At 47.8% G+C, this 126,952-nt stretch overlaps 1 protein-coding gene across 1 annotated transcript; it reads left to right on the forward strand.

The window, feature by feature from the left end:
* Positions 1-26,004: 26,004 nt before the first annotated feature.
* On the forward strand, positions 26,005-92,412 carry LOC126517605 (uncharacterized). Its single transcript, XM_050167374.3, has 11 exons — positions 26,005-26,673; positions 34,137-34,257; positions 45,631-46,891; positions 48,823-48,970; positions 53,317-53,503; positions 61,807-61,900; positions 62,730-62,885; positions 64,803-64,912; positions 67,069-67,251; positions 68,315-68,552; positions 81,825-92,412. The coding sequence occupies exons 1-11, from the start codon at positions 26,416-26,418 to the stop codon at positions 82,051-82,053; spliced, it is 2,985 nt and encodes a 994-aa protein (XP_050023331.1). The 5' UTR covers positions 26,005-26,415; the 3' UTR covers positions 82,054-92,412.
* Positions 92,413-126,952: the final 34,540 nt, after the last annotated feature.

Below are 126,952 nucleotides of genomic sequence, written 5' to 3' on the forward strand. Positions count from 1 at the left end.
ACGTGGCCCATACGCAGGGTCATTTGTGCAAAAGGGAGGCTCTGCGTGTTCGAGTTTGGCGACTCCGCCGAAGGACAGTATTGAGTTGTCCGGGTTTAGGGCTTCGTTTAGGCATTGGTACTTTCTAGAGAGTAACTGGAAACTCTGACGAAAGTAAACGCTTTACTTAGCCGACATTCTACTGGAACGAGCTTCTCTCCTCGAGAAGTCAATGTAACGTTGAAAAAAGAGAAGTTGTGATGTTGACAAGTACCGTTGAAATACTTTGGCGTGGCCACTAGGAAGCATATTTGTTAGCAGAAATTAAGGTGGTGGAGTGCATATATTCTTCTTCCTGTGGAAATGGGCTAGCTTTTCCAACAATCACTCTTTAACTACCAAGCAAGGTGTGTCGTGGCCAATGTCCTAGCTAAATAAACGGAACTCACTCAGACTCAGTCAAAATATATTTTTGCTTTGGACTTATTCGGACTCATACTCAACAAAATTTCACTCAGCCGGGCCCCCTCACTCGGACTCAGACTCAAACTCTACTCAGCTAGGCTCACTCAGACTCACACTCACGGGTCGGTTGGAGTCTGAGTGTGTCTGCTCATAAGTGAGTCTGAATCACACATACGACTCCATGTTTTTTAGAGCTCACGAGACTAGGTGTGAAACAATCTAAATGAACACGATGAGTCTGGGTGCGTGTATAATTTACTAACGGCGTCCGTTCGATCTAGGTATAAGCTTGAGCGAGGAAATGTGAACAAAGGGCTTATATCATTTGTTTCAAAGTTTGAAGACATAAGCTTTAAGGCGGTCAGTTCTTTAGCCGAGTTCTTGCGAAATGTATTCATTCGAGTCACTGAACTGATTTGTATTCCGTGCGCTCTCTACGCCTACAATGTGCAAGTCTTTCTAAGCACACTTCTCCTGCACACGCCACTCACGCGCTTTCACTTACGCATGCTTTCCGCCGATGAGCTCTTTGTTTGAGAAGGTAGAAGAGGAAAATAAGACAAGCCGAAGGAAAGCTCTGATGGCCCACGCGAGTGCCAACCGTCTCTTCCCTCTTACGCACCCACCCAAACGAATCAATGCCCAAACCTCCCCAAAATGCAACAGTAATTCTGAGAATTGTCTACCAATGCGTATGCATCCTTTGGTTCGGCTGTTACTTAGATTTTGCTTACTTATGTTGATAGCTCATGCACGTCTACCCATCGCTTTTTTCCGCAGCCAAGAAATGCTTACACACTAGTAGGCAATTCTCAGAATTTCTGTTGTATTTTTCTTTATTATCAAGCGTCACCCTATCGCGTGGTTTCCGATCCGCTTCTGAACGCCTCCTTTGCTCTTCTTCCTGTTGATTATCTCCTAGTTCCTGTCGCCTTTATCGTTGTTCCTTCTGCCGACTACGATACTCCCGATGTCGTTCAGCGTTCTTACGCCGCTTCTCCAGTTCGCGTAGCTTGCGTTTCTTCGGTGCCATTGCAAGAAGTGGTCGCCACTTATCCTACCCCTTCAAGGAGATCGTGTATAGTGAGCCTATAACCGCTACCACAACGCGTTTTGCGTCGAACCACGTCTACCTCAGTTATTCGATCAGTTATTCTTATCATTTTATACCTTTTATTGCATCAAATGACTATGTCGAGGCGACGGCGACGTGACCAGTATCTTTTTTTCAATCGATTCTAAAGTTACCATTCATCTACAGTTACACTATTATAACGATTAAATGTCTTAACTTGAACAATTCCGCACTTACTTCCCACTTACAAGACGTTACGGAACAGGCACTGTTTCTTCGGGATATTCGCCAAAAAATGCTTACGCATTAACATGTCACGCTTACTGTATTACTGTTTGTAACGGGTTACATTTGCTTTTTTCTCTCTCGCGAGCCTCTTTCAGTCATTTAAAGGGCTTCGAACTTAAAACAGTAGCTGGTCAGTTTTACTTCAACGTACTTTAGCTTTGTTCCGGTTCCGTCTGAGTTCGGAAAACACGTACGGCGCAGCGCGATTTGTCCTGAATATCCCATACCGCTGGCTTAGGTCGCCTCACTCCACAAACATATATTTTCGCCGAGAGCGTGCTCGGGCTCAGATTCACCCGAATTCTACTCAGTCGGGCTCACTCAGACTCAGACTCGTGGTCGAGCCGAGTGTGAGCGAGTCGACTCACTAGTGAGTTTGCCGACCTTATGGCCATGGCTACCGGAATCACTCTAAGCGCATTACCGCTTTCTTCTGACATCGCTGATTCAGGTTGTACTAAGTGTACCCAGCGATGTTAATGGGCAGACCGGCTCAGTAGCGTGTATGGGGATGACTCGGCGATATTTCAGCTTTAACATTGCCCAAGTGTTCCCGTCACTAGTGATTTTCCGCTCTGGGAAACCAAATTTAATATTCGCTGATTCTACGAGCTTTGCGAAACTAAAGGAGGTGCCACGCTAGTTCAAAAAAGGAAAGAAGTAAAGTTCTGCTCGAATGTTGAAACTGTATGGTAGATAGATTTTGCTAGCAGCACCTAGCTACCTCTCATAGTCTGATGCCAGATACATAAACTGTTCGGGCAAAAGGTTGTTTCGTCGTTCAGCGAAATACTGTTAGCCACGAACAATCATGCAGTAAAAGACATGGTAACAAGAGTGCCCCACATATGACATACACTTCTAAAAGGTGTCTAAGTTATGCCCTCAGGCACAGTAGCTTTTCCAGCAGCCACGACGTAACTTTACATAAGGGTTCATCGGATGGCTACGTCTCAGTCTTCGGCCGGCGCTGTCTCCTTCCCCTTGTAGGTGATCGAGGGGGCATTAACTATAAAGCGAATACTAAAAGAGGGCATGACTTCAAGAATGATTTGGGCACTCAAATTTGGTGGGTATGCTGCTATGCTGCTGAAAATTGTGAGTGCGTTTGTGCGTGTGTGCGTGCCTTTCTGAATTCGCGTGCATACGTATTTACATCGGGACTGCACAACACACATTGGACGTTGTTTGAACGAATTTGTGCGCAGACATTTTTTTTTCTCATCGTGCACTTTCTGCACGCCTTTCCCACCGTCTTCCAGTACACGATCATCAACTAAACATCTATCCGCGTTAATTCTCCAGTATTCTCCACATTGGCTTTGATACTGAAGTTCAGTGACATGCGAGTTTTCAATGTCGTTTTCTAGGAAGAACACTGGTGGGTCGCAACAGAGAAAGATAGCCGGAAAATTAACTAGTAAGCATTGCGATAACTTGTACGGAGCGGCAGAGTGAAGCATGCTAAACTTGATGTGAAAGATCAACAGGAAGAATGCTGGACAGACGCGACAAATATTAAGTAGGCTGTGCAACCTCAATGCAAAGTAAAGAGCAATTCAGTGTAAATTTCATGCACAAAATTTGAAGCTAGAGGGTGCAAGTAACACCGCGTATAAAATCTCACCCTTTTTTTATGAGCAAGTGAAATTACCCATCGAAAAAGTGTTGCCATTAGGGTGAAGCATTGCGGGCTTTTATCTAGATGTTAGATATTGCTGTAGTCGAAAAAGCTCATACGTTCTTTTTTCTCCGTTTGCAGCTATACCGGTGCGAATTCCCTACTGATGACACTTTATCGGTGCTACAAAAAAATTATATATCAATCAACGGAATCTATTGCTGTGATAAATAGTTTTTCAATAACCATTATTGGGCATGCCACAATTTTTTATTAAATATACATTCTGGGATTTTAGGTGCCAAAACCACCCTGAGGATTAATTTTATACTGCCTGGGCTTCTTTAACGTGCAGCCAATGCATGGTAAACGGACGGGTTTTTTTATTTTTATTTTTTCATTTCGCCTCCATCAAAACGTAACGGCCACGGCCGGGATTCGAACCCGCGCCCTCGGACTTAGCAGCGCAACACAAAGCCACTATCCCACCATGGCGTGCTGCAACGATTTTTAGAGCTGAAATGCCTAATGCAGCTGCCGTTTCACTACGCCACGTAATCTTGATGACTGAGAAACAATATTAAAATACTTTGTTTCAGTGACTCTCGCTCTTCGGTATATTCTCGCTGGTCAAGGTCACAGTTTCAGTAGTGCAATCGCGAAACCTCTGTGAACGCTTTCTAAGCAGATATTTAACGTGTTCTGGACGGTTTATCTGGGCGTTTTCGGCGGCAGTAAGGCTGGCCAGGCCAACACCACCTAGATAGCACAAGGCCTGCTTACTCCGGTCCATGACGTCAGGCTACTTGGCCCGAAATTTTCGTTGACAAGCTGGCGTGATGAAAGCAGTGACGTCAAAATCACTGTTGCCCACTCGGGAGCATCCCCATTAAGTTCCATGGCCGTAGGGCCAGGTAACGTGACGTCATGGATCGCAGTGAAAAGGCCGTGTGGTGTCTAGGTGGTGTTGGCTGGGCCCGTTGGCATCTTCAGTTATGGAGTGCTGAGAGCTGCACTCCTAGCATTATTATATCGACCACAAACCCCTGAAGTAAATTTAAAAACACACGAGAGATGTGTCCAGCACGGGGTTACTAAAGTGAAGACTCTCACAAGTTTGTTTACCTTCATGAAACACTATAGCGGGCAATGACCGAGGGAGATAACCAAGTAGAAAAAGAAAGGAGGTACAGAGGCTTTCCTTCCCTATCTCAAATCAGTCCTGATCTAAGTTACACGGGAATCGCTCTTGCGCTGTTTTTAATATCCGTCGCATCCGCAAAGTGTCAGATTTTGAAGTTGAGAAGGTCTCTGTGGCCGTCAATAGGCGTGGTGCAAGACAGTTAATCTCATCGAAATCGCGCTGAAATCGTTTTCAATGGCGCTCCAGAAGGCCGAATAAAGCGGCAACGTACGTCATCTTAGGAGGCAGCCGAACCGTGAGCTGAACCCTGCCTCGATAAGAAACGGCAACGCACGGAGCTGAACCACTCGGAGAGATATCTATGCCGGTCTTAGTTCCAAGCCTTTGTAACAAACACAGGCCGCTGATACGCAGGAGGTTGGGGGAGAAAAGAGTATCGACAGTGCTTCCGCGGCAGAAACCCGCCTTCTTTATCGACGCTTTCTTGGGGCGATCCGAATGCGAAGCATAATGGTGGAGCTTTATTATTTCATTCATTCATTCATTCATTCATTTTTCTTCATTGAAAAGGAGGTCACCATCGTCATCATCATCAGCCTGGTTACGCCCACTACCCCGGTCATGTACTAATTGTGGCCATGTTGTCCCTGCAAACTTCTTTATCTCATCCGCCCAGCTAACTTTCTGCCGCCCCCTGCTACGCTTCCCTTCCCTTGGAATCCAGTCCGTAACCCTTAATGACCATCGGTTATCTTCCCTCCTCATTACGTGTCCTGCCCATGCCCATTTCTTTTTCTTGATTTTCAACTAAGATATCATTAACTCGCGTTTGTTCCCTCACCCAATCTGCTCTTTTCTTATCCCTTAACGAAAAGGAGGTGACGGGACTAAAAGCCGCAGCAGCTCCTTGACGAAGGTTCGTTCTCATTTCTCCGTATTACAGCGCAGTTCAACATTTGTGGAGCACGAACACCCACTCATAGACAACAGCATACTTGGAGCTCGTATCACAACAAATGCCAATACAAACACGAGGTTTTACACTGCATAGACAAAAATAAAACAACACAAGGTATTAGCAGGAGAATAATACAAGTAACTACTTCGATTCGGGGAGAGTGTGGCTTCACAAAAAATATTTCACCGATTTAGCAGAAGCACAAAGAGGATCAAGATCCTCTTTGGATGGTTTATTTAATAGTGCAGTCGTTGTGTAGCGTAATCAGTCACGTAATAACGTAATAAGTTCGCGCAATTCGATGTTATTTGCCATCTTGCGACCGTATCTCTTTCACGCACTGCATTCACAATTCTTTACGCCAAGATGGCGCGTCACAAGCAAGAGCCCTGATAAAAACAATGATGCTTATAACGTGCCTCGCACATCTCCAAACATCTCAAACTGATGTTGAGATGTGTCGTTGTCTTCAAGGCCGTCAACGGCGGTTTCGTTTGCGCCCACTTTCAGGTCACAGTGCTTTTTTCTTCAGAAGCACCACATACGTCACTATAGGATGGAGCTTCTGTAGGGCAAAAGAAAGTCTAACGGCTTCTTTTCTCACAATCACGCCCGAAAAAAAAAACATTAAAATCCGCAGACATAACCGATTCCTGCATCTCTAAACTCAGTACGGCTACGACAGCATAGCAAACACTCGCTGCTAACGCGGCCACCTCCTGAAGAACAACTTCTTCGCGATGCACACTACGTCGTTTCTGTTCGTTGCAGTACCGTCTGCTGTAGCTTCTAAAGAACACGAACAGACGTCACCACTCGCACAGTCCGTGTGGTGCAAGACACCCCGCGCAAATACTGAAAGCCAAATCTGAGCAAAAAGAACTAGTTATTGCGCTTTAAGTCATTCAAGTTAGGTTTCCGATACGTTAATTTATTTAGCTCAACTCGCAAGGCACTGATCAGGGTTGTTATTTGTGCATCTCTTTTCATGGCAGTATGCCGTATTCCAAGCGGAAGTAGTCAATTGTCTGGTGTTTTGCAGCGTGTTAAGAAAAATTTGTCTCCGGAATATGGAGACTAATGGATTCTTTGTTCACTAAAGCACATATACAAAGCAAGGGCCAGAGTCTATTAATCATCGTTTAATTTATGCTGGAATCCAGTATATATAGTTGAGTATTCTAAAGCGAACATTTGAAAAACAAACTTCGAAATTAATCCCAGTCAGTGCCACGTACCTTCATTTAACTTTAGACAAACATTGTCACGCCACCTTATACTTCTTGTTGTTGTTGTTGTTATTGAATCGCATATTTTCTGGAAGGAGAAAATAATTGATAAATAGGCCGTGCTTCTTCCAGGAAAAGGTAATTCCCAAAAGCGTGATACAACAATGCACTTGCGACAGATAAGATTTTGCACTGCAGTAAGCCAACGTGGAGGCAGAAGAAAAGGCACACCAGCGCTGTTTGTGTGTTCCCCTGTATCCGTCCTCGCCTACTGCGGTGCGCAATATTATATATATATATATATATATATATATATATATATATATATATATATATATATATATATATATATATATATATATATATATATATATATATATGTGTGTGTGTGTGTGTGTGTGTGTGTTTGTGTGTGTGTGTGTGTGTCAACAATCAACCACCTCGCTTTAGCGACTTCGTTCTAGCGAGCAACCTGTTCTAACGATCGACGCTCTTCATTGGTTTCTTTCATTCTTTCTCTTTTTTATAGGTATTTAAGTTTTCGGGACCGTACACTTGTACTGTATTTCTTGCTACTGTAAGCATTTCGTCCTTGCTTTCCCAAATGGACATTGATCTAGGGACACAAGTCCGAATCTAATGCACTGGCGCTGACGAAAGTGAAGCCGCGGTGAAGAGGAGGCCTCGTGAGGACGATGACATGGTAACGACAACGATGTGACGACGAGCCAAGACAGTCGTTATCAGGCCTACGATTAAACACACGCCCGATGTTGGCTTTAAAAGGCAGTCACTTTGGTGAATATCAAGATGACCATTGGTTTTGTTGTTGTTGTTATTGTTGCTGTTAGGATTGTAGCTGTGCTGTCTTCATTAAGGCATCGCCCCGTTTAGCTGACGTACGTTTTACCTCAAGACAGTGAGACCTGACACATCGATGGCTTTCTTAATCTGGACGTTACTTGTATTCGCGTTTCGTCATACATTCTGAAGGCTACTCCTCATACGGATATGTCGTGTTGCGAAGTCTAGAAAGCTTTGCAGGTGCTGAAAAGACCACTGACGCTCGTGAATGCTGCATGACCGTCTTTGAATCGTGTGATGTCCAAGAAATATGAGGATAAAGTAGCGCCATTTGCTTTTCTCTGCTTATTGGTGGTATCATGTTCCGGTTTGCAGGTCCTGCTTTTGCTGTTGTTGCTGTAAAAAAAAAAAAACTTGCTGTCCGCCAAGAAGCACGACATTTAGTGCCGCTTCGCCCCTTTTGCAAGCCTATCTATATGTGCGACAAACTCTGTTCGTAGAAGTTCACTTACACTTCGATCTAAATATTTGGTTGTTATTGCGCCCTATAGCAGCGGAGAGGGGGGAAAAAAACGACGCTGACACGTGGTGAAATACTCGAAACGCGCCTATCCCAGCCCGGTGCAGAGTTGCCAACAACCGGAGTTGTCGCCCTGTGTGAAACTTGCCTGCACCGAGCGTGCTAAGTTACCCCTGTTGACGGCTGAAAACGCCGTTTTCTGATGCGCTTGCGACGGTGCGTCGATAAGCTAGCCCGTCCGAGTGCTCCCCCAAGGCCCTTCCGAGTTCGCTGGCCGCGGAGACAACTTCAAGCGGAAGAAAAATATTCGATCACCTTCCGACGCGACACACTATAGGAGGATTTTTTTTTTTTTTCGTTTCAGTAAGGTCAGCGTGTGTCAACATTGTCGTTGGGCTGATTTCCCGCTGTATATAGCGATTGTGCGCTTTTTAACGTGCACGCATCACGGTGTCCTCGCTTCAAGGTGTGCTCGCGCGACATTATCGACAAGCGCCATGCGTGCCCTAAATCATTTACCGCAATTCTCGTTTCTGTGAACCGGGGCCTTTATTGACAAACTTTATAGTTCGCAAGTTCTCTTTGTCACGAGTTGTCCACCTCTGCTAACGATACGTCGGACGTCAGGATTGGCGATGCAATTTTCTCCGACGAGCAATTGTAGCGTGAGCGAGTTTTGTGACAACGGGTCCCGATATTTCGTTACCCATGCAAGAAGTCGGTGCGTCGTAATGTCACGATTCATATTAGCTCGCTCCGTTTCTGCGATAGCTGCAAGTGTTACGCGCGAGCGCAGACCAACAAAACGGACGCAACACTCTTGTTTATTTCTTTATTAAGAGCGTCGCCTTTTCTAGCATCATTTGCACAGGACGTGAAAAAAAATTGCTCTGTATTATGACATCACGACAGCGTCGATCACACTATCGGTCCTACATTCAGAAGCCAGCTTTAGCACCAAATTACAATATGTGTTGATCAACTTTCATATATGCTATTTGCCATCCTTTTTTTTTTTATATATGCGAGGAGCGTGTGGTAGAGTTCCTTCAAATTCAGGAATGTGTTCCACTGCTGTAATAATATCCCTTTTTTTTGACCGCCTTGAATCACTGACCACACCTTATGTTTTGTCCGGCACTGTATCAGAGTCTAGAACGCTGAATGGTAAATGGGCTGCTAAAGAGCAACACAATCAGCTGGACTGGCGAAGTATTGTGTCAGAACATCGTTGTCTTTGATTTCGCTGGAAAGCGCTGGTTATTAGAGCAGAAAATGAAGACGAGACTTTCCATTTTTAAATTTTGCGCTGAAACCTAAGCGCAAGTGCGTCAAAATGACCACGAATGTCAATGCCCACGCACTTCGTTAGAAATTTTCCCGGACTGATTATTTCGTTCTTTTTCTATCACGTTCAAGTTCTATGGGCGTCGATGAGTCGCTTTGCGTGTGCTTAGAGTAGACGTAGCCTTAGAAGGGTTCACATGTACACTCGCTAGGCGGGAGAGCTGCGTTTAGCAACCCAATGTACGCTTCTTTCGCAAATTTAATTGGGCGTTACAAGAGTGTCGTGATGGACACAAAGTTTGAGCTGATACTTAAGATTAATTCTTGAAGTTAGCCTTGGGAATACATCCAGTGTAACAAGGAATATGATTCAGCAAGTACACGTTGACGAAGTGTTATCGACAAGCTCGAGTTTTGAAAGGCATGAAAGATTTCGGGCGGGCAGAGACTCGGCATATGAGCATCACAGAGTCGAATACCCACATACCACTGAAAATGTACAATGTCTGAAGATTTGTTACACGTGAATCGCCGTGTTATTGTCCGCCTTGTATCAGAAGATGTGAAATTGAACAGGGCTGTGTCGCCAGATACTGTGCTATGATTTAGGGCAGCGGGAACTGAATGCCAAGATTGTGCCGGACGGACTGATAGACGAACAGAAAGGAACACGAACAATTGCTGCGGAACCTTCGGAAAGAGTCAGAAGTGGTTCCGAATTTGTGGTAAGCATCATTGCCAGTGGTAAATTGTGTGGCTAACCAGTATGACCCTGAAAAAAAGACAGCTGCAAAGCAACGCAGGATAAGCTGATAATTCGCTTTTCTTCATAGAACTGAAGCCTTAACCATGAAAACTTCAAAGATAATTAGAATTTTTGATGCTACAAGCTTGGTGCACCATGGAATCCTGCCTGAAAGACAAGCAATAAACGAAAACTTCCACGTTTACGGGCACAAACGTTTACGCCGAACGATTCTGCGGCACCATTCTGATGTGTCATCCTCTGAACTGTGGTTTTAGTTTGCAGAACAGCATGAGGCCCGCACTGCTGTATCAGTCCAGGTATCAGGTATCCAGGTATCAGACCACATGCCATGCTCAATGACATTCCCTTTGTTCGTACGACCTGTTGCCACGTGACTTCTTTTTGCTTACCCGTGTGAAAATCCCGCTTAAGGGAAAGTGTCATGAAAAGCAGCAATGTAAACTGCTGTACTAATGTGTTGAAGAGATTTACAAGTGAAGGCTTCCTTCTCCTTGCTTCCATGACATCCAGAAACGATGGTAGCTGTGAGTAGAACTCCCCTATGGCGTACTTTAACAAGGCCTGGAGTCATTAGTGTGTAAGTTGAGTAAATGCGTTTTTGGAAGCTCAACCTCAGAACTTTTTTTGGGGGGGGAGCAAATGCTGTGTATGGCTCAATTATTCACTGTTGCGTGATAGCAACAGCAAAGTTTTCTTTGTTAGGTATATTATTTATAAAGCCACAATCACCTTATGACTGTTTAATGAGTATTTTCAAAGCGATGCCTTATTTGCCTCTTCGCCTCACTTTTCTGGTGCCGGCTGCTGGCTTTTGCCTGTTGGGTGCTATCTTACACGATCGGTTCCTGCCGGATATTGTGAAACAAGCACCGGACGTCGTTCCAACCGAGGCGGCCCAGGGAGGCAGGTGATGCACGCATACGCGGTCGTAAGCTCCAACACGAACATGGCACCGTGGCTATGCAGTCATCGCCATGTCATCGCCTTCATTCCGTTGCAATCATGATTTTGTTGTCATGCCGTTGTCATCGTTCCGCCACCTTCACCGTGTCGTCGTCACTGTTTTGTCATTTCGTCGTCATTACGCCGCATTAGTCGCGCTGTCACCATAATTCGGCCATCGTAATTTAGTCGTTATTCCGCTATTATCGTGCCGACGTCGTCAAGCTGTCGTAATGACACAATCTCGTCATTCATTAGTAGTTCGCTGCCATCAACACGCCATCGGCGTCGTTGCGTTGTCGTCATAAAGTCATCATGAAGCCGTCACCGTCGTTTCATTGTCGTCATGCATTCACGGCCACGCCGTCGTTGTCATACTATCGCCATCGTTCCGACGTCGTCATATCACGGTTGACATTCCAGTGTCATAATCTCATTGTCGTTACGCACTCGACGTCATGCCTAGTCATTTCATTGTCGTCCTACTACTGTCGTTAGAACGTCCTCGTCAATACTTCGTCGTCGGGCTGTTGTGGTCATTTTATCCTCATCGTCCTTCTTATAGAGGTTCTAGTGTCGCCATCCCATTTGCCGTCATCGTCTTGCAACCGTCATCGTGCCGTGGTGCATTATATCGCCGTCGTGCCGTCGTCGTTCCATTGTCGTCACGTGTGGGATCCTCACGTTCGAGCACCCCGAACTTATGGTCTGCGAGGCGTCTGCCGCTGAAAATTGTGTCCAACTTGATTGTGTGCTCCAATTAACCACCCCAGCCCCCCAGCGTTCTTCACAAGAAACCGGAGAGAGCTTCGCTTAAATCAATTCCAACAGCGCGTGGAATCCGCAATTTTTTTTAATTACTCATTTACGCATTTAGATTTCTCGTACCAATAATGTCCAGCAATCCAGCTCACTGAACATAATTGTATACTAGCTACCAAAGGCGCAGTTTCCTTTTTTAAGAAATTAATTTTTTTAAGGATTCAAAGAAAAGAAGCACATGGTGCTAACAAGAGCCGAGTGCTATTCACTTCCGAGCCTTCCCCAGAGTGTGTCCAGCCTACTGGAAGTGTTAGCCGCACCTCCCATGTTGCCTCCGCGTGGCCCCTTGCGCGCCCCGGCTTTCTGAGTCGGCCCGTGCTATCTCGGCAGCATCCAATAGTGCTGAGCCAAGGGAAAAAAATCTCGCTGCATCTGCTTACCGCTTTGGCTTATCGCCCGCTGCCCCGGCGGAGTCGCTCACCCTTTCTCGCAAGGCTGTCGCTCTCATCGCGGTGACGTCGCCCCGTAGCTCCGTTTTCTTTCCTCAACTTTTGAACCTCTAACTGGTAAGATGAGCAAAACAAAAAAAGAAACGGGCGAATAACTTTTCTTCGCCGGCTCCTCCTTAAGTTGTTTGTTCTGTAGAAACGGCGAAGCTGGTGTAATGCCATTCGAAAGCGAAACAATTTTAAGGTGGAATACCGATAGTTCACCTCCAAAGAGCGGAGAAAATTGAGAAATTCGTGCTTTCTGTATCTACCCTTTGACCAGTAAAGAGTAGAGAGAGCTTACACTGGAAACTTCGATAAACACGTGACAACGAGAAAAAGAAAAGTTAGGGGACATTGTCACGAACTATTTTCTCTGTGTTGGCTACAGATATCGCGAACGCGGGGGAAAAAAATAAACTACGCTCGCGTGTACAGTGTGTGCCCGTCATTATGAGCTCACTGTGTCTCTATCTAGGTATGTCAGGCATGTCAGGCGACCAGCCAGGCCAACATCTCCAGCATACCATTAAAGCTTGTTTCTCTCTATCTATCTGTCTATGTCTCTAACCACTTTCCCGTAAACCTGGGTCGCTGGGTCGTTCATGGTCGAATGGGTGGCACCAGCGCCTGTACGTCAGCGTGACGTCAGTGGTTCCAAAGTATGTTTTCGCATTTGGGCCATGTGGGCTGTATAAAGGTTCCCGAAACTTGCCATGTGTAATATTTGGTTCCTTTAGAACACACTGTAGTCATGTCTGTACCGCTATATATAATTAGTAGGCCCTAGAAGATGCCATCAAAATCCAAGACGTCACAGCCCCCAGGTGCGGGAACATAAGTAGGCGTCGCCACCCGTATTTCGTTCTTGCGCTTTTTCTGGCTTACCAAACGTCTTATCATTGTAAGAGTAGTGTTTTTGGTGTTGTAGAACGGTAATTTACTGATGCAGAAGAAATCATTTTTCACTTTAGTGTCCCTTTAACAGAGAAAGTGTAAGCGTGGGGTTGAAGATTCACATGCAGAAAACAAAGATACAATAGCCTGGCAAGGGAATAAGGATTCAAGATCGCCAGTCAGCCTCTAACGTCTGTGAAGGAGTACGTTTACCTAGGCCAATTACTCACAGGAGACCCTGATCATGAGAAGGAAATTTACAGTATAATAAAAATGGGTTGGAGCGAATACGGCAGACATTGCCAGACCCTGACTGGAAGCTTACCACTATCACTGAAAAGAAAGGTGCACAATCAGTGCATTCTACCAGTGCTAACATTTGGGGCAGAAACTGGAAGGTTGACAACGAAGCTCGAGAACACGTTAAAGGGACACTAAATGTTACCATAAAGTCAAGTTAAAGTGTTAAAGCAACCCGCCATGGTTGCTCAGTGGCTATGGTGTTAGGCTGCTGAGCACGAGGTCGCGGGATCGAATCCCGGCCACGGCGGCCGCATTTCGATGGGGGCGAAATGCGAAAGCACCCGTGTACTTAGATTTAGGTGCACGTTAAAGAACCCCAGGTGGTCTAAATTTCCGGAGTCCTCCACTACGGTGTGCCTCATAATCAGAAAGTGGTTTTGGCACGTAAAACCCAATAAAAAAAAATATAAAGTGTTAAAGCAATGCTCTAGAATGTCTAAGGCGTCACTATAACCGCGAACAGAGCTTTAGTAACCGAGAAATTGAGGTAAATGCATGACACGATTTGAGATTCCCTAGCGACATCCCGGTACTAGCTCGATGACGAAGGCACTCCTCATCATAATTTATGTCACTAGTACTCAACTACTCGTATTAAAAAGATCATTTCATTCTATTATAAGGCTGAACAAAATGCTACTTGTCTACTTCTATTCGATTCTAAGAAAAAATAACATTTTGACGTTACCCTTGACTACTATGGGTGATCGAAAGGTTTCGTTTTCGCTCGACTCTGCGCGCTTGACATTGCGCCGCGCGCGCTTTGGAGTTTCAGTTGTTTCTTTATCGGGTCGTGCTGCGGTGGTCCTGCTGGCTCGCGAAACTTGCATTTGGAACAAGCAGCGAGAATGCCACGTCCATGTGATGTCGTGGGATGCGCGAACAGTCCGCGGAACTTGGCCAAGGGCAGCACTTGTAGCGGCGAATCCAACGTTACTTATCACTGTGTGCCAACGAGTGAACCTCTCCGTTCGAAGTGGTTAAGTGAAGTACCTCTGCCACAGCGCGCTGGCAAAGAGCCGAAAAATCACGTGGTGTGCTCGCTGCCCTTTCGTCCAGAGGATCACGAGTTCAACGCCGACTTACTGAAGTCGCGTGGAGTGCCTTTCAAAGCAGGCCGCCGTCGTAGTAGTACGCAACGACGCCGGCAGCGCGAGCCCTCAGCAGCAGGTCACTTTCATCAGTGCTTAAATCGCTGAACTCGAGCCCAGCATCGCGAGCCGATGTGTCATTGTCAGGGTCGTCCATTGTAACGAGCGCCGAAGTTGACGTCATAAAATAAAGAACCAGCTTATTGTCGCGCGCTTTCCCTTCCGCTAGCCACCATAGTTCCGCTTTCGCGCTGCTGTCGGATCTGTCTTGGCTGTTTCTGGCCGCGCGTTTTGCGTTTTGTACAGAAAAGCCATAGCGCCGTCTGCAGGAGCCGTTTTACTCACCGACGGCGCAACGTTACTGTGAGACCATGACGTCAACACTCCTCGATCGGAGGGCGCGTGATTTGAACTGCGCTAGAGGTACCCCGACGCTTTAGAACGCATTTTCTCTTAAAGTAAGTCCCTTCTTCGCACGAAACAAGCGTTTCGAGGTTTCTGGGATGGTATTTCAACAGTCCACATTGACTTAACATTAACCTTCAGTGTCCCTTTAAGAAATGCGCAAACAGCGATGGAACGAAGAATGTGAGGCGCAACGTTAACAGACAGGAAGAGCGCGGTGTGCAACAGAGAGCAAACGGGGACAGCCGATATTCTATGGTTCACATTAAGAGAGCGAAAAGAAAATGGAGCTGGGCAGGCCGCGTAATGCGAAAGGCAGATAACTGATGTACTATTACAGTTACAGAATGGGCGCCAAGGGAAGGGAAGCGCATTCGAGGAGGGCGGGAAACTAAGTGGGGAAATTAGGAAATTCGCAGGCGCAAGTTGGAATCAGTTGGCGCAGGACAGGGGTAATTGGAGATCGCAGGGGGAAAGCCTTCGTCCTGCAGACAGGACATAGAATATACGCTGATGATGAATTGTCGCGCAGAGTACGCGTTTGTATGTTGTCAGTGTCAGGAGTTTACGCGTATTGCTCATTCCACGACCGCGGCTTTGCCCCCGCAATGGTTATGCGTCTGTTGTAGGCATTCAGTACGCGCATAGTTTTTCCTGAGCAGCGTGTTATAAATGAATCTGTGACTCGACCAGCGCAAAACATGACGCATTGTGTTGTGTCCGCAGCGACCATGGCAAGAGCCAACGCAACAGATGAACGGTTTATTCGGCAAGCTACCATATAGGAAAGAACAACAGCATTCCCGGTTCTGATAAAGGCAAAGTGCACTTATATAGTTACATGACACGCGCGCATACATATCTTCAAAGTGACATCGCATGGTTGATGCACGAACGTTTATGACAATACAACATATATAGCGTATGATGACGAAGAGCGAGACAATGCAGACAGACAGCGAAACGTCGCAGATATGAATGCAGCAAACGAATCTAGATCACGCTCACGCTGTGCCCTTCATTTATTTTAAAGTGAATAGTTTCTGGCTCCTTCGACCGTTTTCGTTGTTGGCCGGTGGTCCGTGGTGGTCGGACTCGGCAAGTAAAGCAATCGTTCGTTCGCACGCTCGTTCGTTCCTTCGGACTATTCGCTTACACTGACAATCTTCGATGGTTGCTGCGCATTATTATTGCTACTATAGCATTCTTCGAGTAATTCACGCACTTTCCTGAGCTAAATGTATATTTATCTGTCTATCCGGCCTCCGATCGGGCACACTGAAGAGCCGTGCATTTAAAGATTACATTTGTTATCAATGCGCTGGGTGTCAATTGTTCAGCAGCTGTTCCGTAGTGCTTGAAATCACACCTTTTGCGTGTTCGCACATTGCTTGCCGTATTTTTGCTTCGGCAGTAGTTAGTTGATACCGCAGAAATGCTGCTTATATTTCATATTATAAAGTTATTTGGATAGATATAAATAATCCTATTACTACGGGACATTTCTATATGCCGATTAAACTTGCGCTGAAGTAAAGCCTGTTTGCCTGACCTTTGTTTCCTTCCCGCGTTATGGCTGCAATCGTGACAAGCTTCTAAGCACGACGAAGCTTTTTGGTACTTGCAATATCACTGACCAGAAATCAGCTGACATTACTTGTACGCGACAGGCTCTCTTTCTTGCGTTCCCCTTATGCGTGCTTTCTAATTTGCATGGATATAGCTACTACACCCGGAGATAACAAGCTGTCGAATCAAACCAACTCCGCAGTAAGCCACTGACGGCACGTGAGCGAAAGTCTCATGGCCGTGAGCAGAGCCACCACTGCCACTTAAGGCTCGCTCACACTAGGCCGACCCGACACCGATTTATGCCTGCCGACTGTCGGCGCCAGCGTCTTTTTTTTCCTTCGTGTCGGCGCCTCTGTCACACAGTGCCGACGCCGACAATCTGCCGACGGTCGGCGGAGAGCTCGGCGTCGGCACAGTGTGGCAGAGGCGCCGACACGAAAGTAAAAATCGCTGTCACCGACAGTCGGCAGGCATAAATCGGTGTCGGGCCGGCCTAGTGTGAGCGAGCCTTAAGTGATGCAGTTCTAAAGACTGCGCGAATAATTGTTTTCTCGTTGTTGTCCTTGCACGCGTGACCTTTTCGCCCGCTTCCTCGTGAGAATAATTTTGTTTTCGTATTTCGTTCTCTCCTTGTATACGCGTAACTTTTTTTCTTTTTCGCTCGCTTTCCCGTATGGTGAGATCGTACGCAACCGTTCCCGTGCTTTATGACACCGGAGGGAGACCGCGCAGCTTGCCATTCGGCACATGGTCGTTGCACTATCTATATATCTATATCGCAAACGCCGAGGCTGTCGCTTTGGCCACTCTGCCAATGCGTTCTTCTGCACTCTATCTAGGGCTCTGCCTTCAAAAGCATTTCTTTGCAGAGAGCGCCATGCGGTATAAGATAAACCCCGGTACTTTTTGCTGGATAATCTTGCACCTAAATTTGTCTTCGCCTAGTGCCTAATGCGTCGCCGAGCCATGAACAAGAACTGGTGAATCTGCAGATGAATATATTACGATAAAACAAATTCGCAGTAACAAACGTGTCCTCATTCATTAGATAGTTTTAGCAGTGCCGTATTACGGTTCGGTAAGTGCGGTATACGGTACGGTATTACCATTCCGTACCAACCTACCGCGATGACCGAAGACGTTTTAGCTGCGTGTACCGCTCGATGCGTACGGTAATGCGATAATGATGATAGCGGCTAACATTCAGGCCTTGCAGAATACAATAACTATGTGCTGAGCGCGAAATATTCATTTTGGCAAATACTAGAAAGGTTACTAGAAATATACTAGAAATAATACTAGAAATACTGCGGCCGCTAAAGTGCAATCTGGCATCTACCGCAAGAATGATAGCCGCCGTTACAGCCGGAGAGAAATAGCACCATCTATAATATTTTGCAATACCTCCGTACGTCGCCGTGACGTCACGCCAGTTGGATATGGGTGACGGAGGTCCGTCCGCCCGCGCCTCGCCCTTTTTATTGTGATTGCAATCACATGGACACTGCAGGCGCACTTATGCCGTCGGCGTCGCCGTGATGTCCCGTATAAAGTCCAAGGGTGATAAAATCGTCGCCGCGGGCCCTGCGCCCGGGCCGCGCTGTATCTTGAAAGGCATCTGCGACTGGTACAGATTGCACCGTTCGCTGTGTTCTTGCGGCTTAGTTCGCATTGATGCCAAGAGGCAGCACGAAGGTCAATTCGCTCGCTGCTGCTGCCTCGCTTCCGCACTCCGGCGTTTTGACAGCGAGTTTCCGCGGTCATCGAGTGAGATGTGTCCATGTTTGCTTGTGCGCGCGAGACTCCGTGCCTGTGAATTTAGTTAATGTGCCTATGTTTACGGATGTGTATACGGCCGAGAAAACTACTGTCATTACTTCCTATAGCTGTCCACTCATTTGCTATCGCAATCCATGCTTCGCCTTTCGGGCGAAACTGCGACTTTTTATTCTGCAACGTACAAAATAAAAGGGTTCTTTCGTCCACAAGACATCCATTGTTTCACCCAGGTATGCCCGCACTATCAAACCACACGCAAGAAAATTGTTTTTTTTTTTTTTTTGTGATGCTGTCAAACGCTGCATCTAAAGAACAATTTAATGAGACCGAAAAGAGCGCAGTGAAAGAAACGGTAGTTAGAGTACGTTCAATAAACTCGGTGCGATTTTATTCATTCAGTTACGGCCTGTGGAAACGTTTGCAGTTTGTGAAAGACTATTCATGAAACATAAGTGCTGTGTCATCACCCCTTAGATAGAACGTGTAGTGGCACTCGGTCTTCACTGAGGTCTTGAATTGTATCTGAGATAGAACGCACGTGCCTGTGTGTGTGTGTGTGTGTGTGTGTGCGTGTGTGCGTGTGCGTGTGTGCGTGTGTGCGTGTGCGTGTGTGCGTGTGCGTGTGTGTGTGTGTGTGTGTGTGTGTGTGTGTGTGTGTGTGTGTGTGTGTGTGTGTGTGTGTGTGTGTGTGTGTGTGTGTGTGTGTGTGATGTCACTGATTAGTAGCTCTGTATAGCTATATAAGACGATCACGTAAGTGTCTTGTGGTTCTTTTTCGTTGTATTGCAAGTGGCAATAAACATGTGTTCTGGCAAGTAGGCTGCTGCGTACTTGAAGACACAACAATAAGCACTGAATGAACTCGACAAACTGAGTTTTCGAGAAAATACTTTATTTCAGGCCACGAGACACGCACAAGAAGTACGGCAACAGAAAAAAAAAAATAGTAATAACGCTCCAGCAGTGACACAAGAATTGGCCAGATGCATACACATATATTCAAGAAATATTTTTCTTCTTTTTTTTAATTGAGAACCCACTGAGCGTAGGCAAGGACCAATACATTACTTGAGTATCATGGGAACAGAATATATACATACATAAAATTACATATACTGTTTCTTCGTTTCTTCTTTCTTTCGCTGTCATCCACCACTCCTCCCTCTCTCTCTATGGAGGTTGTACACCACCCAAAGACAAACTCCTCGTAGCGCACTCCCCGGACAAGAATGCTTTAACAACGAGGAAGCGTCTTTTTGCGTTGCCGAAACAACAGTTCGCTTAACTTCTGACAAAAGTTATTCACTACTAAGGCGTGCAGCCACTTCGCGTCAAATTATGCTATCATCTTTATGCTATTTTCAAAAATGATCATTTAAAAAAACAACGAAATTTTCAATACGAAATGATGCTTACGTAATGGGGTGCTTCAGCGAACACTTTCGAGAATTCTCGCACGTTGCCTGTGGCAGATAACCCAATTCTTGTTCATGAGGTGGTCTGCTCGAATCGGCGCACACTACTTGCACAAAACTTGATATGCATAATCGACTAATTAAAAAATTACTGATTAAATTTCTAACTAATTACATCATGGCCCGTATTGCAATTTACACATTTTAGCCATGGAGTTCGCAAGGCGGATCCCCTTGGAACGAATTGTCAGGAGGACACCAGTTTCGAGATATTAATTCCCGAACTTTGCGGAGAAATGCATTGTCGTTCCAGTCACTTTGTCCTTTAAGGCATAAAATGACCGTTTTGTTAAGAAAGTAAGTGGCAGTAACTGGAGCGTGTTGCGTTTGCGCCTTCGACAAACGCTTGTCCCCTAGCGCGGCGGCAACAACTGATCGTCGCGCTTTAGCGCATCTTAGCGATCTTGGCGTCTCAGCACGGCGTATCCGACTTCACCGGCCGCTGCCTGGCAACGTTAGAAGCGCCGGGCTCGTTGACCGATCAGACAACTACCGCCATCTGTAGTAAAAGGCGATAAGTAGCGGATGCTTGGCACGGCGGTGACTGCACGGCTGGGCTAGGGGGGTTTCCGCGTCAGCTCGGTTCTAAGTGTAGTGCGCGTAAACCATGGAGGTGTTAACTAACGGCCGGACGGGCGGGACTGCGGCCGTGGTAAAGCTTCGCCCATTCCGCTCTGGCGGCATTGCATTCCTGAATGGCTTGCCGCCGCGTAGCGTTGCCCTTCGTGACAATTAAATGCAGCGCACGGTTAGCGCTCCTTTCTGGCGCTGTGTCAGAAAGGATTTCGTTCTACTTCGACGCGTCCGATGTAGCGACGCACGAAATGTCTTGACGATGATATGATGCACTAATGGAAATGATCGCTCGACAATATCGCCCTTGCATACAACTTACTTTTGAACTTTACCTTTTGTTTTCATGCGCCATCACCGCACATAGTACTCATATAGTCAACCCGGGAAAGCTTTTACCAAGCAGATGTTGATGTGTATAAGTGACTGTGCTCCTGAACTGTAGCTTCCGCGGCTTCGTCAACTGCAGTTTACGTGCTTTGAGCGCGTAGACTGGTCCGCGTCGCACTTGCCTGCTGCGCCGCGGTGCACGCTTTCGCTCTGAAAGCTGGCACAGGAAAGACGTGTTCCGGCCTCCATCTGCTCAACGTTGTGTACTGCACAGCCACCTGCCCGCGTTCGAGCGCGCATTCGAGCACCCGACGGCGACGCAACGCATCGGCATTCGTGCAACAGCTGAAATCACGAGCCCAACAGGAAGAAGGCACGCCGAGAGAGACGCCCGCCAACTCGCAAGTGATGAGCGAGCAATGCGACTGGCTGCCTACGCGCAACATGGCGCAATTCTGATGAGAGATCAACTATTGCGTACGGTTCTTCACTATTCGCCATATCCGCATCGCTACCGCTTTGCCGCCAGGTGCATACGTCGTCTGCATTTGTTGCATATAAAGGAAAGCTTAAACATCTAGCGACTGTTGGTTTCGAATTTTAGATTTAGTGCGTCAATTTTTTATTAAAAATTGGCAAACATCGAAAATTTCCAGAAAACGAAACTATCGGGTTTACAACTCCGTAACTCAGCAATAAAAATGATACCGCAATTCTGCGCATTGCATATAACAGTACATCTAAAGCGGACAAAATTGATATGTTAGGCATGGATATAAAAAAAAAAGTCAGTAATACAGGAATGCAGCTTTTGAAGAACCCTTGTGCACAACGTAACAAATTCACGTAATATATAAATTGACGTATGAAATTTGTCCGCTTTGAATGATCTAATGGATGCCATTGACAGAAGCGCGACATCCGTTCTTGAAGCAGAGCTAATAATTTTTAAACTTCGTGCTTCTATACTTTTCGAACTTTCGAATTGTTAAAATTATTTTCGCAAAATTCAGGCCCTAAATTAAAATTCCGCTTCCATCAGTCACTAAAATTTAACTTTCTCTCTCAAATGCAGCAAACATTATTAAAATCGGTCCAGCGGTTATCTCAGAAAAGCGTTTTTTTTCTTTTTACATGTATTTGGATAGACCGCGTGGGAGTCGGGCCCGAGCTAAAGCTTCCTCTTAAGAGCCCATTGTATTCTAAACACATGTATGAAAACATTTTAGATATACAATCTTTCGGCGAACGTTCAGCTTCACTTCCCCATTTGCGTTCAGGTGGTGGTCATCAAATCAGTCGTGCGCGCTCATCATGGTATTTTTTTACAGTTTGTAGCAATCTGTTCACGCGTGGCCGCCGGGGCGAATGGCGATAGAATTGAGAATGACGTCACAGACACTCTTACGCTCTAAGAAAAGTTTACACCCTTTGGGGTGTATATTTGCCACAGAACGACGCGCCCGCTACTTTCTGGTCGGGAATGCTATGTCATGATAACGCGCATGCCGTTTGTTACTGGGAAGTGCCGGGCTCACAGCGTTAAAGAAAGGAAATGCGGGCAAAACAGATGACGATTATTGTTGTCTGGCAAATATACACCCCAAAAGGTGCAACTGTCTTTATAACAACGTGAAATAAAACGCGCACATAAAATATTATGGGACCCCATATGCTCTTTCAAGACTAATATGAGTATATTATAGAGTGTACGAATAAGTTCTGGTTTCGGCGAGGCATTAATTGGAGATGTAGTAATCGTTCGTTCAAGACAGCCTTCTAACTGCTCACAAGTGAGTGTTACAAAGGACTTGAGCGGGAACAGCGCAATATAACTGGACATTAGAAAGGGAGAGAGAACCGCGTTGGCTAGCTAAGTGTCTCGCAAGAAAATAAAAACAGAAAGTACATAAAGGGAGCACGCGGGTAGTAGAATAGAATGTAATCGCTCCGATGAGAATGACATCTCCTGCGGAAGGAGCGAAATTGAAGGAAAGCTTACACAAGCGTCTCTACACTTCTCTGGATGCGGAAGCCTTCCGAATCAAATCAGTCGTGCGCGCTCATCCTGGTATTTTTACAGTATGTCGCAATCGGTTAAGAGAGGCTGATAGCAACATTCAACGCAATGCAATAACGAAATCTAGCTCTTCTTTACTTGCTGTCTTATTTGCTTGTTTGAGTGCTCGCGCATGCAGTCGTTCACAGCACGCCCCGTTTGTCCGACATGGAAAAGTACGCGGGAAAGAGGTATCCGTTGAACAACGTTACAATTGGACTTAACAAAGTGCTTTCTATACTTATTTAGGCTGCTGACTTTTTCTTCTTATTATTATTATTGTCGGACTCGCGACTGCCTTTCTATTGCGCAGACTACAATTCTTATTTGGGGCTGTGAACAACAGCCTGACGCCTGTGCAGGTTAACCATATCTTCGTCAGATTTTGAGTGTGCACCTATGAAATTACTGCAACCTGTTGCTGCGAGGGGCTCTCCTCGGGACGCTTTTATGCAGGACGGTCGAACAAACGGGGCATTGTGTGAATGACCGCTCGCGCGAGCACTCAAATGAGGTCCGTAAGCAAGGAAGCTATATCCACCTGTCGTTGCATTGAATCTGGCTGGGAGCCCCTTTTTTAAAGATTGCGCAATGTACCAGCTGTCAAAATGCCACTACGAGCGCGCAAGACTAATTTCTGAGGCTTTCCACATCATGAAGAGTGGTAGCGCTTGTGTCGGTGTCCCTTAAATTTCACTCCTACCCAAGGAGATATCATTGTCAGAGTCACAAGAATGGATGCTGCTTGAAAGGATAAACGTTTGGCTGTTAGTCAACGCCGCTGGCTAGATCGCGATCGAAACTGAACCCTCGTAACTATTTCGCCTTTTAGCTTTGCTAAAACGAAACGCTATGTAAGGTCAATAAGCGGCGCTGCTAATTAGGCACTAATCTGATTGCCCAAGTTCGAGAAAGATGAGGTCTACGTTGATTTAATTGCACCAAAATAATATTTCAGTGCGCGCGTGAGAAACGTAAACAACCCGTGTGAGGCCAATCTTGTTGTCACGTGCAGTAATTCTGTATCTTTATTCTATCCTAGTCAACGCAAATTGTGAGCATACCTGTTTGTATCAGCACAGTTTCTTTTCTTTCTTTTCTTTCTTTCTTTTTCTTTATTTGTCATTTTTCACACTCGCATAATATACACACGTCGGTATACTTCTCGAGTTTCAGTTCGAGCATGTTTCAGTTCGAGCATATCGTTACACACGCATATGTAAAAGCAGAAATCGATGCTTTCAGTTTCATTAGTCAGAAAGAATGCTAATCACGTTTCTCACGGAGCATCAATAGTAAAACTATAACGAAGTCATGCCATCCGAGATCACAAGGCAGCCCGTTTGCTAGCGGTGCGCCGCCGTAATTTTAGAGGCCTCAACTGAAGCACTCGCTACTTAAGCTCAAGCATAGCCTCCGAGATCTCGTAGCGCGGGCGGTGGTGTTGAAATCAAGGAGTTCTGATACATGTAAGCGCGTTCTGCGCCGAGCGATAATTTTGTAACAGTGATTAGCCGGTGAAAAACTGTCACCGGAAAAAGATAAAGAATTCACGCCTGCGAATACACCACATATCTCCTTGGTATAAATCGCATTTTCCACACCATGCAACGTCTCACATAGGAGTAGAACAAAAACGAATCTCAAAGGCCATGCTTTCGTTTACTAGCCGCCATAACTAGTTTCAAAACTTCCTGTATATGATGATGATGATAAAGGCGTTTTATTAAGGGATGGCTCGAAGCCTATTGTGGGGAAAAGTTAGGGGAGGGGCGGCTGTAAATAAAATTATAGAGATGATGTATTAAATTTTTGCAACCACGTTTCACGCTTGCACTACGCAAAAGCACGGTTAAGATTTTTTTCCCCATTGGTATGTTGAAGCCGTCGTGGAGGGGCATGGTGTGAAACTCCCTGTTGGTGTATGTATAGTCCTCGACGCAGTGGTAACTACGTATGCTAGTACACTCTAGTCGCAACTTACCTTCTAGAACACCATATCGCAACTCTCATCACTCACCCAGTCTCAGTAACAACTTTCGAAAGCCATGCCTTTTTGTACTGGAGGCGCATGAAACGCATTATGAATGCAATGTACAGAAACGTGCGCTTCTTCTAATAAAATCCCAGAAAAAAATTTTGCTCTTACCGCTGCTTTGTTCCTCACATCCTGACTGCTCATCACGCTTCCCAGCAACTGCAGCTTATGCAACCGTATTGTTTACCAGGAAGCGCTGGCGGCAAACTCTATGCACGAAGGCAAGCTTTCTAGTAGAAATGCGGCCTCTTGCGCGTGGGCCGATCCCGGAGACAATAACAGCCGCAACCAAAAATTCCATAATTATCAGGTTCCTGTTATTGTTTCGCACTTTTAATATTTCAGTCTGAGAAGATTTAACTGAAAAGGCATGTGATATGTCGGTGTTTTAATTGTTTCATGACATTTCTTTGTGGGATGTTAATCTCAAAATTCCGAGGAACAACTCAAGATTGTAAGACGAAGTATAAGCAACTTTTGTGATTTAATGGTATACTGCATGCGATATAGCAAGGCGTGGAATATACATATACCTAAATATATACGGCAATTTTCGCTCACAGCACGCCAACGGCGGCTACAGTGCCGACACCAGATTTTCTGGGACACGGGGTCCTTAACGCCATCGCGTTGAAATCCAAAGTTGTCTTCGTCGACGCCGCTCCTATTCACCCCTAATGAAAACAAATCTTAAGGTCATGCATCGCCTAGTGCAGTAACATATCCGTGGGGCGCAGTTTTTTTCTTCACCAACCAGTCAAGCAGTGTCAAATGTTATGTTGAATAATTTAGACCAGTCAATGCAATAAAATTTCAGCAAGAACAGAGCAACTGTAAGTGCAAAATAATTTTTCTGTGCAACGAAAGTGAAGATTTAGGCTTGTTTGCTCTCTGTTTGTGCGACTTGGAATGGAAACTACGCCATCTCATTTCGAAGTGTTGCACTGCAGCAATAGAAGTACAGCCCCCGAGATTGCAAGCTTTCTTGGCAAATACGGGCTTAATAGATATATGACACTGAAACTAGATGAAACATGTTTGCTAGCGCCCTCGTGTGAGCGCGTCGGTAGCTTTCAGTTCTCTCTTTGTTCGCCTGCGGCTCGGCTTGGCCCGGCTCGCCCGCGAGTGCGCAATCCGCTGATCGGCTTGCTTTCTCTTTCTATTTTGCCTTCCTCCTCGTCGCGACTCGCGAGCTTCTGCGTTGGCCGCCGCCGCCGCTCCCGCAGCAACGGTCGCCTCGGTCAGCAGCAGCGAGCGGTGGACGAAAAGCTCGCCATGCGAGGTGGGATCCTGTGGGCACCGGGGCTGGCTTCGGGTGGGCTAGGCCGGCGCTGAGTCGGTGCACGCTCTGTTTTCCCACGCCGAAACGCGCGCACCGACACCGCAAGCTTCGTCCTCCCCCCTTTGTGCGCCTCGCTTTGTCGAAGCCGCCGCCACCGCGGAGAAGCGCCCAGCAAGCAAGCAAGCCACCACTGCTGCCCGCAGCGCCACCGGCTGACAAGGGACAGCAACGCACTTTCTTTTTTTTTTCCTTCCGCTCATAGGGGGGGTCCCAAACAAACATGGTGGACGTTTGGGATGTCCGTACTCAGCTGCTGAATTACTTCCACTCGCATCCCGGCGAAAATGTGCGCACCGTGGACCTTTGTCGCGTGATCAAGCAACCCAAGAAGACAATCAACAGTGTGCTCTACCGGCTGCAAAGGGACGGCGTGCTGCAGAAAGTGGTCGAAAGTCCGCCGACATGGAGGGAAGCTGGATCTGCTGGTAGTCGCATTGAACAGCAATACTCGATCGGCTATCCGAACGACGGAGCCGCGGTGAGTGTTTACGCTGTACGTATAGGTGGCCCGCTTTTTTGTTTTCGCTCGCCGCTCTGTTCTGTTCCGCTCCCAGCTGCTCGCGAGGCTTGAAGTAGCACGCCGCCGGTGAAAAGTTGTGGACCGGCGGCTGGGGACGCGAACAGCGCAAGGGGGGTTCGCGCAGTGTCACTGAGCGCTTTTGTCTGCTCCCTTTCGCCGGACGGAGCACGGGAGAAAGCGCATCTCGCCAGTGTAGTCTCGAGTCGGAAACTCGCATAAGTCCACCACCTCGTGCCGTCTCCGATCAGGCCGCGGCGAGATTTCGTTCCATTTCTTTTTTATTTGTTTCTTTCCTCCCTTCCCGTCGTGTCTGACGTTCATCTGGGCGAGAGCCGTTGCCGAGCGCGCAAGCTAGGGGCAGGCAGGCGGCCCTGCTGCCTGCTCCGCTCTCCTGGCTCCGAAAATCGATGAATGGATACCCCCCTTTCTTCTACCCGCCTGTTCCGTGCCTTAATGTTTTGGATGGAGTTTTCTCGTTGGCTCCCGCTCGCGTCCGGCGCAAAGTAGCGACTGTGTTTCGGGCGAGCCGATTTCGTCGAGGGACTCCCTCCTTTTAGTCGCCCCAGCTCTTGTACCGATATGCTGTAGAATCTTGTTCGCCGCCGGCCCTACATGTCGTATATAGCTCTACGAATAGCATATTCCTTTTGTTATTATTTTCATCACCGCCCTCCCTCCTTCACTCGGACTGCTCCTAACAGCCGCTACAGCTGGCTGTCCGTCCCAGAAGCCAGCCCCTTTGTCGACCCTTTTCCTTTGTGGTTGCGCATGTGGGATCGACCGACGAAAACATAAACAGTAACAGCGCAACGGTAGCACATCTCACTGACGTGCGCTCGAGATACCCTGCACATCACAGACCCGTAGCGCGCTTGGAGCGAGTCGATACCGGGGCGAGACGCCGCGGCTCCTCACGACACAGCGGCGCGCTGCCGCTTTTTGACGGCTGTGCTTGGCGCATGGACTTTGCCGCCGCTAGCCATCCCGACGCGCTCCTCTCCAGTCATGTTCGGCGTTGCGTCTTTGCGCGCTGGCGCTGCCGCTACGCCGCTCGCGATTTGACGTTCCGTCAAATCGCAGCACGTCGCGCGAGCTGGACTTCGCTAAAACGCGCCGCGTTGGGCACGCTTTTGTCTCTCCTCCTGATCGTCTGCTCCTCGCTCGCAGCGACGTTACGAGAGCGGTGTCTGTCTCACTAGGCCTATCGGTCGCGCTTCGTCTCGGCCTGCTGTCAGACACTTCGCTCTGCGGTTTCGCTTTTGACTCGCAGCCGTTGTCGTCTCGGGCGAAGAAAGCCGAAGCCGTCGTAGGATGCGCAGAGGATCGTTTTCGCGTTCGCCACCCGCGCGATTCTCGAAGTGACAAAGGGCTTCGGCGACGTTCCGATTTTTCTTTTGATATTTTGTTTTCCTTTCTTCGTCACCCTGCCGTTTCGCGTCTGCGTGATCCATTGGTTGCCGAACCTGTTACCAGCTGAAAGGTTGATGCGCTTGAAGCGAACGAGAGCGACGTAGCCAACGAAAGGCGTTGTACCGTTTTTTTTTTTTTTCTTCTCTTTCCGCGGGCGGTGTTTTCCGCTTTCTAGCCGTCTCAGCACATCGCAGGCGCACAGCCGTCGATGCGCCGGCGTTGCCGCAACTACAACACGCACGCACATCGGCGTGCTGCGGGCGGGTTGTTTTCGCCGCGCCAGCACGAATCGCAGTGTGCGCGTAGTTACGAGAGAAAGAGAGAGGAAATGAAAACGGGGAGAAGCGCGGAAGAGAAGCAACCAAAAGAAACGTCGAGAATCCCGTGAAGTCACGGAGACCCGGGCTTTAATCGCGGCGAAACGCTTGCTGCACGACGTTGCCGCCACACTACGTCGTGTCTTTTCCTCTTGCGTTTTTTGATATTGGACGTGGGGTCGCGGAATAAGGAACGAAAATATGAGGTAGAACACGGCGGTCGCCGCTCGCTGGCCCCCTTGATCGCGCATCGTGGATGAGCCCTACGCCCGTTACTGCTGCCGCTGCTGCTTGGTCGATCGTAGCGCGTAGCTTGCCTGCCGAAATTTCTCTCTCTCTCTCTCTCTCTCTCTCTCTGGTTTCTTTACTTCTATTGGTGCCTTCTGATTTCTGTTTCGCGAGCCGTTGATACTCGCTTATCGCGCTGCTGTGAACGCGCGACGAACATTCTCTGTTTTTACTCTTTTCACCGTACCGCGTGCAGCGCTTGTGGCGCAATTCATGGGTTACCTCGAAACAAAAGTCTGATAGGAGCTGACCTCTTTATTAGCGTTCTCTCTTCTGCAGTTGCCTTATGGTTGCCTCCCTCGCGCCCGCTTTCTCAATACGTGCGGGAAAATTAAGCCGTTTTTTGCGATTTTACTTGAGATTTCGTATTTGCGGCAAATCAGCCGTCTGTCGCTTCGATGCGGAATCACACATCAGGTATGAACGGGCAACCAATGACAACGCGGGTCGCCGTACACGTCGTGGTGGCCCGCTGCCTATCTTTGTTTTATTTTGGCAGAGTAACGAGTTCAGACACGAAAAACATTTAATGAGAATTGTTTCTAGCTTGTTTTCCTGTTTTTCACCGAAGCGGAGTGACGCCAAGATTAATTCATCCGTCCACTAGGTGCTTCCAAATGCCAAAATCGTAGCTGCGAAGTGCATAATCGCTGCATGTGAAGCAGGCTACTGGCTACCTTATGAAATTCACCGGTCATCTGTGTGTTGGCTTCGCCACCATATAGAAAGAGCCAGTAGCAAGGAAATAGGAAAAGGCAGGTGGCTCTGTGTTATGCACGTTTTCCTTCTGTTGATGTTTTCGTTGAGGCATTGTACACAGAACGTTGCTGCAAAGTGCACAGTGGCAAAAAAAAAAAAAGAAACTGAGAGGAATCTTGGGAACAGTGCTGGTAGTGTGATTAGGTTTGGATCGGCTTCATACCATTCTCTTGTTGAAATGTGCCATGAAATTTAAAATAACTGCATAACGACACATGTGCAACACTATGTGGTAGCACTGTGTGCACTATTTTCTCTTACTCAAATGTGTTGAATCTTTGTTTGTGCACAATCGTTTGGTCTGCAGTAACCCACAGGTTTGAGTTTGGGGATATGATGTGCCTTGCTGTTTTGTTATACCAATGGTTCAACATGAAAATGACCATGTTCATTAGATAACAGTGTTTATTGCTAAACATTCCCATCATATTCTATCTCTCTGAAATCTTTTGACAGCAATTGCCTCAGCGGGTACCTAGGCACCCTTTGCATAAACAGTTGGCCAGGTCCATTAAAGCTAGCATAACTCTAGATGCAGTGATCGATTGGATTTTAAGATGCTACACACTCTGGCAATCAATCTGGCTCAATGTTACATACAGTATTCTGACATGAAAGCATTAGTATGGACAGCAGATAAAAGAATCGGTTGATAAAACATTTACCCAATCCTTCTTGGGCAGCAGGGCTGCTATCTTGTATGCGTTTGTAAAGCCAACGTTCAGTTTCACCTCATGCGATTGGCCTAGGCCCGATATCGGCGCGGCCTAGGTCAATTGTGCGAGACGAAACCAAACATCTGCTTTTCGAATGCATACAAGATAGCGGCCCAGATCACTATTTCACTCAGAAATTTTTTTAATAGTCAAGGTGAACAAAGCCAGAATAATATAGTGATTCCAAATCAATTCTTTTCCATTCCGCCTCTTGTCAATGGTCCAAGTGGCAGTCTGACAACATTGTCACCGAGATCAGCCAGTCGCGGTTGTTAGATGACAGGAAAGGAATAGAATTGAGTGAAAGGTGCTGCTGCACTATAGTGGCCCTTTGGTTTGTTTATTGGAAGCTTAAGACTAGTCGGAAGACTCAGCCTGGGATCTATTATACAACATGCTCCTGAAAAATTTACAGAGGCAGAACATGCAAAGTTTGAATTATCTGGTATTTTCGATAAAGAAAATTGGATGGACACCTTTTCAGGCATTCTAGGAGAGCCACATTGGAAAGGGGTTTAAATATCTCGCAACTAATTGTGGTTCAAAAATTGTGCTTAGCAGAAGTCAAGCTGTCCAAGCTGTATTCATAGTCTATAAGGGAAGTGCAAGGATGCCTTGGACAGCAGTCAACTTGGGTAAGGTGGTTTGCATTCTTCATGAGTATGTTGTTGTATGGCTATTTAAACACTGCATAGGCTTACCAAATTGCTCGAGTCTTAGCATTACAAGTCATATAGGAGACATGGGTAAATATGAGACTGTTCATTTTGAGCTTGTCCAACCAGTTTCTGTTGAATGAATTGGCACAAGACAAAGCAGTTTTATCAGCTGAGATGCTTCTAGGGGGATTGTTTATTTCAAGACCACCACATGTGCAAGTTGGGGAACTTCCATTCTGTGTCAAGTAATGTAACCTGAACAATTTCTTCAACCGTGTAATTCTTTTTTGTTTTTGTTTTTTAATTTAATATATATATCTATGTACATATGTGTACATGTTTATTTATATATAAAATCATATCATAAAAGACAACAAACAAAGACACCTAGGGCAACATAGAGGAAATTGCTTGTACTTTACTAATTGAATTAAAGAAATGATAAATTAATGGAAATGAAAGTGGATGAAGAAAGAACTGGCTGCAGGTAGCATACAAGCCCACATCTTCGCATTACGTGTGCGCTGCTCTTAGCAATTGAGCTAAAGCGGTGCCACTTTCCCGTCCACTTTCTGGGGTATTTTATGTTTTACTGCTAGAACTAACCCTGGGAGTGTTAGCCAGTGTCACCACTCACAAACCTAAGTGGTGGACATAGGACATACTCTCTGCCACAGGCGTCATGAGTACGTGATCTATTTGGGTCATGGCAACTGGCCAATGAACTCACACATGCTACCTGAAGGCATCGATGTTGCCAGATTTGAGACCCTCGTAACGTAATGAATGAGGAGAAAGGGAAGCGAGGGGCCCAATTTTTATTAATCTTATCGTAAAAGCCAAAAAACAGACACCAAGGACAACAAAGGGGAGATTGCTGCAATATCATGTAGCATGTGATTCAGTCAAATCTGATAATGCGTCCCACTTTTACAGCTTACTGGTAATTGTTGCTGAAAAGTGTGGACTGGCATAGTAACTTAGAAACCTATAAGCTACCATTCTTTTTTTGTGCCTGAACTGCCAGTGTCGTAGATTGTCAAGTAATTTTGATTAAAACATTTAGGTAAAACATGGAAACTTTAAAATGTCGATATAGTAAACACACTGTGGTACCAATACATGACACATGCAAAGAATATCAACAAATACAGCAAAACCATGAGATAGCATAATGTCAAGACAAATTGATTCCACATTGCCATTCATCTTTGGTCATCGAGACCTTCATATGTCATGTATTAACTGTCGTAGTCTATGCTTTTCCTTCTCTTTTCCTGTTCAGACTTGTTCAGTAAAATCGAAATTGAAGGGGTGATTATGTGGTTTATTTTGCGATTTATGCTTTAAGAAAAGTTGAGTCCCCAATCATTGTCGCCTATCATGATTTGCATATCCAACTTTTAAATGCCCAGTCTTCAAGAATGCAACCTTACCAACTTGCCCCTGAAATGTTCATTCTTTTTGTGGAGTCGAAGTATCTAGTACTTTTTTTGACAGTTTGTTGTAACAGGACTGAAGTGAATCAATAGTAAACTATGCAAAAGTCCCCGAACTGTTTGGTTTATCGGGATCCAAATTGTGGGGGGGCAGAGATTGTCTTACATGGCATCCTCTCTTTAACGCCAATCCTAAATTGGACAACATGGAGGCACATGGAACTGACACTTCTTTGTCAGTTCTTTGTACCTTTACATTGACCTTAGCCTGTTGCATTGTTTTAATGTTAGTGTCAAATATGGGCCAACTAGTACAAGCAAAGCATTCTTATTAGCATCTCCTGTACTTGCACCTTGTTTGATGGAACACAATTGAACACCTGACAATTTGTTCCGAAGTAGCCAGATGAATCTGAACGAGTGGGTGGAATACCCTCTTGAAGCAACCCCAAATAAGTGGCATGACTTCAAAGAATGTATAGAAATACCTCTTCCTATTAAAATTATATGCACATTCTATTCATCAAGTACACATTGTGGGAGATGTTTAAATCTCTCAAGAACATTAACCCTAGCTCTGAAAAAATCTAGCTCTGAACATTTTCAGAGCTAGATTTTTCCGGCTAACTCAATTATTCTGACCTACCAGCAGCTCTTCCACTCGTTCCTTATAATCAATATATATAATGGCAACCAAACTTTCAATGCCATTAGATGAATATTTCATAAACTGTGAATGTTTATATTTGTCTGTGGCGCAGATCATTCGGGCTGCAAAAAAAAAAGCAGAGGGCCTATTCACAGCATCCATTTACAATAAAGTGAAGATCATGAGCAGAATAAAACAATTTTTAGTTATAGAAAAAAATTAATTATATTATGGGGTTTTACATGCCAGAACCATTATCTGATTATGAGGCATGCTGTAATGGGGGACTATGGAAATTTGGACCACTTGGGGTTCTTTAATGTGCACCTAAATCTAAGTACACAGGTGTTTTCACATTTTGTCCCCATTGAAATGCGGCCGCCGTGGTCGGGATTCGATCTCGCGACCTTGTGCTTAGGAGCCCAACACCATAGCAATCGACAGTGGTTGTGTACAAGGGATGTCTTAGGCTGGGGCCAACAGTTCAACAAAAGGACATTTCTTCGCCATAGCAAGCCCCCTAAAACAGTTTTCAAATGTGAAGCTTAGGAAGTCTGCGTTTGTAAGCACGGAGCTTTAGTGATCCTTGAAATCCTTGAATGAGGGTGAAACAAGCATCTTCAAGGCCTTGAAAGGCCTTAAATTTTCACGGTGTGATTAAATATTTTCAAATTATTTTATGCTAAGCTTTGTACATTTTATTTGTGTATCTTTTTTGGTTTGTACAAGCCAAGAGTCGAGCCAGTTCAGCAAGAATTGTTGGGATAGATAGTCAGCTTGTCTGTGGTGGCTGGTGATGAGATAATGTGAAAAAGGCTTAGCGAGCTCATTTTTCGATCCATGTGCAATATAGTGTTTGATCAGTGTTGTAACACCGGTGTTGCACGGACACTTCCGATTCCGATTGAGCCTGATCCCAATCGAAATTCTCGACCAAGAAATTCAATCCCGATCGTACTCAATCGCAACGGAAAGTGTGCCATGTGGCTCCCATATAAGACAGTGTTCTGTTTTTTTTTTTTATGTTGTCAGGCATCACGGGGTTTTAATTTTCGAAAATGCTTCGTTAGCGCCTTGAAAGTCCTTGAAAACTCTTGAAATTTTTTCACACAAAAGCTGCTGTGAAACTGGTAAGCATTGTAGGTCACTGATTTGTGTGTGCCATTCTTGGTGGGTCTTTTCAGGCCGATGGTTGGCATAAGTTGAGAGGGCATCCTGACGAGAACTCGACTGGCAAGCCTCTGGCCATCACAGACGGCCGTTCGCCGCCCCCACCTTTCCCCACGGGAGCGACGGATGTGTCGGGTGAGTGGAGGACCTCACTTTTCTTTCTTCTTTTTCTTTTTTTGTCACAGTTCACTTTAACCACTGTGCTCCCCTCCTCCTGGCGTTCCACCTCAACTCTAGAAAGGGCATAACACTGCTGCCTCTTGAGAGAAATGCTCCGTGCACTCCACACTTCTCTAGCCAACATTTTGTAGCTGTACTCTGCGCACATCAATCTGCTATGATCTGGGACATTTTCTGCAGAATAGCTACTGTCATATGTTGCGACTACAACTTGCTGACATATGGTGAAGTCTGTAATCGCATATTATTTGTGCACTTTTGTGCTTCCAGTATGTGGTGTACCACATTTTGGTTGTGAGTGCAAGTTGTTTGCTACGGCTGCTGGTCGCAGAAATGGGTAACTCTGCTCGTTTGGTGGTAAACAGGTTAAGATCTGCTGCGCCTTCCGTGTAATAATTACGCCATCTATCACAACGTGAAAGCATCAGACTGTATCTTGGATCCGATTACATGTGGTATGCCTGTATCTTTCTTTTGATATGCAAGACACTATTTCTTGGTCACAAAAATGCCAGCAGTAAGAGATGCCTCTGTAGCCTTCGTAGTGTAGCTTGCTATGTATGAAACATAGCATAGGCGTTTTGAACGTATAGTTGAATGTATTAGCATGAAGATGCGTTTCTCGAGCAAGTCCTTATTATGGAATTGCCAAGGTGCTCTTGAAGCATAGCATCTTGCTCAATTTCACAGTTGCGCTGTGCTCCACTTGGTGGAGTCTAAGAGCATAGAGTCAAGGTCCATTTGTGATTGTACAGGTACAGTCGTGAGCAGTATGACGGAGAACACTGAATTCAATATTAGAGTAGTATTTTCACATATTTTCAAAGCTTTAGAAGCTCTACAACACCCTTTTCGCTTGCAAAGAATTGACACTTGGCGTGTGTAAAGGTTGGAAAATGCTTGTATCCTCCTAATTTGATGCTATAGTTGTTCCAAAATGCCGAACCTGGCATCATGAACATTATTGTGATACCATGGCACAGAGCAAGGTTTGTTCACCTGGAAAAGAATAGGGCTTTGTGTGATGGTATTGCTCAGAAAGCGGTAAACAAGAGGGCTGCGCTTGTGGGTGACAGCTGCACGGATTATGGGAATGGAGCCGGCCACTCTATCATGATGTTATGATGCATCCACCTTCTCAGTACTGAAACCAGTTCACATAGAAACAAGTACAGTAGGACTTCGTTTTGAATGAAGTCGCAAGTGATTTGAAAATACTTTCCTTATATCTGATATTCATTTATAAGCATACATGTGTTGCATTCTGATAGTGGTAAGGAACATTTTATGTTTAGTTCATTATATCCATGTTTGTTTCATCAAGGTTTCATTGTATTCCAGTAAATTATTTACGATACTCTGGCACTTGCCAGTATATCTACTATGGTTTAGAATGTCTGGACCTTCATTCAGTGCAAAAAAAAGAAAAGTCACAACGGTCATCTCAGTACTCCTATGTGATTAAAAACTGACGTGTTAGTATACGAGAAGTAGCCTTCCCACCAAACACTTTGTCTCACTGAGCACATTTGTACAGGGCATGCATCTTTAGCCGCTATGGGTCCCTAGACATAAATTTGGGTGTTCCTTCTGATATTGCCGGACGAGTACATGTGCATTGAAAAAATGAATGCTAACTTACAGTGAGATAAGGGAAACTTGGGCAAGGTAGTGGTAATTCATGTCTCGAAAAGTAACTGCGCTAAACAGACGAGGAAACTACATAGTATTTTCACAAGAGCCCTGCAGAATACATATACCGTGTCCTAGTGGTCAGCAAATGCCGCTGGCAAATGTTCACAAAACCTGCCTGTTATTTGTCGTTCCAGCCATTGAGGCTGTGGCAGTCTGCTCCTCGGCAGGACATAAGTTCAATGCCTGGCGGAAGGCAGGAACACTCGTGTACTGAGATTGTAATGCACATTGAAAGGACCCCTTAAAAATATTTAAGTTGAGCTAGATTGAGAGATTAGGTTTCTGTGATAAGGAATTAATGTTCGTAGCAAGAACGGAGCTTTTGTAAATGAGAAAATGGGGAAAAAGAAACAAGAAAGAAAATCATTTTTTTGCACTCCATTATACTAGTATCAAGAGCTGTCAGTGCATCTTGAGGTATTGAGTCCACAATTTAACCAATAAAAAAAACCTGCAGACATATCTTTAGGCTAGCAGAATTGAGGAACAAGCAACAAGAATAACAGCGCCACGATCAATAGTGCTTGGTCGGCCAGTTCCTAAGGAGTGTTGGCGTTGTCTCCAAAGTGCCAGCTTCTCCGTAATGCAGTGGAGCCCGTTTTGACCACGTGATGGCGCTCAGCGAGTAGCGGCACTAAGTCACTGGAGGCTGTGTGCGGAAAGCAGTGGCACAGCGCTGGTTCCCTAAAGGGAGCTATACAGTGACTCCAGTACCATCCATATAATTTCATCCACTGACTATTGTCCCAACTATTGTTGTAGTGGGATAAATTAGAGCCACTGGATGTTGGCAACAAACATGGATGTAGTGGATACATCAGAGCCACTGGCAGCACACAACTGGCAGCCACCAATTTGAAAACGAGGTCTTCTTAGCCGACTTCATACGGATTTGTCATATCTGGGATCCGGGTATCTTGTAACCACTTCTGGAACGGGGTCATTGTCTGAGTAGGAGTACATACTCTGGAGTGCAGGTAAGACCGCGCTATCCTAGGCCTTAGTAGACGGAGGGGTCTGTGCCTTGACAGTGTCTAAGTCCACGTCAGCGTTGATGAAATGCACTGTAGCATTCAGTGTCCATTGGTCTGAATCAATAGTAGAAAGGACACGTCCGGATCAGCAGCAGCGTCGCAGCAGATGAGGCATACCTGGGGTCCGTGGACGTGGTGGACGTGTCACCGCAGCAACAGCATTCAAAGTAGGGTTAGCGCCTGGGTAGCATCTCAGCCATTCTAAGTCTGAAGACATGGTTGCAGGAAGTAGAGACATGTTTCCATTATGGCATCTGAAGTCCGTAGTGTAAGTCATTGCAGTAGTATATAGCAAGGAGTTCTTCATAGGCAGTATAGGCAGCAACATGGACGCGTCGCAGCAGCAGTAGTAGAAGTACAACAGGGCTGCATCTCAGTAGCAGCAAAGTCCCTGGCATCCATTGCAGAAGTGTAATCCAAAGAAGCAGTATTGTAGCAGTGGTGAGGTTCGGAAGTAGTGTCTACAGTAGTAAAAGTGCTTTTCACCTTGTCATAAATGGTTATATTGTCGACGGTGGCCCGGGCGCAGATCGTTGGCTGACGACATGGAAGGAAGGGCAAGGGAACAGTCAAAGAATCCCTCATACAATCCTCGTTTAATCATCGCGGCATGTACAAATAGGCATGACACCTCGCTCACTGCACATGTGCTGTGGGAACAGCAGACGGCAATGCTGCTGCAGGCCACATTCAAGGTGCCGAACTATGCAGGGGGCAAATTTTCAGCGAATCTGGCGTCACAGGCGGCACTAGGTATCAAACTTCGCTGGCGGCTGCCTGGCACGCTTAAACGCCAGACTATAAATTGCCCTCGAGGCATTTGTAATGGCAACATGCTGGTGTGCTGAAAAGCAGCTATCGAAGCTGAAGAGAGAAAACGCAAGCGCACTGGGACTGTGCGCGCTCGACGGGCCAGTGAGAGTGCCAACACCACCGAAGTGAGTGTGCCGAATCTTGTTATACCAAAGTCTCTCCTGACACCTTCATTACATCCTATTTGTTTTAAGCTTATATTCGTTGCACTCTGACATCAGTGAGAAATGTTTGGAATTACTTTGTTATATCCAATCATTCCACTAACAATATAAATTAGGTATGGGCTACTTTCACATTTGTGATTGTTGCTGAGTTGTTTGGTAAATGTAGAATATCAAGCATACAATGGGCCACAGAGGATTACATGTACTCCATAGACAGCAGTAAAGTGAGAGTGATAACAATCAACATTAAGTATGTGATACATTTCCTTTCTGTAGAAGTAAACTTTGCTTAGTTTATCTTTTTCTGATTGCCATAATCCAAGACATGCTACATATTTTCTTGCAAACAATTGCATGCATGTTAGATTTCTACTCTGTCTAGGAGCTCTAGTGTCATTTCACTGCTAGTTTTCTAATGTGACTTCACAAAAAAAAAGGGGTGGGGATGCGAATTCAGCTCGGGGGCAGGTTTACATCCACCAATTCAGCTTTGTTTTTTAACAATTTTGATGAGGCGCAGCCCTACAACGGGACCAAACTTTTGGGTCAAAATGGTGCCAGCGCAGCCGGTGACTTGTGCATAGATCAGCGGATGGACTATTGCACCAGAGGTCAATGCACAGCTCTTGCCATCTAGTAGCAGCACGCGGAAGTACACAGCACACGATAATTCACCCGTGCATGGGGAACCAGCGCTGGAGTTTTCACGGCGCCTGCAGCGCGGCCCTGGCGGTCAGAACGTGCACAATGCAGCCTCCCCCGCGGACGAAAATTGCGTTGCGTGCCCTTAAAGTCGAAGGAAAACAAAAGGGCGCCGACGATACTGTTGCGTATACAAGTGCCACAACTAAGTCGGGAAACCCTACGAACAAGAACGGAGGCGGCGTTGGATCCAAGCAGTCAGGCGAGCGGAGTAAGCTCCCGTCTTGTCGCCTTGTCAAGCGGTGTCGGGCTGGTTTCTAAATCAAATTTCGCGTGTATCCTTGGTTTATTCGATAGTGAAGATGGTCAGCCATGGCAGACAGTACCAAACAGCAAAATCTGCAGTCGGTATTTCGTCGGAAACAAAATGAGCAATAGCATGCACCATCCGGCATATGTACCATTTTTCCTTCGCAATGCCACCGCCAAGCCCCTTCCAACGCCACCGCACCAAGTGAACGATACGAAAGGTAAAAATTATCCATTCATTGCCAAGAATTATGTGGGAGGGAAGCTGCCTTGTAATACGAGTTGTATGCGCATAGTGCCGGCGGACGCACAACTAAGCCACCTATGTGTTTATAAGAATGCGCATGCGGATGAGGACTCGGCGCTGCGCATCCGGCAAATTTATGTAATTAGTGCTTTATGTAGCCAGGATTGTTACGGATCAAGCAGCGGAGCACTCATACCTTTGCTTGCGCGAGTCAGCTGATGCGGTAAAGCTTTCTTCTCCATTGACTGCTGTGGCGAAGTAACATCAGAATTGTTTATGTCTAGCCAGAGAAATATGGACTATCTTCAGGCCAACTAATACTTACGAAACCATAGCGCAGCACGACCGGAGCCATAACTGCTAGATTTGCGAGGCAGGCAGCCACGCAAGCACGGCATCGATACACGACGCAACCGTTAAAGAAACACACGTGCTCGCCGCGACGCACTGTGAAAAACATATAAAGCTTAAAAAGCTTCTTTCGTCATTTCTTCACTTGATGGCGCTAGCTTCTTTACAAAAACTCCACTTCAAGCGGCGCGAAAACGTAACATACGAACTATAATACGGCTGCGTATGTGTGTGTGTCGTCTGGCTGTGTGGCTGGAATATGCCGCGTTTCGTCGCCAGGGTGGCGTGCAACGCACTCTTTTCGACGCGCCGCCTATCCAGCGCTGGTTCCCCATACGCGCAGCATCAGAACAGTGAACACAGCTGCTGCCAAGTTGGCTGTGGGGCCCTTACAGGGATGCGGCCCGTGTACAAGGCTATACGATAAATGGGTAAATACTACCGACTGAATAAATGATGCGTTTTCTCGTTTCTTTTGCCTCTTCTTTACTTCAGTCTGCCAGATATAATATGATAAATTTCGCGGGTCCGGCAGAGTTGGAATAACGAATTGTCTTAGAGCAGGGGTAGTTAGAGGCCTTGTAATGGGCACTATAAAAGATATGCTCGCGCTTATGGAAATGCATATTTTTGTGCTCACATTTGCTCATTTGGTACAAACTTAAGTTGACTGCCTCTGTGGTTTACAACTGGCACAGCTTGTGCAGCATTTTGTCATTGCATGATGCAGCAGAAACTCCTTACCCTTTCTTTCCTTGCCACTTCAGTGCATGTTGAGCCCAGGCGTACTCTGTGAATTGTTTACTGCACACGAAAATGTTATGACAAGGTCACCTTGGATCTCTTCAGGATATTTAGCGCCTAGCACATTCGGGATTGGCACTTATCTGTTGACACTGCGGGCATTACGAGCCCAGATGGGGTACAGCATATTGACACATTCATTTACCCATAGCAGCCTGCATGAATGCGCTTCAAAGTGAATAACATTTCTTTTTGCAGTGTAGTAACTCTTACTACAGCTTTGCTGAGGTTCATTATGTGTGCTCTTACTGTAAAGGTGGCACTTCATTATGTTCCCCTCGGTTGCACCCAGGCGTGAATGCTACTTACAAACAAACGAAACCAGTGAAAAGATACAGTGTAAAGACAGGTAAAACGTGGGCACCACGAGGGCTTACCGTAAAAACCCGCGTATAATACGAACCCGAATATAATACGAGGTGAAATTTCTGGGACGAGAAATGGAAAAAAAAAAGGTTTACCCGCGTATAATACGAGTGAGAGAAACTCGGGGAAAACATTTATTGAAATCGGACTCAGCACTTCATTCACTGTCGTCCTCCGCTGCGCTTTCATCGGACAATTCCTTGTCTGACATATCCTCCCAGAGGTACTCGTCCTCGGTGCCATCGAGCGCGTTCGAGATCCCGCACTTCTTGAAAGCGCGACGCACAAGGTCTTCTGGGATGCTGGCCCATGCGTCCACGATCCACTTGCACAGCGTGGCTGGCGATGCCCGCTTCAGCCGCCCAGTTGGCGTCACTGCAGGTTCACCTGACCGCATCCACTCTGCGTAGCACCGCTTCACCGCGTCCTTGAAAGGCTTGTTGACGCAAACATCTAGAGGCTGCAGCTGAGACGTCATCCCACCAGGGATAACGACGAGTTCAGTATTACAATCACGCAACAGCTTCTTCACCGAGTCGGCCAAATGGCCACGAAACGCGTCCAGCACGAGGATGGACGGGAACGACAACAGTGCACCGGGCCGCCTACACCAAACGGACTTTATCCAGTCGAGCACAAGACTCTCATTCATCCACCCTTTCTCATGGCATTTAACGATGACATTTTTCGGCAGCTGACCTTTCGGCATTGTCTTGCGCTTGAAGACGACATAGGGCGGGAGCTTGCGGCCGTCTGCCGTGCATGACAACATGACGGTAACACGCGTCTTCTCGTTCCCAGTGGACCGGACACAAACTTGTTTCGAGCCCTTTTCGTGTACGGTGAGGGGCGATGGCATGTCCAGATAAACTGGTGTTTGGTCAGCATTGCTGATTTGCCCTAGCTGAAAGTTCTTCAACTTGCGCAACGAAATAACGCGGCGCTGGAAAGCCACCAGTAACTCTTCAAACGATTCCGGCAGCTTTTGTGAAATTGAAGTTCTCCGGCGCAATGAAAATCCTGCACGGCACATATACCGATAAACCCAATGCTTGCTTGCTTTGAAGGTGGAGCTCGTTAGGCCTTTTTCTCTCGCAAGCTCCCTGGCTTTTGCCTGCATGAGCTCCACACTCACAGCAAGATGCGCGGCTCGCTGTTCTCGGACGAATTCCGTCAGTTTGAGTTCAATTTCAGGGAATGCCCCATTCTTCGGGCCGCGAAAGCTTCTTCGCTTTCCGCTGCACTCGAAAAGTGCTTCTTTTTGTCGTCGCCATCCGCGGATACTTCCCTCGGTGACGCCAAACTGCCTCCCGGCCGCACTGTTGCCGATTTCCTCTGCCGCTAAAATCACATTTCGCTTGAAAGCTGCCGAGTACTGCTTCCGTGCCCCCGACATTGTGCTCCTTCACTAAAAACGATGCACTTCGCGAAGCGCGGTTAACACGTGAACTGCCAAGGTCCGCACTCAACAAAGAAAGAAACGATGCCGTAGCCACGCTGCAATAGCTAAGGCAAGCCGTAGCCAGGCAGCAATAACAAAGCCAAGTCGTAGCCATGCAGATATTACGAAGCCAAGCCGTAGCCACAGAGCAATAACGAAACCAAAACTTCGAGCCGAACTTTGAAATTTTTGTCCGGATCCGCATATAGTACGAGGCGGAAATTTGGGACGCTAATAACAGGAAAAAAACCTCGTACTATACGCGGGTTTTTACGGTAACTTAATCTGCTTGTGAAGGGCCTTCCAAAGGGAAAACTAGTGCTCACCTAACACCATTTTGCACAAAAGAGACCAGAAAAATAAAACTGAAAACGTGAGCAATTCATGCAACCATGGTATGCTTATGCATCTTTCATGGCCTTATTTCCTTATGTTATACACTTTAGCAGCCGTGAGCTAGTTTAAGGTTTTGTTGCATGTAGTGGCGCTAAATTTATTGGAAGTTCACTTTCTGTTATCCAGTGGCAGGAATTACCTCGTGTGTCTCCTGAAATCAAGTTTCTATGCTTGCATAACCTGCCACTAGTACAACATCGCATCTGACTGGTGTAAAACTTTCGCATGTCACAGGGGTCTTGTGTAGCACATGTGTGGCAACACTTGACATGTTATGTGGCACGTGCTATATCAAATTTATATTGCCTTTTGAGGTTTATGGACATGTCAGCATAAATCGAAAGCAAAGAAGCCAAGTATTTTCATTTCATTCTTATTTTGTGCTCAGTTTGTTAGCTATGAACATGTACCAACTCACCCAAAAGCCCGTTTTACTAGTAAACTGCAAGTTTTTACGGAGCAGTGAAGACTGTGTTTAAGAAGTACTGGCAATACAAGACAAGTCGTTCAACTATTAACTTTCTTTGCTTTAATTGGGGGTTGTCAACCTCGAAATCCCAGAGAAAATAATGCTGGCAGTTTTCAGAATGATCAGTTTTGGTTTCGTTTCCCAGGAGGTGTTTGTTTCATGACACAGAAGGGGTTCAAGCAGTTGCAGAAGAATCGGCAATGGCAACTTTCCTGGCAGCCACATTTCGATGGGGGAGAAATGCAAGAACACCTGTGCATTGGGTGCCCGTGGAAGAACCCCAGGGGGTCAAAATTAATTCGGAGTGCCCCACTACGGCATGCCTCATAATCAGATCGTGGTTTTGGCAGGTAAAACCTTAGGATGTTTTTTTTTAAAGCACATTTGCACCAGCTTGCTCGGGCATCTCCTACGTTTCTACATCGGGTAGTGCAACTGCATTCACCTTTTTTTTTCTTTTTCCTTTCCTCTTCCTTTTTTTTATACCCAGAACACGTAGAAAATACTTACAAAGCATACGTGCAATCCCACTAAGCTCTGTTGACATCATGGAAAATTAGAATTTTATTATAATTTTTTTCTGGCCACAGAGAGTACATTCCTATCGAATGAAACGGTTAAATGTTAATGCAATTAAATGTGCATGCGCGGTGTGTTTCATTCATTGACATTGCCCCATTACTGTGTGGCAGTATTGTGATGCATCTTGGCAGACCACCTCAGGTTTTTCTTAGTGGCTCTTTCTTTTTCTAGCATTTCCATATACCTAAAGCCCTGCGTATGCCTCGCAGAATATGGAAAGCGATAGCAGAGGGCTTTGTGTGCAGGGGACACACTTAGAAGCATGCTCCACAAGACATGGTCATAGTTCATGCAGGCTGTCTTCCTACCTTTATCAATGCTTATACAGTTGATCCCCATCAATTCGACCCTTGCGGTATCACAAGGTGTGGTTGAATTGCCCAATAGGTCGAATTAATGAAATGTGGGAAAGTGAAGGAATTCAGATTTTTTTCTTTATTGCTTGAAGTAGTCTGCCATGTATTTTTACTTATTGCTCTCGAAATGGAGTGACTCGAGCTTGATGGACAGCGTTGCGTGATTGCCTCGCTACACTGTGTTGAATGGATGAAGCAGGCTGCGGAACTTGGGAGGCATGACATGATGCTAGACAAACGGGTACTGACGGTTTGAAGCTAGCATTAACAGAGACATTGCAGTAGCAGGTGGCAAGATTTTTCTGGTTCTGTCGTCTGCTAGCCTCGTCTGCGTCTTCCTGCGTAACAATATGGATGCTCATTGCAGCCAGAGAGGCTTTGGAACAGCCGTCCACGGAGAAGTTCATCGTGTGAATACACTAGTATTAGTAGTCACTCATGTGCATTGTAAGTCATATGCATCGACTCTTGGGTAGCTGAATGTTACTGACTGATAAGGAGCATGCAGGAAGCTGCCCTGCTCACCAATACATCCAGCCCTCCGGTGGGTGCTTCACATGTGCCAGTGTGAATCTAATGTATTGCAGTGTGGTGCCATTGCTGCATTGTTAGAAATATATTTCAACAAAAGCCTGTGCAGTGACAGTTATCACAATAAAATGTAGGTGTACTGAGATTTCACTGCAGGTTGCGCTAGGAAATTACAAGTGATGGAGATCAGCCTATAGTCCCTCATGGTGCCATCAATCATGGCGAAAGTGCTGTTTGCGACGAACAGGAAATAGAAAAAGAAACAAAGTTTGTAGCTCAGAGGCTGTATACAGTACAAAAATTTAGAACACTGCTAATTTTGGATAGCTCTAAGAGATATTGAAAAACAGTTGAAATTTGGTGGCTTCCTCACAGACATCAAATGAGATCGAGCATTTGAAATTAAGTTTACCATGTTACTGACAGTACACTGCTGTAGGAGGCAGGCCAAGAATGCAGGAGAAGCAGCTCCTGCAAAAGTGTGCTGCACCTACTCCCAGAAAGTAATTCAAACAGGATGACCAAATGGTTCAGAAACAACAAACATGCCCTTGGTACGCACAACATTCGGGCAACTTTGACAGTTGATTAGAAGGAAGGGATATCTGAGCTCGCTTAACATCCTGAGAACCTCCTCACAGACATTTAAGGAAGTGTGTGACAAAGCTGAAACTTATCGTTTGACAGACCTAGTGTATCTTTCATATCTTGCAGCGCCATCTACACCTTTTCACAGCATGGCAGTGCATGACAGAGCTAAAGGTGGCACTAGAGGATGGAGGAAAGATAGAATCGGATAAGTCAATTGCTGGCACATGTAGGCAAGTTCTGCAGGACAACGTAATGGCGGCTGTCATGGCATGCCGGCGTCCAGTGTTTTTTTCCAGAAAAGAAAGAAAGCAGTGGCTGTGGGTATACAGCCTGGTCAATGACAAAAGCCTGTTCTTGTTCACTTGTGGCTAGTACCACATCCGCATGGTTAACATGAATGAGGACTCGCAGTGATAAAGGTGACGCTACTGTTTCCTTCTAATGGCACTTGCCACAGCATTCTTGACCTTGACTAAATGGAACCATGCACATGCTGCACAAACTGCTCACTCCACGCACCTTCTGCATGCACAGATGCGCTGGTCAATGAGGAAGAGCAGCAACAGCAGCAGCAGGGGCCGGTGCGGCTGCCCGAGAGCTCGCCTCCTCCCAACCTACCTCCCAACCTGGTGGTCACCCGCGGAGGTGGCAGGTTCGCGGCGCCTCCCTCCCTGGCTCCACAGCAGCTGGGCGGCGCACCTCTTCCACAGCAGCAGCAGTCGCCACAACAGCCACAGCCTCCACTGGGCTCTGCTCTGGTCGCGCCCGTGCCCAACAACTCGCTCGTCCCGTGCGCCAACTCCCTGTTGCCGGTGGCCCCCAACAGTGTAGCCGTCACGACTGCCAACAACCCGGCGGCAGCTCTGGCGGTGGCACAGCAGCCCGTGGCGGGTCCTCCCGCCGCTGCGGTGGCGGCCTCCAACAACATCTTGCAGACGGACCTGACGGCGCTGGTCATTTCGCACCTGCGCACCATTGGCACGCCCGTGTACACCAAGGACATGGTCAAGGCCCTGGGCCTCAAGCACAAGCGCGAGGTGAACCCCATCCTGTACCGGCTCCAGGACCGGGGCGTCCTCACCAAGGTGTGGGACACGCCACCGGCCTGGACCCTCGTGCCGGGCAGCTACGGCGACCTGGAACGAAACAACCTATTTGCGGCCGCCGCAGCAGCTGCGGCCGCGAGCAAGCAGCAGGCACCACCCCGTGACGCAGCCGCTCCGCCGGACTTTGGCGGCGACGATGAGAACATGGTCGCCACTGGGCCCAACGGGGTCGGAGGGCCGCGGGGAGGGCCCAAGGGACCCCCGAAGCCAGCGAGGCAGCCCCTTCCCCCCCACGAACTGCTGCGGCTGAGCAATACCTTCGCGCAGATGATGATGCAACAGCAGGCCGCCGCAGCGGCGGCTGGCATGGCGGCAGCCAACGGCGGGGTCATGCCGCCTCAGGCCCCGCCAGCCTCCGTGGCGGCCGCGGCAGCCAACCTCAAGATCACCCAGTCAGTGGTGTCGCAGTCACTAGAGGTTAGCTACGGGCAGCAGCAACAGCAGCAGCAGCAGAGCAGCAACGGCAGTGATGCCGGCAGCAATGGGACTGTGCGGGAAGAAGCACCTGCGGCTGCGCCGGCTCCGGCGCCACCTTCGAACCCACCAGGGCCGCAGAGTATCTCCAAGTTCCCCAGCTACGCATCCCTGACCAAGAACCCCGTGAGCGCGTTCCACGAGTTTGGCCAGATGCAGCACGTCGAGGCCAAGATAGACATTGTGGCCACAGATGGCCCACCCCACAACCCAAGGTACGTGGCATGTCTCACTTGCTCGCAGCCCACACTGCAGCTTTTTTGCTGCTGTACCATTGGTGGTTTTCGTTTGAGGGATTTGTCTGCCCTTGAGACACCTAATGAGCGTTTCTTTTCTTAGGCCCTGTACAGCCTACTACAGGGTCATCAGTACTTGCTGAAATACTGCATCTTCATGATTCTTTAATGCCCATTTGGCACTCAGTCTAACAGTCTAAAAATTCTGCTGAATCAAGGTTTCTCTATTTAAAGTCCAGATGATGTTCCCATAAAGATTGTCTTCACCAAGGTGCTATAATGTGAAAGCATTGTACATATCAAAGCTTGGCATTAGATGATGTAGGGAGATGTTGCTTCATATGGAGGGAGTCCTAACAAAATGATGTGGAAGGATAATTTTCGAGTGATAAGGTGTCGTAATGCTATCGAATTGGAGTTGCTCAAGGTTAACGCGAGGGCTTCACTTCTTTTAGAGTGATGGCAGTCGACACTTCGAAACAGGGTATACCCCATCTGTCTGTTCCGTACCAATGTCTCGATGTGTCATGATGCATAAAATACAAGTGGCTATATTTAATGCTTCGCTGCGACAGCACTTAACTCATCATGCTGCTGTCATGCCCTTGGCTGGCATGGTATCATACCTTCGCTGTTGTACCATCTTGTTAGGTCGTCATGTTACCATCACTGAGCATAGTCCAGAGAGTGTGCATAGGATTGCAGAAGAGAAAGTTGAGTGCATTGTTAAAAGTAACCGTTGTCACAGTAAATGATCTTGGAGCTGGGATAACCGAAGTAAGCTGTTCTCACCCCTTGCCGAAACCGGCAGAGAACCCAGAACATTGAGAACACAAGTGCAGCCCCTCAGCATGACTTTCGAAATTCCATGGAACCCTCTGCACACTGAAAATTTCATGCAGCATGTGCTGGGATTTGTGTCTTGTCCGCCAACCAATAGGTGCACACGTCATCTACTGAGATGTGCCCTTTAAAGGCTATTTGATAAGGGAATCAAATCTGCCCAGATAGCGTTGATATATATGCTTCTCATTCGTGACCAATTTAGCCAGCAAGAAATTTCATTGCCTACCACGATGATAAGTGGAATGTGCATATTGCGAATGCCCACAAAGTGTTTGTGTCAGTAAATGGCCCAGTTTTTTGCTTTTGTCACTGCTTCTTGCTGGTTCTGATTAAACTAACAGCTAACTTGCCAACTAGCCAAACCAGCTTCTTGTTTGTTGGGTTACATTTAAAACAAGTACCAAGGTACACTGGGAATCTGTGATACATTCTCAGTAAATCACTAAAGGTGCTCTTCTATATTCAGAAAAATGGCTGTCTTCTGACGGCATTCTTTATGTGTATGAAAGAAATTTCATTGCATCAAATGTTATTTATGCTTGAGTTTTGACTGTGATTTTAAGAAAACTTGATCACTTGTACCGAATTCCACCTCCTCAGTCAAAGCACGCAGAGTTTTTTGCAAGTTGTTGCTTGCTGCGGGTGCTGTTTGGAATTGAGGCAGTGTGTGTCGTGTAGCTTCATTACATCAAAAATGTGTTTTTCCCGGTGCAGTGTACAATTTTCTTACCTGGCAGCTGATTTTGTTCGGAACCTTTTTCCGGGTGGCTTGGCACTTTGCTCGTGATGGGACTTGAACAGTCCTTGGCAAAATCGGTAGTTGTACCTCTTTTCACGCCAGAGCAAAAGCAAAGCTTTGCCATCTTTGCTTCCTTTGCAGAAGCAACGGGTGTACTATCCACTCCCTTTTTGAGGCACTGACCCTAAGTAGTCTTAGTGCTTTTTGCGACGTAAGCCACGAGTAGTGCTTTTGCAGACCACTTTTGCAAACAAATTGGGACCTGCCCTGCGCTAGCCAGCGAGCCTGTCAAGGTCGAGCTCTGCTCGTTGGTGACTTTTGGCAGGTTCAAAGCAGTTGCATTTCTGGACAAGAAACCTGTGGCCGAGGCCTGGGACAAGACCAAGAAGGAAGCCAAGCACCAGGCCGCCGAACTCGCCTTCCGCAAGCTGGTGGCGAGTGGTGCCCTCGCTTCCGACGTCCCCTCCCCAGAGGTGACCAAACCCTGATTTCTTTTTTCTCCCTCGCCTTCTCAATACCCCAGTGTGTGCATCCTTGCACGCTTTTTAGCCACACCTGGCAGTTTGGGTGGTCTCTGGCTTGTTGCCAAGGTGACCAGCATCTGCTCTTCGCGGTACTTCCTATTTCTTTGTGTGTGCTTTTGTTGAATCCAGCTGGTCCAAGCTGTTCTGCGTGGCACTGCTTTGCATTCCCCGTGCACCTGAGTAACTTTTGCATGAACTTTCACCCACTCTGGCTAGGGAGCAGTTTTTGTTGTAAGTCGCAGCATTGGCACGCCCGCTGCTAGCTTTTACTTCTTCGTGAAAGTCCTTTCGCTGTTGTGAGCAATCTTCCATCTTCCGCCTTGTCTTCCACCCATTTTGTTTGCTTTAGCCTTATTTGGCCTTTTTTTTTTTCCTGTCTCCTTTCTCTGTGATCAGTTTTGTTTTGACCTCCGACTATGAGCCTCGCCTTGCCTGTCATTATTTGCTGTTGTCCTATATTCTCTGCAGTTTTTTTATGGCATGCTTAGCACCTCTGGTTTTACCTGACTATTCACTTGGTTTCATTAGTAATCTTTCCCAGGACATTGTGCCAGAGTTTGTGCTCTCTACACCATCACTTTCATTTAATTTTTTGCTTTTCTTATTTGTTCATCTTACTGGCGGGTGCTGTCCTGCCTTTTCTGCCTAGCCATGCATCCGTTCACTGTCATACCTTTGCAGCGAAGTTGCATTCACTTGAGCTGGGCATTCTGTGTCATCGTGGAAAGCCGTCTCGGCCTTGCAGCCTCACATTAGAAATGTGTTGTGCAGTTTGGAAGCCTTGGTGGCAATGTTACATGGGAGGTGTCCTATGAAACCCAATAGCCCAGGCTTCGAGCCATGTCACCAGTTTTTCTGAATGCAGTTACAGATACTGCCCGTTGTGACTTGTGAATCCATTAGCAGTGACAGCAGGGGTGCGTGGTTGTCGCCGCTGAGAGCTGTACTAGGCGTGTGAAAAATGGTTGCTGCTGTTCCTTTGCATACGCTGCGACTGAATGATGCTGCTATGCATAGGCTGACAAAGGGCCTTTAGTTGTCGCAGGTAACGGTGCTGTGTTTCAGGCAAGTGATTCGAATAAGTTGGCTTAGCATGCCTGTAAAAACAAAGTTTTTTGCAACAGTGTTGGCTGCATTGTCAATTAGATTACAGAGTTCACGGACTGTGCTGCTTTATTCAGCAGCCAAGCCAAAAAAAAAAAATCCATTCTTGGCCATACCATGCGCAAGGTGCTCATTTCAACAGCAGTGTTTAAGTCATTATTTAATTTTGGCATTCATCCATGTAGCCATGCATACATCTATGCATTCCTCATAGTATCTGTGTGTCAATGTAGTTATGTTCTCATTGCATAGCTTAATTCATGGGCACGTAGATTAATGCCGTGGCCCCCATGATGACCGGCGCACGCAATGCTGCGTACGTAGTGCATGTTGAAGTAACAGCCTTTGCACACTTTACTTCAACAAAAACATGGGGATCAAATGTTTTGGGTGCAACACAACCACCTGAAGCTCATGCCAGCAGCTTAAGAGAGCACGAGCGGGTGGTGCCGCTGTCCATCTTTTTGTGTGCACCGGCGAGGAGTGGGGGGAAATGGTGGAAACAGGAGGAGGGGGACATGCGTTAGCTGCAGGTCTGGAGGCACACACAGTCTTAATTTTAGTTGGGAACTGTGCACTGTTGTCGAAGTAAAGAGCTGCCCTCCAATTTCATCTCCCTATGAGTTCCCTAAAGGAAGCAGCATGCACGTCGCAAAAGTCTACGTTGGCATTCAAGGTAAGTGAAAAGTAGCTAAAGGGAGCATTTTGTAACAATAATGCACTCAAAGTTTGCCTGTTTGAGCTGGTGAGTAACTGGCATGGTGGTGTTGGGCTGCTCAGGTGACACGTGTAGGTGCATGCTGACGAGTAAAATAAAACAGACACAGAGGTCTGGGTCCATTTTGTGTGTATGTGTATGTGTATGTGTGTGTGTCACTTGAGCAATGCAACTTACACCATCAACTAGTGTAATGCGTTATGCATCATGATTAGTTTAGTTAGCCTGCACTAAACAGGCAGGGTGAAGGTAGAAGAGCACAGTAAAAATGCTGGAACATGCTCTTGCTTCCGTGATCCTGTTCGTTTATAGCTAGTTATCCTTGATGAGTAGCACTATACTCAAGGATAAATTTTTGTGGCCATGAAGGGAAAGGTACGGGGGCGGAGCTTCTGCACACGTTTTACTGCATCTAGTAGTCCACCAGCGTTTGACAGCGTTTTTGGTTGCTCGGAACAGATGCTGAATCGGCACAGCTTCCCGGGGCGACGGTTTCGTGTTTGCCTAGATGCGAAAGGGAAGAGCCGCAAAATAATTACCGTAAAATTCTGAGCAAGCGGCCCCTACTTGTGCAAGCGCCCACCTCTACTTTCGAGTGATTTGAAATTGGTGCCAACTACCGAGCAAGCGCCCCCTCCTTTTCTTCACCCTATTCACCACTTCATGCATTTTCACCGGACCACTTGGCCACAGTTTCTTTTTATCAACTTTTTACGAAATTGCATATTAAACTACATAAAATGACGGAATGTAGGGAGAAAGAAACTTATTGTTTAGCTGCTCTTCTGCCGAGGACCGATAGTTCACCATAGCCAGGTATCTGCATAGCCTTCGTCAGTCACCATTTTGGTCAAACATACGAAGTGTCACATTTGAATGAATGGTGTGATCTTGTGTGCAATCCGTCGTACGACGCATCAGAGTCTGACTTGCCGCATATGACGATTCGGGACACATTGTACGAGTGAACAAGCGGCGATCTGGAGCCCCTGCATGGATGCTCGGAATGACTTCACAAATAAAGGGAAAACAAACATGTTGGCGCACCTGTCTCGTTTTAAACAATAGATGTCAATATAAACACGACTATGCGAGCAGCATAGACGTGCTTCCGCAAGGCCTTGTCCACAGTGTTGGCTTCGTGGACAGCCACCGATGACTAGGAGCTGGCAGGCCTAGCTCGCTGGGCTGTCCAATCTGAGACCGGTGGTGCTTGCGACACAACTGCATGCAGCTCGTAGTAAAGTGCCTATGTCGATCAGCACAACGTGTACACAGTTATGTTGCGCTTGAATTGCAGTACATGTGATTTTGTCGATGGTGACGGAAGCGAACGAGCAAACCATGCGGGCCTGTGATCGCTGGGAGACGGTATAGGCCTAGCTCGCTGGCCGCCGGATTTGGGGCCGGTAGCCCTTGAATTTCGCTCCGCAACCAAGCAAGCCCCCCCTCCCCCCCCACACACACACAAACTTTCTTGTATTATCCTTCACCATAGGGGGCCGCTTGCTCGGAATTTAAGGGAAGCTTTTACATTCACTGGTGTGTTTTGTCTTATTTAACCTTTGCTAATAGGGTGTTTATGTCTTCTGTTCCCCAGCTTAAACTAACGGGGATGAAAATGCAGGACTCTTTTCAGAAGCACTCTCAGATGTGCGCACTTTGCCTCCGTAGCTTTCCCTTCATAGCTACAGAAAGTTGTCTGCAATCTTAGTCAACGAATAAGCCCAGTTTTCCTTTTCTGTTACGTTAACCTATTAAAGCAGTACTGGCAGACAGCTATTGTCTAGTGTTTATTTCTATGCTGTCAACCTAGTATTTATGCTATGGGTACTCAATTTTCTAAGAGTGCTACAAATAATTAATTCCATTACGTTTTAATGTGACCAATTCAACATGCTTGCCAAATGCAGCGTGGCTTCGGACGTGGAAAAGGAGGCTACTCATGTCATCAAAAGTTGTTGTGGTGGTGCGGTGGTAACAGATACTACTAGTGCGTACACACTGACCGTGGCTGTGCTGCCAGAATATTAGTTCATTCAGCACTTCATGGGACAGAAACGGAGAGTGTGTCCCCGTGTGTTTACAAGAGTTGCTATCAATTGGGAAGGCCAGTTTGGCTGCTTTCGGCAATGCAGTCACTGTTTGGCCTTCACCCATCACGCTGGTCTGGCAAGCAGGCTTAAGTTGGTGGTACCATGCGACTGCCACATCCGCGTTTGGTGACTTGCTAAGTCTAATTTTTCACGTTCGAACTGCGCTGCACCTGATGCTGGTTTGGACGGACCGTATATTCAATGATTTGTTGCACTCTCAAGAAATTGAGGATTCACACTACAATTATGGAAGTTGGTGGTCACCTAAAAACGCAATAACATCAAAAAGTGTGGCACAAAATTTTCGCGTTGGTGCTCAACTTGATATTACGTACATCGCACATGTTCCTGACAAGCTCCTTCCCCCCTTTGTGCAGACGGACATCCTGAGCAGTCAGGATGAGAGCATCCCCATGTTTGATATTATTGCTGCCCTAAGTCACCGCGAGTTCAGCCAGAAAGTGCTGGAGGTGCCAGAGTACGTGGGCGGCCGCAAGGTGCTCGCCGCCCTCGTCATGAAGACCGGACCCACCGACCGGGGCACCGTGGTCTGTTTTGGCACAGGTGCGTGCCGCATGCTCTCCGGCGTTGCCGCCTTTGCGGTCTTTTGGTGTACTTGGTGCCAATCTTGCCACCTTTCTCTCTGTGCCTCGAGACTCCTTACACAAGTCCCTCGGCATCTTTACTCAAAGTAACAAAGCAGGGCAGCACAGTCGAACCCACTTATAACGGTACCGGTTTTAACAATATATTGATTGTAACAGTGAGAAGCTGCTGCACCGTCAACCTTTGTATGTTTTCTATGTTGAAATAACCTGCTAACTACAATGCCCCCATTATCGGCTAGAATGATGAAATTTGGCTACTGGGTGACCATGCCGAATGGTAATGAAATCGGAAATCCTTGAACAGAAAAAGAAGAAAAGGAGAAATTTGAGTCGCTACACGATGGCCCGCTGCGCCAGCAGCCGCCGTGCGCTTATTTTCCAGCCTTCTCCGCATTGCCAGCCATGCATGCCTCTCTCCCATTGCCCTCCGAACATGAGTGTGTTGCGCCCATAGCTCTACGATGCGGCAACTGCGCTGCTCTCAGATCGCTCGCTGGCCCCTCATTCTGCGCAGTTCTGTCAACTGATTAAGTCGCTGACGCTCGTGTTGGTTGCGTCAAAGTCGTTCCTGGCCACAAGGTTTGTCGATCTCGTTTGACTTGTTGCCAAAATGGAAGATGGCTGATCCACCCGCTGATCATCGGCAACGCACGATGTTGCCAGGGAAAAAAAAAATTGCACTGCTATATATTTGGAAACTAAGTGCTTCTAACCGATGAGGAGATCGTCGCAAACGTGCTTGAACCGGCTAGCGATGGCGACTGTGGCAGCAATGAAATAGTAGGGTAGGTTGCCTTAACATTCTCCCCACTGGAGGCCCTGTAGATAATTCAGTCCTTCCGGGACTTCGTTTTCGCGAGGAACCTTCCGCTGCACTATGTAGAGCCCTTGGATGCCTTGGAGAAGAAGGCCAGCCAGCTTCGCGTAAAGCAAGCATGGCAGACAGACGGGCATGGGGATTTCTTGTGCAAGCCAGTGAGAAGTACGTGGATGGCAAGAAGCTTGTGGCGATCTCGCCCCAGTGTTTCTTCTGGATTTCTCAAGGTGACGAGCTGCCGCGGCAGTCTCGGTGGAGCTCGCATATCGCTTGCCGCCCGTGACCCCTCTTTGCGGTTGTTATAGCAGTGCCATTCTTAAATGGTGAAAGCCGCAGCTGAATGCACAAGAAGCAGAGTTAAACAGATAAATGAGTGAACACTATCAGCAGCTGGACGAAGGAAGGTGGGGGGGGAGGGGCACTGGCCTCCCCGCCATTATAGTTTTCTCCTAACAGCTCTGTCATCCCTCTATTTCGATTTTTTTTCTGCAACCCCGTTACCACAATTATTGAATATAACAATGGAATTTTTTAGGCACTTGAATATTGCTATAAGTGGGTTTGACTGTACAGCCATGTCTGCACCGCCATTTGCAAAGCGCAGCAAACCACCTACAAAGGGAAAATTAGGTGACACTGTCAGCTGTACTTTGCTGTTAGCTGTTAATGATATGTCAGCAACAAAATTTTCACAAACCTTTCTCGCATTGCCCACTTATTCATTGTAGTGCTTCATGCTATATAGTGCCAAGGATAAGAAACCAAGAAGGCTGCAGTATCCTTATTCTTTTTTTTTTTTTTTGTGCACTGCTATGTAAGGTATTTCAGTTTTCAACACTGAAGTTGACACTTCCACCCTGCATCACTGCCCAGAGTTTGGCAGCCAATACGTTGCCAATATGGAGGGGATATGCGTAGCTTCTGCAGCACTTATCTTTTTGTGCGTTCCTGCTCACTGCATTTGAAGCTTCATTGCTTTGCTAAAATTCCAGGTTAATAGTTTCCGGTACCGCCCATTTGCTCGTGCCCATTACGTGATCCAGTCCCCTCGAATGTTTTGTGCAACTTGTTCCGACTCATTGCAGCCTTTAAAGCATTAGAATTTGAGTTGGTTGGATATGCTGTTTTGGTTACGCAAGTGACTCAAGGTGTTCAAGGACAGTAAAGCAGATGAATGCCTTTACTTTGCCTTTGTTCTCCCTTGTGCTATTTACGAGTAAAAAATTTATTTCGGTTAACGTTGACATTTATGTTATTCAGACTCTGTACAATAATAACTGTCTGAGCATTCATATATGAAAGCTACTTGGAAAGTGCTTGAAAGGTTTGAAAAGCAAGCGGGGAGCTTTAGATTTTGCGTACGTAAAGTTGGGGGACGCAAACCGGCGGTCTTACAAAAGAACGCAGAAAGGTAAAAAAAAAAAAAAAAAGCTTTAGGAATACAAAGGCACGCAAGCCAGGCGAGGCACTTTGCATACATAAAGGTCTCTTTGGGTACCCGAACCTGTTTGCGCACACAAAATCTAAAACTCCCCTAGTTACTTTCTTTTATTTCTTTCACATGATTTTTCGTTCGAGTCTAACCTTCAGTGATTTGCTTAGCTTTGTCAGTTTAGCACCTTGGCTGACCTCGGTGCTTTCTTTTTGTCCTTTCCAACTTGAAAAAGGCTCACGGGTGCGTAAGTAAATGCCAGAGTGTTTTAACACTTTTGCATCAATTTCGTCCTTGCCTAATGACATCAGTTGCGCATTCTTAGATAGTGGCAATTATAGGCGATTGCAGGCATGTTTCTAATGATAATTGCAAGATTTCAATAAATGACCCACATAAACAATAAAACTGTGTTACCAAGCCAATTTTACAGTTAAACTTCAATATAGTTAAGGGGGGATGAGGGGATCGGAACTAACTTTTTCATTTTTTATCTTAGAGTGATGAAATTTGGCATACAGGTTCGAAATAGCATCAAACAGACAGCTGCAAAGTTTCACAATCATATCTTCAGTAGTTTTTATTTTATCATTATTTATATATTGCTCACATGTTGCTTGCTCGTGGAAAGCCTAGCGTGACAGCAAAATGGGTTATGGGTCTGTAAATGTTTTTAATAGTTACTAAGAAGTATAGTCTAAGTCAAGATTCTCTTAATTTCTTTTTAAATTTCTCTGCTCTTCTTCTAAACGATATAGTATGCACCTTCTCTTTATGTTTAGAATGTATCATGCTCCAATTATTGTGTAATAAAAAAATGGTGAGCCTAAATGGTAAATCTGAGACTGTCTTGACATAAGGCACACTTCACCAATTGCAGCAAAACAAACAGGATTAAAATCCGTGCTCCCATTGCCGTGCTATGCTTTCCACGAGCGAGGTGATAAGCTCAAAACAAACTTTTGAGAAAACAAGCCTCAAAGTTCCATACTGGCACACACTGTCTAGAATGCTCCTGCATTGTAGAATTTGGTGTCCTTGGCAGCAGGTGACTTCTTAGCCCTCTGTCCTTTCAGGAGATGGACTTTGTGTGCCTTCTCATTCGCTGGGAGTCTTTCTCGACAGCCCGCTGAAGAGAGAGGGCACCAGGGCGCAGGCCCAATGTTGTGCACAGGTCTGAATAAGCTTTCAGACTGCCCGAGTTGTACTTTGAAATTGCCTCGTGCACTGCTGTTTCCGCAGCAAACAGTGAGGCATGCTGGTCTTTTGATACTAGTGACCATATCACTGAATGGAGACTCTCAGCCGCGTTTTGAGTTTTGCCTCCTCTGCACCGGGCCAGCAACTGAGGGTCTGAGAGGCGCTGGTACACAGGCAGGAGTGCTTCAGCAACTTTAGCTGAAAGCTTGTACTTGTGAGCTGGTGCTGGCTGCCCTTCTGCCTCAGCTGACCGGTGGTTGCACCAGCTAAGGGGGCCAGGGGGACACAGCTCATGATGGGGCTCATCATCTGTTGATGTGATGTGGTAGTACGTTGCCATTACTGCCCTTTGCATTTCCTCGACTTCCGAGTGGTTCCGCAGAGCAAGGCCATAGTAGTTTGTCAGTTTTTTGATGAGCTGCTGTGTCAGGCCCCCCTTTCCACCTAGTGGCTCTCCTTTCTTTGCCTTGGCCACCAAAGAGCGAAGTGCAGCCCCCATTCGTTTTTTAACATGATTTATGCAGTCCTCTTTAGATAGCTGCACAAAACCATAAACTTCTTCATCACATAGAGTGCGAAACATGCGGCTGTCCCCGTCACAAACTATGTTTGTGTAACGTAGATCATTTCTGCTCAAGGAGCGCCTGAAGAGCTGTAGTGCAGCCTCAACCTCCATTCTTCCAGAATTCACATCAGTGTTTTTCTGGCACTGGTGTTGCTGCTTCCATTCAGCATAGTTGGGGTCACTTTCTGCTGGCTGTCGGCTGCACCCAAGGCAGAAGTTGGACAGAACTATGCAGTCCAACACAAGCCCTGTATGGAAATCAATTATACAGCCTACGCCGGTATGGGAGCTGTGGCCGCGTGTCAACCATGTGCCATCATACACTACTGTAATGTTCTTTGAAAATGTCTCCATTTCAGTGTACACCTTTTTCACTGCCTCTACAGCATCTGTGAAGATGTTGTGTGCAGCTGCCGCTGCGGCAGGCTTGAAAGTCTTTTTGAGGTGCCCATCATATGTTTTGTGGTGTAACCCACGATGCGAGACATTCATGGTGGCCCAGAAGTCATTAAGAGCAGTTGGTCCTTTCCCAATGCTCTTTATTGCTTGCATAGCTCTGATGTTGACCTCGAAAGCTCTAGAGCCGCTCTTCCTTTGTGAGGACCACTCAGACTGTAGGGTACTACCACAGGAAATGCATGAAAGTACCATCTTCACAGCTAGTCCCAGTTCAGTCTCGCGGTGCACTGCTAGGCCGGGCTGCTGACAAGTTGGGCAAAGCGGGGAACCAATCAGCGAGTTCAAAGCAGCAACTTGAACAAGCATAAACTCCTCTTCTGGAGGTGCGGGAATGGCATTTTCCTGTGAGCCAGTCAGCCCGAACTTGCGCTCCGTTGCTGAAACCGCGCGAAGCGATTCGCGAACTCTCGACGCTTGCAGTTCTGCAGTTTCCGCGGACACAAATCGTGTTTCCAGGTGAGCTTGAATAGTGCGACGTTCACTGGGCGAACAGTCAACACTGCGATGAGCGGCAAGGTCGGCCGCCGGCGCATCCGCGGCAGCGAGCGTGCGCCCGCGTTGCAGCTCCGTCGAAGCGCCGGAACTCGTCGATGGCATGGGACTGCCTTCACTGGCGGTTGTTGGCTGCGGAGACATCTCGGCGTTGAACGACACACCGCGGAAGCGCGTCTCCGATGCTCTGCAGTCGGGCGGCGATGACCGCTGCAAGCTCACTCCGTAATCTGTGCTGGACGAACTTGCGACGGGACGCTCGCGTACGGCGAGACTCACTGGCATGTCGATCGTCACCGGTGAAGTAACACTGCGCCCGCGCTTCGACGGCAAAAGATCATGGTTCGTCTCACTATCGCTGGCTGGTGCTCGACTCGGCGCAAGATCCCGCAGCACGTTGGGCGAGAGATCGCACAGCACGTTGGGCGCGTACTCCGCCGATTCTGAACGGACGCTCGGCTCGGCCGAACCACCTGCTGACAATCGCCGCTTCTTCCTTGCTGTGACGGGCTTGCGTTTCCGCTTCCCGTAGGCATGCTTCGTCCGGTACTTCTTTTCGAACGTGCGCGGATCCATTGCACGTGGCCGACGTCCTCGAAACACAAGAGAAGGAAAGTCCAGAAAGGCTTCCCAGCAGCGGACAAAAGCAGACGCTCCTTGCGCTCCTTGCCTCGGCCGCCATTATGGCGCGGCGTCGACCAATGAGGAGGCGCCTTACAACGAGCCGCGGCGCAGAGCCAATCGGGGCGCGGCAGCCATTGGCTGCTCCGTGCTGCCACTCTCCTGTTTTTCTTTTTTTGTGCGCTTGCTGGCTGGCAGGGAAGGAAGGGAAGGGCTGGGACAAAGAGTCAAAGAGTCGGGCTTTCCAACGATACCAAAATGGCGGCGCTCCGTGGCGGGAAAGCCGAGCAGTCGCGCGTTGAACTTCGCGGCTTTTTCGCGATTTCGGGCGGATTTGTGGACGCCGGCACTGACAAATATATTTATTTTAAGTGTTTAGAGTTTGTTTTTCGGTGAAATATTTCAGTACAAGATAGAAATGATGCTGTAGATTCTGAAAAGCGTACTTTTCAAAAATAGATTTTTTTCGCGAAAATCGCGATCTGATCCCCGCTTCCCCCCTTAATTAAGTCTGTAAAATCGGTAGTTTGGTTCGTAATATTGAAATTTGATTTTCAATGTAAATACAGTTAAACCTCTATCTAACGAAGTTCAATATAATGAAATTCTCGCTATAACGGAATATATCGCTTTTCGTAACCTCTTATCCCTAGAATACCATACATTTAGAACCTCAATATAACGAAATTTTGCTGCCACCGCAAAGGAATGCCGAGACAATAAATTGAAACTTCCGCGGATGCGGACAGTCAAATGATTGAATTACGAGTGACTGCTTCCAAGGGCACCTCTCGAATCACACTTGCGCGACAGGAGCGTGCCCCGAAGTGGAGCCCCATCATGTTGCCTTGGCATCGTGCCCCTCGCATTTTGTGCTTTAGATGCGTGTGAAAGTGTGCGAGGGTGAGACAAGAGAGATGGTGACTTCATGAGCACCGCCTTCCCACGCGAGCAAAGGGAAAGAGGGGGAGGGCAGCGAGCTTGTGGTAACGTGATCAAGAGTGGGCGGGGGATTGGGGGTAAGTTTGCGCACGTCTCGATTTCAGGCACGAGTCTCTCCTCTTGGCTGTGGCTGTGCGTGGCTGTAAAGCGCGGCTGAGTGCATACGCAGCCGTGCGGCCCTGCTTTAGAGGTAATCTGCCGCGTGTGCATAGAGGGGGGGCGTGCCGCGACAGCGCGGCATCGTGTAAGCTTCCTGCGCGTTTGGTATTGGAGATTGCGTAATCTCAAGTTTCGGCGACTCGTTGGAGTAGGAGGCAGAGGAAGCATTCGCTCTCCGCTGCCAGCGCTTTTCACGAAGGCGTCGTCCCATTTCGGGCGACGCTATCAGCCGCTGGGGCGGAGTGCACGCGGAAGCGTGGCTGGCTTTGCTTGATTCATGATGCCGATTTCACGATATCGTCAACGTGGCATGGAACCGTATCATTCGTCGCCAACTCCCAAATTCATCAAAATGAATTGTTTTCTCGTTCAAGTTTGCTTTTTTTCGATTGCCCGATAATTAGGAAATTTCTGTGGCCCCTTCCTATCTGTGACTGTACTTATTTGCATAAAATGTCAAATTTCAATATAATGACGCAAATTGCTAATTTTGCCGACTTCACTGTAATCGAGGGTTAACTTTAATTACAGTGTTCAATGTATCTTATCTTGCATGGAAGGGGGTGCAAAATTTTCCGGATTATCGGGCACTCAAAAAAAGCAAGCAAGCTCGGAAAAAAAAAATTATTTTGTTGAATTTGAGAGTTGGCGAAAAAAGGTACAGTGTTGTGCTGTGTCGGCGATATCTTCAAATCAGCCGTACGAAGTGAAGCCAGCCACACTTTCGCATCAACTCTGCCCCTGTGGCTGACACTGTCTCCCAAAGTGGAACGACGCTATCATGAAAAGCGCTGGCAGCGGGGAGCAAATGCTTTGTCTTCCTCTCGCTTCACTGGGTCTCCGAAATTCAAGATTACGCAACCTCCAGCACTAAACGTGCGGGAAAACAGCGCACGATGTCACGCCCTCTCAGCTTGGCTACTGTTAGCACATGCGTTAGATTTACCTTTAAAACAAGGTGCACTGGCTGCGGTGACGGCTACGCACAGCCATGCTAGCGCGCCATCCTGACCACAGACTTCGTTATATTGAGGTTCAGAATGACATAGTTTTCTGTGGACAGGAGTATGAAAAGTTAAGTACTTCGTTATATCAAGAAGCTCGTTATGTCGAAGTTCGTTAGATTGATGTCTTACTGTATTACCATGTTTGCTTGGATCGAACACGCACCCAATTTTCGCAGGTTTAAAGTAAGGATAGAAACTCAAACGCTTGCCTTTGCTCCGAGTTGTTGACAAATTCGACTTTGCCCTGCCATCTGCTAGCCGCCTGGTTAGCTCAGATGGTAGAGTGGCTACCCCGGAAAGGCGGGGGCCCCGGGTTCGAGTCCCGGACCAGGACGAATGTTTCTTCAACTGCAAGGTTTTCTTTCCAAGCAACCCTTATGAGTTTCCTTGTAGCAATTGCTACGAACTGGTGGATGTCTGATGTTCCCTTTAAGAATTACTTCTCTCCACTTTGCGGGTTTTCACAGAACTATTATGTCAAAGTTGTCCTCAAGTTTCACGTTTACCTCAATCTCGTGCACCTTTTGCTTGCCCTTTGCTTTCCTGCCCCCTGTGAACGATGCAGGGAGCCGATGCATTACTGGCGAACAGCTAAGCCAGGATGGAACCGTGGTGAACGATTCACACGCAGAAGTAATAACAAGGAGGAGCTTCCTCAGGTGAGCCGACGTTAGCACTCGCGAGTGCCTATAAAATGACGTCAAACGTAAATGCAAGTTAATGTAGACGTTGTAGCTTAGACTCCTAGAATGGCAAACGGGTCACTTGTGCTGTGAGGGGAGCAAGGCTTGCTTACACCGGAAAGGACGCAAGACTGTATCATTGGTGCTGGTGCCATTTTAACCCCGCAGAGCCCGGACACCATTCCACATCACGGAAAATTAGAAATTGTTTATATTTATTTTTGTCTATGGATAGCACATTCATACCAAAAAACAATGAAATACTATTATTTGTGTTAAATATAAAATATTGTAGTAATTGCTTAGTACTGATTGGTTTCCGAACTATTCATAAATGAAACTTCACTCCGTGTATCATGCATGCAGTTGTCCGCTTTGCATTAAGTTACAGCGCTTAAATCATAATATTTGAGGTATCAAGCACTACGTAGCATTAATGGTACGTTCACCATTGTGGGGTTAAGTGAGCTTCTGTCACCATTTACCTGAGGGTTCTTATGATGTTGTCATCGATGGTATCATCAATGACATGAATTAAGGCATAATCTGTAGCTTCAACACACTTTTTCCAGTTAAAGTATATTCGACGCAGAGTCTGCATGACACTAACAGCATGTTCAGCATTTCTGCATGCTACTAAGTTTTCTTGGCTACTACACTCTTCTCTCTGGCACTACTTATCAGGAGGGTGTAATTGTATCTTTATTCAGAAAGCAATTGCAATTTTTTTCTCTCTATTTATCCATCCTCCAAGCCGTGTATTGATAGTGTGTGTGTGCTGTCTTCCGTGGTCGCGTTGTTGCAGGTTTCTATACCAGCAGCTCAAGAACTACGGGCCGGGGAAGGAGCATGCCATCCTAGAGCCCACGGAGGACGGTCAGCGGATCCGGATCAAGCCGGATGTCTCTTTCCACTTGTACATTTCCACCGCGCCCTGCGGCGACGGGGCCCTTTTTGCCCAGTGCGTTCCTCTCCCACCTCTCTCTCTCTCTTCTGCCTCGCCTTGACAGCTTTCTCGTTATGGTGTGCTAAAGCTTGAAGGGCCTTAGCAGAATTGAGCTTGGCAATTTTGATCTGTTTGGGATTGGTCTTATCACCTGTTCTGGAACACTGTACACACTAAATTTATGCCATATTTACTAATTAAATAAATACCCAGCTCTAGTTCACCCTCGATTTTAATGTGCACCTGATTTTTCATGGCCATAAATGGACATTGCAATGCCATTAGTTGTAATGGGCGCTACAATTTTCGTACTTCACGAGATGCAAAATGCGGTGCCTGTGATTGTTCCCTCGGCAGATTTTTATGGTGAGAGAGTGAAATAGTCATTTGTTCTTATGTGATAAAATAAAATTTATTGCATCTGAATGAACCGATTGTCACATATCAGTCCTAGATGTTGTGCAATGCTGACAAACTTGCAGAAGCTTCTAGAACCCGCAGTACACCTAAGCACGGCCTTCGAGATTGGCAGAAGGGGGCATTATTTATTGTGACTGATTTTAGATGCCGGATGCCGCTGAAGCGAAACGTGATGCCCACATCGGGCCACCTGCAGCAGGGAATGGCGGCGCGTTTGGCTGCCAATAGTATGCTACCAATAGCACGCCGCACGACGCGCTGTAAAACAGATAGGTGAAGAGGCTTATTGCAATATGTTTGGCAGAGATAGCTCTGAATGCGGCATGCGATGGCTCCGGCGGAGATTTGCTGGTACCAGAATAAGAAACTGTGCTCACCATCATTTTCGCGTAAAATGGGTGGCTATGTACTGTTCTCGTTTGCTAGTACCTCGTGCCTTTTCTTGTTCACATGGGATCTGGCGGCCGCAAATTGTATGCGATTGCAGTCTGCAGCAGGGAACGGCGGCATGTTTTGGTTATCACCTATTAAAACTGTGCGCTAGCTTTCAACGGCACCACACGCTGTGAAACAGATTGGCGAAGATGCTTATTGCAATATGATTGGCACTGTGAATGCCACGTGCAACGACCCTGGAGAAGATTTGCTGGTACTGAAATGAGAAACAGGGCACGCCAGCTATATACAGTTCGCGATAGCGCATTTCTGGCATTTTCTGTTACATGGCATCCAGCGGCCGAAAAACATATCATATGATCGCAGTTTGGAGACGTACTGAACGTTGGTGCTGAAAAACCGTTTTTTTCTCAGAAATGTATGAACCGGTACAAATTCAGCTTAACTCTATTGGGTCATTTTTTGTGTTCTCAATTGGGAACGTTGCCATCAGGAAAATGTACATAACGGGAACTAATCAACTAGTTTCTACTGTATGTGCAAAAAGAGCGCGCAATAATAGAGAAAATATGTAATTTATGGAAGAGATTGTGGTGAATATTGTTGGGCAAATTGGGGGCACCTTTCTGTGCTAGTAAAGTGTTCTCGTGAGGTCTGGCACAGGTCTCTGAGCTGAGCAGCACTGATCATTATGATATCATGTTATGACAGTGACATTGTGAAAATCTGCTGCACGAAGCGTGGAATTTCCATTGACACTAAGGCAGCTTGTTGTGCAGTTGTTTTTCCTTGGTTCGGCTACCTAGAAAACGCAAGAAAATTGGTCAAAGGGCTTTGAAATTTGTGCTCCGTAGGAACACATGATTATGAAGGCACTTATTAGGTTTGCATAGTCTGTGCTTCTCGATTTTTTCCTCTCATGGTAACCCTGAACTTTGGCGTTGTCACAGTTCAACAAAAACCACAGAAATTTAGCTGAAGTAGTCGAGGGAAACCTCCATAAGCCGGGTGATCTAGAAAGACGCATGTTTATATTGCGAGACATTTGCTGAATTTGTGTGCTTGAGAGGTGGGCCTCGGCTTTACGCGGCCCTTTTTTTCTTCTTACCCACACAGCACGACGAAGCCAGACGACAAGAACAAGACACAGGATCAGAACAGCGAACAGCATCACCCACTCTTCACCAAGAGCTGCCAGGGGCTCCTGCGAACAAAGCTGGAAGCAGGTGAGAGCCAACTGTACACGTACAGTAGATCATATGTAGGGGGCCGTAGGGCACTGAACCGGTGTGCCACAGTGCAAAGACATGATTTGCCGGCCGGTTTGAGGGACAGTTTTCGCAAACAAGGGAAGGCATGAGGGTGTGCGGGCCATACAGTACTCCTACCCCTGCCCTGTTTAATGTTACTGTGTTCTCTGCAGCGTAGCACTCTATACAGAAGTGTGTGTGGGGATGGCGGTACAATCGAGTGAAAAATAGAGTCGGGCATTTCGAAGCCATGGGACATCGGCATCTTCCTGCAGTTGGAAAAGACGTGAGAACATGTAAAGAAGTGACCGGACAGGAAATAGCTGGACCGAAAAACGATTGGACTGGGCACTCTTTCATGTCCGACCGTTTCTTTACACGTTTTTGCATCCTGTTGTGCCGTAATAAGCATAGGGGAGCAACACTAGGCCAGCAACAAGTAGTGATACAGATCTGGCATGAAGCCCAGATGCAGGCACACGCAGGTATGTCTCAAGATACCTCTAAACCTTCTCTCACTCACACACATAAAAATGTGTGTGTGTTCACGCAAAGCTCTTGCTTACATTTACCCTTTGTCCACTGCAAGGGTGGCTGCAGTGGCTAAAATCGTTCGGAATGTTCAGACAAGCCTGAGTCATCTGTGGCATTTGTATAGCCAACATTACGGCTCAACGGAGAATGTTATCGTAGAGTCCTAGTAGCATAGAGATACACCATAGTACAGCAGACTTCTGTTAATTCGACTCCGGTTAACTTGATTTTTCACTTAATTCGATTGCCATCGAAGGTCACGGCCAGCGCCCGTGTGTTCCTGTGGGCCCCAACTTTCGTGATCCGATACTAAAATTGGCCTTTGCCGGATAATTCAAACTTGACCAGTCAACATGCCAAGCGCCTGATCCCTATGGCACCCCACTCCCCGTCGGAAGATTCTGCCGAGAATAGTGGGCACAGTACAACCGGAATACGAAGCCACAACTACATTAGTGGCGTCGTTATGCTTTACTGCATAACACAGCTGTAGTTTGGCGAAGCTGATGTCAGTCCCATCAGGGTTGAATTAACGGTAGTTGACTGTACCAGAAGACTTACGCGTGAACCGCATTGCTTGCAGAGGCATCTCATGACAATGTGTTAAGCCAAATGCATAGAACTACCGTATTTACTCCATTCTAACATGCCCTCAATTGTAACGCACACCCATTTTCCGTGACATAAAGAAAGAAAAGTCCTTTACAGTACTGCGCACCTCATTATTTCGTACAGAAATACAACTTTCTCTCATTGGGAAAAACAAAGGTTGGAAACATTTCTATCATTTGGAAACAAAAACAAAAAGCAAAGCATATCTGGGTCAGGATAAATTCTTCTCCAAAACTGTTGTCAAAGTCCCCATCCTATTATTGTACCTGGATGTTTTTCGTACTGTGTGTGAGCAGTCTTCTTTGTCTCGCAGCTGCCAGTCTATTATTGCATGCAGCATGCAACTCCAGTTTTGTTCATTCTTTACTGTTCAACCAGAGCAGCTCCTTCTTCCCACATTTCGTTGACGGAACTCCTTTTCTGAGCTTGGAGGAATGAAAACCCGTACGGCAAGGGGGTACAGAAAAATGAAATGACAGGCCATACTGACCAGAGAGGAAGAAAGTAAAGGGCTTCTGAAATGAAAGCTTGTGCTTAGGCTTAATGGTTCTTTATCATGAATACGAAGTCGTGCTGTTCAACTCCTAACAAGACACAAATGAAAAATTACGATCACATACACAGAATGATGTACCAATTAACAACAGTTTTATTCACATTGAGAAAAAAATATATATGAGGTACATGCTCTCAAAAAGCGAGTAACAAACCAGGAGAGGATAGGGATGTGAAACTTGCTCGTCCATCCACAAACAGTGCTGCCTCCTGGTTTTCACTAGATGATGTTTCACGGCACCTACAGACAAGTGTACAACAAGGTACTCATAGGGAATCCAGGACGTCAAGTCATCTCTCTAGTTTTCTCTCTCTTTGGCAAGTGTCCATTTTAACTGCAGTCATGCATAGCTTAGAAAACAGAGGATGGAATGCGCCGTTGTTTCACCGTGGTGACAACCGTCCGTGGCTGCATTCTCTGCTTCTTCTAGGCGAAGGCACGGTCCCCGTGGACCTGACTACAGACTACCAGACCTGGGATGCCATCCTGCAAGGTGAACGACTGCGTACCATGTCCTGCAGCGATAAGATTGCTCGCTGGAACGTTCTCGGTCTGCAAGGGGCTCTGCTCAGCCACTTTCTGCAGCCTGTCTATCTGAGCTCCATCACCCTGGGTGAGTAGTTGTAGTGCTGAACACCCCTGCATATGCACTCTGATTGACACCTTAGACAGCAATTATTAGAAGTTTATTAACAATAACCTGCTGTCGTAGCTAAGTGGCTATGGTGTTGCGCTGCCAAGCTTGAAGTCGCGGGTTCGATTCCAGCCATGGCAGCCATATTCAAACGGGGGCAGAATGCAGAAGCGCTATTTATGTTCATGTTTAAGAACCCCTGGTGGACAAAGTTAATCCAGAGTCCCCCACTACGGCGCGCCTAATGGTCATATTGTGGTTTGACTTACAGAACTCTCAAATTTAATTTTAATTTTGTTTCATACACATATGGAAAAATTAGGTGCTGATAATTTGGTGGAGCGATGAAATTAGGAAATTCGCGGGCGCTTGGAATCGGTTGGCACAAGACAGGACTGATTGGAGATTGCAGGGAGAGGCCTTCGTCGTGCAGTGGACATAAAATAGGATGATGATGATGATGATGATAATTTGTGGACTTTGTGATACTGCAAATAGGGACGATAACTGGGGGTGTGTAAATACACAGGATATCACCGAATTGAATAGTATGAATTGAATACATTGAATATATGTAGAATATTCGAATAATCAAACCCTGGCTTTTCGATTCACGAATCAAGCTATTAGAACATTCATTATTCAATGCTGGCATGCTTGGCACTGTGTGAACGCCATTGCTCGTAGATGTTGACGTGTCTTGCGTGAGACACGTAAAGTTGAGGATTACCCCAGTAGTGACAGTCCAAAAATACAGCACACCTTTTTTTTTTTTAGCCACTTATCGAATTAAGTCACTTATTTTCTGACCAATCTGGCATTTTAGACTTCTGGTAATTCGTGCTTTCGGGCGGTCCACAACGAACCTTAATTATCGATTAGAAACTGATAATAATTAAGCTGATGATGATGTTGAATTTGTAGTCTCGGTCAAGGGAGTGGCAGAGTCACTTTAGTACAGAAATCTTTCCGTCTTTGCTCCCAATGTGAAGTGTTTGTAGACCCAAGGGGTGCTTGACATCTCCGGGGCACGTGTGCGCAGGTAATCTGTATCACCACGGGCACCTGTCTCGGGCGGTGTGTTGCCGTCTGGAAGGAGAGCCCGGGCTGGATAGCCTGTTGCCGACACGCTACACCCTGCACCACCCGACACTGGGCTGCGTGAGCGGCCACAACCCACCCCGCGACACCGAGAAGACCAAGCCCTATTCCATCAACTGGTGCGTGGGTGATGAGCGCCCAGAGGTCACCAACAGTGGCACCGGCATGCGCCAGGACAGGTGAGCGTCCCGGCGCCGCGCTTTTCACATTCAGACGCACAAGCGGAGTCTTGCGGGTGGCGCCACCTTTCTTCAATGTTTTTTTTTTCTTTTTTTCTTTTCTTTTTTTTTTTTTTACCCATTGGCTTCCACAGCCAGCAATTCACCGGCCGCTCAACAGACAGCTGTTTCGGGCTATTTTTCATAGATGGCAGCACATTGCGGGCTACTTTCTACTTGTTTCGAGTTTCACACACGCTAGACGAACGTATTTGTCTGCACTTTCAGCCGGAGTTGCTTTTAAAACAATGAAAAGGTTCCTGCTGGTCGGACTCCGCTCTGTTGTTGCAGCCGTTGCAACCAGAGCACCAGGCTTAAAAAAAAGCGTACAGGCTTCGAAGTGGGCTCGTTTGCTCGTTTCCTTTAAGCACATAACACTGTAAACTGTAAAGCAGAACATTCGACGCTGTGCCTAGTTTTTGAGGACCAAGCTTTGAAAGCCCAAGAGCTCTTCCGCGTGCAGAAACACGCAAAAGTGCACTCTGCGTTCCTCCTTTTTTGAAAATTTTTGCTATGCTCACTTTCTAGTTTTTTACCGCATTTGATGTGGAGGCCTTTTGGGGGCAAAATGAATCAAACATTTTGCAAATGTTATGTCTGTAGCAGATCTTGGAGCGATATTTCTCAAACATAGAACACCAGGCGCAACGGAGTGCCAAGCGGGCGGAAGCGAAGGCGTAAAGCAAGGAATTAGCTACTTGTCTTGGGCATTTAGATGCCAGGAACCAAAGCCTTTTTGGCCATGTTTTGGCTCTTATGCCTGAGTCAGATGAGTAAATTCAGGGACATTTTGAGAGAGCGCACTTCATCTCAGTGAGTGTCACTTCAGTGGCGTCATGCTAGACGGCAAAACAAAGTGTCGCAGGATTGATGACAGTGATGATCTATGAATCCACAGGGCTTAGTATGATTCTTGGAATATTGAGTTCCAGAAGCGGTTACTGTTTTATCATGAAAAGATACTCATGTGGAAGAACCTCCGCCATCAAAAATAGAAATACAGTAAAACCTTATTAATGCGGACTTCACAGGAGTGAAAAAAATTTCCCAATTAACCAAATGTTGAATTATTAAGGGTATCAAGAAAACAATAAACTAGTGCTTACTATGTCAACACGATATTATTTATTGAATAAATGAGCAAATCTTGTCTCTATTTTGCACAAAAGCAATGCGAAAACTGCAATTTTCATCATCTTGAGACTGATTGGCTCATGCAGCAGCAAAGGCCTCGCGACTTCCTTCGCCACATGGCCAAGGTACGCGCCTTCATCTGAGACGCTTCTCACAATCGCGTGCACACCGCGATTATTTTTTCTCCAGCGAGCTAGTTGCCAACAGATCGGCTGCCGCCAACAGATCGCGATGTTAGCCGGGGCTCTCATGAGTCGAAATGAAACCACTGTTTGTTGCAACCACTGGGACGAAACCGCGGCCTCTCTTGATGAAGTCATGGACGGTGACCTTGCCATTAAAGGGAAGCTGAAAGTTGAGGTTAATGGCACATAAGCAGCTTAGGCTACCATGCGCGGAAGCTGAAAGCTTTTCCTGAAAAAATGAGTGAAGAGCAGTACGTCATGGTTTTCAACCCTCTGAATCCGAATATCGCATCGAAATTGAGCGAAAGAAAGCGCAAACAGATTTTATTTCGACGAAAAATGCAGCAGCAGACTCAAGGCAGCTGGCGCGCCTCGTTTGCGCCTGTGATTGGTCGGGCACCACGTGACGTCAACAATGGTGTTCGTCTGGACCGACTGCTGCTACTACACATGAAGCACGGTGCAAGGTAGTTTGGTGCTGTTTTGCTGAGACGGTCATGGAAATTTTCGAGAGCTTGCGTTTGTCTGAGGAATTCGGCGTTAAAGGGACACTAAAGGTTAATATTAAGAGGGGACGCGGGTTTTACATCGTGAAAAATTGCCAAAAAATTGATTTTTTGAGAATCACATTTTCAGTTTCTATAACCCCTTTTCTATCTGATACCCAAATATCATCACTGTAAACCACTTAGAAGTGCTCTAAAAATTTTTTTTATGAGCCAAGGTGGTGAAAAATCTCGCCTAAATCAAGAAAAAACAGCGTTTTCCAAGCCACAATATCTCCGGAACGGCATGACCGAGCGCCGCCATCTTGGTCTCATTGGAAAGCACATTTCTCCGTCTTCAAATTTGTTGCTTCAACGATCTCCTCCATACAGAAACAAGTGCACAAAAAGCAAATGATTGAAGTTGTGCCAGAGTCTGCGATTGGCCGCGCCTGCTCGGCTCTTTGCAACTCACGAGTATGGACGTCTCCACTCGCCGTAATCTCGACGTGTCAAAACGGACGCTACGCGGACATCGCAGTAGCGTGGCCGATCCCTATGCTTGTGGACTTTCAGGCTCTCAGCTAAGCATTCAGAGCATCGGCAACGTCAACTTCGCGACGAAGATTCATGCGCGGAATCCTCGGACATGCGGCTAAGCCTTTGAGCACTCGGTGTTTCGGAATTCGTGACGAAGCACATCACGCACGCAATCTTCGGACTCGCGGCTATGTATTCCGCGCATAGGGAGTCGCCGACTCGGCGATCATGCACATCGCGCGTGGACTTCTCAGACCCTCACCTAAGCATATTGTGCATCGGCGCCTCTGACTGCTCGACTAAGTACATCGAACGTCGACTCCACGAGCCCGCGACTAGGCATTACGCGCATCGGCACCTCGAACTTTGCGACTGAGCACATCGTGCATCGGCTCCTTGTATCTGCAGCTAGGCATTTCGCACATCGGCACCTCGGACCCGCAACTAAGCATATTGCGTGTTCACTCTATTATCATATTGTCACGATGGCTCGTAGCAATATCTATCATACCACTCCTTCATAAAGAGAACCTCATCATGAGCTCTGTACACTAGGCCCTTTGGGCTGGCACAGACACCTGGCTGTAAAAGTGATTGAGGCATCATACAAAAGTACAATTCTGGAAAGCACCTAGCAGCTGCATATCTATCACTGGCTCTCTGATCCCAAGTTCCACAGCCATTGTCAAGTAAAGATGACTTGGGAGGCTGCTGACACTCAGTGCCTTCATTCACTAACATGGTCCATTCTACCAAAAGAAAGAAAGAATGCCTCGCTGATTGTACTGGAGATTGCTATCAATCGGGCAGCCTGCAGGTACAGGCTGCCTGAATGCACAATGGATCTATATTCATGCCCACACAGACTTCTGCATGTCACTTGGTTTGAAACTTAGGCACCACACTCTTTGTAGAGCAGCAGCAGCAAAGAATGCCGTATAAAAAGAAGGGGGGGAGAGCGCACCAGACCAGAGGCCACATGTACAGGAAGCCCCACATCGCAAAACACCCCAAAGACTACAAATTTGGCGCCCTTTAGAGAACTGAGGAAAAGGTGCAACATTGAGAGCCGTTTTCTCAACACTTTTTCTGCCTTCCTGCTCAGCTTCTGGGGGAGCTGATTTCTTTGTTACCGTTTAATGTATTCTGACCGTTTCTTTGTCACGTTTCTTGGGCTACAGTGCAGCTCGTGACATTCTCGCTTTCTTATCTTGACCCTTTGTAAGTTTACGATATGGCTATTTGTCTACCCCGAAAGTGTGCTTGATGCGAAGGTAACATAATATATGGCACTCCAAAAAATGTGTGTTGCAAAAAAAAATATGCAAGAATGTCACGACCTTCAGCGCACATTTAGCTATGCAGTCAATACTTAACAAGCCTTCTATCATGTTTCTTTAAGTTCCGCAGGCTCTCCAGAAAGTTATGCGGAGAAAAATTCTGCTCAATTTAATTGAATAAAATGTTCTCAAGATATCACTCTGAAACTTTTATGGAAGCATCAGGGAGGCATTCTAAACATTTGTGCCAATTTTCATCAAAATCCATGAAGAAATAAGGAAGTTGATTTTCAAAGCCACGTCCCCCACTTAAAGGGGTGGAGACATGAAAATTTTCGTTCATGCGTTCTTCAATTCAAGCGTTACGTACTGCTTCAGGAAGGACGATACACACCGCGGGATTCATATATACACGATACATAATTTATTAATAGCAATATTATACCGAACGATTTTGGTTTCGTTTATGGGCTCCTGGTGATGCTATGACGTCATAGGAGAGGAATCGCAACACGGCTTGATCACGTGGGTCACAAAAATAGTGACGTAAAACTATGCTGCATTATCTGTTTACGCATACGCGTGCTCTGCCAGCAGAGGTAAACAACTGGCGATTCGAAGTGGATGTCGAGATTATTATAATTATTGCGAAGAGCGACAACAACAGTAAGAAAATATTGCGGCTTGTGAGAGTCGGTGATTCATTTCGAAACGCTGTAAGCTTTAGCTTTGAAGTGAACCGGAAAAGGCCTAGCGACGATATTAGCGGTGCCGAACGATCAGAGGCGGTGAGGCTGCCGTCGGTGCCAGAGTGACCACTCGGTTGCTGATTGGCCGCTTCGCCGTACGGCTGCCGCACAAAAGGGTCCCGGGCCTGTCCTCTCTACGGCCAGGAAATCTTGCCGTTTGCGAGCAAAACTGCTGTCGCATGTACGTCGCTGTCAGTACGTGGGGAACATAGTTTTGGAAGCTGGTTTGTGTTGTGATATCCTACTCTGGGCATATGAACTCGGCGCATTCATCAGTACAGTCGCCGACCGATTTTCCGGACTCCAAAAATTCGGACATGCCCGATTATTCGGTCAGCTTCGCGGCACCGCCATTCTCCCCATAGATCATAATGTATAACAACTGCCGAAAGTTCGGACACCTTGCGACCTCTCGTCTGATTTTTCGGACGCTCCTTGAGCCAACTCGATCGAGGGCATCATGCACCGACTCTGCCCGGCGCTTAGTTCGACTTGCTGAACGCCATTTTTGTTTTGAACGGAGCCTCCTTGCTGTACCACGAAGTGGCGCTACTGGAAATCCCCGCTCATCATCATCATTTCTGCCTGGTTCGATAGCGTGGTCGTACAGCGGTTCCGGTTTCAGCTTAGTAAGCCATGTCAAGACAATCCAGCAGCTGATTTGTTTCTTTCGCGCGCGACGCTGCGAGCAGGCTACGTTTTTCGTTTGTGCAACTGTTGTCGGCACGGTGGTGTTTGCTTTGTGTGCTGTGTCGAGGTTTCGGTGATACAACGCGGCGTACGGAAACATCGCGTCAAGTGTCTAATGGCGCCGACAGTGCCCGCGCAGACTGCGCTGGGGAATGCCGGCAAGCGGGTGCCGGGAGGCCTAAGATTTGTTGCCTTCCGATGTGCTCCCTACTGACGCGGAAAATGTTCTGCCGAAACCTGCGCAGTGGTTGCATTGCGATTCCGGACACCGTCTCATTTGACAGTTTCAAAGGTGCTGACACTGCTGTACTGACATGCGCAGAACTCGACGACGGCGAGATCATTCGTCAGGTTTCTGCTGCACCGCCGGACGATGACTCCGAGTCGGAAGATGACGCACCATGTGCTATGCTGCCGTCGCAGGCGGAGCGTGCACAAGTAGTGACTGTGCTTTCAGCCGCCTATAGCGACCGTACGACCCTCTCCGAAATTCAGGCTTATCTGATTGCGCGTAAACGGAACAGCGTGCAACGGCGCACTCACGATTTCTTCAAGCCTACTGCCGAGCCCGAATAAGTGCGTGGAAATAAAGGATATCATTTTTTTTTTCTTAATCCGCTTTTTCGGACACCTGTTTATTCGGACATTTCCGCAGTCCCCGTGAGGTCCGAATAAACGGTCGGCGACTGTACTTGCATAACATAGCTGACTTGTGATATGCGCCTCTGGACATATCGGCTCGTCAGTACATGGGGAGCATAGTTTTGGAAGCTGGTTTGTGTTGTGATATCCTACTCTGGGCATATGAACTCGGCGCATTCATCAGTACTTGCATAACATAGCTGACTTGTGATATGCGCCTCTGGACATATCGGCTCGTCAGTACATGGGGAGCATAGTTTTGGAAGCTGGTTTGTGTTGTGATATGCTACTCTGGGCATATGAACTCGACGCATTCATCAGTACTTGCGTAACGTAGCTGACTCGTGATATGCGCCTCTGGACATATTGGCTCGTCGTCAGTATGTGGGGAGCGTAGTTTTGGAAGCTGGTTTGGGGGGTGTTGTGATATGCTACTCTGGGCATATGAACTCGGCGCATTCATCAGTACTTGCATAACGTAGCTGACTTGTGATATGTGCCTCTGGACATATCGGCTCGTCGTCAGTACAGTGCAGTCCACTTATAACGATATCGATAAAGACGAAAAATATGATCGTTATAACCGATGATCGCTATATCTGGACTGCAGTTATCAAAAAAAAAAATTTTTTTTAAACGCGTTTGCGCTCTTTACCTTTGCAGCTCTGAACTCGAATTCGCTACTTGCTGTAAAGAATAGATGATGTATACAGTAGGCCGTGAAAAACAAACTTTATTTCTAGCGCCAATGACCGTGTCAAGGATTAGGCGCGCCGAAATAGTCCGAAATCTGCACTTGCTTTTGCGGCAGCTTCAGCTTCACAACCGCGGTGTGCATGGATTCCAGCTGCTGCGCGAACACTGGCGGCAATCCTTTAGCATGCATAAAATCAAATAAGGAGTCGATCGACGACAGTGCACTTTGCGTGGACATCGTGGTCGAGGTCAAGGAGCCACTGTCGATCTCGTTGTCACTGTCGCTGATGCCGTCGCCACCGTCGCACAACTTTGCGTCTGTCGAGACAGCACATCTTCGGCGATCGCCTCGTCGGTGACCTCATCGCAGAACGAGGCAGCACTGTCTGCAGTCAAAAACTCCTCCTTCGACACACCACTTGTGTCACCAGTAGGAACGAGCTCCCAGAGCTCGGTTATGTCAGCGACTTCCACCGGGTCGGTCTCAGCGGGTTGGGGAAGTTCGTCCTTACGCAGAAAGCCCGCCTTCTTTAAGCCATTGGTGATGAACCACTGGTAAAGCGCCTCTTCAACATCGGTGTACAAGGGGTCTCTAACCCCTTTTCCGCTGATCGGAATGGCCACTGATAGCTCCTGCCTTCACAATCGCGGTGCTCCCGGTTTTCAAGATGGTTGATATCGTTAACTGGACGAGCTCATACTTCTTCACGAGGGCGCTCACCTTGAAGCCGCATCGAGAGTCCTGCAAGATATCCATCTTCGTGTCAAGCGACACAGCTTTGCGCTTTGTCGGCGCCATCTTCGAACTGGGTTGAACCGTTGGTTGCACGCTGCTTCGGTGGCGTCAGCCTGCTATCGCGAGAGAGACGCGGGACGGGCGCCACCGCGCCGCTTTGCTTGTCGCTTCTTTTTTTCTTTCTCTCTCTTTCGGAGCGACTGTGGCCGACGCGCATGAAGCAGCTAGTGCCATCTTGTGGCGCGCTGCGCCAACGTTGGCTGCGCCTACTCGTGCGCGGGCGGGGCGAGACGCGCTGCGCGGTAATGGCGGCAGATACGAACTTACGGAGGTAAACATCGCCTCGTCTCGACATCGTTCGTTTCAGGGAACTAAGCAACGCAAACGTTGCGATTATTTGGCACGGAAAACGCCGTCCAGACTGCAAAATTTTGATCTTTATATCCGATATGCGGTGAATAACCTATCGTTATAAATGGTTTTTTTCCCCATAGACCTAATGCATAAAATGACACTCTCATGTCGACCCATCGTTATAACCGATATATCGTTATATGTGGTATCGTTATAAGTGGACTGCACTGTATGTGGGGAGCATAGTTTTGGAAGCTGGTTTGTGTTGTGATGCGCTACTCTGGGCATATGAACTCGACGCATTCATCAGTACTTGCGTAACGTAGCTGACTTGTGATATGCGCCTCTGGACATATCGGCTCGCCGTCAGTACGTGAGGAGCGTAGTTTTGGAAGCTGGTTTGTGTTGTGATACGCTACTCTGGCCATATGAACTCGACGCATTCATCAGTACTTGCGTAACGTCGCTGACTTGTGATATGCGCCTCTGGACATATCGGCTCGCCATCAGTGTGTGAGGAGCATAGTTTTGGAAGCTGGTTTGTTTTGATATACGCTACTCTGGCCATATGAACTCGACGCATTAATCAGTACTTGTGTAACGTAGCTGACTTGTGATATGCGCCTCTGGACATATCGGCTCGCCGTCAGTGCGTGAGGAGCATAGTTTTGGAAGCTGGTTTGTGTTGATATACACTACTCTGGCCATACGAACTCGACGCATTCATCAGTACTTGTGTAACGTAGCTGACTTGTGATATGCGCCTCTGGATTTATCGGCTCGCCGTCAGTACGTGGGGAGCACAGTTTTGGAAGCTGGTTTGTGTTGTGATACGCTACTCTGGGCATATGAACTCGACGCATTCATCAGTACTTGCGTAACGTAGCTGACTCGTGATATGCGCCTCTGGACATATTGGCTCGTCGTCAGTATGTGGGGAGCATAGTTTTGGAAGCTGGTTTGGGGGGTGTTGTGATATGCTACTCTGGGCATATGAACTCGGCGCATTCATCAGTACTTGCATAACGTAGCTGACTTGTGATATGTGCCTCTGGACATATCGGCTTGTCGTCAGTATGTGGGGAGCATAGTTTTGGAAGCTGGTTTGTGTTGTGATGCGCTACTCTGGGCTCACGAACTCGACGCATTCATCAGTACTTGCGTAACGTAGCTGACTTGTGATATGCGCCTCTGGACATATCGGCTTGTCGTCAGTATGTGGGGAGCATAGTTTTGGAAGCTGGTTTGTGTTGATATACGCTACTCTGGCCATATGAACTCGACGCATTCATCAGTACTTGTGTAACTTAGCTGACTTGTGATATGCGCCTCTGGACATATCGGCTCGTCAGTACATGGGGAGCATAGTTTTGGAAGCTGGTTTGTGTTGTGATACGCTACTCTGGGCATATGAACTCGGCGCATTCGTCAGTACTTGCGTAACGTAGCTGACTTTTGATATGCGCCTCTGGACATATCGGCTCGTCAGTACATGGGGAGCATAGTTTTGGAAGCTGGTTTGTGTTGTGATATCCTACTCCGGGCATATGAGCTCGGCGCATTCATCAGTACTTGCATAACGTAGCTGACTTGTGATATGCGCCTCTGGACATATCGGCTCGTCAGTACATGGGGAGCATAGTTTTGGAAGCTGGTTTGTGTTGTGATATGCTACTCTGGGCATATGAACTCGACGCATTCATCAGTACTTGCGTAACGTAGCTGACTCGTGATATGCGCCTCTGGACATATTGGCTCGTCGTCAGTATGTGGGGAGCATAGTTTTGGAAGCTGGTTTGGGGGGTGTTGTGATATGCTACTCTGGGCATATGAACTCGGCGCATTCATCAGTACTTGCATAACGTAGCTGACTTGTGATATGTGCCTCTGGGTATATCGGCTCGTCGTCAGTATGTGGCGAGCATAGTTTTGGAAGCTGGTTTGTGTTGTGATATGCTACTCTGGGCATACGAACTCGACGCATTCATCAGTACTTGCGTAACGTAGCTGACTTGTGATATGCGCCTCTGGACATATCGGCTCGCCGTCAGTACGTGGGGAGCATAGTTTTGGAAGCTGGTTTGTGTTGTGATACGCTGCTCTGGGCATATGAACTCGACGCATTCATCCGTACTTGCGTAACGTAGCTGACTTGTGATATGCGCCTCTGGACATATCGGCTCGCCGTCAGTGCGTGGGGAGCATAGCTTTAGAAGCTGGTTTGTGTTGTGATACGCTACTCTGGGCATATGAACTCGACGCATTCATCAGTATTTGCGTAACGTAGCTGACTTGTGATATGCGCCTCTGGACATATCGGCTCGCCGTCAGTACGTGAGGAGCGTAGTTTTGGAAGCTGGTTTGTGTTGTGATACGCTACTCTGGCCATATGAACTCGACGCATTCATCAGCACTTGAGTAACGTAGCTGACTTGTGATATGCGCCTCTGGACATATCGGCTCGCCGTCAGTATGTGGGGAGCATAGTTTTGGAAGCTGGTTTGGTGTTGTGATACACTACTCTGGGCATATGAACTCGACGCATTCATCAGTACTTGCATAACGTAGCTGACTTGTGATATGCGCCTCTGGACATATCGGCTCGCCGTCAGTGCGTGGGGAACATAGTTTTGGAAGCTGGTTTGTGTTGTGATACGCTACTCTGGGCATATGAACTCGACGCATTCATCAGTACTTGCGTAACGTAGCTGACTTGTGATATGCGCCTCTGGACATATCGGCTCACCGTCAGTACGTGGGGAGCATAGTTTCGGAAGCTGGTTTGTGTTGGGATACGCTACTCTGGACATATCAGTTCAACGCATTCATCAGTGCTTGCGGGGCATAGTTTCGGAAGTTTACTGGTGACCATGGGTTGGTGACCGCTGAAGTGCAAGATGGCTCATGCTTACAGGACTTGTAAGCGAAAATCACTGACGGTGAAAAAGACTGCTTCAAGGTACTGGAGGCAGTACTGTGCAGCATAGCGCAGAAGTCACAGACGCGCAGCCGAGGACTCCACATACGGGCAGGTTGCGTATGCGTGTCGATGATGCTGTTCAGGAGCCGCCACCGAGCACTTCACACGCAGGCGGAATGCCTACTTGTGTCGACGATGGTGAGGAGTCGCTCTCTGGCACTTCTTACGTGGGCAAAACATCTCGTGCGAGCAGCAGTGGCACCGTTGAGCTTGGTGTGCAGCGTTCCACATCGTCGGATGCATCCAGCGATCGCGCCTCGGATGTGTCCAGTTATCGTCTCGGCACTTTGTACGATGTTGCTACGCCGTCTACAAGTACGGGTGGCACCATTCAGGCGAACCTGGAGCTGTGTTTTGTATCGGCCGAAGCATCCTGGGAGGTCGCCGCGAAAGTGCAAGCAAAACTAAGTTAAGTGTCAGCGACCGCGCTGAAAATGGAACTGACGGGTGAAGGCGAGGTGCTTGCTGGTACGGAACAAGCGGAGGAGTTTCTCATCATTCAAATACCTGCTCTGAAAGCGCTTCTCGGCAAATCTAAGTGCCTGCAGTGCTCCCAACCAGGACTTTCAGTTCAGCTGGGAACAAGACATGGATTAGCACCGCAAATGATACTGACGTGTGTGTTTTGCGGGGCTGTCACAAGTGACGTCATCGCTGCGAAAAGAAGGTCGCAAAATTTTTTATGTGAATGTGAGAGCTGTACAGGCTGTTAAAAGTATTGGCAAAGGGGCAACAGCTTTGACCGATTTCTGGTCAATAATGAATGTCTTCCATAGAGGGTTGCATCATAAAACATTTCAGAAACATCTCAAGGCTGAGTTCAGACCTGCCAGTGAGACAGCTGCTGCCAATATTTTTTCTGATGCTGTGGTGGCAGTGCGCAATGTTTACAGGGAGATGGACCCTACCTTTAATAGCAACATAACAGTGGTTTATGATGGGACATGGTTAACACGTGGCCATACATCCCACATAGGTGTTGGCACTCTAATAGAATTTTTCACGGGACTGGTGCTCGACTGTGTGGTCCTATCAAACTGATGCCATGGTTGTACGATTGGCCCCAAAAAAGGGGATGAAGGCTATGATGATTGGAAAGCATCACACGTCTGCCAAAAAAATACAGATGTCAACTCTGGCAGAATGTAAGTTGCAGCAGCATTGACTCTATTCAGGAGGTCTCTTAGCAAACATGGTTTGCGATATACAAACATTTTTGTGATGGTGACAGTAGAACCTTTGTAGCACTCTGTCAGGACAAGACTTATGGATTTATTTCATTTACAAAGGAGGACTGCATTAATCATGCCAAGAAATGAATGGGGACGGCTCTGCGTGCTCTGATCACAAAAGGCAAGAAAGGGCAACCTCTTGGAGGGAAAGGTGGCCTCACTCAAGATTTAATAAAGAAACTGACAAATTACTATGGCATGGCTCTGTGTAACGACAATGTTCAAGACATGCAAAAGGCTGTGATGGCAACATATCACATAACATCTACCGATGAAGTGCCCCCATCATGACCTTTGCCCACAGGGGCCCCAAAGTTGGTGCCAATATCACGCTGCAGAAGCAGAGACTGCGCTGGCGAATGCCGGCAAGCGGGTGTCGGGAGGCCTAAGACTTATCGCCTTCCGATGTGCTCCCCTACTGACGCGGAAAATATTTCGCCGAGACCTGCGCAGTGGTTGCATTGCGACTCCGGACACTGTCTCATTTGACAGTTTCACAGGTGCTGACACTGCTGTACTGACGTGCGCAGAACTCGACGACGGCGAGATCATTCGTCAGGTTTCTGCTGCACCGCCGGATGATGACTCTTGAGTCGGAAGATGACGCACCATGTGCTACGCTGCCGTCGCATGTACAAGCAGTGACTGTGCTTTCAGCCGCCTATAGTGACCGTACGATCCTCTCCGAGATTCAGGCTTATCTGATTGCGCGCAAACGAAACAGCGTGCAACGGCGCATTCACGATTTTTTCAAGCCTGCTGCCGAGCCCGAATAAGTGCGTGGAAATAAAGGATTTCATTTTTTTTTCTTAATCTGCTTTTTTGGACACCTGTTTATTCGGACATTTCCGCAGTTCCCGTGAGGTCCGAATAAACGGTCGGCGACTGTATTCCTGGATGTACTGTCCAGGGCATGACACTCTTGCTTTTGCAGTTTGACTTTATGACAATTAATTATTCAGCTACTTGCTCACAGCATAAATGCCTGTGGTACAGTCACCTATTAAAAAATGAGAACTAAAAAGAATTGCATTGCAAATAAAAACATCTAAATATGTCATGACCTCAACCATTCATCTTAGAATGCACAGTGCTTTGCACAAGCGTTCTATATTTTTTGAGTAATTCAGACTTGGAACAAGGCCAGAAGGAGAAAAATATTATACATAAGGTAGTTCTAAGGATATCCTTATGAAATTTATACAGTAGTATCACAGAAACGTTGCTGATAAGTCTGCCATTTTTCATAAAAGTCCACGAAGAAATAAGAAAGTTGTCATCGAGCTCCACGTCCCCCAATAAATTTGAAACGCAAAAATGCGACGTAGCAGCCAGGAAAACCTAAAAGCGAGGAACGTATCGATGGGGTTCCACTGCACTGCAGGTAGCTCCTGCCGTTGCTCTTGCAAACTTGGAAGCCCAAAACACCTGTCCTGTCAATTCCTTCCTCTCTGTCTTGTCACATTGCCTAAGGCAGTTGTGAATGTGTCTGGTCCATGACCGTGCTCTTTTTCTCTCTCTGCTCGTCAGGAGCGGCACCAACCTGGAGTCGCGCGTCTCCAAGGCGTCGCTGTTCTCCCTCTTCAAGGACACCTGCGAGTTGCTGGGCCGCGAGGACCTGCTGTGCAAGACATACGGCGAGACCAAGGACTCGGCGATGAGCTACCAGGGTGCCAAGAAGGTGCTCTTTGAGCGCTTCCTCAAGCTGGATCGCGGTCGCTGGGTGCGCAAACCACCCGAAGAGGAGATGTTTCACTAGGATGTTCCTTGTTTCTTCTCATTTCCCCCCCCCCACCCTTTTTTTTCTTCTTTTTTCATTGTCACACATCATTACCTTCACATTTCTTTTTTTTATCTTCTTCTTCCTGCTGATGACGCATCAGTTCAAATCGTCTCGCCATTATTTGTGTTGTCCTTTTTTTTTTTTTCACAACTCTTGTCCTTGCTCATCGTGCCGTCGCCAGAGGCAGGAGCTTCTCGTCTCGTGGCCATATTACTTCACTCATCACTCGCACCATTCCGGGCGACCATTTCCACACCGCTGCGTGTTCGGAAACTTGCTCTTTGCCGGCACTGTACGCTTGCTTATCACCCCTCTCATTTATAGTTACACTAATACTCTGTATTACTTTTTAGGCCTGCCTGTGACTCTAGAAGGCAGTGAAAGCATTCCTCCGCCATTATCCTGCATGCGCCTGTAGGTACTTCTCACTGCTGTGCTTCATCTTTGTTGGTTTGGGCCCGGAAGCACTTGAAATGCCCCGTGTACAAAGGGCAGAGGACACGTGGGAAACATCAAGAGCCGAAACTTTCCTCCACCATGTTTACACTTGCTCCCGGAGAAACGCTTTTGCCCCGCAAGCCTTGCGCTTCAGCTCTCTTATGCTGGCACATCACAGAGCTCCGATTCATCTGCGAGGAATGATTCTAAGGATAGACAACTGCGCTAATTTCAGTGGCTTCACTGGTCAATGCTGTTGTGAAAAACGGAGCAGCTTGCACATCGGTTATCCCCACTAAACGCGTTTAGCACATGCCTCTTTTCGTACGGCAGTGATGATGAACAAATTTTGCTGCTGTACCCGTTTGATGTTAATTTTGTTCAGGCACTCATTTGTCTTTAGAAAGTTTGCCTGCTGGGGCTTTCCTTTGCAGAGAAAAGCAGGCAGCTAGGCTGTCACGAAACTTCGTTCATCTTGGCCAGGCGATGTCTAGGTCTTGCAACTGTTCCTTTGTCCTTTTATATTTTTCTTCAAAGAACATGCTCCTTGGAGGAGTGCTCCTGTCCCAGAGCTACTGTCTTCCTTTAAGGCAGTATGAAAGGAACAGCAAGTACTCCTGTATGTAATCGTTACTTTTGGGCATCGGGGAGGATGCGACCCTTGGCGCACTGGCAAAGGAAGGACAACACGTCTTGTCTGTCCACTCTGTGTCTTCTACCCTCTATCAGCTTAACCCCGCAATCCTATGAGACTCGCTGGCATGCACCCATTCCCCTCTTCTTACACATCCACCAGGCTGTTGAGTCAAGCATTTATATTGGTCCGTTAGGCAGTTATCTGCTTGGCTGTCCCGCAGTTAGCATTTCGACTGGATGGCCGCAGCTGTTCATATCGGCATGCATCCAATTTGGCTAGCTCGTGTGTAAGGGAAGTCGCACAACCCCGGCATAACCTGCAGTAGCTGCAGTCACCTTGGAATTTTACTGGGCTACTTGCAGTTATGGCAGGTGTGCTTGGGTTGCAGGCCGCTCGCCAAAATCAAGTTCCCCGCTTCGAAGCCCCTGCCTGAATTGCATTGCCGTTGGTGACGATACTGGCCTCCTTTGTCCTCCTGCCATTAAGCTGCCTCCCTTCCCCCCCCCTTTTTTTTTTTTACCAATTGTTGCGTAAATAAGGCAGCCAGGTATCATTGGCTCTTCCTGATAAATTTAAAGGCTTGTTCCGGCTCAAATTTTCTGCAGCATGGCATTTTTCTTGCTACAATATTTGGCCACAGTACTCGTCTCTGCAAATGAAACTGCTTGTCTGCTGCAATAGGAGACCTGAAAAGTAACTTTCAGTGAAGGGAACAGTGTCGTCATGCCCTGTCAGATGACGTGGTCATTGTATTTCTGGGAAAACGATCTACATGTTTGCTTGACGCGGCCACAGATGGAATGTGGCCTCTGACTTATTCTGGACGAAAGCAGCAAGTAGCGCATCGTAAATGGGATGAACCCATGGTTCAATTGGAAGAGCCACTTATATGTGTCTTCTTTGTTTGCACAACACATCGTGTGCATCTGGTACAAAAGGCTGGTGACTGACATAGCCAAAACAGACGGCGTTTTCGCGAGGTCGCAAGTACAAAGAGCAACAGATGTGGACGAGGAGGACCCCTGTGTAAACATGGCAGGCCCAAAATGATGGTGTACCCGGCACGCTCTTCGAGCCCGGCATGCCACGCATGTTGCTGATCGTTAAAGCATGCCAACTTGTAGGAATTGTAGTGCTGGTTCACGACTGCAGTCTCGTCGGTGCGATCTAGGCCGCAAGGTTCCAGGTATGGTTGCAGTGCCAGCGGGGCTTGTTGTACTCAAAAGTAGGCCTAGCGTTTTTTGCTCACTCCTTAACAAGCCTGCCGGGCCGGGAGGCCACCACCTACCTAGCTAGAGGGGGTGCTGTCTACTTGTAATGCATTGTGAGGGAGATCGTGCTTCTTTCCCGTTTTGCTCACTGGCTAACTTCAAAAGATAGCCCGCTTTTTTTTCTCTCTATTTTTCCAACAGAAGTCCAGCATTTGCTTGTGCTTTCGTGCATTGTGCGAGTCGTGATTGTCTTGCATTTTTTTCTATTGCATTGCATTGCACGATTTGTGAAAAACATCCTGCTCTCGACGAGGCGCTTTCTGACAGCACAATGTGAATTTGAAGCAACGTTCATTGCTTCTCGGCTCTCGCTCCCTTGTGGTTCTTTTTTGTTTGTTTATTTATTTATTTTGCTTGCTTTGTTGTCTTCTGCACACCTTTTGTATGGCCGACAACAGAGTGGTGTACCACTTGAACACGACACTGATGTGTCCTCCACCTCTTGCGGGTGTCATGAAAGCCACGCTATGTAAAGGGCTCCTGCCATTGCCGAAGGCGTTAACCAGTTTCATCTGTTCGTGGGCCATCGGCCGCTATATGTGCCGATTCTGTCCACAGGCAGACAGCATGCAGAGTGATGTCTTTGGTAATCGCAGCACTTCTTTTCTTTTCTTCGCCTTTTCAAGTCTTTTGTATATATTTGCTTCTTTCTTGTAATCACAGTGCAGCTATTTCACCTTATGTATCATCACTATTACTCTCTCAGTCATCATGTTGTTGCCATGTCTTATTCCTACAGTTGTCACTACTGTTACTTGCGAAATGGGTTTACGTTGCAAACTGTTCAGCATGGATGCCATCCCAGTGCGTCTTGTCCTTTTTTTTTTCCCCTCCTACATGTTTGTCACCCTCACGTTGCGTCGTTCTCGCTGTAGCGTCATCGATGCCATTTTAGTTTCTGCAAGAGTCGGGCACGGCCCTGTCTTATGTGTGGCATGTTTCAAAAGCGAGGTGTTGCACCACGCCTTCTTTTAATGCCTGGCGGCTCACTTGAAGCCGCACATATTGTCGCGTTGTACATAAGTGCGGTGCCGCCGAGCATCGCTTCCTGTTTTTAGTTGATGCATCTCTCGCCATGTCGGAACAGGCGTTTGACCTTCGTCGTCTATGTTGCAATGTTTTGTCAGATGCATGGAGACACCGCCCACACTCATCCCCTGGCGTTGTCATCATGCACTATTTGTTTTTCCCATTTTGGTCCTGCTATGCATTGGTTTCCTCCGTTTTTTCCCACGTGCTGGTTTTATGTAGCGTTGCAGCTTCTGATTTTTGCTGAGCTCACTGTTCAAGAATGTGTACGAGCAAAAATTCTTGCTACATTCTTTTTCCTCATTCTTCTTTTTTTTTGCACATGAATTGCTGCAAGCGTGATAGCTGTTCTTAAGACTGAATGCAGCACTTTTATTTGCGCAGCAGTGGCTTCATTTTCACCGAACTCTGTGCCCAGTCGCATTGTGTGTTGTCACGTCTTGTTTGCCATATTAGAAGATTGCGGTGGTTTTGGCTTCTTCAGCAGTTTCTGTCCTTTTGCGCCACGCGGTAGGCTTTTTTTAATGCACATCTCGAGTCCTATCCGCCTTTCTTTTTTTTTTGCATTTACGCTCTACCTGCTTTTTTTATAGTTTCAAGACGCACTTCTGCGAAACAAGCAGAACTCCAAACAGGATGTGCCAAAAAGCAAAAAAAGAAGAGGCGCAGAAGCTGGAGAATCCTCTCCCGAAGGAGAGAGAAGTCTAAACGTGCCATCCTTTCCGAGCAGGGGTTGGACAAGGCACGATAACACGAAAGGGATTGAGGTGACCGTCATGGTCGCAGTCTGCATGGTTGCAATCGCTGAACGCACCGACAGGGCGCAGTATGGGACAGAGAGAGGTGCGTGGTCTGGTCAGCCGAGAAGGCAAGCATCATTTTTGTCACGAGTCGCGGCGTATGTGGCTCCACAAGATGGTGCCACCGATTCCCGCCTGCTTGGAAGGCCCAGTGCGCTGCCACTGTCATGTTGCCGCTTGTGCAACGGGGAAGAGCACACGGCACATACGACAGCGCGCACCAAGATGGCTCCTGCCCACCAGCCACGTCCTCCCTTCCTTCGCCGCATCCGGCGACGTGCAGGGTTGCCGAGAGCAGAACAGAGGCCGTCGATGGCTGCCACCCGGCCAGTTTCGTCGACGTCTGACAAGGCACGAGCATTCATACGAGCGTAGCATGCACGTCGGGTGGGGGACTTTGTGCCCCATGGCACACGCGCTTTGTCTTTTTCTTTGTACTCGTCACATGCACCCCGTGCACATGAAAACGGTCGGACAGCAGCAGCAAGATGAGCTGTGACTGAGTCGTCGGTGCGGAACGCAGGCGGTCTGGACCGGACATACTTAACAGCGTTAGCGCAGACCCTTCTCCGAGGCAGCAGCCATCTCTGCTGGAACGCTCGAGCGTATATCTTTCACTCTCTCTCCACTCACCCGCACCCCTCTCTTCTTTGTCATGTGCACGTGATGTCTGTGAATGCTGCTCGTGTTGCTGATACGTGTCCGCCTAGGTAAGGCATACATGCATGCTCTGGCTCTATTTAACCTGCTCGTTAGTTGCGTGTGTAGCATTGCGGCCCCCTTCCTCCCATTTGGGATAGAGGGGTCTTCTCTGTAGGCATAATAAATGCACCAGTAAGCTTATACCCTCTCACCATATTCTTTTCGTCTGCTGCTATTGCGTTTCTCTCACCGTTTGGATCCCTAAGGAGAAACGGGTTTTGGTTCTCGTGGTCTGTCTAGGGACTCACTCTCGTTGCTCTTCAGGGCACCAAGCTTCGAGTCAAGATTCGTTCGATTGCCGTTCTTATGCTGCATCGCTTTCGAAGAGCTTGGTTTGTCTTCTGCAACGGTTGAGTGAACTCACTCGGCTCCCTCAGCTTGCTGGGGCCAGGATCCTAGCGCAAACGGTGGAGCTACTGCCTTTGGTCTGATCACACTGTCAAACGGACGGTGCCAAGGAGGGCATTCCATCGCTTTTCCATTTTTCAGTCTGGCCCAAGGCTGTTCGTGCGTAGAGCCTAGTTGCCTTGCTAGCACGGGGACCTTTGTCTTCTTCCTCCTCATGCATCTTGACTCGCTCTTCACTCTATCTAACTTTCTCGGTAGTTTTATCGTTTTTATTGTAGCTCGTGAACGTAACCAATCTCGTGAGTGTTAGTAAGCTCGAACCTAAGCCGACCTAGGGCCGACGTCCGCGACCCCTGTGTAGTTGCGGACAGCGGCGATAGATCGTCGCGTCGTTGTAATCTAGCGAAAGCGCGATTTAGGAAACAAGGTTCAGTGTCTTCTCGTCTTGTCTGTGCTTTTGTGTGTGTCTTACTGCGCGTGTACACTCTTGCTTGGAAGAGAAAAAAAAATGCGAATAAGGGAGACAAAACCACTGAAAGCGTAAAACGAAGAACTTGGTTTCGGCATCGTCGTCTAAACGTTTGGTTGGCGTTGTTTTTCCTTAGTTTCGTTCCGGCATCTGTATTTCCTGGCTGCTGGCTTTCATTTTTGTCATGGTACAGTCTTTTTACAACATTTGCTCCTTTCTTTGAACTTCGCGCTCTTCAGACAACTTTCTCGCTTCCTCAGTTTAATCGTGGAAGGTTGGGAGACGGGTCCGCACGCCGTGGCAGTCGGGCACCTTTGGCAGTCCCCGGTGTGGATAGCTTTCTTCCTTTATTCTTTCTGTCTCGTTACCTGCAGCCGACCTGGCGAATCAAGAACACGAAGAGGCGTGAATTAGCGCACACGCACACTTGCTGCACATGTACACTGCGTGGACTTTGTTGCATCAGGCCAGGCAGCAGCGACATGTGCGCCAAGAGTGAGTGAAGGAACGGAGTCACACCTTCCCGACTTCGAGAAGCCGTCGGCAGTGTAAAACAACCTCCGGGTAACTGCACTCCAATTCTCTGCAGGATGAAAGGCCGTCATGTGTTACACGCAGGCCATGCCTAAGAGGAATCAAATGCCATTGGTAGACATGTTTGGAGCTGTATTGGGGGCGGGGGTGCATGTTTGCTGAGCTAACCATAGGCGCTGTGTAGAGCTCAGATCTTGTAACAACATGCGAGAACATGCCCAACACTGCTATTTGACCTGTGTGCCTGTGACCATTGGCGCATTGTGCAGGGGTATGTGCACGCATTGCAGAAAGCAGGCATGTTGGTCTTCAGGCCGCATTGCCTTTGTGTGCGGGTTGTGTTCTCAGAGTGCCCCGTCACGTTCCTTGGTGTGAGCAGGCAGTAGAATACTTGGTACTTCTCGGTAGCTGGCACTTTTTGCGGCGTCTTCAAGGCTTGCTTGCACCCTTGGAGCAAGCAGGCACACATGGAAGCAACTCGGGTCGACCACAATAATGGAGGGCACAGGTGACATTGTTGAACGAATTACTATTTACAGAGCTGAGCATCATACGACGGAGGCTTACTGTAAGAATGCGAGATCGATGGCCGTGAGACTTTCAGAACTTTGTTCACCTTTTGAGGGACATGGTTTGTGTTAAAGCAGGCACTGTTCAGAGTGCAATATTGTAGCGCCTTGCGGGCAAAAAACTACAGTTCAGCACATCGCCTGCACAAACAGTCGATACATTACTGATCAATACATAGCTTTGTTCTTGCCTTTCATCCGGACAATTGGAGTGCATCCCAAGAAGACTGCCAGTTGCCCGACTCAAGAGACACAAAGCCCGCGTCCGAACCGTGCTGCTGACCTCCCCGTCTCGCATCTTCCCAACAGGAGTCGTGTAGGCGTGGTCGGAACCAAACTCTTTGCTGTTTTTTTTTCTCTCGCTCTCTCTCGCGAGACACTGGTATATGCAGTCCACATTCCGCAGCGGGCACACCTTCGCACGCTCTGTGACGTTAACATGGGCCCCGTCGTACCTGTGTCTGACGAATTGCTTTCTTACTTGCATGCCTCTCGGGGTCGCGTGGCAGGAAAGAACAGCCTTGTGCTTCGCTGCCTTCTTATTGCGGCGACCCGCGGGGCATGCGATGTAGAAACCGGGCCCGTGGTGTAACTGACAACAGGAAAGGAAAAAAAGAAAAAGGGTGCAGACGATGTAAGATGCTGTGAAGTTCCATCTCCTGTCGTCATGGTATGTCCACCTGTCTTTCCCCCATCATCTCTCTAGCTTTTCTTTTTTCCTCTGCCTCCCATCGCCACATCCTCTCCCATCACTTCATATTGGCCCCTCACTTAGATTTCATTCTTTTGGGAGAACAGTAGAAACACACATTACAAATTGTTAAAAGAAAGCATCTAAAATCACTCCCGACTTTCCCCTTCCATGTCGTGTGTGTCGTTTATGTGCCATTTCTTTATTGGCGGCATAATTCACGATTCTTCATGAATCTTATTTATAAACCAAGTGCTCCCACCACGCCTCCTGCAGCCCTAACTCTGGTCGTCTGTCAGTAGTGGGTCTCATTTCTCTCTTTTTTTTTTCCTTTCTTTTATTCCAGACCGTCACTATCATTCAGCCAGGTGGGATGACAGGAGAAAAAGACATTCCATAGCTGACATGCCTCTGGTGCATAAGTATGCCGGACGCCCTGTTCGTCCCATCTCGGGGGCTGTGCTAGTGACGCCGTAGCTTTTGTTTCCGAACTCCACCACCGTTGGCCACTTCTTTTCTGCCTAGTACGTTTTTGAGTCTGTCTTTCATCTTATTTGTAGGCGGCGCTTTGGTTTCGAAACGTCCGTCCCGACAAGCTATCTGTGACCCTTCCTTTTTGTGGGGGGTGTCATTCTCTGTATATATACATATATATATGTACATAGCCATATGTATATATATGTATATATGCGAGCAGATGGGAAAGAGGGGTGGAGTTTTGCTCCCTCTGTTTTTCTTCGTTTCGTGTTACATTTATTTTGTCACCTCGTCATGTTTTCGTTGTATGTCCACCGGGTGTATTTGTTCTTCAGTGTTCACCTCATGTCTCGGGTAAGATATTCCTTGGAACATACATACCTGTTTTTTTTCGGTAGCGGAGACTGTGACAACCGTCCCACTTGAAGTAACCTTCCGATTCTTCGGCCCTCCATTCTTTTTTTCTGTCCGAAAGCTCGGTGCTCCATCCCCTGACCAGCACCTGATGCAGTGTTACCTGGGGCTAACATTTGAACGCATCTTGAGGTCTTATTAGTCAAATCTGCTTTAATGAGGATGCATGATCAGCTTTCATGGTGAGGCATGTGGCCAGCTAAAGTGCATCGTGCATTTTTCTTTTTTACATCAAATGAGTTACGAACAGCATGAAGGCACTATGTAGATGACCATGTTATGTGATGTGTTAATGAAGTTTAACGCTCGCATGGTGGCGTTGAAGTAAATAATGCGAGGCTGGTATCGGCCAAGTGAAGAGCTGACAAGACAATGTGCAGAACCGCGCTCGCTCTTGGAACCAGAGAACGTAACTTTTTAAAGGGGCGCTCATAAGAAAAGCGCGCATGCATTTCCCCATCATGTTACGGCCATTCTGAAGATGGAGCGGGTCCGTGATGATTTTTTGTGTGTATGATCAAGGAGGAATTTGAGCTTGTGAGCAAACCAGAAAGTGAGCAAGGCCACTAAAATCACCCCAGCCGTTAAAAGGATTGCCGAGGGTGGTTCAACAAACTTTTATAACTGCGTGCGTTGGTCACATGCCTTGCCCATGACCGTCGCTCTGTCGCATCACGATAGCACAGTTCTCGCTCGCAGAGTAACGTTCCTGAATGTTCTTTTTGAAACAGCAAGAGAATTGCGTCTACAGCAAATGGTCCAACGGCTGGCTGAACGTCGTACAGCGGAGAGACACATTTGTTGGTGTGTTCTGGGGCACTCTTGAGTTGCCGTTACGAACCGTGTCCAGGACGCTGGTTCCATCTTTCACTAAGCTGCGTCATTGTCAAGCTTGCAACAAGCCGTCAGTTGTGTGGTAAATGGGGGCACGGGAAGGGGCTCGGCTGCAAAGCATCTCATCAGTTGAGCCACTGTTTACATAGCCTGTCATTGCCCCTGTGTGCAATGGTGTTTGGAGCCATTATTGGTCAAATCTCAGCAATGCAGCTAGTTTTTCGTTTTAATCTGAACAAATCAAGTGCAGCTGTATATAGTAATGCATTTGTTGTTGAAAAACTGATAGTGCTGCAGACAGTGCAGAAAGGTGTTACGGTGTTATCGATACCTCTTTTTTTTTTTTTTTCTCCTAACCCAATGTCTAATCGCATGTGTTCCTCTGATAAAATGAAACGGCGAATTAAAAAATTAATCAAAGTAAAGTTTAAAAGCTAAACATGGGACTTGTGTATTGCCCTCCGAAACCTTCACAGCATTTTTCATGACCTGCACATTTTCCAACTGTGATCTTGTTCTTTAACTTTTTTTTTTTGTCAGTTTTAACAGTGTCTCTGTGTTTTTATATGCATGTGTGTTGCTAGGTTCTTTTTTTTTTCTTAAAAAATGAGTAAGAAAGAGAAAACAGGTTTGAAAAGGTTTTTCCTTGTATCTTGTTGGGCTTGTCTCCACAAACCCATTGCAATGCTAGTCATCCAAAAACAGGACATGGCTGGGACTTGGAAAACTGGTGTGAAAGAGTTGTCATCTTCGTTTGACGAATGATGATGGTGTTAGTAAACAAAAAAACTGCCTCTGATTTATGTGCTGTATTTCTCGTAGACCATCCTTGTTTTACTTTTTTTTTGTACTTCGTGTTCTTTCCATATTTTTTTCAACAGAAAAGAAAGAAATCTCTGTCATCACACATTTCTTTGTTGCGATCAGGTTTCTCGAACCTGCAGGTTGAAAAAAAAAAAAGAGCAAAAAGAGGAAAATGAAAAATTGAACAATTGAGAAGCGACACGTTTGAGAACTGTGTACCACACTTAAAACAGAAAAAAAAAAAAAAAAAAAAATACATCCATAGTGTTGTGATATGTAAACTGAATATCCGAATAAAGGTCACAAATGCAGTCCACAGTTTTTTGTTAGTGATTTCTGTGTTAATTTGTTGAACGTTGCTTACACTTTGACGAGTGCTCATTAGGGTAAAAAGACGTCGATAAATACAATGTTGGAACCTAAATGCCGCAAAGCCTGTTAAAGTTGGTGAGGTATCGGCAGTAGCAGATGGCCACAGCACTCTGCCTTGTCGCCTGCAGCTATCAGCGTCGCGAAGACGAAGGCGATGTATGAAGAATGTTGAGAGGTGCTTGCACAGTGAAGTGTGACATGTATGTAAATACATGTAGTTCTTCATACCCCTGTGTTATAGTAGTGGCGAGTACATTCGGGGATTCGCCAAGAACGCATACCTAGTTGTCTGGAGTTTCTCACGAAAACTGCTGGCACTAGCATCTACAAATGCTGCAAGTAAGGTGGTTCAGCCAGCATGGTAATGATAGTTATTACGTGGATTTGTTCTAATGGCCTTGCGACGTTGCCAAGTGACAATGTTGAACTAGGTATTCCGTTATAAATGCCACAATCAGCAGTGATTACGTGTGTGCTCGGCCTTGTGGCTTTCTGCATTTGCAAAAGCTTGATGGCTTCGAAATTCGAGCAGACATAACGTAGTAAGCAAAGCCGCCGGAACCTCTGAAGCCGCAAGCACGAAGACCAGACAAATCCAACCTTCATTGCCATGGCAGCTAAACGGTTGCAATGCCAGAGTTCCCTCTAATAATATTAATAGCAAACTCCACCACAGTGGCCTAAGTTGTCCACTTCGCAAAGCAGCAGCCAGCAGTTGCCCTGTGGGCCGAGTTGTATGTAATATATTGACAAATATGCACGGCAAAGAAGCTACAACAAACGCCAAACCCCGAGGAAGAAGCAATGAAAGCTTTGCTTTAAAAAAGGTGCACGATTCCGCTACGGAGGTATGAAGAGGCATCGAAATATGATAGTATTTGCAGCAGGCATGTACCCAGGATTATTTTTCGGGGGGAGGGCCCAACCCAAGGTAACTATGCAAATGAGCGGGGGGAAGTAGCTTTACTAGAACAAATGTGAATAATGCCACCATTCGCCATAAGGACGTGTACATCTGCAAAAGAGAATTGAAATGAGGTGTACCTCACAGGTACGCCTGTGAGATACACCACTCCTTTACTTGGGAAACAAGGAAGCACATCAAATGGACTCGCGCATGACAGAAGCGCAGGAAGAACGCTGCCAAGAACAAGAAAACAAGCGAAAGTAAAAAATAAAGATTTCTAGTAGCGTTTTTTTAATTAGCCCTGGAAGAATTATTGAGAAATATATATGTTCGTGGAACAATCCCAGTTCTTTTGGATCCCTCGTTTACTGCTCTAGCAATTTAAGTGCCAAAACCGACCTGTGTCACTGTTTGGGAAGTTTCGTAACGATGTGTGGTCACCAGTCCCGTACAACCGTGTAGAGCGCAGGACGCTCTACGCGGTTTCACTTACATTAGCACAGCAGAGAAGTGGCTACGTCAGGCGGCTTCACTGATAACTGTAGAAGCATGATTCAAGACACTGAATTATTCTCCACTTCCGGGGGCCTTTTTTCTACTTCCTTTTTAAATAGAGATGTTGATCCATAAATATTTTCACAAACAACAGGTAAATTTGTTAATTTTCACTTTTCCTTCCTGTTTTGCTGTTGCCTTGGCTATCTCCCTTAGTAGATCACTTAATTTCTCAACTCATTGCGACACTTCTTTCGAGTTGCCAATTTTGCACGAGAAGTGTTGTACAATTAGGGAAAAGCCAGACGAGGTAACGGGTGACAATGATATTTTTTATGGTTTTACCGGTTAATGCAGGGTCTGATGACGGACATTGTTTGGCATTATTTTCCACCTTATCTAATCCACATCGTGGGTATATGCTTCCGAGGATCTGCCAGCGTCGTGGCGATCCGTGACTCGAGGAAATAATGAAGGCAAAAGGAAAAGTTTAATGCAACTGGCGTTTTCTCCGGCCACAACTCGTTCCTCGAGCATACAGACCAGCTGACTACAGACCGAATCTCTTTCCTGTCCCCTGGATCAGTGTAAACAAGGAAGGTTGAACTAACAAAGCAACAGCGATGCGCGTGATCGTTGAATAGATGGTGACAACTGAACTCGTCTCGAGTTAATCGCACAGACACCGAATCGATGAGAAAACCGACCTTCACGCCCCAGGAGATGCTGATAACTACCGCCATTCAAAAGCAGTGAAAAAATTGACAACTATTCCACTCTGTGACGATGGAATGGGAGCGAGAGCCGACAACGGTCAAAGCTCTCAAACGAAAAGCAAAGTGCTTCGGGTCGGCCCGATGGTAGTGCAATGTGGGGCCGACCTGCGGTGGAGGTGAAGCAGGCGTTGAGCGCTCCGCATACCGGAACACAACGACACCAGCGTCAAAACTCGCAGATGGATAGACTGGGATGCCTTTCGAGACGCCAGAGGCCAGGAGAGCGACGGTGACGACGAGATCGAAGACATCGACTTGTGGACGGCCGAAATCACCAAGAGCGTACGCGACGCGACCAAAGAGATTGAAACGGGCGCGGAGGTCGACAAAGTAGACAGCCGGCTTGCGCATCTCATCGAGGCCAAACAGTCGATACTCAATCGCTGGAAGAAACAACGGCTTAACCGCAGACTGCGAAAGAAGGTGGCGGACCTGAACCGAGCGATCGAGGATCACTGCCGCGCTCTCTGCATGCAACAGTGGAACGAGATCTGCAACGCGGCAGACGGGCAGATGCATAGCGGGAAGACGTGGAACCTACTGCGGCACCTGCTCGACGAAACGAAGACCAAGTCGCACCAAAGGGACAGACTCGCCAGGCTCATACATCGGGCGGTCTCAGCACACGGCGTCGATGAAGTCACCAGGCGCATTAACGACAAATACCTGCCGACTACACCTACCGAACAACACGCGCCGTACAGCGGCCTGCCTAACGCGAAGCTCGATCGTGACATCGTCGTCGAGGAGGTGCGCGCGGCCCTGCACGACCTCAACAGCCGGTCGGCAGCCGGCCCGGACCTCGTCACGAACAAGGCGCTCAAGAACCTCGATGACGGCTCGATTGAAAAGCTCGCAAAATACTACAAGTGCTGGAGAGCGGGCGCGCTGCCAAAGCTGTGGAAGACAGCCAAGACCATCCTGATCCCCAAGCCGGGGAAGCCGCCGGACACGGATAACCTCCGGCCCATCTCGCTCACGTCCTGCGTGGGCAAGGTGCTGGAGCACGTCCTGCTCAACAGGTGGCAAGACTACCTGGAACGAGAAGGGCTGTACCCGGCCACTTTGATCGGCTTCAGACAGCATCTCAGCACGCAGGACGCGATGCTGCAGCTCAAACACCAAATCATCGATGATGGTGGCAGCGCCCGCGACAACAAAGCCATCCTAGGGCTCGACCTGCAGAGCGCCTTCGATAAGGTGAAACACTCGGCGATTCTGTCCCAAGTCTCCAAGCTCAACATGGGGGAAAGATCCTACAACTACATCAAGGACTTCCTCACGGACAGGACCGTCGAGCTACGAGCAGGCGAGCTACAGACGCAAGAGAAGAAGCTCGGGAGCACCGGAACACCGCAGGGATCGGTCATTTCGCCGATGCTGTTCAACCTGGTAATGATCGGAGTGGCCGAAAAGCTCGGGCGCGTCGAAGACGTCAGGCACACCATCTACGCGGACGATATCACGATATGGGTGACCGGTGGCAGCGACGCCCACATCGAGGGCGCGCTGCAAGCCGCCGTCGACGCAATAGAAGACCAGCTGGAAGGCACCGGACTGAGATGTTCGCCGAGCAAGTCGGAGCTTCTCATACTCCCACCTACCAAATACAGCAGAGGCAAGACCAGACAACGCGAAAGCGAAAAAATCAGAATCGTGACCAAATCCGGCAACGTGATCCCCGAGGTCGGCAAAATTAGGATCCTAGGCATGGTCATCGAAAAGCACGGAAGGAACGGCGAAACCATCACCCGTCTCAAGGCAAAAGCAGCCAACGCGATTCGACTCCTCAAACGAGTCACTTCTCGAAAGGCTGGCATGAGAGAGGAGAGCCTAATTAGGCTCGTCCAATCTTTCGTCATCAGCCACGTCGCGTACGTTGCAGCCTACCACAGATGGCTGCAACACGAACGAAACAAGATCAACGTGCTCATCAGAAGAGCGTACAAGAGGGCGCTGGGCCTGTTCGAGTCCACAAGCACGACCCGCTTGTTACAACTCGGGCTGCACAATACGCTCCAAGAAATAGCCGAAGCGCAACGGACCTCTCAACTGGAGCGGCTGTCCATGACCAAAGCCGGGAGGAAGATACTGGATGATCTGGGAATAAGACGCTCGAACGAGGTGGAGATGAAGCTCCCCGTCCCCGAAGAGGTCCGACGCCAGACCAGAATCGACCCCATACCGAAGAACATGAATCCCGAGTTCAACAAGGGAAGAAGAGCGGCGAGGGCCAAGGCTCTCATCGACCAGCATGCCAACGACGAACACGCGCGGTACGTGGACGCGGCCGAATACCAACGGAACGCCTTCGCAGCGGTCGTCATAGAGGCGTCAACCGGCGCCACGAGGACGGCAGCGAGCGTGAGAAGCACCGAAGCGGAACAAGCGGAGGAGGTAGCCATCGCCCTGGCCATCGCCGACGCAGACTGCCACACGGTGCTGAGTGACTCAAGACAGGCGGTGCGAAACTTCGCCAAAGGGCAAATCTGCAGGGAGGCTGAGCGCGTACTGCGAGCGGTAAACCTAGACGAACGAAAAGTACGACTCAAGTGGTTCCCGGCGCACGCGGGCGACGCGTCGGAACGCAATGAGAACCATAATGAGACGGCACACGCCGCGGCGCGAGCGCTAACCAACCGCGCCCCGGCGACAGACCGTCCGACGTGGTTCGGAACTAAGGACCGCATGACGGATTACAATGAAATCGCGAAGGCCTACCGCTTGGCTCGCAGGACTCTTCCACCCCCGCACCCGAGACTGAGTCGAGCGGAGGCGGTAGTACTGCTCCAGACCGGATCGCTACCGAGCCTGAAACTGATGAATCGCATGTACCCCGAGACATATCCGACAGATATGTGCAGAGTCTGCCGGAGGGAGACCGCAGACTACACGCACATCTTGTGGGACTGCATTAAATATCCAGAAGATGCTAAATCAAGAACACTCCCACCGCGGCTCGAGGCAGCCGCAAAGAGCTACGACCGAGACGATCAGCTCTGGGCCGTCCAGCAGGTCCTCGAGGCGCTCGAAAGGCACGGACCCAGCGAGCCGGCAACGGCGAGCGGAGACCCGCGCCGAGTAACGGCAACTTCGAGGATGACGTAGGCCCTCGTCGGGGCGCGCGAGCGCCCAACTGCAGGCATAAATAAAGTTTCTCCTATCCTATCCTATCCGCATACGTGGGTCCATCTTGAAGATATGGAAGGGTGCGTTACAGGTTCTCGAGCCCACAAGGGTATGTGCCATTGAGCGTGGACCCTTTTTGCATTATCACCAGGATCGGCCCACATGATTTTTTTTCTGTTGACGGATGACGAAAAATCTATGTAAGGTTATAGTCGTATAACAGCTCGCTGTAAAAGGCATCAAAATGTTGACTGCCGAATAGATTGATTTGTCAGCGCTTTAGCAATGTGTGTGAGGAGTGATTGTGTGGGCGGAGAGGAGGGGGGCGGGTATGCCGCTTAACTTCGGGGGGGGGGGGGGGGGGCGCCCCCCCCCCCCCGGCCTCTCTGGATACGTGCCTGATTTGCAGGCTTCAAGTGAGCTAAACCAATGTCCAGTCATCCAGTGGCCAGTGTAAAAAAAATAGTAACAATACACAGTGCATGTAGGCACCCTAGTCGATGATGCAACGTATCCAAAAGAGGAACCAAATTTTGCTTTTGAAGTTTGACTGCCACACGAGCTGTTCATTTTGAAAATTCAACTTAACACCGGCAACGTCTATCCATTATGACTGTTGGGCAAGTCGGAATGGATGGATTATAGATAATGCTCAAAATAGTGAGGGCACAAGCAAAGAACTTGCCCTGCATCCCTTTTGTTTGTTTATGCCCTCGTTCTTTTGTGCATCTTTTAAATGAACTTGTGCACAATTATTGGCTAGATGCATGGCGTCGAGGGCGGGCCCACGCGGTTCGTCCAATTCATGTGATCTACGTTCACATTTATTAAGCACTTTAATGTGATGCATTGTTATGTGTTTGCCTACCATAGACATGTTATCATTGCGATCAGCACAGCGGCAACGTAGAATAGTTGTGTGCAGATATTTAATTGCGCAAACAAGAAAAAAAAAAAAAAAAACTCCAGGTCCATGCTTACGGCTTTCGTGTGGCCACTGGATTTTGTACCCCACAAGTTAACGTAAAAATTCGTCATTATTGTGCAAAAAAAAAAAAAAAAACTGCCCTGCCGGATCATGTTTGCAGGCAAAAGTGTACTGCTCGCTTATGCCAGACTCCGCTTGTGCTTTAAAAGAGGAGAACGCTGTTTCCGCTCTGCAATATTCCTTGAGTAATGCAACAAACGCGCCTTCGCAAACTTTCTTCTGCTTGCTCCCCAATATGTTATTAGGGGGGGGGGGGGGGTATTCTGTAAGAGTCCACCTAGTGGACTGTCCCTTACGGCCGCTGCCGATTGGATGGAGTTGTGCGAGCGAGGAGGAGAGGAGTGGCCCCGGCCAATCAGCGGCGGTTGAAATGGACAGTCCACTAGGTGGACTCTTACAGAATACCCCCCTGGGACATACTCGTGTGCCTTTTCTTGCTCATTGTATTGTTCGCAAACGTGTGACGTACCGAAACTCGAGCAACTCGATCCATGCAGGTGCGGAGAGGAAAAAAGCGGAGAGCTGCAGTTTGCTACATCTGCCTTCGTTTACGCGTCCCGGTCTGACGCTGCGAGCTCGCATGCGGTAACGGGAGCCGGCTGATGTTGAACACTTGCGAACGAGGTCTGTCAATTCGGGCCTTGCCCGGCCGGTTCTCTGTTCATCGTCGGGTCGGGGTGGGCCGCCAAAACTACGGCACGTACGCGCACGTCTGTGTAGTGCCCGCATGGGCCAAGCTGTGGCCACAAGTCGCGGCTTTCTAGAATGCAAGCATTGCAAAACAGGTGTTACAATAACAATCCGGAATGCGTAGCAAGACAGTCTGCTCGCGTCTAAGCGCCTGTCGCACTCGACGATGTTTGTTTGTGCGACGCGCTTTCCGTGGATTTCAGACGGACCGGAGGCACTTCCGATTGGTTCCCTCACGCAATACGTGATTAGCGGCGCACAAGTCAGCACCGCGAACCAAACTGCTTCGTTTGAAGTACCACAGGAAGTACTTGTCCAACGTTGCTTATTCTTCTGCATAGACTCAACGCAAAAGGCGGAGCTCGTTTCGCGATGGCATCCCGTTGGACGACGAATATCCGCAGGACGTCCGGGGAAAAAAAAGAAAAAAACGAACGTTCAGAGCCGGTGTCGGCTCTGGACGGACGATCAGAACACGTAACCGTCTGGGCGATATTTTTTGTCCGAAAACGAAAATTCTATGGACGTCCCGCACACAGCCACCCGCGGACGTGTTAGTACGTATGGTTTCGAATTACAAAAGGACGTCCGCAGGACAACGCCTGCGGAGTTTTGCTAAGTACGCTGGATGCAGATTGTGTACTGCAGAAAGCCACTCGGGCTATTGTATCTGGCTGCTGCGCTTTTTTGGAAGTAGTTTAACCATCTTCAACCACTTTGTCCATGTGCGTGGATTATATTTACTGATAGATAGGCCGTAAGTAACTATGTATATTTCTCGAGAGTCAGTGCGCAGGGCCCGCTGTAAATGTACATTATGTACCACCTTCGTCACCAATTGCGCCGTCACATAAACATCGCATGGTGCATGGATAATAATTACAGAATGCAACCGAGACGTGTTCATTAAACACTACCGCAAAATAACATATTCAGGCACACACTGTCTTGATAAACTGCGTGGCTAAACACCTAACGCCAACTTTATCGGTGTCTTTCCACAAACGAGATGTTTCTTTCTGTAGCATAATTAAAAATTGACAAAAGGATTGATCAGCTGTCTATTTTATATACGGTATGTCTACCCATGAACACAGAACACTCTCAAAGATCGCAGTTGAGAAACCACGGACACCGGAATAACGTATGTTTATTCAGGATAGTGGAAATATGGTTGCAAACACAAAATACTCTCGGGCAGCCTTCTCTTTTCCAAAATAAGGAATTTGTGCTTAATACAAAACAAGCTGCCATTTTTCGTACAGCTTATTTCGGTCTACCGCGCGCCTTCGTGTTTGGTTACGGTCAACGATAATGATGATGATAGACTTAATTACGGGCCTATAATTTAGGGCATAAAGCGTGCACTTTGTAATTTTATAATAATGTGATTATGTAACTAAAAAATTTGGATGCATCGTCGCGAGCACGGGGCATGGGTCGCGCACGGTAGCAAGCTACAAGCATCACAAGCCAAATGACGGTTGCGGCTTCGGCCAATGCATTGCTTCGGCTTACGCTCGGATTCCCGCGTATTTTGTGCGTGTAGCATTCTGTCGGTCTGCGTGTGTGTGTGTGTGTGTGTGTGTGTGTGTGTGTGTGTGTGTGTGTGTGTGTGTGTGTGTGTGTGTGTGTGTGTGTGTGTGTGTGTGTGTGTGTGTGTGTGTGTGTGTGTGTGTGTGTGTGTGTGTGTGTGTGTGTGTGTGTGTGTGTGTGTGTGTGTGTGTGTGTGTGTGTGTGTGTGTGTGTGTGTGTGTGTGTGTGTGTGTGTGTGTGTGTGTGTGTGTGTGTGTGTGTGTGTGTGTGTGTGTGTGTGTGTGTGTGTGTGTGTGTGTGTGTGTGTGTGTGTGTGTGTGTGTGTGTGTGTGTGTGTGTGTGTGTGTGTGTGTGTGTGTGTGTGTGTGTGTGTGTGTGTGTGTGTGTGTGTGTGTGTGTGTGTGTGTGTGTGTGTGTGTGTGTGTGTGTGTGTGTGTGTGTGTGTGTGTGTGTGTGTGTGTGTGTGTGTGTGTGTGTGTGTGTGTGTGTGTGTGTGTGTGTGTGTGTGTGTGTGTGTGTGTGTGTGTGTGTGTGTGTGTGTGTGTGTGTGTGTGTGTGTGTGTGTGTGTGTGTGTGTGTGTGTGTGTGTGTGTGTGTGTGTGTGTGTGTGTGTGTGTGTGTGTGTGTGTGTGTGTGTGTGTGTGTGTGTGTGTGTGTGTGTGTGTGTGTGTGTGTGTGTGTGTGTGTGTGTGTGTGTGTGTGTGTGTGTGTGTGTGTGTGTGTGTGTGTGTGTGTGTGTGTGTGTGTGTGTGCTTGTTCACCATAGAATCGGGCCTTAGTCGATCGTTTTTGTTTTTCCCTCGAGCCTCTAGAGAAACTAAAGTTGTCGAGTTATTTAAGTCCTGGTACTTGCTTCTGGCAAGAAGCTGTCTTCTTTCTTTTAAATTTGTTGTCTCGAAATCCAGCGATTCGCCAATGGCGAGCTGTGCGGCAGTGCGCGTTCGTGTTATAAAGCGTACTAGTTCGGGCTAATTTTTCACGATTTGATTTGCAAGTATCGACAACGAGACCATGCATAGGATTCGCTGTAAATCGGGAGGCGCACGTAAATCTGTGCTAGGAAATGCGAGCGCAAGCACGTAGCGAGCCGCGCCAATCCAATCCAGAAGACGGAGGAGAATGGAGAAGCGGCGCCGCCATCTTGTGACGCCAAGCTCAGCGTTACGGTAAATCGGCTAATGAGAAGACGGCGAAAGAGAGCGAGAGAACATTCAGGCACCTGGATAATGTTTGCAGTGGTGCCCCAAAGTAAACGCTGGTAGCTGAAAACGCAATTTCAGCTGAGACGCGATTCTTGGGAAGCCACGCAAACTTATCAGAGGGAAGATTTCTACTAAAGGTAGCTACCTTTGGTAGCATATACAGTAACTCTAGGAAGATTATACAGACAACGCCGTCTGGCGAGAACTGTGCCGAAGGCGGACAGTACGATCAATTTCTTTCTCTATGGTACGATGCCAGTGACAGCCGCGGCGACAGTGCCGATGCTATAACAGATTGTGCCACGCCGATTTTCGAGCCGAGCGCAACGCGATACCACACTCCGTATCCAGAATGTGATGGTGCAGTGCCTGGCGAAAGTTGCAGTGGCTCCTTACGACGCTTTGGCGGTAAACAGTTGTTTTAATAGGAGGCCGCTCAAAATTGTTGAAACAGCAAGAGGGCTTCTCGGATCGTCCGTGCGATGCGAACGACGTGGGCGGCATCCTTACAGCTTGCGCCAAAACCTGCCGCGACAAGTTTTCAGGTGTTGTCGTGAGTACAGGCTTATAGTACATCCACTTTGGATTCGTGGCTGGCCTGCCGCATACGCTAAGGCACGTAAAAAAGAACCTTCCTCCTGTCGTCCTCCTCACAGTGAACGTGAAAGAAATTCCACTGGCCAAATGCTCCAAAACACAACTTTGGTAAATTCAATGCGCCATTCAAGACTGGTGACCTTGCACCATTTGTAGCAGGGGCACACGCAGGTCTCTCGAAGCCAACTTTTGTGATTGAATTCGCTACTCATAGGCACATTTAAAAACAGACTGAAAAATAGTTTTAGGGAGATTCTGTTTAATGCCAATTAGTGAAAACTAAATAACCGTATGTTGCATTTGGACCTGTTATTAGGATTCATTGACTGTGTTCACATGCCTCCAACTGCCGGGTACTTCAACCTGAAGTACTGCATTGTTTTGAATTTGATTCAATTTCAGCTGCAGCGAGTTGACAGCCGGATGGAACGACGGCTACTGTTGAGGCACATATATCAAGTAATGGTTGCGGCGTGCGCCTGAGCGTCTCACAGCAAGACTTGGAAAATATTCATAAGGTAGGTACAGAATGTTTTCAACATCTAAAATGCCTTTAGAGCTTTGTATTAAACGTCGATCTCCCACAGGAAAAGAAAATTCCTACGCAAAGCTCAAAACACATATCGGAGAAAAAGAAAATCCCGCACAGAATTTATGAGCAACTCAAGTAGGTGTCGTTAGTTGAGTGTCAAGTAATAATTTCTTGCTGCATCGGAACAAACCTTTTTTACTGCGCTAGCAATTATATGGACACTCCAGGCGCATTTCTGCCGTCGGCGTCGCCGTGAGGTTCCGCATTAGTGAAAGCGTGAGGGTGAGCCGGCGAATGCGGTTCAATCTCGCGTGCGCGATGCGAGCAACGCGGCTCGGATGCGTGCCCTCTCCGGTGGCGCGCGAGGCAGGGGGGTGAGGCGAGAGAGGAGGAGCGTTCTCCGATGGCCGCCACGGTGCCTAGTTGTCCTCCTCTCCCGCCGCTCCGTACAGAGTGGAGACAACCGCGGCGTCTGATACGGCGTTGGCCACGCGAATCGCGGACGCCGTAGTAGACGCTTTGGCGGACGCTGTAGGGACGCGTTGCCGGCGCTCGTTTGTCTTGAAAGGGATCTGCGACGTGACTAAAGTGCGCGCCCGGTGGGCCTCATCCATAGAGAAAGAAAAAAAAAGTTCATCTTCAAAGCGATCTGAGATGCTTGCAGAGTGCGCGTAGTGCTGGTAGCTTCGTATACGCGGTGCTTTCGACGCTTCGTACGCGTTGAAGCGACAAATGCGCGGAGGTCAATTGGCTCGTGGCTGCTGCCACGATTCCTAACTCCAGCGTTTTCACAGACAGTTTCCGCTGTCATCGAGCGAGGTGTATTCATGTTTACCTGTGCGCGCGTGACACCGTGCTGGTTAATGTAGTTGGAACACGTTGGCGGGCTAGTTGGTTTGAATCCATGATAGAATGTGTGAGCGCGACTGAGCAAGGACTTAGAAAGAAGCAGACACACTAAGACAGCGCTTGGTGTTAGGCTGCTGAGCACGAGGTCGCGGGATCGAATCCCGGCCATGGCGGCCGCATTTCGATGGGGGCGAAATGCGAAAACACCCGTGTACTTAGATTTAGGTGCACGTTAAAGAACCCCAGGTGGTCGAAATATCCGGAGTCCCCCACTACGGCGTGCCTCATAATCAGAAAGTGGTTTTGGCACGTAAAACCCCATAATTTAATTTTTTTTTAAGACAGCGCTGTCTGCATGGTTGTGTTTCTTTCTATGTCCTCGTTGAGTCACGCTTACGCATTCTATCATTGTTGATTTAGTTAGTAAGCGAATGTTTACAAGTTCATACGGCCGCTAAAACTACTATCCTTACTTCGTACAGCTATCTACTAATTTGCTATCGCAATCGGTGCCTCGCCTTTACGGCGGAACTGCGAATTCATTTTTTGTTGTTGCCCAGCGTGCTAAGCTGATCATGAAATACGTTCTCTGGAATACATTCTCGGGAAACTATAGGTGCTCGCTGCTGCGCGTGCGTTAAGGCATGCGGTGATGGCAGCACAATGTGGTCTGGAACGTCAGAAAGAAGGGCGGAGAAAGAGTTAGCGAGCAAAACAAAGTTACGTAGGCTTGCGCTGCAGTGCTGACCTTCGCCGAAAAAAAAAAAGTTTAGCTAAACTTGACTGCTTACACCGTGACACAGCTCACCGCCGCATGTTATATTGGGCTCGGCCTAACCCTTTCATTGCTCCAGTAGCTGCCACGAGTAGCGAGCCCATTTCTAGAGCGAGGTTCGTTGAGCGACGAGAATAAGTGCTATCGCGTAACAACAACAACAAAAGGGAACAGGCGACAATCTTTGCCTAGATCACCGTTTTCAATATATTTTGTTCTGTAAGCGCGACATGCGCATTTAGAACTCAAACTCAAAGGTGGCGACTATTGCCCTTTTACATGCGATGCCGTTTTACGGTCGATGCCGCCGGCCCTGTATATACACGTGACCAGTGGTGCTTCAGTGTTTCGGCGAAACGTACGCAATCAGTGGCCCGCGGTAGCGCAGGCGAGACTCGCCCATTCTATATACGGAAGACCTACTAGCCCAGCTTCTTGCTACAATGCAAAATCTGTGAACATAACATATATATAGGCAAATAACAAGGGTATACAAAAAAAAAATATTGCGAAGTCATTGTGCCTTACGAAGAACCCGCGCCAGCGTTAAGCAATATATTGGGGCGCTTCGTGTGAAACAAGCATTCCAGAACGTTGCCTTAAGTCACTGCCCAAGAGGAGCATAAGCTCTGTGCAGGTAATGATTACATGAGCGATTTTTCTAGCGTTCCTATATATATAGCATAGATGCACCGCAGCGTCTTGGGAGTTTCTTTAAACATATCAGCTACTAGCAGCATAACACTGGGGTAGCAAAAAAAGAAAGAAAAACGGATCATGCAAATAAAGTTCCGTTTAGCGACGAAACTATGGCGTTCAGTAATAAAATGAAACATTGTCAGAAAGTATCTCCTCAAAGATCTATAGAAGCCAAGCGTCGAAATCAGTGCCCGACGACGTGGCTCAGCAGTCAAAGGGTCCAGCCTCGGCAACGATCCTGAGTAGGGGCCCCCTGCTGTTCTCGAGCTTGCATCTACCGCCGGAGTCGTCCAGCTGGACGTCGAACACAGCGACGGGGGCATCGCCGATCCCGTCGTCGTACGTTTGGCGCATGCGCCGGCACAGATCTTCGGCACGCGTGAACGCGGCCACCTGCGGAGTCGGCACGCGTGTACGTGAGGGCGTCTCAAAAGACGGAGTGTTTTTTGTTTTTAAGGCACCGCCATAAAGAGAGGGGAAGGCAACCTCTCCAACGTGATTACGTGCAATGCTACCACACGAAAGACAAGAGATTAACGTTACTAGAAGACGGGCACGCAAACGCGGGTACTAAGATGGAACGAAAAGGACATCGCAAACGCTCTATACCTTGTGCACGTGTTTTTACATTCGTGCCTTTCAGTAACAGGATCCCCTATCAACTTGATCAAGTTTCTTTCGGTCACAGGGAAAGAGGATGACACTCACTGTCTCCTCTGCCTCGGTACAGTCCGCGATGCATATTGGGCTAGTTCCCAGCGGAACTAGCCCGCCGGCATGCGCATAGCTAAGCTCTCCGGCGTTAATTGTCGCCGATGCGCGTGAGCAGGGCACGGCTTTCCCTAAATTCTATACCCTCAATTCGCTTACAGCTTTCGAACAACATTCCGATTTCTTGTTCCGACCTAATGTGACAGTGAAAACTCACGATTTCGCAGTAATTAGCCTCACAGTTATGATTGTGTCATTGCTCAAATGTGATACAGCTCTACGGACGCGCCAACCAATTTGTACACAGTGAATCACGCAATTTGTCAAACTTAGTGGCTACGTTGCGTCGCCGAGCTCGAAGTTACGGTTTGGATCGCGAACCTGGCGGCTAACGTGCTGTACCGTGCAGCGAGTGCAGGGTAAAAAATCCTGGGTGGTCAAAAAATAATCCGGAGACCCACACTACAGCGCGTCTCACAATTAGATCATGGTTTTTCGCACCGCAGCACCCTAGAATAAACGAAATTTTAAAGGAGTCGCAGTGCGCTTTTTTTTTTTCAGCGTGAGCACATGCAAACTTGCTATAAACTGAAAAAAAAAAGATTAAAAAAAACGTTAACTTGATTATCAGTGAAAGAAACGTAGCGATGTACCGTATTACCGCCGCCGAAACGCGTCACGTACAAGGCGTGTACTGCAGCCGGACTCCTCTCTCGCGCTTATTCACGCTGGACATACTGCGCCGTCTGGCGACACCGCCGCGAAGTCGACGTGTGGCGTGCGCCTGAGTATATACACTCGGGCGAGATTGTCTTAATGTACAAGACGCGGGTTAGATTCCGCCCAATATGAAAGCATATTTTTTTTATAACTGAAAAGCGCCACATACCCAAGTCGCAGTCACCGAACGAGGCCCGTCTCTTCGTTTTCGTCTTCTCTCGCTTGCCTCGGGGCAAGCTGTGCCACCTAGCGCCGCCGCCGCGAAGTCCGCGCGTGGCGATATCCAATGTACTTATACATAACCAGTGACTCGAGTTGGCGTGAATAAGGTTCGTTGGAGAGCGGCACGTACACCGAGCGTCAGATACACAATGACCCAAGTTGGTTGGGCGGTTGGTTTCGAACCCAGCAGTTCCCTCAGCACAATAGGCCAATGCAGGACGGACGGACGGACGAACGAACGAACGAACGAACGAACCGACAGACAGACAGACAGACAGACGGACCGGACCGACCGACCGACCAACCGACCAACCGACCGACCGAAAAGTGGGCGAAATTCCCAAGAAATGCTAATCATATGAAAACAGTCAATTGTCCTGCATGAAATGAGAAGTTCCGAACCTCACCTATAATGTATAAGTGTACGCTGGTGATGCAGGCCACGACCTTTCATGTTACGTTATATGTAGCTTACTCTTGCAATCAGGATGTCGGCACTTATTAACGCTATTATCATTTTTTGGTACTTCATGTACTTTCCGGGGGTTCTCTGTCAAACTGCATGTGGGTCACTGGGTGTGGCTGATTCATAGTCTAGTGGTTTGAGCATCGCGCTGCTGGGACGAGGGAACCGGATTCGAAAGCGATCATCGGGCGAACTTGTGCAATGGATATGCGACGCTGCATATGCGCAGTGATCGGTTAAGCTGTTTCACGCCAATCTGTGTTACTGGGTATGTGGCACAACTTATGTGCCACGTAAAACTCTTGCTTGGGCTAGTTGGTTCATGCCTGATGTAGTAAAGGCAAGGCGCAGAAGACCAGGACTCAAGAAGAACACAAACGACAGGACCGGCGCCTTATGTGCCACACTTCAATGAACCCATTTCACGCCTTCTTGGTTCATTGGGTATTTGTCACCCAGTGTGTGCCGCTCTTCGAAGAGCATATTTTACGCCACCTTGGGTCTCTGGGCATGTGTAAGTGTGTGTGTGCCGCTCTTGGGAAAAAAGAAAGAAAATTGCAGGATGGTTAAGCTCCTCTTTTAAGAGTGGAATGTGATAGCATTCAAAGATCCCGGACTGCTTCTGATGCTTCCCGGTAAGTCCAGGTTATGTAACCGTAATGTTTACCGGGAAACGCTGGCGGCAAACGCTATGCACAAAGGCGACCTTTCTGGTAGAAACGCGGCCTCTTGCGAGGCCGATCCCGGAGGTGGTGCACAGACGCGCCAAATCAAATGGCAGCTGGAAAAGGGGGTTTGTGTTTCAGTTTCCGCGCAACAAAATTATGTTTTCTCGTACAGTCAAACTACAATCCGACACTTACACACAGGTTGTGTGTAAGTCGTATTTTACGAATGTTCTGACGCATTTTACTTTGAGAAATCCAATTAGTTCAGTTAACGCCCATGCGCCACGCGGAGGGCCTGCGTAGTTTGGGATGCGTGGTTCGGGTGATTTTTCTCTCACGGACAACGCCGCCGACGCTGACACAGGATTTTCTGCGACAAGGACGCCTTAAAGGGCCCCTCACCAGGTCTGGCCATCTTCAGCTGAGAAGCACCGTGCATACATTTCGCGATAACGATCATGTCTGCAAAGTATGACATCGCTACGCGCCGCGGAAATACCTGAAATTTCAAACCGAACGCCTTTTTCCCTTCTCCTCGCGGCCGCCGCGCTACAAGCCGGAGGATGACGTACACGTGCTAGTTAGCCTATGTGCACATGTTTGTACTGTGGCGTCGCTCGTGGTGACGCATGACCGAGAATTATTCAAGGCAACATATGTCCTTTGTTTAATATGTTGCTCGAATAGACCAATTAAAGCTTAGAGAAATGATAAAGCACACAAACCGAATGTCTGCACGTTTTTGTTTTACTTCGCGCCGCAGCAAGGGAGATGTACATCCGTTTCGTCTACTTGTTCCGACGTCGTGAGCTGCGCGCGCAGACACCGAAACTATGTCATTTTTTACCGCGTTTCAGCGCGGGATCATGCTCTGTGATCCGCTTGTGTCTGCCTCAGTATTCGTGTAGCACAGACTTATAGCTCTAACCACGCATAGCGCACAGCGCGCAAAATCGTGCGCTACGAGAAACGAGACAATCGCAAAAGCTAGCGCGCGACGCCTTCAGCGGACGTGAGCTGTGCCGCAGAAAAGCAAGGAGAAAAAGAAAAGGAAGGTAGAACCAGTGACGTATGCGTCACGCGATCCTCGAGGCCCGGTATGGGAGAACGCAGGGAAGGAATTTCGCTTGCGGAGGCTAGAAGGGGCGAGTGGAGAGTGTGTCTCGCTTGGCAGTGGAGCTCGGCTTCTGAAAGCATAGGTTCGTGGCACTGAAATATTTTTATCTCGGCTATTAATGAGCCGATTTGTAAATTTTTTTGCGGCAGAACGCTACCTACAGGACACGTAACAACCTACAGCGTATAACCAAAATTTGTTATGGGGCCTGGTGAGGGACCCTTTAACGCTGTCGCCTTAACACTTTCAAAATTTATCCGGTGCTGGACAGAATCAAACTAGCGACATTTATATATATATATATATATATATATATATATATATATTGGAACAATTTTGTCTGGATATATATTTACAGAGGCGCCACGCGCAAGCTTCGTGGCGGCGCCCCTAGATGTCGCATCGTCTTCAGTGGGGAGCGTGAGAGGAATCCGACTACATACACGCCTCATACATGGAACCTTCGGTGGCGACTATACACTGTGTCGCTATATTGTTTCCTTGCTAGTCGCATTAACGTCGACAGTCATCGTGAGAGTGGTTATAGCGTAATTCTCATCTCCAGGTGGAAAAATAAAGCTAACCTCTCCTTTCATACTCCCCAAGGCCATGACGCATTCCTTGTCCGACTTGGTGTCGCTCACTTGCAAGTCGCACACGAATGGGTAGGCCGTCTTGCTCTTCCACTGCTGCAATCCTTGAAACGACGTTGCAACGTTCCTTATGGGCGCTGGAAATGTCGCCTTTGTAGTTTCCTCTATGTTGTAGATGCTGGGAGCAATCTGCAACGAAAACATCGGCGTTAGTGCTCTCCTGTCGGATCGATCAATTCACTGATTTGTTCGATTGGTTGACGTGACATGCTGGTTCAGAGCATATGACATTCTGCTGCTGAAAACGAAGTAGAGGGTTCTATTTCCGGCTGCGGAAACCACATTTCGATGAGGGAGAAGTGCGAAAACGCTCTTGCACATTTATTTTGACACACGTCAATCAATCATTCAATCATCATCATCATCAGCCTGGTTGCACCCACTGCAGCGCAAAGGCCTCTCCCGTACTTCTCCAACTACCCCTGTCATTTGCTAATTGTGGCCATGTCCCTGCAAACTTGTTAATCTCATCTGCCCACCTAATTTTCAATCAATCAATCACACGTGGTAAATAATTAATCTGGAGCCCCTCGACTACGCCGTCCTTCATTACCTGCTGCGCAGTTTCGGGACGTTAAACCCGACATTCTTAATTTTTTTTTGGTGCGAAAGCGTCAGATGACCTATTGAGCGAAAAAGCCGGCGGCGTCTGTAGCAGCGAAACGGCCCCTAAATTCCCATTGGCTGCGACGCCACGTGACGAACGCGCCTTGCGCGCTCGTGACTCTGGCATCGCGCTTGCTGGCTCGGGCCTCGACGGAGCAGAGTGGGCGAAACGTAACACCTGCTGGGCCCCAGTAGCATGCCAAGTGTTGCGTGAGGGGAGAGGGCATATCGCCGCGACGCCACGTCACCAGCGCGCCTCGACGGACCAGATACGGCGACGGGACCCCGCTGGGCGAACGAAGCGTTGAAAGCACAACGCGTACGAAGCTTCCGGCACTAGGCGCACTTTGCCAACATCGCAAATCACTCTGAAGACGAGGCCTGCGCGGGCGTGCAATATGGCCACGTCGCAGATTTCTCTCAAGGTAGAGCGGTAAGCAGCAGCCGCCGGAGTACTGTGACTCACGCGAATGAGTCATGTGACTCACCCTAATAAAACTATTTCTGCGTAAGTAATGCAGATTGGCTATTTTCAAGCTCCAATGTTAGCTCATCACTTCACACTCTTCACAAAACCAAGAAATGACGTCTTACTTTAAGTTTCATTAGTTAACTATTCCATATATCCTCATGGTTTCGCAATATTGTACACATGACTATAAGTATAGTTTAAGATTGTAGAATTATTTTATTGCATTTGTAAGCGGTGAATCGATTGTCTACGGCGAGCCGAGAAATTTAGAATGATCTTACGTGGCCTTGCCGAGAGATTTATATATAATGTTTCGCATTAATAGGTCGAGGTGGAGAGGAGTCGTGGAAGAAATCTTCTTTTACGCTTTAAACGAACGGTAGTCGAACAAACGATGTCACCTGCTGGAGGCAACGCTTCAGCGAGGGGACTTGTCTGTTTCATGTGAACAGCTGTTTTCTATCGCAGCGCTTATATACTATAGGTCTCTTCTCTGTCTAGTTTGTATGTATGCCTGAATACATGGGAGTAGGAAACGAACTAGTGGGGAGCAGTACATCAAGTAGCCATCCTTCGCAAGCCAACTCTCCTCCCGCGCTCAGGACTCTCTCTCTCTCTCTCTCTCAAGGGTGATTTGTTCCCGGTAGGTTTTAATTGATGCGCACTGGTACGGGAGGTGGGCGGGAGGCCCGGGCGGGGGGGGGGGGGAGGGTGAGTAGGGGCTGCTTTGCCAACCACTCTGTGCAGCTCCGGTCGTTTACAGCCACCGGGCATATTTCTCGTCTTCGTTGCAAAGTGCGAGTGCGACAGCCGCGCTTCGCTGCCTCACTCGTTTCCTCTTTGGTGGAGCGTGCGCTGAGCCCGGTTAACTAAACCGTATAGAGGCGCGATCACGTGTTGGGCCGACGTTTAAACGCGATAATAGCTTGCTTTGGCTCTTTCGGCCGTTCTCGTGGTCGGTCGACTTTTTCCATGGTCGGTCGATGGTCCGTGGTCGAACTCGGCGAGGGAAATGTTCGTTATCTCGCACTCGTTCGCTCAACCGTTCGTTCGTTCGTTCGTTCGTTCGCTCGTTCGCTCGCCCATTCGTTTCATTCGCTTACAATCACTATCATCATCGACAGTTACTGCGCGATTTCTTTCTATAGTTTCGATTTAATGCCGTGACGCTGCTTATAGTCATCTGAATCGCCCGTGCCCGATAGCACATTCGTTAAACGTGCGCACGGCTCACCGAAATGCCGTAGACGAACTTGTCGGCCACCGCGGTGTCTGCGGGCGTCGAGGCGTAGGTGCGCCTGATGCGGAGGAAAGCGGCCGTCGCCAGGCGGCGCTCTCCGGCGCACGTGACCTCCCCCGGCGAGCGGAGCTTGTGCGTCGAGACGACCACGTAGTCGAGCTCGGCGAGCAAACGCGGCAGTTGGTAGGGGCCGAGAAGGTGGGGCAGCGGGGGCACCGTGAGCATAACGCCCAGCGAACGGGACTTGAAGAGCCTCACGAAGGAAGGAAAGCTGACTGTGAGAGCTCCCGGAACGGCATGGCTGCACGCGTCGCCCGGTCGGATCCAGTCGATGTTGATGCCCTGGTCGATTACATACCGATCGTTCTTGAGGTAAGCAGCGCGAAAGAAACAAGAACGACACTGTAGAAAGGAAGGCGGACACAGCGCTGGATATCGACGGGAGGATTTTATTGAAATCTCGCTAATATAATCACGGCTCGCCGCTACAGTAAACTCAGTATAGAAGTACGCATTCTGCCCAATGACAAATTTGTACCGTTACAAGTCACACTGACCACACGACAAGTGTGTTTATAATGAAGCCGCACTATATATATATATATATATATATATATATATATATATATATATATATACACACTTAAGGAATGGAAAAGAGGCTGCTCAAAACATTTGCGTAAAGCAAATTCGTTATCATTACTACTATTATAAATTTACTAATCTAGCTTAACTACTTAACACTTCAGCATAACAGCTTTCTTGGAACACTAGTGCAGTTCAAGCAAAAAGTGGACCACGAGAAGAGGGCAAAAACAAACTGTTGGTGTGTGTTCGCGAGCACAAGTTCATGTACTCATGAACGCACATACATCCTCGTGTTGTTTGAGCTGCACTGTATAGTATTGCGAAATGGTGCACAAACGAGCCTTTTTATACCCTGGTTATTGTAGTTTTAGTTAGTTATGCCCGAACTTATGTCCTTTAGGTGCTGCCATCGTAAAATTTGCTTTCACCAACTTTCTTTTTTTTTGCTCCTTCACAATCATGGAAATCGTTCAGCAGCTGCAGTAGAGCGGAATAAGAACTCTTGACACGGCTACTTTCGACAAGTTCACGGAATATGGATTCCAAGCTAGAACTCTCCACAGGAGAATGAGATATGAGATCAATAACCGCTTCGCGTCTAGCATACTTGGAAAGTACCTATCCAGTCACTTGAAATATGTACCTTATCGTAAAACACTGAAAAGCAGGGAAAAGAAGAGAACCCGTCACGTGACGACATACAGACCACCAAGAGCAAACCAGCAGCCGTATGCAAACTCGTTTTACTAAAACACATCATACATTTCTTTTTCCAAACCTACAGTACATGTCTTATCAGATATGTCCCGAGGTGTATGCGACACCTTTCAAATATCATTATTTTCAGAACTGATCTGACTTTTGATGCACATATCTTGACTACACACAACTGCGCGCTCAGTGCCTGAAGAGCAATTCATAATTTAGGGCTGGGCAAATATTCGAAGTTTCGAATACGAATCGAGTATAACACACTAACTATTCATATGGTTGTATTCGAAAATGAACTGTTCAGCACTTTCGCTCATTTAGAAACTAACCAAACGTTTCTCCAACCGGCTGTCAAAGTCTACTTACTCTTCTCCATCTGCTAAACAATGTATCGCAAATTGTCACAACAACGACAAAAGTTTTCGAAGCAAAGCAGGAACAAAATGGGTAACTCAAGCTTTGTTTTCGGTTTCGCGGCGGTAGCTCACATGACAACCTGCGATTTTGACTCGTAGTCTGTCATTTAGTGTTTGGTCGTGTAGCATTTGTATCTTTCAAGCTACAATCATCAATTTTTCTTCCTCTTGCAAAGGGCCCCTTTGCACGTATGTATAGCACGCAAGTCTTCCATCAGCTTTAAGGGCCCCGTAGCGCAGAAAATCTGGCGTCGTCGGCGTTGTTCGTGCCTTGACTATACGTTGACTATGCGTTGACTATGCGTTGGCTATGCGTTGACCGTGCGTTGACCGTGCGTTGGCCGTGAGCGAAAGTTTTCTACCAATTGCAGAGTGGCGCTCGGTTTCTTGCAGCATCACCGCATGGCGCTCGCATCCGCGGCACCGGTCGTGCGGGGGAAAGAAAAAAAAGAACCAGAAAGCTCGCTTTCGTGTAAAGCGTTCGATGCAAGCGTTATCCAGTAAAGATTACGGTTGCATAAGATGCAGTTGCCGGGAAGAGTTTATGTATAAATGTTGTCGGGATGTACTCTTAAAAGCCGAAGCTTTAGCGCCTGCCAAGATATTTCTTTTCTTTTTCTGATCTTTTTTTTTCTAGAACCATATATTCATCATTTTTGCAAAGTTAGTCACACTTCTTGGAAAGCTTGTTTGCAAGCGTGCTCTATAAATGCTAGGCTATTTGTGTAGTTTCACTTTCTAAATGATAATTAGTGATATCGAGATTTAAAACTGATCCTAATTGTCCCGTAGTCACCTATCTTAACTTCCACCAGTGAGTACAAGCGTTGTACCTAAATATGCCGAAATAAATATTCCTTCTGTAAATATGTGCGTCTGACTATTAGTATATTATATTCGATATTCGGTACTTACTATGCGTTTTCTATTCGCATTCGAAAAAAAAGTTCATCTTCGCCCAGCCCCAATTAATTGTAGCGCAGCCACTTGCCGAGTAGACGTCGATGTTGTTCGCCACGAAATCGGCCACGGCTTTGCCGATTGTGGCATTCGAAACTGCTTCGTAAATTGCGTAGCTGTCTTCCCACGACCCGCCCAGCGTCAAGTAGACGGGAACGTCCACACCCCGACGCCTCGAGGAGGCGACAGTCTTGAGTGCTTCGCCGACTTTCTTTCCCCTCAACCTTCCGGCCTTGAATTGCGGTCCGGCGTGGCCGATCATCATGGAGTAGTGGACGATTGCGTTGCAGTACTGCGTTTGGATGTCGTACGGGGTGTAAGCGAACGTGACGGTCCCGCTCTCCCAGATGTATCTGCAGAAAGGGGGGGGAGGGGATTAAGAAAGTCGCGAACTTTAGTTGTGCGATAACCCATCCTATGCGTCGGACAACGCGTCGGAAAAAAATGACTGGTACCAAAGTGTTGGAAGCTTCAGCGGAACCCCTTCCCCCTCCATACTTCATCCTCCCCGTCTAGCCCCCATATATATTGGTGTTTGCACCGCTCTCGTAGGTTCTGTAGGTTTTGGAGAATCTTTCACTGATTGTTGGCATAGGTTCCTTCTGCGTTTCCGACACTAATTTGTTACGTTTCTTTCTCATGTAGGAGAGTCATATAGATTCGACGCAGATGCTGAAAGGGCTAATTACTCAAAATGCTATAATGCAAAATAAAATTGTCCGTTTTCTGCAACACGTTTTGCTGCATACCAGCAGCGATTGGTTGCCTGCGAGGCATGACGCGAAGACCCTCACCACGTGTAACGTGACCCACGTGACTGCGGACTACCCTGCCTCCGGGATCGACTCGGTTTTTCGTTGCACCAACTCCGGAATCGGTCCGGTTTAGTATCGCTCTCCCCCAGGATCGGCTTTCTTTTCGTATCGCTATTCCACGACCGAGCAGGCGTGCCATACCCCGAGTAATGAGGCATAGAAAGCTCCTCGTTATTAAAAGAATGTGTGTCAAGGCATTTGTTGCTTGCAGTGAGGTTACCTAGGCAACGGTAGTTCTCTTATTGTGTAACTGCGTAGATAACAGAATCGCTTACTGGAGCACCAGTAGGGGTGTGCGGATGACCATTCCTATTCGTTATATTATCACTGTGCTGTCTGTGACCTAATCGTCAAGACAGCCGCAGCTACTGCTAGCGAAGTCAGGAAGGATTCGAGAACTAAAAGAAAGCTCTACTTAGAAATCGAACGGGATATCATTCTCTTTCTTTATACACGTATCGAGAAAGGCTGGGTTTCAGTCGTAAGATTCACATAATAAACGGTTATATTAAAACAAGCGTACCTGTTCTTAACTTGCAAGATATTGGGAGTATTTGTTCCGGAGAACAAAGGAAGCAGTACGCTAAAACGCCGCAGAATGTGTTTCTTTTTTTTCTCTCTCTCTATAACGAAGCTGTCGCCAGCCAGCATACCCGCTATCGAAGACGCAGATGACACGTCTGTACTGCGTGCCCGTCACGTGAGCGCCTCTGTACGTCTTGGAGGGCACGTCACCAAAGTGTGCGGCTGCGTTGGGAGCGTAGTCGCAGCTCTGCGGCGCGACCTCGAAGTCGCCTTCGTTGTAGGACAGGTTCTGCGGTGCGAGACAGCGTAAAAGAAACACAGCTAGCTAGGGCATGAAAGACGTCGTAGTGTATGGCCTCAGGGTTAACTCTGGACACTAGATGTTCATTTCTTGAAATGGCGCTACAGAAAAAAACAAAAATGCAGACACGTACAGACACGATTGTTTGTAACACTAGAGGTTATCTAGAAAGCTAAACCAGCATGGTGCAGGATAGTTTCAGCACCCCGCATCCAAACAAATTGTGGCCGCCGCGGTGTGGAATCGAAGCCGCGACCTAGCCTTCAACAGAGCGCCGGGGTCAGTTTAATTTTTTTTCTTTGTGTGTGCCCTTCTTTTCTCTTTCTTTCTGGCTTGCATGTATTCATGCACTGCGACCCATCACCATGGTAGCTTCAATATACTTTTATTCATGGATTCGACTAGCCTATAGTTCAGCCAAGATATATTCCCGTATAGTCACTTTCTCTCCCCCGCTCACTCGCTTTTCCCGTTGCCAAACTATTACATCTCGCCCACATATATGAAAACAGAGCAACAAGAAAAAGGAAACGGACCCTGGCACATCATGCGTATAGAACCATACGCGTCCCCACGTCTCCGGTGTGGTGCCTGTTCCTGTTTCTCTACATATTCTCCGAAATCTCATCTGGTCAACCCGCTCGTGCAGATCGCGAGCGACCAAGAAGGACAGAGACTCGCGTGCCTCACCAGGACTTTCTCGACCGACGGCTGAGACCCCGGGTTTCCCGCAGCGTCGTATCCGGGGCGGTCCCTGTACGGCGAGACGTGCGTCGCGTGCGGCAGCAGCACGATGCCCAGAGGGAGCAACACCGCCATGGAGAACGCTCCGAGGGCCGACCAGAACCGGAACCAGTGGCAGCACTCGCACCGGCCTGGAGCTGTCTCCTCCTCTTCCTCGCCCTCGTCCTCTGTCTACGCGGGGACGCGTAGCGTCAAACTATAGTTCAACGTGCATTCCGCAAATGCATACTACACTCATTGTCGCAAACTGACTGCAGCAGAAGGCAAACTAACGGTCCCGGCCAGACGACCAGCAACGGGAACCAGAAGAAAAGATGATTCGACGGAAATGCATAACCGTTGCGAATCGCCGCATTTGTTACGAAGTGTTTTGCTAAACATGGATCCATTTTGGAAAGACACAAGGTCATTTCTAAAAGCAAGAAGTTTAAGCAAACCGATGCACTATCCGTGGTGGTTGAACCGCCGAACTTGTAGCATCTGTGCACGCTGACCACTGTAATCTTTGATGGAAACTGTATGCACGTAGCATGGCCTCCGAAATATGGCGGCAGCGCGCGCAGCCTTAGCTCTGAGGCCATGCCTGTAGCGTTTGACATCGCATGTACAATTGCCGCCTGCGGCGAGCATCACATTGCGCAGGAGTCGGAATTAAAAAAAAAAAAAAAAAGAAAAAGGAAAAAAAGCATCAGTACCGAAACTTTGCTGCACGTTAAATAAGTTGGTAACTGTTTTAGTTTCAAAGAGACCTAGTGAATTTACAGGCTAAATTCCAGCGCATAGAAAGCGCCCGGCATAATAGGACTGAAAAAGCTACAAACTGTTTTATCAGTCCCATCATCCATTCGACAATGACACCATACACTTCTGCGCAATCTCCTGTGCCTTAAACATGTCGTTGTTTCAGCGAAATAAGATTATAGCTGGCGCTTGTTCCTTCTTGTTCTTTTCACTGGTCCTGAGTGAGCGCTTTTTTCTTCCAGTGCGAGATAATTATAGGCGGACTTACCTACTTCCGAGGTATCCAGCGGGTAAGTCATAACTAAACATATCGGCCGATCCCGAACGCAGTGACGTCTAAAATTATGGGCTAATCCCGGAGGCAGTATACGGACTAGCGCAGCGTCTTAAAGCACTAGCTGCCACGAGAGAATGACGTGAGAAACTGTCACGTGACGCAGGCGCGCCAGACTTCCCAAAGAGCGATTCTGGGCATGACAGAAGTATGCCTGCAAACGGTGGCCTAATCGTTTTATCGTTGTAATACTGGGCATCCGTGCGCATTTCTTCACGGCATTACAGGTGGACTTAATTCACCCACTTGGAGGTTCCTTACGGAAAACTCGAGGTTGTTTCAAGCGTATACGCGACAGCGTTACATGCGCACACGAAATCGCAAGTTAGTCAGAAATATAGAAACGTCACTTTAGTAAATGAGAGCGCGTAAGCTTGAACGTTGGGGAACGTAGGGAGAGGCCTTCGTCCTGCAGTGGACACAGAATGGAATGATGATGATGGTGATTGTGATTATGATGATGGTAGAGCGTTGGCACGCGCGTGAACGTTATCTGTCGAGACGTCGCGATAACCTCAATTTAAATGTGCATGCTGTCGCATACTTAAGACAGTCGGCACGTTTTGTTCTTGCCAAAACATTTATTCTCATGGCACATACTCACTGAGGATTAGAAAGGTGTTCTAACCGAAAAAGCGCAGATATTTTTATTTTTCCTCGTGATGATGGTCGCGTACCTCGTGGCTGTCCAGGTCCCTGGTGTGAACGCTAAGCGGAGCGTCCTGTGGCAACGCGTAGGAAGAGGTGGGCGGGGTGGACCCCAGCGGCTTCCCGAGTGACTCCCGAGACTGCTTTAGTGACCGCTTGATCTGCACCCCACAAAGACAGACGCCAAAGGTAAGTCAGGCTGGTAGCAGTAGCGTCCGTTCAGTGCTTAGGCGCTCTCAGTCGTGGCATCGAACGCGAAATTTGCGGTTGTCTACTAAGCTTCCCAACACAATGTCACGAGATGTCTATCGGATATATAGCGGATCCTTGCTTATTTTGAATGTTCCTCCGTGAGAAGGCCTCTAAAAAATGTGAGCGCATCCCGCGAATCGTATCTGTGAGAAGTAAAAGCTTTCTTTAACATTTACGCAAATGTTGGGACAAATTCATAGCGATAGTGACGCAAGTGTAACACCATGACAGTAATGTTTCGATGTGGTCGAGAGTTCGATGGAACATAACTGGTAGAAACGAAACCAGTCCCCGACGAAATAGTCAAAAACCAAATGACATTCGAGAGGTTCGTACTGTTCTGCAAATTTGATTTTACCATACAGCCAGTAACCCGCTTCATTCCTTACAATGTTGTAATGCAGGTGTGGAGTCCAATTTACGCGGCAGAAATTCACGTTATTGTGTTAGACGCAACGTACTCTACTTCTGGTATTGCGCAACGGCGCCAGACAACACGAAGATGAAAAAAGGAAAACGTCCTTGATGCTGCTGTTTGCAGGCCATGGCAAATCACCCAACCCAGCAATGCCACTCTTTCGGGTCTGCGTCTCATTCACATTCTACGCAAGCTTCGGTACAGTGCTGCAATTTAACCTCCATGCTCGGCTGCTTCTCTTGCCTACTTCTTTCCCTTCTGCTTCTGATTGCACCACCCAAGAGTAAAGCCGTAAGTCGTGACAGTGTGGCGGCGCCATATATGGGGGCCCTAGCGTCGCACAGATGCAAGACTAATGGGCAGTGGCCTAGTGGGCAGTGTGGTAGTTGCTAGAGGGTAGTGCGATAGGGAGTAATGGGCTTGTGTATAATCGGCAAGACGGCAGCCAGCAGCAGCCACCTCCTCCCGCCCTTCCCCCCACACACTCCTAGGCTGTTGTAAGGCATGTGTGCCAGAATGGCGGTGGTGCCCGATGTGTCACTACACTAAAAGGAGGGACGTGGTACCATCGAGGTACCTTTAGTATTATTCAGTATGTGAAACACTATCCCTCGATACAGCAAGTGCCATCCGCCGTGTTGCCTACGGCGCTGCAAAGAAAAACTGGGAGGGCATTCTGTAAGAGTGCACTTAGTGGACTGTCCATTTCGGTCGCTGCTGATTGGGTAGGGCAGCTCGTCTCCTCCTCTCTCGTACAGCTGCATCCAATCAGCAGCGGCCGAAATGGACAGTTCACTAGGGGCGACTCTTACGGAATACCCCCTCTGCTCTCTGGACGTCATAGCTGTTGCTACTCCAGACAGTGTGGCAGTTGCAAGTGGGCAGTGTGAGGCGTGTGCCTATACTCAGCAAGGCAGGAGCTAGGACTAGTCAGCACACGTAAAGTGTGTGTGCGGGAGGAAGGGGGGGGGGGGCGATGTGGGAGGAGAGCTGCAAAGAAAGCCTCGCTTTAAAATTGCAGCAGAAAGCTTCGCAGCACGCACCTTGAGGTTGCTCTTGGCCAGGTTCCGATTCGCCGGGTGCCTTATCGACTCGCCGCCTCCTTGAGCAGCACCAGTGGCGGGATTCGGCGGAGCGTCAACGGGAGCGTCGCGCTGCGAAGCCAAAGCCATAGACTTGCCCCCTGTATACCTTTCTTTTTGTTGTTCGCTAAGTAAATGCTTTAAAGGGGCACTAGAGAGGCATATAAAGTTGCCATGACACCAAATTTTCGAGTTTTAATTGCGCATCACATGGCAAACCATATGTACGTGTGCCACAGCGAGCCGACAAAATTTGAGTGCATTCGGTTCGGTAAAAAAGAAAAAAAAATGCATTTCAACTTCTCTATACCGCAAGGTGAACCATACTGGTCGCACTAACTACAGCGACGCAATGAATCGCACTCCTCTGCAGCGGCTCCTTCGGAACAAAGGTAGCCGATCTCAAAGGTCATTATTTTGTTTGCTGCAAACACTGGAAGTAATTGCAGAAGTCGAGACTATATCATGGTCGCCAGCGTTTTTTTTCTTCTCTTTCGCATCTGCGTCTCGGTAGTTAGTCAGATATGACATTCTCTGGTTTGCGCTGTTTTGATTGCGCCAGTGAATGAATTGCGGGCACAATTTAAAATGGGGCGCACTTGCTGCGCTGTTGGGTGCATGCCAGAGCGCACGGGCAGGACGTCCGATACGATTTCGCACTGTTTCGAAGCTGTCGACACAGCGCTGACCCGTCCCACAATTCTTTTATGTCGCACAACCCACGGAAACATGACGGTTGCCGTCGGCAGGATAGGCTTAGCGGCAGCTATATCAAATTGAAAATTCTAGTATACCGTGTGGGTTGAGCCAGGGCTTTTCTTCTTTGTTTCTTTGTGTGTGTGTATATGTATAAATATATTAAAAATTAACAGCGCCCATAAATTTGGGCAAGGAATACCTGAGTAACGATGCGTAGAAATGAAAAGCCGCTTACCAATATCTTCAGCCATTTTCCGACTGTTAACTGCTGTTTCCCGCTGTCAGGAGCGCCTTCGTTTTCGTTGTCAGCGAGGTCATTCTTGTCATCGGAGCTCTCCTTGCCGTGGGGCTTCATACCGTTTTCAAGCTGGTCTTCGGTCGTCGACAGTGCGGCAGGTTTTGTCGCTGGTGGTTGCGCTATGACTTTCGTCGGAGGCGACCTCTTGCGGCGAGCGCTATCACGAGGCGCAGGCGTCGGTTCGTGGTCTTTTCCGCCGCCTCTGTCTTCTACTGGAATACTGGCCGTCTGGCCACCTTCGTACGCGACTCGCATGTCTCGCAGTGTCAACGGGCCCACCATTGATGGTTTCCGGCCCCTCCGACCTCTGCTCCCAGGTGCTTCGTCCCTCTCTGCCGTGTACTCCGTACTTCTTCGAGACGGCTCCCTATCCTCTGGCTCCGCGTCTGCTTTCCACCGTCTGTCTTCCTTCGGTAGTCTGGTGGCAGTAGCCTCGGGTGGCCTTTCGCTCTCCTGTGATGAGCGTCCGGTGCGGTAATAGTACCTGTCAGATCCAGCAGTGCCACTGGGTGTGCTTTCTTTGTACCGGGAACCAACGGGGCTTTGGTCGTCGTCGTCGTCTCTGCGAAGCATGCGCCGTCCGTAGAGGCTCTTGCGACTCTCAACGGTTCGCCGAATTGGCTCGTCATCTTCCTGGCCCTTTTGTTGTCTAGGAACAGGACGTTCGCGTTCGTTTTGGTCGTAATCGTGTTTAGCGGGCAGCTTTCGCGACCTTTCCATATCTTTCACAGGAGGACGTTCTTCTGTATAGCTCCTGCCGGGCTTCTGAAAGGCTCGTTGATCTTTGAGTTCCTCAGTATCCGATAAAGCGTGTTTCTTTGACAGTCTTGAAATTGAACGCCCCTTCTCCTCTTCTTCACGGATGATTGCGGCGGGCAGCGTGCGCTGTATTCGACGGCCGTTCACGACACGAGGAAGCTCGTCACTATCGCGTCTGCTCGGTGTCTCAAGAGTTCGTTGGTGCTTTGGTTCTTCATCGTCCGAAGAGCCGCGTTTCGTGGATGACCACCTTTCCTTTGGTAAAGACCACTCGTTTTCGTCTTCTTCGTCTACGTGTTCTCCAGGCACCTTACGGTACACGCTACGGTCTTCTTTACGAGGAAGGTTTTCGTCAACGTAACGCGTACTGCGCCTGCCAACGCCTCGCAGGAATTTCGGTTCCGCGCTCTCCGAGAAAGGCCGTTTCTTCGACGGCGATTTTCGCCTGAAAGATGAGCGCTCCTTTTCGTCTTCATCAGTGGTTGGGCTGGAGAGCCTGAGGTTCCTGCCGTGGCCTTCGCCGACAAAAGGATCCTCGTTGACATAACGTGTGCCCACCTGTTCAGCAGGTCGCTTGTCTTCCATTTTATCACGTTTCGACGACGCGCGCTTCGTCGGTGTCCGTCTGCCCCTTGAAAGTGAACTTTCCCCTTCGTCGCCTTCATAGGTAGCCACAGGGGACTGCTTTCGCGACTTGCGGTAACCTCTGGCAGGGACACTCTCGCAGCTCTCGCTGCTTTGTTCGTCAGTAGTTCGCCGAGCTCCCGGTTCTTCGCTGTCCGAGAGGAGGCGCCTTGTCGACGGACGCTGCTTCGAACCGGGCCGTTCTTTGTCGTTGTCTCCGTCGAAGGCGGCAACCGAAAACTGACGGGACTCGAGGGGAAGGTCCTCTTCATAAGCCTCGCGTTTGCCACGCCCGTACGCACTTCGCGAAATTCTCCCCTCTTTGCCACTTGAAGCAATCTTTCGCGCGGAAAGCTCTATTGCGTATTCGCCTTCTACGCGCGCACTGGGAGACCTGGGAGACTTGCGCAGGTCTTGCTCGTACGAAAGAAACTCGTCCCTGTAGACCTTGATCGGTCTCCCGGAAAACCGTCCATTAAGGGGTTCTGCTTCGGTATCGGAAGTGTCGCGTGTCGTCCGCGCGCTAGTCTGCCTCAGAATCGGACGGTGCACGTAGTTGCCGCCGTAGGTGTCGTTGACCGAAGCACGCTGCCTCCGGGAGCTGCACGGACCGTAGGTGCCGCTTGGGACACCGTCCTTGTTCCTGGACGTCTCCGAAAGCGGATCCAGGTCGTCTCTGTCTCGCTTGCTCTCGAGGCTTCCTTTTCTGCTTCCGGGTAGCGGGCGATCATTGCATCTGAGGGCCGTGGAGGAGCGTTGTTTTGGGCCATCTCGTGAAATGTAGAAAGCAGCCCGCGACTTCGCTTGCTTCTTAGCTCCGGTATCCTCTTCCGGCATGTTGCTAATCTTGTAATCCATGGTGCCGGCTTCGTCTTCTTGAGGCATTCGGTCTAGCGGTCGACGTGTCTTCGTCTCCATTCAGATCCAGCGGAAGTCCTGAACGTCTAGCGGTCTTGATGATGATGATGATGATGATGATGAAGCCTCAGTTAATGGCACAAACCCACTGAGGGGGATAGGCCACGAATCGGGTGGTAATATAATTCAATAAATGAAATAAAATAAATTGGTTAATAAATAAATAACACGAAAAAAGAAAGGAAAACAAATAATCCAAGATGCAAAATAAACTATGAATACATGATTTTCGGACGTGTTTCGCTTCCCATCTTCTTCCTCTTTTCCTTGGGCACGCTCGCACGTCACATCGAGCGAGACCTTGATTTCTTTCTTCCTTGCTATTTTAGTGTTTGCATTTTGTGCATTTTCTTTTCAATTCGTAAAGGACAGTCGTTCGCAACAGCAGTACGAAACGCATATATGGGTTTACATCTCTTTGCGCTCGTAGTCTCTAAATAAACTGTTGTGATTCGTGGCAGTAGCTCTGGCGACGGTGTTCTGCTGACCACATGGTCGCGTCGTCGTTTCTCGGTCGCTACGACCGCGTTCCAACGGGGGCAAAATTCACTGCTTCTGCCCACATTCTTGTGGGAGCAAAACCCATCTCACAGTGGATGGTGCCGTTAATGCGATTAGCTTTAAAGCGACGGGTAGCGACACACCGTATTGCCACCGCAGGTACGCGTCACGCGCATGCATGCAGCCGGGCTTCCCTCTCGATTTTCTATCTGGACAAGCTGCGCCCTCAAGCGCCGGCGCCCCGAAGTCCGCGCGCGAAGCGAGCGTGAATACTAGCACAACGTTGACTTTATATCTATGACGCGGGTTTTATTCGACCCGGGTCCAATGCCGGAGAAATTTGTGGCCGAAGAGCGGGAAATACGCAGTTGCGCATATCCATGTGACTCAAGTTGGCGTAAAAAGAAAAAAAAAAGGACGGTTAAATGCCAACACGGACATAGTTACCGGAAAATTTTCGTAGGAATGCATTCTAAGAATCGCACTAAACAAAGTAGTGTGCCGTGCTTTGATAAAGTTAAAGTAACTTCTGGAATTTTACGCGCCAAAATCGTGGTCCGATTACGAGGCACGCCGTAGGGGGGGACGCCCGGATTAATTTTAACCACCTTGGTTTCTTTGCATTGGGTGTTCCCAATGCACGGTACACAAACGGTACATCATCATCATCATCATCATCATCATCATCATCATCATCATCATCATCATCATTCTCTATTTATGTCCCCTACAAGATGGTCTCTGTCAGCGATATCTCCAATTGCCCCTGTCTCTTAACTGAACTTCACTGGGGCGAATATCCATCCAAAGTTTCCATATACTGTGCAGGCCCTGTAACATTAAAACATCAACAGGTACACTTTCTACTGCTAAAAGTATTATTTCGTGGTTGTGCATTGGGAAGTAGAACATCGTTGTAGGTTGTTCTTCAAGGTTCGTGTCCCAGAAGAGAACCGCATCCCAACAGGCGAGAGAGAAAAAAAATATAAATAAACGTGCTTAGTTGTCTACAGATTTTTTAAAGCATTCATTCATCTCTGTTTTTACAAGTTGAGTGCGGCATGCAAATTAAAGAGATGTGTCTTCCCACGAGTTCGTGCGACTATTCGTAGCCCGCGAAAAGTGCCGCGCGTCTAATCACGTGGCTTTTTTTTTTCTCCATTTCGCAAGCATTCTTTCAGGCTTAGGTAGCATGTAACAGCAACAGAAACTTGGATTGAGAATTTTTCAGTATGACCTACGATTTTTTTCCATTGACACTTTTTGCTCTGAATACAATAATTTAGAAGATAATTAATAAATAATAGCTAATTATGTAATTAGGCGTAATATAAAATAATAGTCTAACTTGCTCCAAGCGACGGCAAACAGCATTACCTTGGTTCTGACCAGCTACGTGGCCATGGATGGATGGATGGAGGCAAAACTTTATTGAAGGTCCTGAGGTACGCGACTCAGCGCGTTGCGGGCCGCTCCCACGTTGGGACAGTCAGGCCATGCCCGACCGCCGCATCGTGGGCCCTCTGGACAGCCCATAGTTGCGTCCCGGCATCGGGGCTCTTGATAGCGGAGAGCCAGCTACGTGGCCATCGCATATTTCTTTTTAATTTGGCACATGTGGGACGCCCCGTATCCTATTGTGTGCTGGGTGCCAGGCCATCCTGGGATCGCTGGCAACGAAATGGCGGGCAAGAAATATGCTGGGTCAGCCGCTCATCGGGCTGCAATTGACGTGAGTTGAGCACCTGGTGCAGACATGAAATCTGCCGTTCGTAAGGCGCTTCGTCAACACCGGTGAGCTGAATGGAACAATAAAGTTGAAAACAAGCTACATATGCTAAAACCGCGATTAACCAAGAGTTTGCCGCTGAAATTTGAAGGACTTACCGAATTCACCCGCTGGCACGCCTCGGAATGGGGAACATTTATTATACAGCACACACAACTATCACCCGACTGTAACTGATCCATTGACGTACACACATGGCGGAGAGAGAATCCATAGAGAGCAGTGGCTCATTTTAGAGAACTTTACCCGCACCATGCAACTCCCCATCCTTCGTTATTGTTATCAGAGGACCCACTTTTTTTAAATTTAGGAC

This window comes from Dermacentor andersoni, chromosome 11 (genome assembly GCF_023375885.2).
Source record: "Dermacentor andersoni chromosome 11, qqDerAnde1_hic_scaffold, whole genome shotgun sequence".
Classification (NCBI taxonomy): Eukaryota; Metazoa; Arthropoda; class Arachnida; order Ixodida; family Ixodidae; genus Dermacentor; species Dermacentor andersoni.

Excerpts from the sequence above, each read along its gene's own strand:
- LOC126517605 (XM_050167374.3), top strand. The coding sequence starts at position 26,416 with ATGGTGGACGTTTGGGATGTCCGTACTCAGCTGCTGAATTACTTCCAC. Across the intron at positions 61,901-62,729 it reads ACAAGGAGGAGCTTCCTCAG|GTTTCTATACCAGCAGCTCA; the intron begins GTGAGCCGACGT and ends GCGTTGTTGCAG. Across the intron at positions 62,886-64,802 it reads GACGGGGCCCTTTTTGCCCA|CACGACGAAGCCAGACGACA; the intron begins GTGCGTTCCTCT and ends TTACCCACACAG.